Source organism: Misgurnus anguillicaudatus, chromosome 16, assembly GCF_027580225.2.
Source record: "Misgurnus anguillicaudatus chromosome 16, ASM2758022v2, whole genome shotgun sequence".
Taxonomy (NCBI): domain Eukaryota; kingdom Metazoa; phylum Chordata; class Actinopteri; order Cypriniformes; family Cobitidae; genus Misgurnus; species Misgurnus anguillicaudatus.
This window is the reverse complement of record NC_073352.2, coordinates 14243246-14387424: the sequence shown is the minus strand read 5'-3', so window position 1 is coordinate 14387424 and position 144179 is coordinate 14243246. Positions and strand designations below refer to the sequence as shown.

Below are 144179 nucleotides of genomic sequence, written 5' to 3'. Positions count from 1 at the left end.
GACTGGGACGCCAAACCCCAAAACTTGACTTGAGTCTGATCTTTGGTGCAGAGAATTTATCTGCTAGGTCCATATTGATATTAGTGATGTTAGGTTCTTGAACGAATCGTTCTTTTCAGCCGGTTCTCAGGAAGTAACCGGTCGAGCCGGTTCACAAATTGAACTTTAGTTTCGGGCATAGGTTCCGGGTTGATGACGCAGGGCGCACAGTCGAAATAGAACGTCGGACTTAAAAAGAACCTCAATGAGCCGGTTCAACCCATAGGGTTCAACCAACTGTCGAAGTTTGCCGAGGAGAGGATTGCCGACGATTCTGACGAATGAGTTGGTGACACTGCATGTGTATCCCAGAGGATTTGAAAGAGCCGGATGCGTGAAGTTTCTTATTTTATTAGTTTCTTGATATGCTTGTTTTATTAAAAAGCTTTAGTTTATTGTGCATGCAAATCATAGTTTAGTTGTTTAAAGAAAATCAATGAGTTTAAAAGACAAGTTTATTTATTTTTTATACTTTGGATGTGTACACATCTGCAATTATCCAAGTTGTAGGCTAGTCAAAACTAGTCAGTTGTATCTGGCATTTACGATCCGCGATTGAAACTGTGACCACAAACATTACTAACATGTGAATGAAAGGCAATAAATCAATTTTCATTTGAATGTTTTAATGTGTTTACACAAACGACTTTATTTGAATGTTTCATTGATACAAGTAGTTAGAAAATAAATGCATTGTGATGTCATTTCTTGATGACGTCAGGCACCGGTGAATCGGCTTTTTGAACCGGTTCAATGAGTCGAACTGTCCGAAAAGTCCTGCTGAAAAAACAGCATGGACCAGCATGGGAATTATGCTGGTTTGATGTTGGTTTAGCTGGTGGTCACCAGCATACCAGCACCAAAACACAACATATGCTGGTCTTGCTATGACCAGCATGGGATGCTGGTGCTAATGCTGGTTTAGCTGGTGCTAATGCTGGTGATGATGCTGGTTTAGCTGGTGTTCACTAGTAAACCAGCACCAAAACACAACATATGCTGGTCTTGGTATGCTGTTTTTTTCAGCAGGGATATGCAAATAACTTTAATAAATCCCAAAATGGAAATATGAATCCATGGCAAGGCATAACAATAAAGAAAACGACACATTACAGGGAACAATGAACAACAAATGAACAAACACAGGGGTATAAATACACACACTAATCAGAGATAACAAGACACACCTGGAGACAATCAGGGCGGGAAAACATGACAGAACTACACAGACCATGAACAAGGACTACAAAGCCGAAAAAAAAACATTTTTTAACAATGTAATAGCTGTTTCATAATTTTTTTATGTTTTAGAATAGTTTGAGTAAAATATAGCTGAAATTTCCTCATATATTGTTGAGGTTATTGTTGTTCAATAAAAGTCAGGATGTATTCCATAAAACGTTATGTTTTTCTTGAATAATAACATCAGCTTCTTTTTGTAGAAAAGACTGTAATGTGTGCTGCCACATGAATTGACTTTCAAACATAATCTCACCCTGAGAAATATTCATTGAAGTACAACGTGTGACAACTAGCCCCGGTCTACTCTATAATATAGTGTGTATGCCATAAAGCCATGCTATAAATAACAGTATGCTCAATAAATCTTGTTCTAACCTTTATAAAGAGGAGCGCTCGGGTGTTTTAGCTCCAATGATTACCAGCAGCAGTTCACAGATATATGCAGTAACTTCTTCTGCCACTTCATATTTTGTGAGCTCCTTTTGTGTAGGAAAAAGAGTCCTGTGGGATTTGCATTATTAAAGCACTTTGATGTGCTTTACTTGTTTTTATTCCAGAGAATGTGTTATCCCATAGTGTGCAAAGGGGTAAAGTAGCACTGATATGTTAAAAGCCACCGCCAGCCTCCAGTCAAAAGAGAGGAAGCGAATGCTTTAGTCTCCAAATCTTACAGAGGTGCCATCTGTGAAACAGGACACAAGGCAATGTGACGGACTGAGGAAGTATTCAAGATAACCTTCTCAAAAGCCTTATTCTGCTTTATGCCAGATCCCTTTATGATAGTGCCTGGCTTGCATATTCCCTCAGGGAAAGGATTTTCTGTGTCTGTGGCCCTTGTCAACATTGACATCCATGCACAGATCACAAAGCGGCTTTAGTTTTAATGCCGCAAGTGTGCGTGCCGCGGTGACATTGCTGTGTGAGCTTTTTTTATGTAGCTTTCTCTCTGTTCCCTCGAGCATCCCTCGACTGATTTTCTGCTACATTTTAATAAATCAAATCTAACAACTTTGTTAAAATCAAATTCATACCTTTTTGCCATCTATATCTCTGAAACACTAAGTCACAAAGACTTCTTACAGCATATAATGCATTTTCAAGTACAATTTCAGGCTGTTTGTAAAGGACCACTTTAATGCTAATGTAAAGAAATCAGTGCAAGGACTGATATGCATTGCCAGTACTGTAGCAGATCTTGTCATTGCTCTGGATGCTGAAGACAGGAAAGAAACTTGGCGTGTTATAACATCATCTATGCCTTGGACCAGCAGTCAATACACATTTCTCACAGTTCAATTCAATTCAAATTTATTTCTATAGTGCTTTTAACAACATTGCATTGTATCAAAGCAGCTTTATAGCAAATACAAGAAAAGGAAGTACGGCCAAATATATCAAAAGTATATAAAATATACACTGGCTGTACGTCTGTGAAATGGAAAGGATACATACACTTTTATGTAAAGTCACACTGATTAATAAATTTAGTTATTTTCATATAAAATGCCAGAATATAAGATGCTTTAGGTATACATGTTTCACAATCCTGTTTTCAAGTTATGCAGTCTATTTATGTACGTGCATAGTGCATCTTTGAATCTGGAAGCTCTTTTATCATTTTAAGGATCTTGTCAAGCGATCTGACAAATGATTTTGAAAAGCTTCAGATTAGATTAGGAAAATAAGATGAGATGCTATAGATGTTGTACGCTGCCGTTCTCTCAACATGCACTCGGACAGAATGCACACCATTCACTTTCCTGTGTCACTACATTGCCACCTACAGGTAGTGATGGCCACTTTTCCTTCCCACATAAACATCAGTGAATGATCTCAGATCAAGGAAAATACCGCCGGCAAAGCATGCTGTTTGAAAGCTGGTGCTCAGCACAGGATGAATTTAGATGGAAGATTGGACGGTGTAAAAGGTTGTATCCGATCATTCGGATAAGAAAACAGGATACTGTAAAAGCATCACCTGCGCTGATTGAAGCTACTTTAAAGCCTGTTGAATTTGGCATTATGCACGGTGTCATAAACATCACTGATAGACGTGTCTTCTTTGTCACACTCCTGAAGTCGGTAGCCGGATGGTAATAAATGTTTCATCTGCAGAGTGTATTAGTTGACACGGAAGGTTATTACTTGACAAACTGCATTAATCTTCAGAAGTGATTGTCGATGTAACAATAGCAGAATGTTGATGTTAATAATGCATCAGGGATGACGCTCGGCATGAGAAATGAACTTGTTAACCGGGACCACGAAAAATATTGAAATTGACTTTAATGCGAGATGGAATGAGAAAACTTTTCTTATTAAGTTATTTGAATACTAAAAAAAAGGTTCCTGGAGTATTAAAGTCTATAGCTTTATATTTTCAGGGTTGTGGGTTTGTTGTCAAGACTTGCGAGTAAAAAACAAGCCTAAGGACTTTTCTGTTTGATCAATAATCTTGTCATCAATCAGAACTGGTACATCCCTGCTGGCTTGTGCTTGATCAACACTTTACATGCACTCGAGACAGAGTCGCTGCTTAAATTCATGGCCACCTGGTGAGTGTGCTAGGCTAGACTGTGGAACAATGACCAAACGGTAAAAAAAATTCAGCGTAAATGAATGACATAATGCCCTGTTTTGTGCAGACTATTTAAAGTTACACCTACTTCTTTCACAAGTTTTTATTGACTTAATTTGTCTTCAGTTGATTTTAATTGTGATGCCACAGCACCTGGAAAACTTGGGTGAAGAATCAGACCAAGCAATTAGATGTTGCTATGGTTACAAGACACAATGTAACAGAAGACCAAGTTAATCACAATGTCAAAAAATAAATAAATAACCAATTCTGATGGATCTACTAAAGCTTTTTGGCAGATATGAGCTATCTGACTAATACTGAAACTGACAATGTATACTGTCATTACTTTGTTTCATACATCTTTAAAAGCTAATTTAGTAGCCAGATGTTACTGATTCATTGATTCATGTACCATTATAATTTATCTAGTCTGTACACTCTATTGGTTTATTAGATTGCTAGGGTTTGTTGTGAGTGTATAGCATTATGGGGTCCATTAAAATGTGTTGGCAATGTAAATACAAGCTTTACAGCCAGGTATATCTCAGCCTTTCTTCCTATTCCGACTGAGGTGTTTGCTCAAAGCAGCTTAATTGCATAGCTTATGAAGTTCACCTGTAGACATGTAACAGCACTGTGCAAAAATGTGCTCGCACCTTGTGTTCCAGAAGAGGTGAGAAAAATGTTTATGCTTTAAGGAGACAACAGTGATGAGTTTCTTCCAATATATCCACCATGCACATGCTAAAATGCTCTATATTGATCAGATATAACAGAATAAATAACAACACAAATTTAAAACATTTATATGATTTATGTGCTTATTTTAGATTTTAGATGTTTAACTTAAAGTACTCACAAACATTTAAAATTAAATAGATTATCATATAGTTGAGAGAAATACAATTTTAAGAATAAGGGAAAAATCATTTATGTGTTTAACATTATTTATTGTCAAATTGCCCTGATTTGCGAAGAGACAATACTTGTACTGTGTATGTATTTAGTAACAGTAGTAACTTTATTTAAGTAATTTAAAGGGATCGTATTATATCCATTTCTACAAATGTAATGTTGCGTTCAAGTCATGTCAGATATATTGTATTTATGAGATTAACACACATGAAAGCCATCACAAAGTCGTAAATATACGTATGTATTATTTAAGCCCAAGTTCACAAGATGGTGGCGTGTCCTTGAGAAACATGGCAGAATAAATAAAAGCAATGCTGTAGTTAACAATGGTAAGGCTTTTTATTTACAGCAAAATAAGCTTTCTTATTAAAAGAATCATTAAAAAAGCCATCTCGCCATCTTGCATAAACAAAAGTGCAAATGCACCTGATGTTGTAAAAACAACTTTCCAGCTTATAAATATGAACAACTGAAAAGGACCTGAATGCACCATAATATGTGACTCTGGAACACAAAACCAGTCGTAAGGTAATTTTTTGTACTGACCCTTATTTGTAAACAGTCAGGCGTAAATGGTTTACCCAGAAATATAAGACTGCACCTACTTTTTTACTAAACTTTTACTATAAAAAATTTTTACACTTAAATTAAGTATATTTCAATAAAATTGAGTAAATATAATCAAAAATCCTAAAGTAAAGCAATAGTCATGATTAGTGAAGTCCACAAAAAATGTAGATATTATCAAAGATCAATGCAATAGAAATCCTAAGTGAAGTCTACTAAAAAATACATTAAATGTGAAAAACATTCGTAAAGGACAATTTTTTTAAAATTGAGATTTATACATCATCCTAAAGCTAAATAAATAAGCTTTTACTAGCATGGGAAAACCCAGACAACTTCCTGCAAATTTTGTTTTGCTCTGCAAGTAGTCTGGCAAAGAGGCCATTCAAGCCCATTTCTAATGCCGAGAAATCGCGGCACCAATCAGAAACATTGGGGTGGGCTTTACACGATGACAACAGCGCACCGGCGGTGAAGCAGATTTTGTACATTACAAAGAATGCCGCTGTGAAACATCACTCGTTCAAATCAGCTATTGCGTCTGTTTTAAGTGATTTAAACTTTTATTTTTCGTTAAAACCCGAGCAAAGAACAACACACCGACAACTTACCGACTAGTTCTGTCAAAAGTCTAACATATCTCTGCATATGTCATCTCCTTTATCGCTGTAATTGGTTTTAGGTCTATCCAATTAGACACAGAGGCATTTGAGAGACGTCCGTTGGTGACGCCCCTTTGAAAATGATTTGTCTATGAAGCTTTGCCAGACCATAACTCAGTTACTACTGAGAATGGTCTGTTTTTAACCAGGCTAAGCTTTTACATAAAAAACAAACAATCCCCAAAGAGTGGGTAGGAAGGAGTGAGGCGAGCTTCTTACAATTTTTGTGCATCCATCTACAAAAAAAGTTTTAAAATATATATGGTAGGAGATGTACAAAATATCTTTATGGAACATGTCTTTACATAATAATTTTAGCATAAAATGATTTTAGCATCTCAGGTGTGCCCAGAATGTGTTTGTGAAATTTCAACATAAAACACCCCACAGATTATTTATTACAGCATGTCAAATATGCTCCTTTTTGTTAGCAAAACATGCTGTTTTAGTGTATACCATAAGCTACTGCACCTCACCTCCTTACCAGAAAAATGCATCTATAATTTATACAGACGCTGAGCATTTTCAGCTAAATAGATCTAATTTCTGTTAATAAAGTCTGAGTCAATAGTAACCTAAGTCACATTAGTGCTAGAACATGCTAACAAACACATTTAGAGTAGCGTTTGGTTAAAATTAACGTCACAGATCTGATTTCTGTGAATAGTGTAACTTTAGCCACATTAGTGCTAACACGCACATTTAGAAAGGCGATATGCTAACATACACATTATATAAAGTGCAGCACTTACTTTTTCTGGATATGAAATTGGATCACAAACAGCTGGCGTAGATCCATCTTTCAGAATCACCTATTGTGCAAATCCAGCATTGTACTGACCCTCATTTGTAAAGCAGTCAGGTGTAAATGGTTTATGCAGAAATATAAGACTGCACCTATATACTTACAGACATTCCCTTTATAAATTCACGTCTTCAGCGGCTCAGGTGTCAGGAGTGCATTAACAATGTTATGTTCACTTCTACATTCAACAACAAAACACCTTGAAATGTGTGTACAAAATGCTGCTCTAGCGTGGAGACAATGGCGGACAGTACACAACTCACCTAACTTTGCTGATTTGGGCAGAGTCTGTCAAAATTATTGGGCATGACTAAGACAATTTGACTTTACATTGCTCAAAAATAAAATCACTTAAACTGCTAGGTTTTATGAGGATTTATAAAAGTAGTGGGACTTTTATCAAAATAGGGTGGTTGTGTTCACACACTGCTGACATACAATTATTTTCAAACATCTATGTAAAAGTGAATGTTGCATAATTTTACTACGGAGCCCCTTAGGGGACATTAAGCAAAAATTAAATAAAGTTTAGTTTTGCGTGCGCACATGAATCTATCGTAATGTATTTAATTTTTGCTCCATGTCCCCTTAGGGGCTCCGTAGTAAAATTATGCACATGAAGGTTTCGCGTGAGCACATGCAAGTTTCACGTCAGCACATGAAACTAAACTTTAGATTTTTTTACTCCAATGTCACCTTAGGTGGTCGGTAGGCTACATTACTCAGTGGCAGTTTGTATTCTATTAATTATAAAAACTTTGAAAAAGTAAACAAAAAATTAAAATACATTAAAAAGTAAACACCAAACAAATCTATGGTTGTTGTTTTAGTATAATTCAAGTCTAAGACAAATTTTGCACTTCAACAGGCTCATGCACTTTTCTGGAGCAGTTTTCAGTCTTTGCACTAAAGTTCCACATACTTCATCAATATCAGAGCACAAAGCTGCTCTATTGATGTGAAAGCCAGTAAAAGTAAAACTGGGCAAATAGAGGCCTGTAGTTAGGACTTAAAATCAAAGCAGAAACAATGAAATGACTCTGGTGTCTTTTATAAACGAAATAAAGCAGTGTGAATCAGACACCCTGTGTGTTTGACAGAAAATAATAACACGGGTGTCAATGAGCTCAGAGGCAGCAACTAAAGTGTCAAGAGTGAGAAAAGGAAAACAGAGCGGGCTACGAAAATAGAAATCTAGAAAGACTAGTGCTGCATGCAGATGAATTGATGGTGGATATTTGGCAGCCCACCAGCACGGTCCATCTTATCTTTTTAAGAAAACAGAGAGGTAATCATGTTTATATTAATCTCCGCTGGATATTTGCACAGATTGCTGCTGCTTGCCTTTCTCCGAAGGTCAACGTTCCAGTACGCAAACACCCCAGATCTCTTGTCGTTTAAACGGTGACCTAATGGGTGAAATCTATGATTTTAACTTCGTGACCCTGCCCACGGCAAATGGGTAAAGTTGTTGTTTTGCCTGCATGGCACGGTGGCTCAATTTACGGTCATACTTTTTGTGCGGTTGTTAAATCATCCTTATAAATTAAACAGCAGGTGCTAATTGAGGAAGGGAAAAACGCACCCATAATTATTAGCATCCAGCAGAGCCACATGTCTGAGGACAGACATCGGACATTCTGTTCCCTTGACTAATAAACACAAGTTTAAAGCAACTGCTCCTGCATTGTGCTACTAATGAAATATATGTTCAAATTAAAAAGGCATTGCATTTTCCGTTTTACTAGAGAATTAGCTGTCTACCATTGTATTATAGTTGCGAGCATATAAAGCAACATCAATTTTGGGTTATTCAAAGCCAGCAAAGTTGATCACACATTGTGGAGTAGGATGTACCTTAAGCACACATGTCCCAGCGACGTCTATTGTACGGTTTTTCCAGTATAAAGTGATTTAGCGAACATCTGGTTTTCAAAGTGTGCCTAATGATTTCACATTCATCTTACTCTAAATGGCGTAAGTGCATGTAATTATATTTTTAATTAACCATGAATCTGTTTCTGTCAATTGCAGCGATTTGTCATTTTCGAATGAAATGTACAGTGCGGTGTGAGTCAAGATGTATTCAATCAAATTAAATAACATATCTATTTCCTCCGATCAAGTTAGATTTTCCTTTAACCATGACAGTGAAAAATTGAATAGGTCCTCGTCTTTTTTAGCTGCCGTAGCTTCTGAGGTTTCATAGTAGGTGGCAATTTGATTACCTCATACTAAATTGCCACTTCCTTGCAATCTTGTAATACATTTGACACAGAACAAAGATATTTAATGCACCTGATGATACTTCTGTCACAAGCATACAGTACGTCTTTACTTAAATGCTGTGTGGCATGCATCTTTCAGACAGTATAAGTCTGCTCGTTGCTGCTATGATAGACTTTTTTCCAACGGATCGCTAAGTCCTCATTAAAAACGATGAGCTTCTTCCTCACCTTGCATTTTTAAAGGTTAGTCCTCATCCGTGAGAGGCATGAGGAAGTCTTTCTCCTCAACCTGACAGCTTCTTCCAGGTTTGCTCATATTGATCAGGGACCTGAGGTTGCTTTTCCTCCATTTGAACCCGATGTGGGGTCTGCAGTACGGCATACTAAAATGATGTATAATCAATGATTCATAGCACCAAGTTGGCTTGTGCAAAGCCATCAAAATTTATGCTGAAAAGACCTCAAGTGGTAAAAGGTGGGGAAAATGTGATTCTCAATCCATAAGAACCGGTACAACAAAAAATGAGAAACCGCACAAATGGGTGTGCTATGTTCAGGCTTGGATGCTGTTGAAAGATATCAAGAAATTCTTGATAAAACGTGGTTGATGTAAAAACTTAATAGTTCATTTATAATGAAAAGCTCTGCTCCAAACACCAGAAGCTTCTTGAAAACCAACGTGATCTCATGAGAATACGTGTGTATTTTTACGTTTCAGTGTGGTTGTACCATATGTACATTTACTTACGTTTAAAACACACTGAAACGTATAATATCAACGTTTTGACAGGACTAATACGTAAATCATTTACGTATTTACAGCTTTACAAATTTACAAATTTGTTTGTAAATATTGAAACTGCGGGCATTGGGGTTTCGTACTCATATTAATGACATGTTTTCAGTCATATTTTCTGACTTATTTATTTAAGACAGATTACCCATTTACCTAATGAAATGATTATGATATTCAGAGAATTTCACAATATTGAACATTTTTAGCCTGACGTTGTCATACTCAATTCTAGTCAGAATTTGAGTCTGATATCGCTCCATTGAGCTTTAATTATGAGGCGTGTCTCAAACGAAAAATGCCTCTGCACTCAATTGGATAGACTTACGACCAATCAGAGCAACGGAGTGTGTAACGCATGTTGAAATGTCGTCTTTTGTAGCCTGACCGAACTGCTAGTTATTTCGCTACAATGACACTAACATTGTGATTATACTAAGTCGTACATCAACACCTACTATGTTTACAACATTTTATTTATATCACAACATTAAGTATTTACTAAGTTATACAGTAAGACTATTTCTTACCATTTGTACGTTAGGTGAACTTCATCCACGACGATACCCATTAACGTTACGTTGGCTTGAAAAATATCGGAGCCTAGCATGTCCCTCCACTTATTCAGCAGTCACGATTCCGGGGTTCCAAAAAGAAGCAGGCAACGACCGCTAATTATATTCATCTCGTTGTGCATGCCGAGTTGCATTGCCGTGACACTCATTTCAGTTGCTTCTTTAACTTTGTCCTCCATAAGTGCGACCAACTTTTGCCGAATCCCGTAGGAAGGATGGAAAAAAATATCAAAAAATGCCTTGCTCACGTTTCTCTGTTCCTCTTTTTAAATCAATGCTCTGTCAATATCTTTTAGAACAGACTCAATGTCAGAATCAACACATCTGAATTCTCCAGCGGCAGCCATTTCGTTGTAAACAGATTCAACACAGGCGCTCTTTGGTGACACGGTTGATTACGTTACTGTTAAACATCTGTCCATCATCGTATAAGGCCCGCCCCTCACAATTTGATTGGTTCGACCAGCTTTGGGACTCTCATAGTAGCTCCTCAACGGAAAAACCCCAGACCGTTCTTCCCTCTTCAAAATGTGGTGGGCGGGGCTAAGATCGGCTGGCACCCAGGCTAAAACATTTTAAAACTTTAAAATGAATAACATTTCTGTATATATTTTTTACTGTTTTTTTATATTTAGTTTTTTTACCATGACACACAAAAACGCATGATCTCCTATGCTGTCTTCTATGCAATACGTTATTATTACTAATAAGCAATAATTACACCAAAATACAACATAAATTTACTAAAGATTTTACTTTTATTCATTTGCTGTAATCCACATTTTTTAAATTCATACGATTGCGAGGAACAGATCCAAATTCAGCCCTTTATCCAACGATCTTAACCCAGGTTCTCATTAGCAACCTTAAAGTCAGATGGCGCGTTCGTTATATGCTAATATAAGTGATATCAAAAGCTATTGGCTCTTTGCGTGCCACGTGACATATTTGCGCCATTTTTGTTGGTGTACATTTGAAATAAAAAAATGCACCCTGACAGAGGGAAGCTGGATCACTGTTCTCTTGGATTAACTTTAATACTTCTCGTTTGTTTTTTAAAGTTACGTGTAAATACTACGTATTAACAGTGAGACCAGGCTGGAAAACACAAGTAAAACCATAGACTGTAAAAAAAGATGGACGACGCCCGTTCGCTCTCTTTCATTGGTGAAAAGTGAGGCCGCCAGTGTCCCGATACGGCATTGACATCATGGGTCTTGAGTCTGCACAGTAGCGATTTCGGGACCAGTCCTGCGCAGTAGTGAACAGGAAGTAAAGCCGCAAAATTAAGGCCCCGCCCTCGCAGAATGCGCATATCACAGCTGTCAATCATGACATCACACCACCGTTTTTATAGCATTAAATAACTAACTAAAATTTGATGTAAATTGAATTTACATCAGCGTGATAAAAACTACAGTAAATGACAAAAACCAGCTTCGGAAAAGAGATAATTGAAGTGTAATTAAATTCACTTTTTAGGGCTTGTGCGGCACGCTTGAGTAAAACTAGTAAAATGGAAACTATAAAGTGCAGTGATGTTCATTGTAAAATATTTAAAATGTGCATTTGTTACCTCAAGATGCTGGTCTGTTCCTTAAATATATATTTATTGATTAAACTGAATGTTAACAAGTTTATTTAGTCGTTATAAATAATATCTTTTATATTTTCAGTTCACATACACTATAATAAATGCTGGGTTATTTTAAACCCAGCATTGGGCCAGAAACGGACAAACCTAATTTGTTGGGTTGTAATTTACCCTATGATGGGCTGTTTAAACATAAATATAAGCATTTTCTAGATTAATTTAACGGCTGGGTTCGTCCCTTTTTGGTTAAAAATAACCCACTTTTTTAAATGTAGGTTGACTGACATAGTACAATGTCTTTCTTTGAAAGAAATTGTCTGTATCTATCTAATATTCGTACATACAACTTTTCTCAAGGTCTTTCATCTTAAGTCAAGTTTTCAAATGATGAACGTTATGTTCATAAAATGTCTTCATTGTAAGATTTCTCTCACGTGTCAGAGCTGCAAACATCTGTATCGAAAATAGAAGTGTCCTTGAGGAAGAAAAAAATCAGTTCATCTTATTTCAGCTTCTTGTGTGGGAGAGCAGTAATTGAAAAAGTTAAGTTGGTGAACTAGTTTGCAACACACTCCATGCGAGTGAGTGAGTGAGAGAGTCAGATTTAGTCTTGTAAATTGAATCAGGTCAACTGTATCATCACGAATACAGTTTAGCCCATTATATCCTTACTCTTTGTCATTGGACAGTGCGGCAAAATAGCTCTATAATAGGAAGAAAATGACATAGAAAGAGATTTCAAGCGTGGCTCTATAGACATGGGTGAATATAGCAAAGTACAAACAGATATAATTCCTCTTCTACCTCTTTAATCATTTTGCCTCATTTTAACAAAGAATCCATTAATAATGTCATGGATATTTAGAGTGTGCTTTGATAAATGAGATCCTGCCCCCTGTGTCTGGTGGGATTCCCATCCTCTTCTTAAAGCCTGAATTAATAAAATGTCTTCGTCTGCTCTCAAAAGAATTTCACACATACTAGTATTAATTACAAGTGGGAAATGACTTCATTCATCAATCAAATCATTTTCTTTATCTTGTCAAACGTGATGCTGTCTTACTTTGCGTGAAGCCCCCTTTGCTTTGTTAACAATGCAATTATTATGACAGAAAATGAATGGAAAGCAGCTTCCTCTTGTTCGCCTGGTCCGCACTAACTTCACAGCTACCATGCGGAGGCAAAGTTCTCTTAAAAACCCCAAACAGAGCAGAAACAAATTATCATGTCAAGGTAGATTAATAGCATGTGTTAAGGAATAATCATTGCTGCTTTAATCGCAAGAGACGTCTGTGACAAATGGTTAAAGATTTTACAGATCAGCCTTCCCTGTGTGCGATGAGCGCGCTCTGATGTAAAGGGCAACTGAGATTGCGGATTTGTGGTGTTCTGGTTCCTGGAGGTGTAGATCTGAGACTGCAATTGTAAGTTTGAATGATCAGTCTCTAAGCGCATTTGTGTTTGCGCAAAGATCAAAGGGCTTTGTGTCTTGACTGTACATCTTAACTGCATTGCACTGTAATTGCTATGCAGCAAAAATTGGGTCAGAGTAGGACAACTGTGCACCTTTGATCATCTGAACTTTCTACTTTACTGACCCGGGAACAGTTCTGTTAGTCTTTGCTAAAATCTTGTGTCAGTGAGACATTCACTTTAATTCGTGAGGGTGGTGCATCTCTACTGTGTAACCTCAAGGTGCTGGTCTGTCCCTTAAAAATATATTTATTGGTAAAAATGTTAACAAGTTTATTTAGTCGTTATAAATAATATTTTTAACATTTGAGTCAACATACACTCTAATAAATGCTGTGTTATTTTAAACCCAGCATTGGGCCAAAAAGGGACAATCCAATTTATTGGAGTGTAAATTACCCTATTTGTTTTAACAATTATAAACATTTTCTAGATTAATTTAACAGCTGGGTTTGTTCTTTTTTTTGCCCAACGCTGGATTAAAAATAACCCAAGATTTTTTAAAAGTGTATTTTGACTACCTGACGAAACATAGTACAATGTATTTATCTTCCTTTCGGAGATAATATGAGTCTGTCTAATATGAATCAATTTACTTCAATTCTTTGAAAGTTTCTTAAAGGGAAGTTGAGATATGGAATTTACCTTGGGCCTCATTTATCAATCTAACGCAGAAACAGGAACAGATCCATGCGCAAATATCATCTTACAACAGGGTTCACGTGTGATTTATGAAACATTCATATGCCGCCAATGTCATCGCACGATTGATTGTATGTTGATAAATGTGATGGATGAAAACTATCGTAATATGAATATTATGCCCATATAAATGAAGCCTCGCCCCATGACAACGTTTCATTAAAACCTTTTGGAGGCGGATTCCCAGACAGGGTTACTCCCAGACTGAAGTGCATGTTTGTGCTGCCTTAATTTAAAAACACCTTGCAATGACATATCTTAACATATATCAGTGCAATTGTTTTGTCTCAAGATGCATGTCCAAATAAAACTAAGGTCTAGTCCTGGATTAATCTAAACCCTGTCTGGGGAACCACTCCTTTACATTATAATGAAATAGCTTGAAAAGCAAAATAAAAGGAAGTCAGGAAAATGCAGTTTGGAACAGATCACTGAAGAGAAACTTATATTTTCTACCTAAACACTTATACACCTTTTATTTTCAAAAAAAATTAATAATTATAATTATGTAACTATTATAGTACTATATATATGTAGTACTGTGCAGAAGTCTTAGGCCACCACCACCAGACTTTTAATTTCCATCCATATTAATCTATTTTATTAAGATACAAACAGAAAATACAGGAAATATGTACAAAAAAATAAAACATTTAATTTTCAGCACTAAATGTCTTCTTCAGGCATTGTCAGTGTTTAGTGTGTTTGTAAGCAGAATGACGTAAAAAAACCCAGTTGTTTATAAAGTATACTTGTTTCATAAATGAGGTTCATTGTTACTATAGTCCAACCATTAAAACATGTTTTCCTGCCAATATCACACTTCAAAAATCTTTAAAAAAATCTTTTTAATCTTCGCAATCAGTATTTTTGTCTTGTTTTTCAGTAAAAAAATACAATTCTTAAGCAACAGTATTTTGCTTGAGAAACAAATGTGACCCTGCCTGTGAAAATCCAACTAAAGTAATTTTTGTGATTTACTGTGATTTTCATTTGCAGAAAAAAATGTTTTGAATTAGATTTGTTTTTCTTTGCTAATGGCGAAAGAAGAATAATCTTGATTTGAAACATATTCCCTGAAAACAAGTCTTAAGTCTGTCAAGGTACAAATATTTTCTCACATTTCTCTGCCAGTTTAAAATCTACTGTAGGGTCGGCTATATAAAGCAAGTTTAGGTTGATTTGCCTAAGATAATGTAAATATTTTAGCATAGAAACATTGGTAAGCTGTGACTTTGGATGTGGGTCTATCGTATTGTCTTATCAATGATTCAAGATGAAGAGATATGTTTGAGGAAACAATGTAAAAGTTTGGGTAAACCCTTTAAGTGTGTCTGACATGTTTTCTTGTAAATGAGCATTTCTATCAGACTCTTAATGGATTTTGCCAACAAATATGTATTTCTAAATGGCCTGAGTCTGGTATTAAGCACATTTGAAGCAAAAGTATTTGATGAATGTATAATATGTGCCAAGAGCATTTGGTTAATATCATTATCTCATTTTTTGACAGAGGTGGGATTTGGGGGCTTTTGCATCTGAGCTCCTTAACTATTATTATTTTCAATTCCATTTGGTGACCTTAGCTTGTAGAATAACACATTTCAGATTTAACATTACACTCCTTGCTATATGGAACCGTTCTTGAGACATTGTTTGTATAACAAATATCTCTTGCTTCCTCAAACCATCCACTATCTAAAAGACTGTGAATAAGATGTAGGCTCTTGTGGATATATGCTTCATGAAATTGACATACGTTATCGATTTTCCCTGTGAGAAAATACACAATGTTCGGTCTAACATGTCAGCTGGAGAAGTGAAGAGATTTAACCTGCACCAAGCGCTGTTCCCTCAGTGAGAACATATTTGGCACGTCTTCCTGAGGATACAACCACTGTCTGCTTATTTTGCCTGAAGCAAAGACTGATATTACTGCAGTTTGCATGTACATGCATTTGTAAAGATCCAATCAGACATCAAGGTGAAAACACAATTGCAGAATTGAATGCGCAGACAGAGCTCGGTAAAATAAATGCACATAGCCTGGGGTGCTGAGGAAGCAGAGACTTGCAGTGGCTAACTGCGTCTGATAGGCTGCATGAATATTACTTTACTTAAAAAAAGATGGTTACCATTTTAGCCAAACAACGTGCAAAGCTCATTCATTTTTTGAGTATGTGAGAAAATTAGGTTTATTAAACTCCACTTTTTTGAAAATATGCTCATTTCCAGCTCCCCTAGAGTTAAACATTTGATTTTTACCATTTTGGAATCCATTCAGCTGATCTCCGGGTCTGGCGCTAGCACTTTTAGCATAGCTTAGCATAATCCATTGAATCTGATTAAACCATTAGCATCATGCTAAAAAATAACCAAAGAGTTTTTATATTTTTCCAATTTTAAACTTGACTTTTCTGTAGTTACATCGTGTACTTAGAATGTTGGAAAATTAAAAGTTGTGATTATCTAGGCAGATATGGCTAGGAACTATACTCTCAGTCTGGCGTAATAATCAAGGACTTTGCCGCGTAACATGGCTGCAGCAGGCGTAGTGACATTACGGCCTACCCGAAAATCATCCCCTTGGTAACTTTCAATAACAGGGGACTATTTCCGGGCACTGCGTAATATCATTGTGCCTCCTGCAGCCATGTTACGGCAGCAAAGTTGTTGATTATTACGCCAGAATGAGAGTATAGTTCCTAGTCATATCGGCCTTGAAAATCGCAACTTTAAATTTTCCGTTGGTCTTAGTACACGATGTAACTACAGAAGAGTCAAGTTTTAAATAGGAAAAATATAAAAACTCTTTGGTTATTTTTAGCATGATGCTAATGGTCTAATCCGATTCAATGGATTATGCTAAGCTATGCTAAAAGTGGTACCGCCAGACCAAGAGATCAGCTGAATGGATTCTAAAACTGTAAGAATCAAATGTTTAACTCTAGGGGAGCTGGAAAATGAGCATATTTTCAAAAAAGTGGAGTGTCCCTTTAAAGCGATTCAGAAAAGTAGCCACCATGCCTTGTTTAAAGATGTTGGGTTATGAAGAATGCAGCTTGGGGTTCATTTGAATAACAGCATTTATAATTTGTACATTTCTTATAATGTCTTCTTGTGGTCCTGGAATAAACCTATCTTTTATGATAGTATTGAATATTTATGACATTGTCATAGAAATCAACACAAATTAAAGAAACATTTTATGATAGAAAAGTACATAAATAAAATGAGTTGCCTTGCTGACTATCACCAAATGAGCACACTTGCATGCAAGAACCCTCATAAGTGACTTATTTGAAACAATCTGTATACTCTCATGTCATCATCTCAGAATTGATCAATAAGACTCATTTATGTAATTTTATATCTCAGAAATGTAATTCACTCCATGCCATATTGCGGGCACATATGACCCCCTGAATAACAAACCAGTGCATGGTGGGATAAAGCTCAACGCATTCACACTGCACAACTATTCCTTCAAAGGGATTTTATGTTAAAATCTTCTACTCTAGTTAGACTGTGGTGATTTAAAAAGTTAAAAGAGAGCAGAAGTCAGGAACTCTGGAATACATTAACAACAGCACAAGAAGATAGCAAAATATTCATCATTCTCAGACTTCAGAATGCATTAGCAAAGAACAATTTCAACAAGCTCTTAGTACCTCTCATTAGACGGGGTATCAAACCAGAACAAAACTCACTTCTGCTAACTACGTGGAGGAAGTGGATTGGAAAATTAAATGGAAGAGACAGCATAGCCTTTGCCATGGTACTGTTGCCAGGCCTTGTTCACACTCGCGAGTCCCTCGGTTGCTAAATTACATGCTCTTTAATATCACATCATTGACTGTCTTTGAATGCTTTAAGCCCATTTGAAAACACATAAAAAATAATTGCTTGAGTGGAAATGTCTCCAGTTCACCTTAAGATGGCCAAGTGGCCTAAGGATACGGATTGGGTTGAAATTGTATCAATTCCGATTACGATTCTTTTTTATTCCTATAGTTTTTATTACAATTTTGTAAAAGAATAAGCCAAATCACATACCAAATCACATTTATTTAGCCTATTGTTGACTGTTTTGATATATTACATATTTGTGACCCTGGAACACAAAACCAGTCATAAGTCATCATACGTTACTTTTCCCTATACTGTTTTATTAATAATAATAATTCGAACATATTACTCGCCTCACCTTCTGCTTTTTGCCTACTATATAGTATGAAAGTAGGCCGTTTCAGACACAGTACCAGACTTTCCAAAAACGCACACACAGAAATCGATAGGAGGAATCATAATTTAATTTTAGAGTACAGATCCGATTCCTCACCATACGGATCCGATTCCAGAATCAGAATCCAATTTCGATTCCGGAACTTACCTAAGAACAATGAGTACTGAAGATAATTTACTTTAAAGTTTTCTTTCTAGTAAGTTTGGTTTAAATGAAAGCTTTTACAAGACCTTCTGACCATTGTGTTATGAGACCTGAAGCTTTTGAGTATTAGTTACCAGAACCAGGAAAAATGGATGACCTAAATCGCATGTTTGATCTCACGCTCTTGATCAGAGTTTAATTTTGTTGCGGGGACAAAGGTCCTTAGCTCATTTAAAAAAATCTTATGAGTAATATTTAATTGGGCTGGAATTGGTGTGACAAATGGCCCCTCCTCTTTGCATTCTTATGCACAGGAAGCAGTGAGTCAAGTCTCTCATCTCCGTCTGCTGTAGGGAATCAGATAAAAGCCCTTTCAGAGATGCTTGTTTCTTTGCATAAGCACTACAACCAAATCAAACAGCCCTTTCTTTCAGTGAGGTTTGACAGGACTTTGACAAAGGTACACTTTTGCTTCTTTCCAGTGGGACAATAGTTGTATCGTGCACATCAAGGGTGGCTTTAAACATTTCAAGAGCCTCGAGTTAAACTATGCATGCAGATCATCTCTTGCCTTAAAAGAAGGCCTACATTTTCTCCAGATAGCAATGGTTTGAGACAGGACAGCTTTACCCATCATTTACATTTAACTTTTATCCTTATGCATTCCATAATGCATTGTTTAAATATCAAGCCTTTCATTCACGAGCCCATCACTTAGAGTAATTTTGCTTTCGGTTCATAATTACAATTTTCTTTTGTCTAATTTTTCATGCTGCTTATCATTTTCTTTCTGAACCTATTAGCGAAAGAATTGATCTGGAAAAGTGTCTTGGTTTTGTGTGCATACCTATGATTACAATTATCCATACCTCAGGGTTTTCTCATTCAGAAAATTGTGTAGTACAGCGCAGCACATACACCGATGGCAGAACAGACAAGCGTGTGTTATTATTTCATCTTATCAGGAAATATTATATCTGTCATTGGGGTACAACGTGCATATCAAAACAGACTAACTTGTGCTTGTGTTAAAATATATTTAAAACAAAAAAATATCTTAAATGTATGCATAACTTACAGGGCATTACAAGGTACAGATTTTATTTGTGTTCTTCCAAGCAAGCATAGCTATCATTTCACCATTTAGGTTAACTATAGACCCGATATAGTCCGGCTATGAGTAACCCACTTCTAGCCAAAATAAACTAGATTATTTTTAGTCATTTTTGGTTTCATTTATTTCTTTATTTATTTTATTACATTTATTTTTGGGCTATGGTCAGACTTCTATTAAATTTTCACTGAGAGCCCAAATTCCTGGGTATGTTCAGTTTTTTACACATACGCGTACACGCACACAGTGGCGGATTTAGCAAATTGGGGGCCCTAGGCGAAGGTATTTTTTACTCCAAAATGAAGATGGAAAGCAGAGGTCACACAAAGTGCAGCACTACACAAACCAATAGAGAATAAGTCAATGGGGCAAAAACAGCCACGAACAGTAAATGAGGGAGAAATAATTTAAATCTGATGCTGCCCTAAAACTAGCAATGCATCAAAGCCAATGTTGTTATTAATCTTTCACATACCCAAGACTGTGATAAAAGGTTTAAAAAAATCCAGTCTACAATCACTTTATATTAAAACGGTGTTTTCTTTGATGTTTTCTTCACAAACATAACAAAAGGGTTGTGAATTTTACCACAGTGTATTGTTGAGTTTTTGAAAAATGTTCAAAGCATTTTCCCAAAATATGTGTCAACATATCATTTTTCACCAAAAATCTTTCCATTTGCTGAAAGTTGTGGCCAAATTAAGACTCAACAGCAACCCATAGTGGACGAAAACATCCCCAACATAACATCAGCAGGGCTCCAGACTAACATTTGAGAGAGGTTGCACTGGCGCCACCAAGTTGGTGGCACCAGTCACTGGGTGGTGTAAAAACAAAAAAATAAACACTAAAACTAAGTCCAAACCTGTTTAATGCATTAATAATTCATTAAAACCTAAGTCCAAACATGTTTAATGCATTAACAAATTAATTACAAATACAAATAATTGTATTCTTTATATACATTTTTTTTTAACTTTACCATACTTAGTATTTTTAACATATATTTGCCTTACTGTAAACCATTAAACTTACAATAAACGTTTTATTACTTTGTTGTAAAAGCTTTAGGCTACTTTAACACAGACTTGAGTAAAGAAATCACATTCTTGTGCTGTAATCACTACAAAATGTTTTCATGCACTCTGAAGATATCATTTGGCCAGGACTTGTAATCTGAGGTACTGAGCACAATATATTAAGTTTTTTCTGACTTCTAGCATGAATACGCAATGTACAGCGCTATTTTTAGGCTTTCATTGATAAAACTAAAGCAGCTGATCTCCGCCTCTTTTATTAGTGTCATTTTGCGAGCGTGTGGAGGTTGTGGGGAGATTATTTCATGAACTGCGCTGAAATATCAAAGAAAGCTTTTTCATACACATAAAAAACACTGTGCAGCATCGTTAATTACAACACAAGCACTGGACTCTGACATAATATTAGTTCGCGTCATTTTAAGCCCGTCATTTCTTCCGAAAACGAAAGCAGAGGCTCTCACCCGCAGTCTCCATAGACCACCCCTCAAAACAATCAGGGCAGAAGCGGTCGAAAGTAGACAAAAGAGACGGATTTAGAGAGGTGATATGCACCTGAGCTGTGATAGAAAGGCGGGGGAGCGGGCAACAGCAGGAAGAGTGACTGAATGCGCCGCAGACGTAATCGCCTGCGCATTATATTAATATAATTGTATTTAAATTTCACAGTCCAGCCAGTGCGACATTTAATAAAAAATACTCGCAAAATGCGACTATTTACTCGCAGTCTGGAGCCCTGTAGGGTTAAATTCGTTTTTTTTTCTGTAGTAACATTATTTACATCACCACAAAATAATTGTTATCAATGTAGGGCTATTACTAGACGGTTGATTTACCAAAGCCCCATTTTCGCGTTTATATTTGTCTTTACGTCTCTGTTCGTGTACTTTCCCAGTTCCCGTGTCACTTTGTGTTTATCTTTCGCGCCGCAGCGCGCACCGTTATGGACTAGTCCATTTCATTGTGAAAGAAGGGGGTGTAAGTGTTTAGTGCACTGATCTATATAAATGACTGGATTGCGCATGACGTCACACTTGTGAAGCCACAGCGCCGCCATGTTGGTATACCCAAACGTTCTATTAAATCAATGGACGTTATCAGATTTTAATGATAAAACATCACTTTACTCGTCTTTGGTTTTATATGTGAAGTTACCCTGTACATTATGACAACACAAACGTCCAAAGCATGTAAATAGTTATTTACTGAAAGTTGTACATTTTGCGTTTTAATCAGTTATTATACATTCATCTTCATTACAGTATCAGATCAGCAGACAGCCCGCAGCATATTTAGTATTAATGACAATAAACGTGCTCATTCAGAAATCTAAATAAATAATCATGTTTTGTAACGTATGTTCATGCAATAATTTGCTAGTTTTGTAATTATGTTATCTAAACTTACAAGTTACCTACACTTATTTAGATAAATAACGCTGACCGTCACAGTGTAGCTGAATGTCAAACAAAACTTTATTTATACCCGTGTCATTAACAAATGCAACAGACACACCTCACATTAACGGTTTTTTATAAATCCATTATCCTGCCCGATTAAAACATAAACATTGCAAATAACACCAGAGTTAACAAATAATTAACGTACACATTTCATAAAAATTAACCTTGTGTAACTGATACGCTGTAAAGGGGGTAAATTTTGATCATGATTTTGAATGGAAGTCAATGACGCTCTCTGCCGGTTGGGTATACCAAGATGGCGGCTCGAACTCTGCGCTGGCTTCACCTCACGCTGTTACGTCAAGCGTTCTATGCGCAATCCAGTCATTTATATAGATCAGTGGTTTAGTGACAGAACATGAACTGGACATTTTAACTACTATTTCAAAGTTTCAACGTATTTCTTAAGAATATTAATACAATTTACAATGCTTTTGAAGTGTTCGTGATGATAAGGGTTTTATTTATTTATGTAGGCTATCTATTAGGTTGGTTGGGGCCCCCCTAATTTGACCGCTGGTGGGGGGCCCCAGGCGGCCGCCTACCTATGCCTCTATGGTAAGACCGCCTTTGCACGCACAATCGAACACACACCCTTGCACAGCATAGTTTATTTGACTGATACACGTGCGCTGATGTTTGACGCATACATATTGCGACTTGCAATACCTCTTATGCATAATACATACTCCTGTACATTCATGCGCGACTTACACATACAATGTAAACAAGGTTTCCAAAATCTGGCTGTGCGCGAACAGTATGCGTGCACTTTTCTGATGACGAAAATTGTGTCACATGCACTGTACACATAAAATATGGACTATACTTCAGTCTTAAAGCAACACTATGTAGTTTTTTAACCTTTAAATAATGTCTCTAAAATTATTTCAGTGATAGAACAACTTTTAACTGGACAAATTGTTCTGTTGCTGCAACCTGAGCAGCCTCCTAGCTGCTATAAGCACACTCTGAAAGTGGCGGTGGAGGGTAGAGCACACAGCCCCGCCCCTCCTCTGCCTGCAAAAGAGTGTCTGATACCAGGCACTGTTGCGCTTTTCAACCACATGGGGGAGCTGTAAGTCATTTTTACATGGAAACTACATAGTGTTGCTTTAAGTTTTAGATGCTTGGGATGTGTTTGGACAGCTATTAGGCTTTTTTTAATGCAAAATTGCCTGCTGGGTTTCCTGGGATCAAACCCACAACTTTTTGTCCTGTTAACTGAGCTAAAACATTTTTAAAATGTACATTAATAATACATTAGTTGTACCTGATCAATTAATGTACTGTTGTGTCCTTCGCATTAAGGCGTCGACAGACCACTTCCACTATTGCACTTTACGACTTACGAGTCTGTGATTGTGAAATCTTTATTCCCCCACAATTGGTCTGGAGATGGAAGTTGAACAGTGAACGGACAAAATAACAATCCAATTCACTCAACGGCCTTTGCAATCACATATTGAAATGGAAATTACACCCTCTTGGAAGTGTCTAGCTGATTCATGAATTACTTTTGCATTGATTGTGTGTTTTGCATGCATCCAACAACTTTCATTTTGTACCGTTGCTGATAACATATGGAGTGTTGTAATCTAAAGCCAATTGTTTATTTTCGCCGCTTGAAAGTGACACAAATCATTTTTGATCTGTTCTGCGAGATTTATTTTGGCACTGCAAAATAATGCACCCATTTTTTATACTGAGGAAATCTGTACGAAATTACAGTGCTGCTTCGAGTTTAAAACAAGAGTTGAAGAACAAATCAAGCAGATTGTGGGTCCCTCGACTCAGAACAGGTGTGTGATGTGCCAAAAATAAGTCACTCCACTAACAAAGTTGTAAAAACTGAAAAAAAATGCATCTGAAGGTGAAAATGTCTATTTACCAACTTCATTCTCTAAAATGGTACTCAGTGTAGTTTGTCTCCTTTTTAACTAAAACAGTTAAATACACATACACAGAAAAAAACATAAGTGAACGAAAGAGTTTTGTTTAACAAACCCAAAGATGACCTTCCACATCAGCCCTGATAGCGGACACCATTGACTTGGCCTCATCTGTCTCTCATTCGAAGCACTCTTATGTACTCTGTGTGACACGACTATTTCTAGCTGATAGTGCATCTCGCCCTAAGTCTTTGTGATCTTAGATATCGTGTTTGACTTTGCCAGCTGATCAATATTCTATGAATTTTTGAAGCTCATTTAGTCTTGGGCAGAGAGAGCTGTCAGACGTGTTGGAGCATTACTGAACCAAAATAAAGTAAAAATCCCTGGGGATAAAAAGTTGCTTTTCTGTTGTGCTTTTAAATATGGTGCACTAAAATATTATGACGTGTTTTAAGTATTAATATTAATGATTTTCCCACATCATGCCATCAAAATAATTCAGTCTTTTCATGTACCCAGTTCGACAGGAATATACTCTCTTGCTTTGATCAAATGACCATAATTCTGCTTGTCTCCTGCTGTTATTTCATTTAGGAATGGTGGAACTGTAAGATGCATGTACTGTGTTCACTTTCAGTAGATTACTAGACACAATCTGCTTTAGAAAAAGGAAGATTGCAGCTAGATGGTAAATAACCATGCTTTTAAGAAAAACGAAGGTAAGGAAACGCTTGTCCTCTCTGGCCTCTTGGTAATTTGTTATATAACACATATTTAGCTATAGGCTTAATGGTTGTCCCAGCTATGCCTGAAAGGTTAGGCCTGATCATGGACAGTTTATTGTTTTTCATACTTTAAATTTAGACTTGCCATTCATACTGTGAAAAATTATATTAAATCAACATATATTATATGTTACTCTTAAGGCAAGGGGCATGATTCTTGAAAAAACACTTTGGTAAAGGGAGTCGGGCTGAGTACCAAAACACACTTGTAGCCAGTCAGCAGTAAGGGGCGTGTCTACTAACCAACAGCGTTGCCTGGGTTGCGTATGTGTGGGGCGGGTCGATCAAAATAAGGTCCAGATTCTATTCATTAATATATCAGCTGACGTCATATTGTCTTCCACTATTTTAAGTACCTCAAGTGGTCGCAAAAGAACTATTTTTACAACACTAAGAAGGCTCGACAAAACATGATCCTTTGCTCGTAGTATCACCTCTGTCTAAACACGTGAACTCGAGCATTGAGAACATTGTTTGTTTAAACAGAGTTTACTAAAAAGAAGGTTTTGAACAACTGACTTTGGCTGTTTTGGTGTCCGCTCGCCGCCATCTTGCCAGTCAAGTGTGTATTGATGTATCGATCTCCAAATGCGACTTAAGGACTGCTCCTAAACCATTGTTCCATATAAATGCACGGATAATTCGTTGTTTTATCGCAAGTGAAGAACAATATTGACCTCCAGTTGAAAAAGCAGCCTTATATAAAATTCATTCATTCGCATTCGGAGATCGATTCTTTATGTCTGGCAAAGATGGCGAGCGGACACCATAATAGCCAAATTCAGTTGTTCAAAACTTTTCTTTTTAGTAAACTTTGTGTACACAAACAATGTTCTCAATGCTTGCGTTCATGTGTAGAGATTCAGGTGATACTTCGAGCAAAGTTTCATGTTGTGTCGTGCCTTCTTTTGGTGCATTCACAGCAGCCTCGGTAGAGGCGGCAAAAACGCACTATTCGCATATAGTTTGACGCTTGAACATTTGTGTTTACTCGCTTCATTAGCGCGTAAAAGCCACACATGAAATTCTAGTCATTCGAGACATTCACGCGGATATTTGCGTCATGGGAGGGGCTTCGCAACTTAGCTGAGACTCCGCTCGCTTCCTGTAATCACGTCACTACTACAGCAAGGTCCTGATTGGTTAAGACGGCGCGGAAATCCACTGAAGTTCCGATTTTTCAACTTGCCGTTCCTACTGCGCGTATCGCGCCACAGGATGTCTAATCGCGTCTTTGCATTGACTTAACATGTAAATCACTCCCGCTTGCCAACTCTTCCACGTCTGGTGTGAACCCTGCATAAGTGTTGTAAAAATAGTGGTAGTTCGGTAGCAGCGACTAGTAGACATCACACCCTAACCAAGATATTTTTTTAAAAGTACCGTTTCTTTTCATGACAGTCGAAGTGCAAAATCTTGTCTTTGTAGCCATTTCCCATATCCGTAAGAATCATAGACAGTAAAAGATAAGAAATCCGTAAATCTTAGCAAGCTAGCCAATGCTTGTCAGTAGCCTACTGGTACTCAGTAGGTACTCAAGATGGTGGCAGGCAACTGGAATGATGTAAAAGGTCACTTGACTGATATTCATGAATTTGGGGTGGGGGCGTGTTTTTTTAGGTGATTTCAAATGTCAACATTGGCTTTCAGAGATAATGCACCCCACCTTTAACTTAACAAATTCAGTTAAACAATTTCAACTTGTTTTACAAGTTATGTAAAATTATCTCCAAAACTTAAAGTAGCAGGTTGAATTGACTTGCAAAACCAAGTTTTTTTTAACTTCATGCTGCATGTTTACAGTGTAGAAATTTAGCTTTTGCACTTTTAAACGTCCAAAGCTCTTGTTTCTATCTAAATGGTATGGGAATGGTAAAGGGTTTTTAGTTTACCCAAAACTAAATATTCTGTTATTATTTACTGGACTGTTGCTGTTATTCCTGTGGCTCTGTTGGTATGGCATTGTGTTAACAACACAAAGGTCATGATTTGATCCAAGAAAATACACATAGTGATGAAAGAAATGCTTAGTTTGAATCTACTGTGAGTCACTTGGATAAAAGCATCTGTCAGAATACATAAATGTTATTTTCCATACAACAGCAACTGAGGAGCTCAGATTCAAAAGTCACTAAACGCCACCAACGTCAAAAATGAGATAATGATATTTGCCGAATGCTCTCTGCATGTATTACACATTCATCAAATGCATATGAATGAATAAATGCATTATAATTTTGTAGTGATCACACATACATTAATAAGCAAGAGTTTATTTTAACACTTCCAAAAGTGATTCATTATACCTGTTCTTTTTGTGTGATCTTAACATACTGTATGATAATGAAAATAACTGAGCATAGATATCGAAAGCACAATGCAATATGTTCCATATGTTTCATATACTGTATACCTTGGCTGAAACTTTAAAGAGCCTCTGCTCGGGTGTGGGACTTTTCTTACACGTCTACGAATTTCCCCAGAGATAGTGCAACAGGACAGGATCATAAGTTTAGCCACCTGTCCGAGAGATTAATTCAAGATGGTTTGTAGTGAGCTTAATGATTAGAAGTACACTCTGCTGTAAAAAAAATAATCACATCAGCTATTGTCATTAGCACTCCTTTCCCTGGAGGTTAGAGCGGTGTGGTACTGTGTACAACTGAAATTAATTCCCTGACCTAATCACAACCACATTCCTACACGCTTTTGATTTCTTTTCTTAAGGCTGTTATAGAATTTACAGATTAGATACAATGTGGCTTCTGTAATTATTAGTTACAGCAACGTAATTATATTCTGCGCTAGTATTCTTGTCTGGTGTATGCAGTAGAGCGAGTGAAAATAGTTTATACCTCACACACCTCAACGTTTATTTCTAGTCTCCGATACGTTTTAATATCCTTGCTTATTATGCTGTTGTTATAATCGTGTTGTCATTATACAAGAACATATGAGGGAGACTGTAGACGCAAGGCTAAATTGGACTTGATACCGTGAATGTAAAATTTAGCCACAGGCACAATTCTTTTAACTCCTGCTGAAAGTGCACAAACGTCAAAGCAATTGTCCTTTGTGGACGAGATTGTGAAGTCACCTAATAAGGTATCTGACGTCTGAGTGTCTTTTTCTAACAACATCACAGAATATAATTAGAAGTGATGATCTCTCATCTTCTTAGGTCATAAAACTATACGACACACTAAAAGACTGATTTTAATAACAACAGTAGTAATATCCAACGCTATCTCATGGCAATTCGTACGTATTTTACAGTACGTAATGGCTAATTCGGTTGAATTAAAATACTCGTAAAATACGAAATTATGATCGAATTCTTGTGAGATCAGGCTGTAATATTAGGTACTAAGTTAATGCAACCGCTATTTAAGCTTAAAGGGGACATAGAATGAAAAACCATTTTTACCTTGTCTTTGTTGAATAATGGTAGTCTACCCGCATTCACAAACATACAAAAAGTGCTAGACATTCTAAACATCTCAGTGTCATATAAATTCCTCTTTTAAAAATGTCACCAGAAAACAGCCCAATCTGAAAAAATTATGCTTATGACATCACAGGCATCTAACTGACCCCTCCACTTAATTGGCTACATTTTTTGAGTGGCAGCAAAGTCAGCCAATCAGTAATGAGATAGCAAGTTAAGCCAGTAGGGGGAGCCAAATAGGTGCAAAACCAGTTGTTTAAAATCCCCCCACCCTAATAGAGCTATCTGAGAGAGGTTTTTAGGAAGCTTCTAAAGCATTTCAGACCCAAACAAAAAAATGTTTCGTCTACCTGTCACATCACAGAACAAGGATAAATATCCCGTTCAATCATTCTATGTCACCTTTAAACTAAAGATGATCATTAAATTCAAAAATGCAAATGCATAAAACTCTTTAAACTGTCCACGGATCATCGAAACCGCAGTGTTGATGTGTATATTTTCTATTTGGCCAGTAGGCCTCAGCTGTCACTAACTTGGACTTGACTTGTTTTAAAGGCTGTTATGGGAGTGACAGTTGGCTGTAAAATATGCTTTCAGACATTACCCTGTGTTGGTGCCAGTGGTTCAGCTATCCCACCACTTGCCACAATTTATATGAATCATTCCCACACCCCCCTTGCTGCTGTTGACACACAGTATTTATTGCAAATCTATTCAACACGAGCATGACTTTCAAATAAGGCTGTACTGCACTGTACTGAAGAAAAACATAATACGTTACACCGACCACATTTCATCATACATACAAGGGGATGGAAACAAGGGTCCAGGGACTGAATTTCAAAGTGTGGGGTTAGAGTTCCAGGTCAAAATGTAGATGATCTTTTTTACAAAATATAAATCTAATGGGATTTTTTGCATATGTGGTTTAAAAATATTAAATATGTTCTCAACAAGGGTTTCCCTAGTCTTGTTTAATCCTACCACTGAAGGTCTGGGTACCATGCCAGCTTTAAATGACCAAGGACCGCCCAAGAGGCCATATGACACGTAAAGCAACCAATCATGTTTAGGGGATTAGGGATGTCAACACAAAACAGACCAGTACAAAACATTATTCACAAACATATCTTAAGTTTATTACAATAATGGCAAACAGCAGACTTCAAAGTGTTTCTAAAAAATTATTCCACATGCATCAGACGTTCAGCCAACGATCCGTGGGCGTGACGTTTAAGACTGAGAGTAGGGTTTTCCCGATGAATCTTGGCCATTTTCACCACGGATCAAAATAGATATAATACATTTAGCATATTTATTATACTGAATAACAAAGTGAAAAAAGATACGCTCTTAGAATGGATGTGTTAAAAACAACACAATTATGTTAGTTTAGGGACAACAAACTAAATGCATTGCCCTAGAATCCACACATATCTGTGTTATTATTGGACCAACACTTTTGTGTTACTTTTAACAAACCTTGCGTTTTATTTTAACAAAATCAAAACAAAATGGCACATAATTTGATAAAAGCATAACACAAAAAAAATGTACAGTGTACATTAGGGGTGTATCACAAAACTCGGATTCGGATCATAATATGGTTTTTGAGGAATGGATCGGATAATTTTTCGGATCAGCAAAAAAGTGGTGGAAAAATTTTAATAAGAACAAATAAAGAAATTAAAAACATTTATAAAAAAGAACAGAGCTGCACATTAAAAGGTCTAAACTTGGCATTAGGTACAGAAATCAAATCAAATGAACCATAACACTGTCTTTATTGTATAAATTAAATATAATTATTATTTTTAGAGCTACAGAAGTGATTTTCTCTTTGTCTTGGGTTGTTTGATTCACATTAATGGCAAAGACTTAAGTAGGTTAATTGAGGTTTCTTTAGGACAAGCACAGACTGGTTTCAGACTTTAATCTATACATACACACTTAAGACATAAACAAATGTTTTTGTTAGAAAAAGAGTAGTGTGAAAATAATTTTGTTTGTATGTGTCCTGTCAAGAACAGAAAGATTCTGTGTTCGCTTGATTTTTGAAACGCGTCTCTCCGTGTATGCACTTTTATGTGCACTTAAACGCATGTGCACAAACAGACGGGGGGTGAATTCCAAACTAAGACCGACATGGCTGCAGGAGGTGCAATGATATTACGCAGCAGCCGAAAATAGTCACCTTAGTAACTTTCAATGGCAGTGCGTGATATCATTGCGCCTGCTGCAGCCACACTCTAAAAATGGCTGGGTTATTTTTTTAACCCAAAATGCTGGGTTGAGTCTGTTGGGTTGTTTTGCTAGGTTATTTTTCACATTTTAAACACTTTTTGGGTAGTTTCAGTTTTCTAGTTGTTGGGTTAAACCTGCTGGGTTATTATGCTGGGTTGTTTGAAAAGGCTCACGTGCTTCAAACCCCATGTTTAAATGTGCTCAGCAACGGTCGTCGTCCTGAAAGGACAAAGCCACTGGAAGCAGTTGTTTCAAGGTAAGTTTATATGTTTTTGTGAACATTTCATATGAATATAAACAAGATTATAACATTTTGGGAGACAGCAACGTGTTAATTTATACAGACTAAGGGTCCAGTCACACCAAAAGCATTTATGGCAGTTGCAGGCGCCTTTTTTGAATGATATTCTATGGGCAGGGCGCGTTTGCGCGCTTTTTATGCGCGCCGAGCGCCTTGCGTTTTTTTTGCCGCCTGCCGCGCACGCGTTTTTGAAGAAGCGCTGAGAGCGGAGAAGCGCCCGACGTCATTCGAGTCTTTCCATTGTCCAATCGAATGAGGGGAGAGGCGGGCCTTATGTTGTGGTGAGGGAAGTTTACAGTTGCTTTGAAGAACCGGACTCCACTCGCTCTCTCTCTCCTGCGTGTTTGTGCACCTCTCATCTTCAAACAAGGTCAGAGCAAGCGTCATCTTTTTAAAGTTTCTGCTAATATGACAGTTAACAGCAAAAGAGCACTCACGCTTCAATATTTGATTGACAAGACAGCTGACTCGTGGTTGCTTAGCAATATGAAAAGCCGCATCGCACTGCTCTTTTTTTTAAAAAGGCAGTGCGTCGCGCCTTGCGTTTGCAAGCGTTTAAAGCGCTTTTGGTGTGCCTGGCCCCTACGATGACGGGTGTAATTTAGAGGAATGACGACTGTTACCTCAGATGCCATTTACACAAATTGACTCAAATAATCGTTCTAAGATGTGTGATATGGCATATTAATACAATTAATAAAATCGATGTTACAAAATCCGCATTACACAGTTGATTACGTTAACTCATGACAATTTCAGTGAGCCTTTAACAAAGCGAGTCAAAACCAGTACCGAGTCAGACCTTTGCCACTCCACTTCGGCTTTTGTGTCACACATGCGCATAGTTTTCCCAGCTTAGCATAATGACACTATTAAATAAAATTTAGTGACAAACGAGTGGTATCTTGTCATTCCATATGTAAAGACAGACCGCGAGCACAAGTCACTACTCTCTCAGTGAGCGGCAGGGACAAACAGTCTTCAATTCACCGCCAGTACGGCAGGTAACTCGTCGATAACAGGGGCGGACTTACCATTAGGCAAAGGTCGGCAGTTGCCTTGGGCCCCGCCTTACCAAGGGGCCCCAAAACGCAGGGGTGTACTTGGTGAGCTGCCACTTTTTGCCCCTGCTTATCATCAAGATTCCCAGAAAACTATCATAATTTTGTTTAATTAAGAATTCTATTTAAACATCTTTTGTGTTTTTCAGTATATTCCCATAAACGGTTTGAACGTTATTATTACATCTGCACGAATGCGCCCCCCACTATAGTTTAAAGTGGATCATTCCATGCAGTACCGGATATGCGCGCGTAGCTCAAATCAACAAAGCGAGCAGAGCTGCAGGCAGCAGCGAGTGAGTTTGATACATTAAAAGAGCGAAGCTGCAAGGAAATAAACTAACAGTGAAATGTAGCTACACCAATGGAGCAGAAAAGATGATTAACACAAAATTGTAGCCAAAGTCTTCGCTTTTCTCCACACAAACAGTGCACGGTCTGTGCTGCTCTCAGCAACCTCTTTTCCGTCAGATACAGCTCTCTCTCGGCCACGGACACTGATAGTGTGCCGGTGAGTATGCTCCGCAAATAATACAGGTTCTACAGTTTATATAATATTAGCGTGTAATCTCAGGTACAGTAGCCTTTAGGTAAGCTTTAGTCCGGCGAAATGTCTGCCCAGCACCACTAAAGATTGTAACTCATCCCCAATCTGCACACGAATTCGTGATCGCTTTAGTCTCATTTAAATCTCATATGAAAACGGTAGCATGCTTCGGCTTTGCCCTGTATATCACTAGCGAACATCAAAGTACAAGATGTGTACATTGATGACATCTGTATAGTTCAATAATATAAAAACTGTTTACATAATGTAATGCAGAAGCAATACATGACGCTTTACCATCCATATAGAAAGTCAAATTTCACTCCTTGTTTATCTTATTTCGAGTCCTTAACACCTATGATTGCATTATTTTAAATCCATATTATGTTTCTTCTCATCGTATTATGTTTATTTGAATACAAAGTATTTTAATTTAAAATATATTGTGGATGTAATGTGGCATTAAATGAAAATTTATTAAAGAAATTAAGTACACAAAGTAAAATAAAACGTACATAATTGTTATACACGTCTTTTTACCATGTAGTACTGCGGTTAGTATAAAACCCAATCATATTATCAAACAGTATTAATCTCAACCTCATTGGGGGCTGAAACTTATGTAACCTAGAGGAAAAAAGAGATAGCGATGAGAAAGAGAGAAAAATACAGTAAAGGTTGCATAAAGGGTGCATAGTTAAGGCCCCGACACATGGTTCGCCTTGAGCCCCCAAATCACTAAATCCGCCCCTGGTCGATAAATTAGTACAAAACAGCGTTTCCAAGAACCGGTGTCTTATATGTATATTTCTTGGTCCTCTCTTTTAAAATGAAACAATAATTTAAGTGTTTGGACATGAACTTAACTTGAACTTGAAACGTAAACGTATTTGTACTGTCCAGTATTTACCCAGCACTGGGTTGCCAATTGGGTTGTTTTTAACCCAACCATTTTTAGAGTCCTATTACGCCAGAATGAGAGTATAGTCCTAACCATATCTGCCTGGAAAATTGCAACTTTTAATTTTCTGTCTTAGTACACAATGTAACTACAAAAGAGTCAAATTTAAAAAAGGAAAAATATTGCATCTCTTTGGATATTTGTAGCGCGATGCTAATGGTCTAATCAGATTCAATTGATTATGCTAAGCTATGCTAAAAGTGGTAAAAATTCCAAAACGGTAAAAATCAAATGTTTAATTCTAAGGGGAGCTGGAAAATTAGCATATTTTCAAAAAAAAGTGGGGTGTCCCTTTAAGGTACAGATATGTATACATTTGGTACCAAAATGCACCTTTGAGGTACTAATATAACTAATATGACAGGTGTACATTTTTAAAGGGTACTGCCCAAGTGACAGCTAAGGACCATCTTTGTCCTTTCCCCTGACAGTGTGTCTATTGATAACATGACCACTGAAAGGTGTTCTATATTAATACATATGAGCAGAAACTTCTTATTGAAAAGATTCAAGGTAAAACACTGCAATATCAATGCAGTCATGCCCCTATGTTGTCTTTTAACATGCATGAAAGAAACGAAATATCTACCATATGCCGTATAGTGATTTCAAGGACAGAACGAATAAGAACGTCCACATCTTTTCTCACCATGAATCTGAGCAAATACAGTGTGTCATCAACCGCATGGTAACTGCAATCTCTTTGCTAGTTTGGTGCAGGATTTGAGTAAACTCTGAATCACTGCTTATTGCTCAGTTATCCACTTTTGGTATAATGAAAAGCATGTCCTGAATCTGTCACGGAAGATTAGGTGAATGTGATTACTGTTGTCCTTTTGCCAGTGTTGATTCATATCCAGCGGCTGTACAGTCATACAAGCCGGCCGCGCTTTACCTCTCTTTATACCAGGCGAGATTAAAAAAGATTCAGCATCTGATAAAGTCTCAGAATAAAGACGTTTCATCAGAATTGCGATCGAAATAGAAAATAAAAGCTATTTCATTTTTACTATGCCATGCAGCTAATAGACTATTATTGATGTTTGTGGCTGTAGAGTATTTGCATTTGTGTGTGTTAATTCTTCAACCATATGCTTGCCTGCTTATAGTGCAGTGCTGGCTGATTTAATACAAGAGGAGCAACTTTGAAATTCTGGACCATCCTTTGTTTGCTGCCCATTATAACAGTCGTGCTTCCTGCTTGAGAAAGGTCAAGCCATATGTCTGACATCCAGCCGAGGATGTGCGGCGCTGTAACTCACACAACGCACAACTTGTGACATTTTCTCATGACATATTAGGAAAGCATTAATACCTGTTTTTTTTTTTTTTCGTGAAAGCAAGCCTTCCTCAGTTCTCTCGTGCACACTGCTCATTGCTAAAGTAAGTGCTGGATTTTTGTTGCTTTAATACGTGCATTAACAAATATTGTTCTGTGTTGGATTCAGTGAAATGAGCAGTTTAAATCTTCATCCAGACCTATGCTGGCAATTGCTATGAATGTTTCAAGTGTGGGTGCACTACCTTACTGAGAGTGTGAAAAATCTCTTGGCTCTAATTAGGATATGACAGATTGTACTGCAATCCAGGTTCAATATTTCAAATAGGGTTTTTTTGTAATATTCAATTTCTAGTGTTATTTTCATCAAGAAATAAAAGCGTGTAAGAGGATTGATTCAGCCTTTCCTTATCAAAATCTCAGCTGATACACTTTTAAGGCCTGTTTAATCCTTTAATGCATGATGTTCAATACGGTAGAGGATCTTTAAAAGGCATTTTAGCCATTCAGAGTGTGATTATGTCATATCTAAATCTTTTTGTTTATGACAACGCACATTTACAGTGGCTAAGGAGGATGGTGGTGATGTGCCAGATCTTTACAGCAGTACTCTATGGCGGTGAGATGTGTAATTCTCTCAATACGTATCAAGTGAGCAAAAAATATATAAACAAATATAAAAGGGGTAATAAAAAAGTTGATTATTTTCGTCTTGTTTTTAAACATTACAAGTTTATCCCTTTACAATTGAATAATTCATGCATGTTTTTCCCATCCTAGTTTAATATGCAGAGACAACTACTGTATAAGTGAACCACTTATATTTTGATTTCCCCTGTGGTGCTTTTCACATGCTTTGTTGCACTTTTGAAATGTCCCTAACAGTCTGACACAGCTACATTGGCTGAACCAGTTTTGTTATTTCTGTAGCTCAACTGGTAAGCAATGTTTTAGCAGCGCAAAGTCATAGTTCAATCCAACACTGTCAGAAAAAATTGTCAAGATATGTACCTTTCAAAAAGTTACGGTTGGACCGAAAGGGTATAAATTAGTACCTCGGAGCTACATATTGGTACCAAATGTATACATATCTACCTGTATTAAGGCCTTTTGTACTCCGGGAACCTTTTCATAGTACTCGATTTATTTTTGGAACAACCTGATCTCACGAAAATTTGTGTTATAGTTACAGAATTGATCACTTTATCTATGACCATGTCACGGAATTCAGTTTGTCCATGACGGGACCACGGATGTCTTTTCCGTGTCACTCCCACGGATTTCTCGTGTCGTTCTCATAGTTTTTTCCTATTTTCTTACGATTTTCGATTGGGTTTAGGGTTAGAATCTGTTAAATTTTTAGACATCTTAACCCAAACCCCAACTCTAACCCCAACTCCAGGCGAGAATAGTTTTAAAAGCGGAAGAAAGACATGTAGAAACCAATACATAAAAGTACATCCCAACATAAAAGTTCATCCTAAAGCAAACCCCCAAATCTAATCCTAACCCCAAGCGACAATGATTTGACAATAGGAAAAAACTATGAGAAAACAATACATAAAATGAAAAAATATGTGGGAGTGACATGGAAAAGACATCCGTGGTCCCGTCACGGAAAAAAGCTGAATCAAATTTTCCGTGACTATCACAACATGAGATCATGTTGTTGTGGAATTACCCGCTTTTTATTATGTTTGCACCACATGAACAATGTTTCGCGTTGTACTGTTGTATTATGGTAAATAAATAAATAAATATAAATATTAAATAAAAAATAAAATAAAATATTTTCCTCGATTTCAGATCGGCTGTCGGTATGAATGGTAGTGCACTGAGAATGTCACTTCAGAGTCCCGACTGGGATTGCGAATGCGCTGAAAGCACCTATTAGGACCTTTTTAAAAGGGTGCTGCCCCAGTGACAGCTGGGGTACATATTTTGACCATTTTTCAAACAGTGCAGTTATGCGTACAAATAAAAATGCATATATTTAATGCAACATAAGTCACTTCACACTGATCTCACGGAAAGTCGTAGCCTGGTAATACCATCCTCTGCTATTTTGCTTCGCTTCATAGACAGAGTCTGGCTGGGCATAATTGACAATCGTTTTCCTTCTCGTGGGAGGGGCTTGTCTGAAGTTTAAAATCATTGGTCTAAACGTAAGCCAATCACACATAACATTTGGATATGATGTGCTTTATGCCCCGGATCAGCCGCATCGAATCTCTGCTGTTAAATACACGTATGATGTGAAAACAAACCCATCGAGCGAAATACCAGAGTTAACATGGCTATGAACGACTTTTGCAGATTATGTAAAGTAAATCGGGCCAGAGCTAGTTGAACACTATCCTTACGGTGGCTTTCCACTCACGTCTAACCGGAGGAACGCCCCTTTCTCCTCTCAAACTCTTCCACCAGACAACCATAACCATATGTAAATTAAATCTTCCTACCTTATTTTCTGGTTAATCAGGAATGTCACCAAAGAATGTTTGCCCACGCGTCCTCCACCATTAACTGTGAATATAATTCCCTTCCATGATTTCTCGATCGTTGTGCACGTCAAGCTGTGCTGCACACAGTTTCTCGCTGACGATCGTTAAAGTTGATAAATTAAACTTTTCCAAAAACTTGTCGGGAGTAGGGCAACAACATAATCTCCATTCAAATGTTTAACAAACACTTTTCTTGTTCGGGTTTAAGTTGGCAAGTGCCGGTTCTCCACAACAGAGCAAATAGCTTTCTGTGTCTCCATGTCACGGTTTAGCGTCTACGTCATGGCTCTCAGCCCGCCCTCTGTTCGTTGATTGGACGGTCGTTTTGAGACCGAAGGAAAACGGTTTGAATGGGAGGTATCTCAGACTGAGTACAGAAGCGTAATGAAATTTAGCGGAAGTACGAAGTCTGACGTAGTCAGGCTAGGAAAGTCGTGTTATAGTGACGAAAAATTTGATTAATTTATGCGTATCCATGGCACGAAATTCTGCTTTTTTGTGCCTTGAGCACGAATGTCTTTTTTGCGTCATTCGCACAAATTTCTATAAATAGTTTTCGGGTCCATTGCATGACTTTTTTCATGTCATTTTATGTATAGTTTTTTTCCTATTTTCGAACCATTGTCGCTTGGGGTTGGGGTTAGAGTCACTTTCTGTTAAATTTTTAGACATCCTAACCCAAACCCCAACTCTAACCCCAACCCCAAGCGAACAGTAATTTGAAAATAGAATAAAAAGAGAAAACAATACATAAAATGACACGAAAAAGAAAGTCGTGCCATGGGCATGAAAACATTTTATAGAAATTTTGTGCCATGGCCACAAATAAATTTATCAAATTTTTTGTGACTATAACACAACTTTCTGTGAGATCATGTTGGTCACTTTGTATAAAAGGGTCTGTGAAATGTGTAAATGTAAAATAGATATCAAACGAAAGAGTTTGGGGACGGGCTACATCTTTATACAACCAGCGTAAAAGCAAGGGCTGTGTGAAAACAATCACTATTTATTCACTATTTCCGACTGAGATAAATGACTTGTTGTCAAACTAAAGCCTCATTGATGTATTTGACAAACACAAAGGTGATACTTTATTGCAGCCCTCATTAGTGTTAGTAACCCTTAGCTACAAGGGGCTAAGGTCAAAACCCTTTTAGTTTTTGAGGGTGTGGCCTCGCCATCAGCCATGCTTGGTGATTGAAGAGAAGAAAGAGAACTTGCTTAATTAGTTTCATCTGAGGAATTATTAAGCTCTAAAATAATGGCGTGATTCATCTCTCTCACCATCTGGTCCATGAGAAGTACTCCGCTGGTGCTGATTGCTTTCTCTGGTTGCTGTGTGGAGGTAATAGGCTGTTCAAAGCCACTCCACTGTGGACAGCTGAATAGAGGTGGGGCTCGAGCATCTGGGCTTTAGGTTGTCAACAGCTGCCCGTTATGCAAGTTCCTACCAGCAAGATGATATCTATCAATATAAAACAATCATTACGTCTTTAGAGGACTGTCGGATAGAAAGTAAGACGGATGGCTTCAAGATAGTGATCCCTTTTTTTGTAGTTTCTGAATATTCATTTACACTGGACCTGGGCCATTTTATCCCGCTACAGATTATGATTCAATCTAAGCACTATCTATGTTTCATCTAATATTTGGGAATCATTTTATTTTTGTCCTCTTCCAAGTTTTTTTGACAAGGAGCTACTCTGTGTTGCAGAGATGTTTAGAAGAAAGCCCATCAACTGTTCATCAGTGTCTGACAGCAGAGTCAGAGTAATAACAAGAATGACTCAAAGGGCAGCGAGTTTTATGTTCTTGCCCGATGAGCCCTTATTTCCAAATGCTTGTCATGAGAATCTTGATGTCTAATTTTAGAGCTCAGAATAATTATAGAGTCTGGATGACATTTTGTGGATGACGTGTGGTCTCGGGCCAACTCACCTCTTTGGCACAGGCTGTCCCCTTCACAATTATATGAAGTGCGGTTCACGAACAGTGTCTGTCTTCATGCAAACAAAATATCTAACGCGAGTCTTGTACTTTTAAACTTGTGATGCATGGAAAGCATTACCTTGCAGTCTCAATTTAAAGTCCCAATTAAAACTGAACAGGGCTTGATCTTCATTACTGGACTCCAGGCGATGTTCGGGTCATTAAGCTCTACCTGTATCTGTGGAAATGTTTTAGAGGTGAACATTTGGAGGATATGAGACGGACCATAAAATGAAATGCTTCGGCGTTTTGTCTTTGCACCTTTGTCCAGAATGGCGAAAGATAATGAAAGGTAATGTCATGCGATTAGGATCTTGCCTGCATTTTCGCTAATCAAACAGATGCACACAATTCATCATCTTTAAGTTTAATGTTAACAGCATAAGGTAAAGGCTTCCTTTAAAGGCCCTTAAATCATTGCATATCCTGTAATATTACTTTATATAGATGTTGCCTAGAAGTATTCTTTACATTTCAATGCTGTGATGAAATATAATATTTAAAACCTCCTAAGCAGTCGCCTTAACATAAAGCCTTTATATATGACTTCCTCCGCAGAGTCCGTGGCACAAGGTAAAACATATTTTATCCCAGGAATTGTTTAAGACAGTGTAAAGATAATGACGTAAGCAGTTAATGTGGGCAGAGTTTGTTTTATTTTGTAACAGGTTGTGTGGGAGGGGTTTGACGTTTGAAAATGTTATTGTAAATGTGAAACGTTTCAGCGCTGACTGCGGTACAAGTCTTACATAGCTTCAAGGACTGTATAAATGTATTTCTTTAATTCATGTCGTTTGAATAATTTAGGGGTTCAACAATGTTAAATGTCCTTATACTAGTAGATCCAGTTGCTGTTAAAGTTCCCCTCAGGCTGACTTTAAGGAGCTTTCATTGATCAATATTTTTTTAAGCAGAGGTACAGACAAAATGTGTATTAATTATTAATTCAGCACTTTCTAAAACTACTGAGGCAGAATTAGAAGTAAATTGAAAATTAATAAATATTAACTTGGGTCAGACTTTATCCTTGCCAGCAGTTTTTAATCCTGAGAGCTGAAACTGCATGCATAAAAAGACACTCTTTTATGATTTATGGAAGCTCATGTAGTCAATCATTTAATATTCACTTTCACTTTTTCAAAGCAATTTAGATTAATATTCAATATAATGCAGGAAAATATGTAGAATTACTTTCAATTCAGATCATTATGGCTCATAATCGAGTTATCTGTCCTGGAGATACATGTGGTCACATTCCACTTTTTTTGCTTTGACACGGCATCTTAATAAAGCGATGCTTTGTGTTGTGTAATGGAATAACTGGCTGCATAAAGTACACATAAAAAGGACCAAGACCAAAATTATTTCTTAACCGTGAAAAGTAAAATCACAGAGTTCTTCAGACTCCGGCATCCTATAGGAGACTAGCACCTGATAAAAGCAACAAGATGAGTCAAGGTTGCCATCTTGTGGAAAGCTGATATCCAGTGACAAGACCAACTTACTTATGAAAGATCTTACAGTTATAAATAGAAATCTGAACAAAGAGATGTATCTATTTAAACACAGTAAATGTGAGAAGCAACCCACTCACGATTAGCAAGATTGACAGAATGTATAACAAAGTCATTTTTGTAATTATAAACAAATGTTTAGAGGAGTGTTACACATTATGACAACATTCAAAACATACTGCATTATCTACATTATATATATAAACTGTATAAAATTAGTTAAAATAAACTATAAATGAGTGCTGTCCCTGGCAACCTGTTTTCTACATGGTTGTTTATAGTCTTATGTATGACATGATCTGCACTCTTTATCTCTAATAATAAAATAATCTGAATTTAAATTAATATTTCATGTCTATTTATTTACTTGTTTGTGAAAGTGCCATATATTGTAATAATTTAATAATATATTTACATTATTGCAAAATAACCCTAAGCTATTTGGGGTAGTACGAAACCCATTTGCATCAGGGTTGTGATCACCACATTTGGGTTCATTTCTCAATACTGATCAGATGACTGCACATTATCACTTACTTAAAGGGGTCCTGGATTATGATTTCACTTTTTTAACTTCAGTTAGTCCGTAATGTTGCCGTCTGAGCACAAACAACATCTGCAAAGTTACAACGCTCAAAGTTTAATGCAATGGGAGATATTTTCTTAAACAGAAATCATTTAGTGCCATCACAGATATCAGTTAGTGACATCACAAACCCTGCACCAGGAAAACGCAACAAAGGGGGTGAGGCCATGTCAGGCTGCTTTTTGTGTTGTAACAAGGGTGTAAACAATGGACAAGACTGTTTGTCTCTGCTAGCCGTTTAGCTAAATGCTAATTCATACTTATTCATACTTGCAAACTTTTTTAATCCCACCAGTGAACTTTAAATGTTGGTGTTTGTGTGATCAGTGTAAATTATTTTTTAGAGCTTTTAGGGGGCGGTTTCCCGGACTGGGTTTAGGTTAATTCAGGACTATGCCTTAGTTATATTAGGTAATTTAAGACGTTTTTACAAACATACCTTACAAAAAACACTACAGGTGTGAATCTTAAGACAAAACAATGTCACTGATATATGTTAAATTTAAACAGGACAAGGTGTTAAAGTGGCCATGGCACAAGACTTTTTTTTAACTCTTTCGCCACCAGCGTTTTTTTTTTAAAGTTTCATCCTACCTTCAGTAGTTCTTTTGTAATCAACTCTTGAATATGGGTACGTTGCGCACATGGTGGATAATAGCGGTATTGCAGAAAGCCGGAAATACTCGTCATTGGCAGGGAGGCGTTTTCTCTTGATTGACGAGATAACTCGTCAATGGCGGCGAAAGAGTTAAGATGTCAAATAAATCTTTGGTGTCCCCAGAGCACATATGTGAAGTTTTAGCTCAAAATACCATATAAATAATTTATTATAGCATGTTAAAATTGCCACGTTGTAGGTGTGTGCAAAAAATGTGCTGTTTTGGGTGTGTCCTTTAAAATGCAAATGAGCTGAAGAAATTCAAACACTGATCACAGTGATGGTGGTTTGTTGCAATTAAAACTCAATTGTGCTTTTCTCTGCACTAAATGGTAGTGCTGTGGTTGGATAGTGCAGATTAAGGGGTGGTATTATTATAATAAGAGCTCCTTATGATATCATAAGAAGAGCAAAATTTCAACAACCTTTTTATCATGTGCTTGTAGAGAATGGTTTACCAAAACTAAGTTACTGGGTTGATCTTTTTCACATTTTCTAGGTTGATAGAAGCACTGGGGACCCAATCATAGCACTTAAACATGGAAAAAGTCAGATTTTCATGCCATGGCCCCTTTAAATTAAAGCAGCTCAAACAAGCATTTTTGCCTGGAACTATGATAAGACCTGTCCAGGAAACCGTGGTCCATTAAAAAGTGGTCTTGAGACTGAACTACAACACTACTATTCATTGTGTCTGATTCGGGCTCAAATTGATAACTCAATATTGATGGCCCTGTTACACTGGAGCGCATGCAACTACCCATAAGGCGTGACGTTTCCGGACAACGTGCGGTAGGTGATTAGCGAATCACAACCAATCTGAGCATATTGCGTATTTCTGAGCGATAGGCTTCATAGAACCAGACACTCAACTGCCTGTTTTATGAGAATGGAAACAGCGAAGAATAAAGGTAAAATATGTAAAAAATCATGCAAACCCTCAAAAACAGCCGGTTTACCACCCCTTCAAACAGCATGAGAAACTCCAGCCTTGGCTGCTAAAGTAAAAAATAAACTTTCAGCACATCCAATTGCCTTTGGTTTGCCTTATGGAGCTGCTGTAATGATCACACTCACTGCTGTTGTAAGTCTGCAGCACGGAGAGTTTTTAAAGCCTCTCTTGTTTCTGTGACCATCGTCAAACACTATTTAGAGTCTCGCTAGAGATTTGGATGGTGCTTGTTGCATTCAAGATCATCCACAGTAATCAGCTCCTTTGAGTCTGTCCTTCTAAGCCGAAGTGCGTCTTGCTCTGTCTTTATGTTACATCATTCTCCACATGGCACATTATTAAGCTTATGGGAGTCTGTTGGAAGAAAGCCTTGCTCTCAGATTTGTCGTTGCATTGAGACTCAGCTGTTGCAGCTCGCCGGCAGATGGATCGCTCGCCGCCCGACTCGGCGCAAGCAGTTGATGTAATTTATGCGCATTACTGGAGGACGTTTTCGACGTCGACATGACTCACGTCGCTGCGATGCCTTTGAATATGATATTAATGACACGATTTGGCATGATTTCTAACCAAAGGAGATGGCGTGTCACTGCTTTGCACCTATTATAATATACTTATAAATCCAAGCAGCTGCAGGGTCATAATGATGACTTGATATGCAGCTGTGTGTTTTGTTTGCGCTATGGCAGATTATCAGAGCTTAACATGCCATACTGCACATTCACCTTTCGTGCAGTATATTCTCCTAGTGGCTATGCACGTTCTAGGTGCTTTTTCTGGAAATAGCATGAAGGACATGTTTTGCGAGAGCATTAGAGCTTGAAACACAATAAAAGTGAGGTTTTTGTTGGTTGCTTTTTGCTCAACTCCCTGCGATTGGACGGTAACTGCAAAGCTCAAAGGCTTTGGCAGGAAATCCCCCATTGGCAGGCACAACTTGCCTTTGAAATTGTCCCTCTGTACTCTACATCATACCTAATAATTCTCTTTTAAATTAATTGCATCTTCTAATGCCTTTCTTTTTTATTGCAGGCATAGTTTTCAGTGGATCCACTTGGATTAGTAAGTTAAAGGGGCCCTTGAGTCAAACTTTTCTATTATACTGATGTGTGTAAAATCGCTTTCATTTTCCAAAATGATTCACTTTAGAGCAACTTGGCTTTTTACTGTAATTGACCATCTTAAGCATAGATATTACAGGAGCAGAGGTTGTTTTTGTATCACGTGACCTGCCGTTTTGAGCCGTTGAAAACACTAAAGAAGGTAAAGTGAAATATCTTTATCGTGGCAAAATGATTGCACATAGCCTCATTCACATTCAGGAGCCTAACTGAATATATAATGTAAGACCAAGATGTAGCATTTTTGTTGCCCTTGATGAAGGTTCTACAGACTTTGCCCTATTCAAAGAGTTTTCTCAGTCTGTTATTGTCAAAGGGCTACCAGAAAAGTCTATTTTGTGCGGGGCGAAAGATTAATGTGTGTACATGTTTGCGTTTTGCCAAGGGCAATGAATGGGTTAAGGTTGGGGGAGACTCAAGCAGTGAGATGTTTTATCAAGGTCATGTGGGAACCATGCTGGGGAGTTCACATTCAAGGACGTACCTGTATGAAGTCACATGTTAAGAAAACATCTGAACACCCAGTACATTAAATACATAGATTTTGTGTGTTAACAGAAGTGTCATTATGCCGTATTTCTGTTGTGTTGAGATTTGCTTTATTGTCTTATGCTTGGAGGTCCCAGAGACCAACAGAATTCGTATTCAAATTCTGATGACCACTATGTTTTTGTACGACTTGCTTTCGCTCCTGTAACATTGTTTTTTTTTCTAATAATCGTGTGTCATATAATGATACGATTCTTAATACGAATTAGCCAACTTGTAAAATACTTATGAAGTCCAGATCAGGCAGCAGAGAGCCATATAATATAAAATAGTAGTAAAGTCACAGTTTGTCTTATAATTAAATGTACTTTCATTTGCATCTTAGTCCTTATCTAAACTCAAGAGAAAGATATTATTGAAACTTGTAAAATGGGATATGTAGGAGTAAAACATTGCTTTTGTTTAGGGTCAGTTTAAGAAAAATGCAATAAAAACTAATTTAAATAGACTATCTGCATGAATTAAATACCATAGTGTGTACAAATCTATCCATTTATTCATGATTATATCTGAATAAGCTAAAGTAACATTTATTTTTCTTCATGATTTACGTTCTTTAAACCACCTTGAGGGCCTGAATGGGTTAATGTTAAAAATGACTTTGAACTTGAGAAATTGTAAAGAGGATCGAGCAAAACCTGTGCAAGCATGGAAATGTTAGCTTAGCTTAGCGTAGCGTAGCGTAAGTTTTACCAGGAAACTCGAATGTTACGTCATTCATTTCAAAAGGCGCAATCAATCACCCCTGATACTGAGAGTATATAAGCCTCGTACTCACCTGTCTTTGCGTTCGCAGATAGTGATGACAGCATTTACAACCCGCCCTCCCTACCACCATCACCAGGTCGGTTCGGTCCATACTCGAGGGGGATTAGATTCTGGCCTGTCTTCATCTTCAGACAGGAACCGCAAGAATCCGTGACCCCCGGATTTGAACTATGGTCGGGGCCTACGCCAAAGAACTATGCTGTGTTACATTCTAACCTTGGTTGCTAACTACTGTTAAATAAACTCATATCAATTCTTAACCTCTCTTCGAGTCTTTCTGGTAGAACTTATGGGACGTTTCAGAATGTTGTTTATTTTTGTTTGTAGTTGTCTCATACTTTTAGATATGGTTTTATGTGTAGGTATTATTTGATTATAGACTGCGATCTACAGTGTATCTACTGTATAGTACCGTTAGTTTTCTCTTTATAGAACGAGTGTAGCCAAATATCTGTAGCCAGTACTACACTCACCTAAAGAATTATTAGGAACACCTGTTCAATTTTCTAATTTTTGAGATTATACATCATGGGGCAGTTTCCCAGACAGGGTTTAGATTAATCCAGGACTAGTTATATAAGAACATTTAAGTCGTTTTACAAACATACCTTACAAAAACAGGGTGTGCATCTTGAGACAAAACAGTGGCACTGATATATGTTAGGATATGTCAGTGCAAGATGTTTTTTCACCCTCAGACAAATACATTTGGAGTTATTTTAGTAAATGTCCTTGCTCTTTCAAGCTTTATATTGGTAGAAAACTAGCCTGGGTTTCCTCATGCTGCCTTGTGCGCAAATTTATTCACACTGCAAGTCTAGCATGGAAGCTATGGACCAATTTTGCCCTGAAATAGGGAACCAATCACAGAACAGGGAGGGGCAGCAAGACAATGACGACGTCTATGCGACACACTAAAGCAGTTTTGTTTATTCAATACAGCAGCAGACGCAAAGTTACTTTTCAATGCAGCCTTAGATAGTGTTCAAGTAGTTTTGAATGCAAGTTTATTAAAAAAAAGAGCAACATTTGGAGGATGTTTTTATATGGCAAGACATGATAGCTATGGAGTTTTATAGGACCCACCTGCTATAGGCATCGCCGTCGACGAAGTACAATTAACTTATAAATGGTAAGTGGTATTTATTAATATCATATTGTCATTATGCCTGTACTCTAGTTGTCACAGTGCCACTAAGTTGTGTTACTTTTCAATACAATATACAGCTACCGGTTTAGTTGTATAGCTTTCAGCTGTGTGCACACGTACCGATAAAAGTTGTTCACGTTTGAATTCATGTCGCTTTAAAATACATCATCTGGTATAATTGAAACGATTGGCTATGAGCTACGTACAGACGCATTTAATAGACATTCGTAGCGCCCAATAAACGGCTCTGGGCATTCGTAAACCACTCCTCAAATACGAGAAAATGAGCATATGGTTCCCAGACCACGTCTCATTCTCTATGAGACTGGTTTGGTGTTCGCCAGGCTAGTAGAAAACAAGGATCAGGGAACAGCTTCTGACTTTAACCCCCAAAAATGTGCATCCATCCTTCACAGAAGTAATCCACACGTCTCCAATAAAGGTCTTCTGCTGGAAATTGATGTGATTTGGCAAGAACATGTCCATATTTCAATCTTTATAAATTATAATAACAAGCTTTTGATAACAATGCCATATTGGACTCATATGATTCACAAGAGTCACAGTACAAACTTACCCATGGCAATGAACGCTCACTACGCTAAAACTCTCTCAGGAATCGTGATGTCGTCCAAGATGTCGTTGTTATTGGTTAGTTATTGCAGTGATTTTTTTATAGTTTGAAATATAGATATTTTTCTTACAAAATCACATTAATTACCCACAGAAGATCTTTATTAACTCTTTTCTCGCCATTGACAAGTTAACTCGTCAATTAAGAGAAAACGCTTCCCTGGCAATGACGAGTTTTTCCGCCAATTTGTATTTCCACCAGAAGGTGCTATTACCCAACTTATAAAACAGAAGTATTTTCTTAGGAATATAAATATTGTATGTTCATATATTTAAAGAAGAACATTTTCTGGAAGTCTTGAAAATCATAAAAAATGCTGGCGCAAGCTGGCAACTTTTTAAAAATGCTGGCAGGGAAAGAGTTAACCAATTTAAGCCATGTGGATTACTTCTGTGAAGGATGGATGTAGTAATTCTGATGATTCAAGCTTAGCTAAATTACAAATATTAAGCAAAATGGGAAAAAGGGAAAGATTGAGAAACCTTAGAAAGCTGGAAACACTGAATGGGATGCATGGATTTAAACAAAATTACAATTACAATTTCCAGCTTTGAATATTCAAACAATGGCTTGCTTCTCCAAAAAACGTAAAGCTTGTTATACACATTAAAAAGACAAGTTTGGAAAGACTCTCTAGGGCTGAAATGAAAAGAATCTGCCTTCTAAAATTCTCAAGCTGAAGGCGATACTATGTTAACTTATGCAAAACACAGCAGCGCTTGTGAAACGCACGGTAAGATCAAATTAATCTTTTAAAGTTGTTAACAGCATAGGCTCAAATCCAGAGTCAAAACCCTGGATCAGGCAGGTGCAGTATGTGCACCGAGGGCAGACCTTCTGGCAGTGTGTGTGTGTGTGAGGTTTGGCCTTACGTAATGTGAATCTGAGGTCCCACACGCTAAAGCCACCTACACAATGCTCCAAAAGTGATTAAATTAACTCAGTGTGCTTCACTGCGCTTGTCCCCTGGCTTGCAGCTATAGATCATGACCCCAAGTTTAAGCTCTGCCACCTCTGCCCTGGTTACTGTGTTTATCGTTGGAATACTTTGGGACATTAGCTGATGTGAATGTAAGTAGCTGATGTGAATGTAAGTGGCCTGCTGTGAACTTAACCATGAAAGTTTACAGTTCTCATGAGGGGGCTGGATAAGACTCTACTAGATTGCAGCACATAAGTGTTGTTAGTTTATAATTTTTACCTTATCAAATTTCCCTTTTTCAGATAAACCTGCCACTAAACAGCATGTAATAGTAAACTATGACTTTAGTTGGTTCTTGACCTGACTGAATTCACTGTACTCAACCAACAACATGAACAAACTGGGCCAGACATCGTGCAGATAGTCTGGCTAAACGTAAATTGACGAGGGACTCGATTTACTCAGCCGGAGGTTATTTAGTGCGGTTAGGCATTGCGGGTAACCATTTATTCAAGCAAAGTAATGGCCTGGAACTTTAATTGTCATGGGTTGTTCATCTTCAGCAACAAAAACAACCAACAATGAGGTCTCGGTAGAATGCCTATGATCACCTACACTGCTGATTAAGCTCTCTCTTAACACGTTGATCCATCAACTTATTTAATAATTGATAAGCTAATATTTAATTAATACTTTATGTAATTCCAGCATTGCTTATCCTTAAGTGTCCTTGATACATAAGTGGTTATATTTGTCTTGAGATGCCAGATCATTAAATGTGTTTAATTGTAAAACTTGGTCAAAGTGTTCTAGTTTTTTTCTTACCTTAGACTTTGACCTGATGGCGGAAAATAGATTTTGTGTGCTTGTCTCTTTTTTGAGTTATTTATATTTTTTGTTGCTGTGAAAGCATGAGGTTGAGACGTATTATCCTTGAACACTGCTTTTTACTGTGTCTAAAACTGGAGCAAAATCCAGAAATAGATGATTTCAGAAAGACGTTCAATTAATAATAGCCGTTTCATGACTCATTCTTTAGCTTGAGATCAATGCTGTTGCAACTGCAGCCATTCTTAATGATATCAAAGCTTTTTTTACGGTTATTTGACTGTTTCTTGATGGGGTTTTTTTTCAGATCTTTGTTTTTTTCATTGGGAGTTTTTAAGGATGCACCGATACAAGATTTTTGTGGCTATATCGATATTCGATTCATACTTAGAATGACATCTACTGATACTGGTTGTTAGTTTTGCTTTTAGTAGAGATGCACCGTTTTAATAATCAGTATCGGACAATAAAAGCTATTTTTTACAGAAGTGGCCAATAGTTTAAAAACTGTCGATAATCATGGCTGATATATCCTGCCAATCAAAAGAGAACAGGAAAATGCAAGGATTTTGAGATCTATGTATAAAACACGTAAAGAAACATCACTTATTTAATGTTCAATATTCACTCTTTCACTGCCAGGGTTTTTTGAAAAAGTTGCCAGCCAGTGCCAGCGTTTTTCATGATTTTCACAAAAGTTTAATGCCTTCCAGAAAATGTTCTTCTTCAAATATATAAACATACAATATACCAAATGAAAGAACAGACCCTCTGCTTTCAAACAAAAAAAAACGTTTCATCCTACATTCAGTAGTTCTTTTGTAATCAGCTTTTGAATATTGGTAGGTTTCTTCAAAAACACCACATTTTGAGCAAAAAGCAGAGATAATTCCATTTTTGTGATGGACTTTTCATAGAGATCCCATTCAGAGCGATCTTTAAAACAGACACGGACATGCAGCAGCTTGCCATAAGGCAATACTTCCGGGTTTAAAAAGTTGCGGAAGGGCGGTATTGCGGAAAGATGGAAATACTCGTCATTGGCAGGGAAGCGTTTTCTCTTGATTGACGAGATATCTCGTCAATGGCGGGGAAAGAGTTAATGGTCATTATATAAATTAATTTAGAAAATTTAATCTTCGGAATTTATTTATTGCAACCTAATATATCCACCCACCCCAGTCTCACAAAATTTCGTTATATAGTCACGTATTTTTTTAAATTCTTTTTTCATGATATTATAACAAATTTTCGCGTATTTTTTTTCATTATTGTATAACGAATTTCTGTTTTCGTGTGATTGTCGCGTATTGGTTGCTCAACTGTTTTGTCCTATTTTCTTACCATTGTCGCTTTGGTTTATGGTTAGATTTACATAAAATGACATCCCTACCGAAACCCAACTCTTAACCTAACGCCAGGCGACATATAAAAAATAAGAAATAAGAAATAAGAAAAAATACTATACACCAATACATAAAGTGACATTCTAATGCAAGCACCAAATCTAGCCCTAAACCGAAGCGACAATGGTTTGAAAATAGGAAAAAGCAGTTGAGTAACTAATACATGATAATCAAACGAAAACAGGAATTCGTTATACGATCACGAAAAACACGAAAATTTGTGATAATATCACCAAAAAAGAATAAAAAAAATTATGTGACTATATCACGAAACCTTGTGAGACTGGGTAGCAGCCAGATACATCGGTATCGGCAGATATCAGTCTGAATATTCGACTATCGGTATCGGTGGATTTTTTTATATCGGTGCATTTCCACTTTTAAGTCCTTGTTTTAAAGTATTACACCATTAAATCCTAGAAGTGCACAGCATCCAAATTACAATTCGCCCTTCTTGTTTGCCAGTATATAATCTGCCCTGTTTTTAAACAATCAGCCGATGTCATTCAGCCAAGGTTTTTTCACTCATAGCTGAAGTGTGATTGTGCTTTCCAATTCTATTGCATTGCAATTGCATAAATGCATGAAAACCACTGATTTATATATACTGTATGTGAAGTTTCCTGCAAGTTGCTGTCATTAATATACCTCTGTTAAAAGTTCAGTTACCAGCGTGCCTTGGAAATTGGCATTCATTTTTGAGGAGGTTGAGTTTTTGTTGTGTTGGTTACAGTGACTCAGTGCATGTCATCGCTGAAAGTTGAAGCCCATTAAAATGATAGATTGCGTTGTGTCGTAGTTTATGCTTAGGGACAGTTTACACCCACAAAGCAGTTTAATTGCATTCATTCTGGAGGAAAATCCACAAACGTCGAAGCTGGGCTCTCGGGCGAGTTGGCAACAGTCTACCTGACAACTTCCTCCGAGGGAGAATGCGAATGTAAATTTAGACAGAAGACAGGGTCTATAACATCTGCAGTCAGTGGACAAGCCTGGCATGCATAATTTCAAATACAACACAGACTAACAATGAATGGGTTCGTTTCTTCTGTTGATCTGCACGTTCCTTCTGTCGTCTTGTTAAAATGAATGACAGGACAACGTTACTATTTCTCATTTCTGCCTTAAAAACTGATGAGCGTCGCAAGCCTGTGGTTTCCTGTAATGTTTTTTGGCACTGCAAAAAATACATCTGAGAAAATGTTTAAAAAGCAATTAAGATGTTTTTAAATGATGCACCATTGACACAGAAATGATTTTTCCTGTTTTTCCTCTAATGTGTTCCCTTTCCCTTCAATGTATTGTATACACTGTAAGACAAATGGTCAAAAATGGTCCCAAGCATCCAAGGCAGTACCCTTTAAAGAGGTTCTAATATGTACCATTTAGGTACAGAGATATGCACTCTTTGGTACCTATATGTACCTCTGGAGTACCAATATGAACTTTATGAAAGGGTACTGCGGCAGTGAAAGCTAGGGATCATTTTTTACTTTTTCTTTTTACTAATAATACAATCCTACCATACTCTGACAAAAAAATTATGAAAATGTGGTTATTTTAGATTCATCATGCCAAACTGTGTGTTGTAATACATGCAATGGAATGAGAAGTAGAAATGTTTTAAGAAATGTTTCACACCCACAAGGATTTCAAGTGTCAAACACCAAATAATAATAATAATAATAATAATAATAATAATAATAATAAAAACATAGCAAATGTATCATTAAAGTAACCATACACTTTACCGATCACTGGTGAAAAAAAACACCATCATTATTCATTATTCAAGCATTCATTCATTATTCTTTCAAAAAAAAATGTAACATAAGCTGACAGGTGAGAAGCAGGGGGTGGAAACGTTTATTTATATATGTATAATTTCCTTATATTTCATCAGCCTGGCCTAATAATTATGCAGAATTATTTCAATTATTTGTCCTTGACCCAGTTGATGCAGGTTGACATTTATTGTTCATAGCAGGAATAGAGAGCAGGCCTTTCATTATTTTTTATTAACAGGTAACAGGACTAGTAGTGCAATAGCACCATCTGCTGTAAACACATATTATGCATGTACATCAAAATGTAAAGCCGTGTTTAGTATTCAATCCATCTCACTGTAAGCTATGGGGCGGATATATCTGGATGTAGTCCAGGCTGTTTTGCTTATGTTGAATTCTTATTGGAACTCGGCAATCATTTTTAGTAAAGTAATATGATGGGTGATATCAACAGGGATGTATGCTTATAGCATTTCAAAGGAAAAAATGACATAGGTTGTTTTATAACAGTAGAGCCTAGTGCACATGCAGAACATCTTGTAAATCAATTGTATTGTATTAATATGATAAAAGGTTTTGTGTTTGTAAATTGTAATAAGCTATAAAAAATCATGAGGAAGTATTTATATATTTAAATCCTCACTTTTAAGTATATTGATTTCTTAGTTGCAGGTTGGAAGTAGACACAGCTTTCCTTGAGGGCCTGTAGTAGGTAGGTCAGGTAATTTCAGATGTCTTTTCAGATATTGCCATTTTCAACATCTGGAGGGACTAAAACAACACCTGCACTCTTCTTGCCCTTTTGCACAGGCTCTCCACTCGCCTTCTGATGTGCTGCATCAATTGTGTTGCATTATAATCAATTTTTATTCCCTTTGAAATGTTCAGTCTTTGTTTTTTTGTTTTTTTCTCTTGCTCTGAACACAGAATATAATTGCAATCTATCAGTTTTATCAAAAACAATCTATATGCTTTGGACATCAACTCTGTCCTTTCACATATCTTTCATCTCGTGACATTTCGAAGTATCAAAAAGCATTTTTTTAAAGGTTACACTTTTTGTAGACTTGAGCCTGCTAGGTGAACTAAAGTCTCTAGATCTACTAATTGAAGTGATGCTGCTTTTAATTTTTCAATGATTTCTATTTAAAATAGATTTTGTCTGTTTAGTTAGACAGTAGATTGAATATTGCACAATTTTTATAATGTTAAGCATTGTGCTGTAATAATGCAGTACTGTATTTGGTAATATTTTAAAAAAGTAAATCGGACTTTTCTGTAAACTAATCAAAGTCAGGTGTTTTTATAAAAGAGATCTGATGTACCCTGGGAATGAAAAAATCAATAAAGTTTAATGTGAGCAAGTGTTGTTGTTATAATATGAGTCAGAATGTTTGCTTATAAGTCATGAATGATTAAAGGATTAGTCAATTTTCTTAATAAAAATCCAGATAATTTTCTCACCACCATGTCATCTAAACTGTTGATGTCTTTCTTTGTTCAGTCGAGGGGAGATTGTGTTTTTGAGGGAAACATTCCAGGATTTTTCTCATTTTAATGGACTTTAATGGACCCCAATACTTAACAGTTTAATGCAGTTTAAAATTGCAGTTTCAAAGGACTCTAAACGATGGGTCTTATCTAAACAATTGTCATTTTTGACAAGAAAAATAAAAAATATGCACTTTTAAACTACAACTGCTCGTCTATCTCCGGTCCTGTGGCGCTCCAGCGCGACCTCACGTAATTGCATAATGACGTGGAAAGTTCACGTATTACATATATGAAACACATTTGCGGACCATTTTAAACAATAAACCAAGACAAAGACATTAATTATTATCATTCGACATACAACAATGTCTGAACGGTGCTTTTTTCTCCACAGTTGTAAACACTGGGGCATAGTTTCGCATACGTCATTTGTGACCTTTCGGCGTGATGACATATTACGTAAGGTCACGCTGGTGCGTCACAGGACCGGAGATAGACGAGAAGTTCGGGATCGTTTAGAGTCCTTTAAAACTCTGTTGAAACTGCAATTTTAAACTGTTAAGTGTTGGGGTCCATTAAAGTCCATTAAAATGGGAAAAATCCTGGAATGTATTCCTCAAAAAACATAATTTCTTCTCAACTGAACAAAGAAAGACATCAACATTTTGGATGACATGCTGGTGAGTAAATTAGCTGGATTATTTTATTTATTTATTTTTTTTTTAAAGAAAATTGACTAATCCTTTAAGATAATTTTATAAGTAAGAAAATTGACTAATCCTTTAAGATAATTTTATAAGTAGTCAGTCAATGCAGAAACACAAGCTATTACAGCCACAATCTTTCTCTTAAAGGGATGGTTCAGCCAAAAATTATGCAATTATTTACTCACCCTCAGGTTTTTACAAATCTGTATAATTGTCTTTGTTCTGGTGAACACAAAGAAAGATATTTGTAATTAAGCATTGACTTTCATTGTAGGAAAAACAAATACAATGGAAGTCAAAAGTGCTCAAAAGTTTTTTTTTTTGCTCAAAATATTTTTGTGTTCAGCAGAACAAATAAAAGTATTATACAAGTCTGTGACAACTCGAAGGTGAGTAAATGATGACAGTAATTTTATTTTTGAGTGAACTATCCCTTTAACCCCTTCAGACCCTGCCTCAACTGGAATGGACATTACATGTTTGTATAAAAAAAATATATGCTGATCGATCAATCAAACAAGGCACAGTGGTTAAACACCTGGAAAATCAGGTCTGAAGGGGTTAAGGTGTGTTTATAAAGACCTGCTATACAAATAGCAACCACTAGAGCCCAGTAAAGAGCACCGTTTCAGATTTTAACTAAATAAAAAGTCTTAAAATCCATAAACAGGTGCAATGCCTACAGAGTAAAAAGAGAGAAAAAACATAAAGAGAAAAAATCTTTTTATTTCTTTGTTGCCTTCTGCATGCCATATAAAACAATGAAAAATGTTTCAGTGAACGCATTTCTGTGTTACAAATGTGTCACTCTAGTAAACATATACTTGATAAGTGTTACATTCCAGCAAGTCAGGTGATAAGACTCTTCAATAAACCATTTTTTGTTATTGCGTGGTCAAATTTGAGCATGAATGTCAGTGCATCACAAAAGCAAGAAGTATAACATTTAAAGGGGCTGACTTTGACATCATGATTAAAATACTGAATATGGCATTGAAACATATTGAGAAAGCATGCCCAAAATATATGACCTTAAATTATATTGGATTATATACAATACAAATTACAAAATCTTTACATAATGGTGAAATATCAATATGATATAATAGTATATGTTCTACTGTAAACCGTATAACAATTATTAGTCAATACTTACCAACACGTGCTAATTGCTTTGGCTTCTTCATTTTTTTCTATTTTAAAGACAACTTACAAAAGTAGATTCGTGCTAAACCTAGTCTCAAACAAAATGTGTATTCAGATGAGAATTGTGCATCTCCACAAATATTTTGGGTGAACTGGTGTTTTGTTGCAAGCTTACGACATATTCACAGTGGTCTTTTAAAAGTGTTCATCTAAGATCAAAATACTTTTTTTTTCACAAAATGTCACAAGTAAACAAGTATGCTGCTGTTTTAAAATACAGTTGATTTTCATACAGTTAAAAGATATGTCAAAATGTATGATGAGGTCAACAAGATGCAAATATTAAAAATTATAAATTTGAACTCAAAAAAGTCTGTATAGATAAAATGTTAAAAAGCTTCTTTGTTCAATACAAAATGTGAAATTTTCTCAGATAATTTCACTACAATTAAGTCTTCCCTTTTTTCAGTCTGCAATAATGCTAAAATATCTAAGCAAATGACTCTGTTTCAATAAATCCAGTGTTGTAAGCTGTGTATTACATTATGCTATTGCATTCAATTGTCAACATCGTAAGTCATATTTTGCACTGCTGTGAGTGCATGAAGAGGCGTTCGGTTCGAGGAATCGGAGCCTTCAAGGCAGTTTCACGACCACCACGCACGCCCCAGCCCGCCCAATGTTTAGTGGGACCTCCTGGGATAACAAGAGATACAGAAGGTAATGATCAGTGTCCTACCATAACAAATTCAATCCTCTGTACCGCTCCCAGTCACACTCAGTATGTAGCACCTGTTTACAAGGCTGTAAACAGATAGACTGCATCACTGCAAGTTATAAAAGAGCCAGTATAGACTTTAAAAGTGTGTGTAACCCGGACCGGCTGAGGAAAGAGTTGTTAACCTTTGCCATTGTGAAACAGTGGACCAGAGATGAATGGAGGGAAATGCTTGTGCTTCCTGCCACACTCATATATCATCCAAGCACTTCAACAAAAAAAAATATAAAGTTGACGGCTTGGACACACACTTAAAGGGATAGTTCACCCAAAATTGAAAATTCTGTTATAATTTACTCAAACTTTTTTTGTACTGATGAACATGAAGGAAGATATTTTGAAGGAATGTTTGTAAACAAATTTATCAGAGCCCCCATTGGCTTCCAAAATGGGGCCTCTGAACAAAAATGTTATCATTGAATTTTAATTTGTTTTGGGTGAACTATCCCTTTAATTCTTGAATTACATTCCTAGGTGTATTCTCCCCATCTCAAATTTCCAAACCAAACAAAATCTAATTGGATTATATTGTTATAAAAACTGTTTGAGACTGATGCTAACAAAAATCTTGGTGTGTCAATCTATTTTAGTTTACCGGTATGTGTGAAATATGTTGAAATCCTGATATTTTTCTCTGTTCATGATTCACGATATTCCAGATTTGTTCCTCTCATTTATGACAGTCTCTCTCTGTTATTGTGCACAGCAGCACACACTTACCTTGTTACTATAGCAACCGATACACTGGATATTAACTACACTCACTGAACAAACCGATCAGATTCCCTCACCTGTAAAATTACAGTCTGGACAACGATTGTGTTCAGTGTGTGAACAAAGACAGCCAGATCTGAACATAATGCACTTACCTCAGTCCATTCATTATTCTGTGCATCATAGGACTCAACAGTGTTTAAGTAGGTCTGGCCGTCGTATCCTCCGACCGCATATAATCTGTCACCCAGAAGACACACTCCCACTGCATCCCGAGGGACGCTCAGGGAAGACACTGTGGTCCACGTGTCTGTTTTTGGGTCGTACCTGTAAATAGAGCACAGGGTATGCATTGCAATTCAACATAAACCTACTTAAATCAACAGAAAATAATGCAAACTGAGAGATAACTGATTTACAGTCTCAATGCTACTTAATTAACAGTGCTTACTAATTATTGAGTAATTCATTTGTTAATTTGTAATTGTGCACTGAAAAAATGATTCATTGAATTTAATCAAATTTTTTAAGTAAGTGGTTGCAATCAATTTATTTAAGCTTTTTTGTTTAAATGTAGCTTAAATAAATTGATTGCAACCACTTACCTTAAAAAATTGATTAAATTCAATGAATCATTTTTTTTCAGTGTGATTCTGTTGTTCATTGATTTTATTAGGATGTCTTTTAAACTTAAATCATCTTTTTGTTTATCTTTTATTATGTTGAATTATTTATACAGTGGCCACTTACACTATATCTCTCTTAAATAAATGCATTTAATTGCATTTGCAAACACATTCTTTATTTTTTTTTACAAAGAAAGGCAAAGTCACTTTCTGAAAACCTCAAAAAAGTATAAAAAAAATCTCTCTAGTGGTCAATGTGGTGGTACCCTTTCAAAAAGTAGACCTTTGCAGCTCAAGAGTTCATATTAGCCCCTTTTTAAGGGCACTGCCCCAGTGACAGCTTGGGATGTTATCAGTTTAATACTATGTGCAAACATTTTTAACAATTCAACTAGTTGCTTTCCTTTAGTATTTATTAAATAATTTTCGATGGATAATTTGTTGGCTTAATCTGACGTTTGCTGTAGTTCCTGTCATCACCAGCAGGGTGCATCTCACACCAGCTTTTAGCTACATTCCTCAAAAACGACTCAACAATGGTTTCACAATATAAGGTGTGTCCAGATTCCCATAAAACAATGTACGCATTACAGCACTTGGCATGCACCTTCTGTCCACCCTCACAGTCTGTTTTTGTTGTTATGATCGCACACATAATAAGGTGTTGTGTTTGTTTCTTCCCAGAATGGTGTGTGTGGTGGTAACTCACCTCTCCACACAGTCAGAGAGACGTGAGCAATGGCTTGAAGCTGGTGCGTCATGACCTCCAACTGCATACAAGAAACTGTTGTACGTGGCCACACCCACTCCTCCTCTTCTCTTTGTCATGGGTGCACACATACTCCATTTATTGGTGTGGGGATCAAAACACTCCATCGATCTCAAACAGGAGCTTCCATCACGACCGCCCACCGCAAACAACCTGTAGGGATTTATTTACAGTCAACGTGAAAGAGAATTTGCGATTCTATTTTCTTTTGTAATGTGATAGTTCTCAGTTTTATGCATCAGGAATTGACAGTTTCCCCATTTAAGTTAGTATGACCTACTGTATACCCATCAACAGTAGCTTCAAACAATAAATAGCTATTACCTAAAATATTAACCAGCAGCTTGGGCTCTATAACAACACACATCAACGTCAAAAATTATGGAGTCAACCAATCAAAAAATATGGGAGTTACTAGCCAAACAATTAAAATAAGGCAGGCTTTTCTTTTAACATAAACCAAGAGACACCTTCAGTTTAAGGGTCAAAGAGTGCAGGGTAAGATGTAAGCTAAGTAGCTAAACTTTAATAGCTGACAACTGTTTTACGATAGGCGTGTTTAACATCCGACCATAATATTCTGTATTGTTAACATTTTTGGGATTTGTGCAATGTAATGCGTTATTGTCAAGTTGTTTTCACCAGGCATAAGATTTTAAATTAATCTGCATATTGTGAATTAATTTAATATGGTTACCTTGCTTTCCTGGTAGCCTTTTAGTGAATTTAATAGTAAACAATTCAATTCTAAGACTCAGACTTAAACTTAAACAAGGTCAAATGAGTTGATTTGACTAAAGTATGTTTTAGGGGGTTTGAATATTTTTTTTAAACACACATTTGCAAAATCTATTTCTTTAAAAGGTGTTTTATGTCACTTTTAGGGGGATCTCTTAAGAATTCTATTATCGGTTGTGTATAAAGACACAATGAACTGTATTGTTTTATTACCATAGGCTTATAATGAGTCATTTTTATCGCCGCCATGTTTCTGCAGTAGCCCTAAATGGACAAATTGCTCTATAGTACGTGTTAGGTCACTACGTTGTCTTAGACATAACTCAGCTTCGAAAGGGTTTCAAAATGGAGGGGTGAGCTATGAACAAAGCCGTTGATTGCAATTCACAGTCTCACCGCTAGATGATGCTAAAAATCTACACAGTACACCTTTAACTATATGGGCTCTATCATACACCCGGTGCAATGCAGCGCTATGCGCGACGCAAGTACCTTTTGCTAGTTTTAACTCGCCGTAATTATCATTTTCACGTTGTTTAAATAGCAAAAACATTTGCGCCCAATTTTGCACCCATGGGCGTTCTGGTCTTAAAACGAGGTTTGTTCAGGCGCATTGTTGGTGTGTTGCTATTTTGAGGCAACTAAAATAGACTAGACTTTAGACCAGGTTTTAGTTGGTTAATGGCGTAAAGTCAATGGCGCAATATTGTTTTTGTTATTTAATGAGTGCAAATGAGGACCGATTACGAGATGTTAGAAGCCGTAAAGAGCTGCTTCACCTGTAGCCTGGTAAGTAATTAAATGTTTTGCTTTTAAAAATAGATGCAATATTTAATAGAGTACAAAACCTTTTCTTGTATATTTGTAAATTATTCTTTGAGATTACACTAATCATGTAGGCTATTCAGACATTTACAGCAATTAAACGCCTGCTATTTTTACTTCCCTGACTGAAAGAAAACGACTTTTAAAGGTTTTAATGTAAATACAAAACAACTTTTTAACATGAATCTTAAACTGGTGGTCTTTTTCCTCCACTTAGTTTTTCAGTTTAAATTCCACCCTCTAAATGGGTAATCGGAATGGCGCGTGGCAACTGGCTTTTAAAGGGGATGAGAGCTAAGACTCTCATTGGTTTATTGCACATTACGCCCAAAACACGCCCATTAATCATTACGAGAATTACAAACCCTTTAGACTGTGCGCTTGGCGCACAAACCATTTTCCCCGTTGTTAAATTAGCAAAAGTGAATTCAGATACGCTTGTTTAGACTGTGTGCCGTGCGCTTTAGACAATGCACGTAGAGGGCCCTTTATGTTTTTCATTTCTTTAAATCTCTTTTTTTGATTATAAACCCACACATTTACCATGGTTTTGCTAAAGTAACAATTGTTTAACCATAGTTTTACAAATGTTAATCAGTATGCCAATAAAAACCAACTATACTTTTAAAGACTGTAAACTATGAAGTACTGAATTGTTGAGTCAGATCGTTAAACAATTTTTCACCATTTCTTTGTTCAGGATTATTCGGGAAGGGTTAAAACGGTGGCTCAGTGGCACACTTGAACCTCCACGCATGACCCGCCTTTAACACAAATGCAAGCATTCATTTAGATTGTAGTAGAAGAAAGTTGAGAAAGACGGCAGATTTCACGCGTGTGGGCGTGGTTTCAGCGCAAAAGCTGACACGCCCCCATTGCTTGAAAGCAGAGAATGCAGCCTATTTGATAACTTATTTTATATACTTGCCGTTTTTTCCAGCATTCAAATTTGATTGGGTGGTTAATAAGACATTTTCCTGCGGTGTGATAAATTCAAAACACATTTAATATCTGACTTTAATGAATATATTGAATATATTGGTTACGGCCTTGCTTTCAAATAACATGTCTTGATGAATTGTGCACAAAAAGAAACTGGTATTGAAATTTTTCACTTTGACTCTATTTATATCTATGATATGTCCTGTTACAAGACTGATCAATTAATCACTTTGAAAAGTAGGGCATTGGGCTCTAGAGGTAGCCCAGGTTTGTCTTTGACCTGGTTACAGAAGAACCACATGAGTCATCAGTCAATGTCCTGTTTGATTCAAAACTAGACTCTTTATCACGGACAGAATTTTTACCAGCTCACCTGTCACGCAAGTAAACCTAATGTAAACCACACCAGAGGTTCTTTGGTCTGAGAGCTTATTAACTCCAGTCAGGCAGTACACTAGCCGTGTCTCGTTACAGTAGGCTGCGCCCTCCGGAGGTCGCATTCGAAGGCTGCATGCATCATAAGGCGGTCTTACTTGAGAAAAGCAACACTCCGAATGCAAGCTTTGAATGGGTCCTTCTTTAATGGGAATTAGGAGGATTCATGAGATGTACAATTTATTGCGTCACCAAGAAAAACGTCATTTCTCAACGTCATTCTACACACCAAAGGTGTAAAAGTACAAAAAGTAAATTTAAATTACACTCATAATTGATGCATATATCAAGTACGCCTAATGTAAAACTATTAAAAACTGTTTAGACTATTAATAAAATATCTTTTCTCCTTAAAAAATAATGAACACCAATCTTTCTCTAACGTCTAACAGATATCTGTTATATGTACGCCACAGCTCCTCAAACATTGCACATATTAATAAAACATAAGCTATAAACACCTTTCATTTTCAAATTACTCCAAATTTGGAAACATGTTTCCTTTATTCAACTGGTGTGACACGCAAAGGAGCTGTAAACGTTTTTAGCACAGCAAGGTGCAACTTCCTGTTTCCTTTTCTGTACATATGTTCTACGAAAGACGTTTCGTATAATTCTAGATTGAAGACCCTCCATGTACTGCATTCTTCAGAGGATACAAACTCTGAACGATGCGAAGGATGTAGTCTTCTGAAACGAGACACAGCTACTGTGTTATATTGTGTTTTTACAGTACATTTTTTCAGACCTTATCATGACTGGAAATACCTTTCATTTGAAATGAGGAATTACAGAAATTATACACATTGTTTTAAGAGGTATGAGAGGCAGCATTAAATTGTGAATGTATTTAGGTAACCCTTTACCTGTGACTATATTTACATGGCACAGCCTTATTACTTTGTTTTTGAAATATTAATTTTACCAACAGCTTTATAAAAGGTATGTTGGAAACACTTTATATTACAATCCTTGCAACAAACCTCAAAACCTTAATCCTAAAACAACACTCTTAAAAAGATCCCTAAAACGTCAAGCTGGGTAGTTTTATTAAGAACCTTTAATGTCTGCAGAAACTTTATTTGTAGTAGAAAAAGATTTTTCAGATTATCAAAAGATAAAAAAAGAAATAATTCTTCTAAGAGCCTTTGACTAAAAGGTCTTTTGTGAAACCAAAAGTGGTTCTTCTGTGGCATCGCTGCAGAAAACCCTTTATTTTAAGACTGTAACACTAACCCTATATTAAGTGCATGGTGATAATTCATATTAGTCAGCAGCATTCAACTGTATAATTACATTGCAAGAAAAAACTGAGTAACTGTGTGTTGCCATGCAACATACATAAACAAAATAACAATAGCTGTGTTTCACGTGCAAACAGTTGGGCTTTGCAAAGATGTCATATCTGTGCTTTTTGCTTTGTAAACACTGCATACAGAGAGTCAAAATTATAATTTTTATATCTTAAAAAATTAAGATATTTAGAAAATATTATTTTCCATAAAGATATTAAGTACATTTCCTACAGTTAATATATCAAACATTTATTTATCGTTAGGAATATGTATTGCTAAGGACTTCATTTGAAGAACCTTAAAAGCGATTTTCTCAATATTATTATTTTTTTGCACCCTCAGATTCCAGATCTTCAAATAGTTGAGCCCTATATCCTAACAAAACATACATCAATGGAAGACGTATTTATTCAGCTTTCAGATTATGTATAAATCTCAATTTGAAGAAAAATTGAAAAGTGAATCGTTTTTTTTTTTTTTTTTGGTGCAGGGTCACATATAGTTAGGTCCGTGAATATTTGGACAGGGGGACATTTTGGGTTGTTTTTGCTGTTTACCAAACTGTATTCCCGTTGCAGACATGTTGTGAGTGTTGGCTTGCAGTGCACACTCTCAGCTTTATTTTGAGGGTATTCACATCCAAATTGGCTGAAGGATTTAGGAGTTGCAGCTGTGTAATATGTAGCTCCCCCATTTTAAAGGGGCCAAAAGCAACGGGACAGCCGACTCAAAAGCTGTTTTATTGTCTATTTGTTAAATAATTTCCTGATGAATGACAGATGTTTAAGGTCTGGAGTTGATTTTAAGTGTGGTATTAGCATTTGAAAGCTGTGGCCCCAAATCATTCAGTTCAAGGGCATCTCCATCCAAGTGATACAGACCATACCCAAGTCTCAATAACACAACAAATCCATCTGAGAGACGTCCAGAGAAGACGTCTTTATCATGGAGAGGATAATGTGATCATCCACCAATGTTATCCTATAGACATACAGGACAGGGTTTCCCGCAGCACATTTCAGTGCAGGCGGCCCGCCTAAGCTTGGAAACCCTACCGCTTTAACTAGATTGTCCAAAAAAATAAAAAAATAAATTAGCTGCACAAAAGGCCGTGAGGTGCATCTCGGAGAATAGCGCGTACGAGGATATCCAGTTGATAAAGTGCGTGTCCGTGAGAACAGTAAATGGACTCATGTTTTGGGTTTATTTAAGCCTGTTATTGTATTTTTCTATAGTTCTTGCAAATTTAAAGTTAGCTGGTGATTTTGTTGTTTGACCAACCTGCTAGCTAGGTTTCACGTGCCTGTTGTTTCGATATGAATTGTTGAGCGCTCTTGCTCACTTTATTTATGTGCATTATTTACATGCTACAGTAGTTACACTCCTTTAAGATAATGTAATTAATAGTGGGAAATAATCAGTGTTTACCATTTTTGCGCCATCTATCATCATTTGCCTAACGTTCTACAACATCTGCTTTAGTTTGTGTTTATTAACCCTTTAGTTTCACTTCATCACGCAGCTATTCCCATTAGAGTAAAAACATTTAATTCATTAATAATCTAGTATGTGTTGTCATAGTTTCTTCAAAATTAAGTTTTATTTGAGTGTTTTAAATGAAAATATTTTAATTTTCATCATGACGCATACACCCCGCCCATTTGATTGCCACGCCCTCTGCCCCGCCCACTCGCCCAACCCTACCACCTTCACTAACAAATTTTCTGCGGGAAACCCTGCAGGATTTTTATGTTTCTGAGCTAACCAGTGAGTTGTTTTTTAGTCAGGATGTACCAGGATCTGGCCACTCTTAATGTTCCTGCTATCTCGCTGATGGATTTGTTGTGTTATTGAAACTTAAATATGGTCTGTATCACTTGCACGGAGATGTCCCTGAACCGAATGATTTGGGGCCACAACTTCCAAATGCAAATACCACACTTAAAATCAACTCCAGACCTTTAACCTCTGTCATTCATCAGGAAATTATTTAACAAATACCTGTCCATAAAACAGCTTTTAAGTCAACTGTCCCATTACTTTTGACCCCTTTAAAAAGGGACTGCTACATATTACACGGCTGTAATTCCTAAATCCTTCAGCCAATATGGATGGGAATACCCTCAAAATAAAGCTGAGAGTGTGCACTGTAAGCCAATATTCATAATATGTCTGGAACTGGAAGACATTTTGGTAAACAGCTAAAATAACACAAAATGTGTCTCTGTCCCAATATTTATGGACCGTATTGTATAGTATTCCTTTTCTTTTATTCAGAATTTAATTTTAGTGTCTATAAGTAACAACACTTGTTTAATATATCACAAACGTATTAATTGTGTAGCTGAAGCAATAATCCAACAAAATAAAGAAGCCTTACTTTCCGTTGAGAGCAGTGACACCAACAGTGCTGCGCGGAGTGGCCATACTGGCCACATAATTCCACTGCCTCGCCTGCGGGTCCCACCTTTCCACAGTGTTTAAATAGCTCCATCCGTCATGACCTCCCACTGCATACATTGGCCCCTCCAGCACGGCAATTCCTTTTCAGACAACAGACAAAATAAATAAATAAAAGACCCTGGCTTTTTATCTCTTTTAGAGATACAAACAAGAGAAAGGCACAATCCTATAGCCAAGTATCTATCTGCATCCTAATGTGGCAGTGAAATGTCAGGTAATAACATGGAATTAATTTTGATGAACATCAAAGGGCACTTTCTCGGACAAGATGTCTAGAGTTGAAAATTTTTCGTCCGGTCAGCCCCGCAGCACAGTGGCCCTGAAACACTGTGGAAAGCATTAAGTATTCATGGCGCATCTCTTTGCGCCCTTCGCAGAAAGGCTCTTGACATATAAATCGTCTCTTGACCGGCATTTTGATTCTGATATTGCATTGACTCTACAGACCTCAATGAGCAACTTTGAGTGTCAGTTTTATGGGGTTATTGTACAGTGCATTTTCACTTTTGGGAGTTTAAATTACCTGCCATATATTTTATACAACTTCTTTTATGGGTGGCCAAGATTGCTTTTGTTGATTTACACACTGGAGGTTTAATGTGAGGGCACGGTTACTTGAGACTTAATGCTATATAACACAGTTATTTCTTCAGGCAATGTTGTTAAGGCAGACTATTCTGCATCTAGTCTTCTTATTGAAATGCATGCAGTAATAAAGTGTTACATTTTTTAAAAACACAAAATGCTATTTCTCATCATCTGTCAGCTGGAGGTTACAACTTTTACACTGTCAGAAAAATGGTCCCTAGCTATCACAGAGGCAGTACCCTTTCAAAAGGTATACCTTTGCACCTAAAGAGCTCATATTAGGACCCTAGAGGTAGATATTGGTACAGAAAAGTGCATCTTAGTACCTCAAAGGTATTAGGAACTTTACAAAGGGTACTGTCCCAGTGACAGCTTGGGACTGTTTTTTTCTGAAATTGTATCTTAATGCTTTATGAGGATTGCATTTTATAAACAGATTTATTTACAGAAATATCCAGCAAGATTTTTTGCTAGCGATCTTTTGTTTTAATAAAGACTTGACCATCCTTGCAGAAAAACATTCAACCCACCTAATCCATGTCTGTGCGTTGACATTGGAGGCATGGTGGACCAGACTTTAGTGATAGGGTTGTAGCACTCCACCATGTTAGAGGTCTTAAGGCCATCCCTTCCTCCTACCACATAGAGTTTGTTATCAATCACCGCCACCCCAAACTGAAGCCTTCGACCATTCATGACGCCAACCTGGATCCATCTGTTTGTGCGGAGGTCGTATTTCTCTATCGTTGTGGATCCTGAAGGCAGACAGAAGCTCTGTTTATTGTTAGCTGTGCAGTCTGTTGCATGCTGCTAGGGTAATAGCTGACAAACTGTCTCTCTGGGGTAAAATCAAATATGATAATGACTTGCATTCTGGTGAACACATTTTGTTCTGTGAGAAACTGTATGAAACTACCACTTGTGGAAATGAGAGAAAAAAACAAAATAATATGCACCTTTCGAGGCATCCATCCCTCCAACCGCATAGAGAGAACCAACGGTGGATTTGCGTGGTTTGGTTCTTGGGCTTTGCAACATAGGACGGCGCTCGGGTAAAAGATGGTACTTCATTGCTTCCATCAGGAGCTTCTGGCATTCGAGGTCCTCCGAAAACATCTTATTGTTTTCCAGATCAGCCAGAAGCTGAAACAAAACAAAAACTGCTTTAAAGGGGTACACAATCCAAAAATTAAAATAATGTCATTAATGACTCACCCTCATGTCGTTCCAAACTCGTAAGACATCCGTTCATCTTCGAAACACAGTTTAAGATGTTTTATTTTTAGTCCGAGAGCTTGCTGACCCTTCACTGAAAATCTACGCACGGTACACTGTCAATGTCCAGAAAGGTAATAAAAACATCATCAAAGTAGTCCATGTGACATCAGTGGGTCAGCCAGAACGTGCCGAAGCACCGAAAACACATTTTGGTCCAAAAAGAACAAAAATTATGACTTTATTCAGCATTGTCTTTTCTTCCCCGTCTGTTGTGAAGCGCATGCATGAGACTAAAGTCACGTGACTGCAGTGACGCGGATGATGTACAACGAGGCTGACGTGTTATCTGGTGTACCCCAGCTGTGTTTTTTTGTGTGTGCTCAGGCTTCGTTTACAGTCTGAGGGAGACGCATACTGTATGTTTGAAAAAAAACCCGTTGCAAATATGTGTGAGGATAACACGTCATCTGCATCACTGCAGTCACGTGACTTAAGTTTCGCGCGTGCGCTTCACAACAGACGCGGAAGAAAAGACAATGCTGAATAAAGTTATTTTTGGACCAAAATGTATTTTCAATGCTTCAACACCTTCTAACTGACCCACTGATGTCACATGGACTACTTTGATGATGTTTTTATTACCTTTCTGGACATGGACAGTATACTGTACATAGATTATCAATAAAGGGTCAACAAGCTCTCGGACTAAATATAAAACATCTTAAACCATGTTTTGAAGATGAACGGAGGTCTTACGAGTTTGGAACGACATGAGGGTGAGTCATTAATGACATTATTTTCATTTTTGCGTGAACTATTCCTTTAAAACCTAACAGAAGGAAGTACAGCAAACAGGGCACATTTTGAGTAAATAACGTACATTTTTAGTGTTTATGTTAGTGGACATTTGATAATTGGATGTTTTGAAGTGGTCATATTAAATTGTGTCAAATTCTAGAATACCAGAAACAAATTAAATGGATGTCTGATTTGAACGTCATTGGCAAACCTGAGGTGGTAAGAGAGGGAGTCGGATGTACGCCAGCAACACTCCCAGATCCTGCTGCCTGTGCTGTATGTCATAGCGAACCCACATCATCAACGCTTGGAAAATAGTTTCTTCATCTGGAACATTGATGTCATCACTGGCCAACAGCTTGACGATTTCTGTTGTTGGTAGCAATAGAAACTCCTGGTTTTGGATGACTTCTAAAAAGTGTTCCTGCAAATTTAACATAATGTATCATACGTACTGAATTACATGAAGTACCTACTTATCGACAGTTAAAACAGTACTTTCTATACAGTATTAATGAAATTTGTACATACTACATCAGCCATGTGATACATCACGTGACATACGTCGTCATAACAAATGAGCCGTTAACAACAAGGAACAGCTGGTTTCCTTATGCATTTACATTTGAATAGAGGCGCGTTACCACTTTCCGACATTTTTTTAATATGACAAATGGGCAAATTCCAATTGGAAGTAATCATCCCTATGCCCTATTCCCTTTGAAGATCAAAGCCTTTGATGTGTAAACTCTAGTCATTTTGAGGATGTTATAATACACTTGGTGACTAGAGCAATGGAAACAATGTGATTTTCTCTTTATCTTGAGCGACTGTTTATGCAGCGTCCCCTTCCCAAAGTGCCTCTCCTTCTTCTTTGGGTGACTCATCTCCCGGGGACTCACAGGATAGTCAAGTGTCCATTGAATGAACACAATTGGCCCTGTTTCAAATGGCACACTCCAGACTTTCTCAGAGTAAACACTTTGATGACATCATTTAGTGCAGGCCTTAAGCTGCATTCAGACTAGCAACGACTAGCAGTAGCAGAGCGACGTGATCTCATTCATTTCAATGAAAGCTTGGGGACTCTCAGCGCCACGAGCGACAGTGACTTTTGCCGACTGAATGGGGCGTGTCCAGTCGAGTGACAATGTTGAGAAAAGTTTAACTTTATGCAAATTATAAGTGACTTTCGGGAGCGACTACCAATGAGACCAAGCAGTTGAGTTCACGTCATCCATCTCTTGTCAGTTACTAGAGTGGATGGTACTCATTTGTTTATGATGACCAGATTTAGAAACGCCTCTTTTGAAGCCACAAGGTGCTTATAATGTAAATGTAGCGTTAGGGACCCTTGAAGTGAGTTCATGAGGGCGCACCATGGTCGTATTTTGGGACAGACTCAAGCGCCACGCTGGAAAGAGGAAGAGTAGTTGAATCAGTGTGAACTCCTTCCATCCGTCGTCTGATTGCTCTTTCGCAAGGAATTCTGGGTAGGTAAAGTGCACCGAGCCTGCAGCAGTGCAGGCTTCGCCGAAGACTGCATCAAAAGGTGCAAAGGGGGCGCTGATGAGCACACTTCGAAGCAAAAAAATTACAGATGGGACACCCTACGGACTCGTAGACTAAGCGAGCACGCACAATTTAAGGCCACGAGACCAAAAGTGCGCCATTTGGGACAGGGCCAAAATGTAGTATGAATAAATAGGTCACCCGGGTTCTTTTTGCTGTTTGTTTTCAAATTCGGACATACTACTTGCCTCGCCAACTGATATTATGTGTAGTATGGAAGTAGGTGATTCCAGACACAGCACGAAAAGCTAACAACACAATTGTGAGTGTTTAACAAGAGTTAATATTGAGTAACCCACATTAATCTTAAATATTTTACAGATGTTTCCTCCCTGCGGCCAATACAACAATTGCACTGACCCAGCATATGAAAGAGACATCCTAACATCTTGTTTTGTTATGGAAAATCGAATCAATCTAACGAAAAAGCCTTTCACATTTTTCACCAATCGTCCGACAAATATAATGATCTGCTCGAATGCGTCCGCTAAAACGCTCGAGGTTGACTGATAACACTGTTTGCACCGTTCTTCTTGAGGCATATGAAGAGGATGCTGGAAATCTCTCTAACAAGCTTGTTCATTACTCACGGCACTTCCCGAGTTTCCTTTGTGCATCAGAAGTAATCTTCATTGATTTTTTTGCAAATAAGGGTAGTAAACATCTTATTGATCATTAATCAGATCTAAACAGTCTCTCTCTAGTAAAGTTGTGCCTGTGCTCTCAGAGCTTAACTCAGACATATGCATTGATTTTCAGTCCCTCCTCCATATAGATTTAAAGTCAGCTTCTTCTGGTGACATTGATGTGGATTCATTATTCACAATTACCATCACAAGAACCCTGGCCATTAATTGAATACATTAATTCTGTTTCACTGCAAACATTCATTTAAAAGCCTCTCGCGGGCATATGTTTTAGTTGAGGGCATCAAACCGAACAGTGAGTAACAGGTCCTGCAGCGACATAAGGGTGAGAAATAAAGGCTTTGCATAACCTAAATTAATTCTATTGGAAAGAATGGTGTGAGAATTGTATCAAATGTAATGTGTTTGTGAGCAGGGAATATGATCTTAAACAGTGTTCTCTCAAATGCTTTTTGTCTGGCAATTGTAAACTAAACATCTGCTTTGTACTATACATTCAAAAGACAATACTTTGATATAAAGCATGCTAAAGGGCAATGATATCTTGAATTAAGATATCAATTAGGTCTGAGTCTCTCACAAAAGAACAGAATTTCAGGATGAGTCTGAAACAACACAAGGAAAAGCAAGCTTATCAAACCATAACTTTTTAATCTAAACGCCACAGCGAATGAACCAGGAAGCTCTGTTGAGGCCATGTTCATTACCAAAGTGATTGAAGGGGAAATTGTCCTGCTTGTGTTCTCTGATTAGATTAACCTCTCGGCTCTAGAAAGCCTTTTGTAAACAGCCTGTGCAGATGTCCTTTAGGAGATAACAGCTATCTTCCTGTGTTGTTTCCGCACTTGGGCAGAGAAGTGCCCATCAAAACAAATCCACTTTGTGGATCTTTGGGATCCTGAGAATAGTTTATGCATTACATATCCAAAGCAAAAAAATGTCTGTGGGTCCAAAACATTTACTGCTGTAGATGCTGTCATTTTCATTTTAATAGCCTAAAAGCTTTGTTTGCCTTGTGTCGTGGAGTGCATTTGGCGAAAGTAGTAAAAGTATAAAATATATGAGCCCACTTTAAATGAGCCAAGTGGAATAGATTTGAGAATGCAGCAGCGTGAAAGTCAAGGCTGTAGTTAAAATGCGGAACGGAGTTTAATTTAATAGGGCATTTCTCGAGTGGCATGGATTTGACTGACAGCACTCTGACAAGTCAACAGCCATATGCATAAAATTTGTGAAAAAGTAATTGGGTTCGATTTCATTGGTCTTGTCCCACCCACATATAATGGTTCCGATGCCTATGATCCAAAGCCACTTTTATCATACATCAAAAATGCATTGAAATAATCTGTTAAATTGTTCTTTAATATTTACATAGAAGGTATGTATCTTTATTAAGTGCAAAAATGATCCAGAAACATTTTAACATGTCCATTTACAACCCTAGGATTTGTCCTTTGAAAAGAAATGGTCTGTTTTTGCCCTATTTGGAAGGGTCATGAATAATAATGTTGAGCTCTGCTCTGATTGCTCGGCTCTGAGGCTCATGCCAGTAGCTCACATTAGTAAACAGACCTTATATATTTGAGCCTGTATCAGACAAAAATACAGATTTTGAGAAAAAACTAATTGTTTAGAGGTTGGTTAATGGATGTTTCTGAGTGATAAGTTTGTTGGGTTTTTATAATATGGACCTGCAAAACGTAAATGTACAGTCAATAGAAGAACTTTAGCCTAAATGCTAGCATATAGCATCATTAGCATGTAGCGCTGACTCTGCAGTCACAACTTTGTTTTTAGCATTGTAACAACATTGTAATTAATTTAATGTGTAATTTGTAATGTCATTACCATGTACAGAACTCTTACTATTCATCTATGTCATCATTTTTTATTCTATGGCACCTTTAAACCATGCTGAAGTATACAATTTGTCTCCAGGAACCAATTAATGCTGCCACTGGATATATACAGTATTTATGATTATGACTGTATAAGATATTCTGAGTCCTACCGTAGTGTAGTTGTGAGCCACATTCAAAAGATCCACGCATCCCTGAGCATCAGCAAATGAACGGATTCCCAGGCAGTTGGACGGGTGCAGTTGTTTCATCAAAAAGTTGCAGCAAACTTGAATGACTTGTGGAAGCTGGAGGAGACAAGCAGCAGCTAAAAGACTTTCAATTGTCTCTTCTTTCAGCTCCAGGACTCCTGTAGATTCAGAAAAAAATCAGAATATGCACGAAACCGTTTTAATTAGCAAAGTTGTAAAGGGTTATTAAAATTCTTTTAGAAATGTAATGGGTTGTGATTTTATCTGTTACCTCAGTAGAAACAATTAGGCTTATTCAAGAAATAATGAATGGAAAAAAAATACATAAAAAATCAATGTAACTAATTGTACAAATTAAATGTTCATAATTGTAATATTTCATCCAACTTCAATCAGCTGCACTTGTGTTGTGTAATGCAAAAACTTGTGTCAATGTAAAAAAATCAAGCTACACTCTTAGATAAAAGGTACAAAATCTGTCACCTGAATGGTACCCTTTCAAAAGGTCCAAAAATGTTCCGTTTAAGTGCAAATATGTATACATCTGGTACCGTACCGGTATGTACCTTTGAGGTATAATATGCACTTTTAGTTACAGATGTGATTTTTGAAAGAGTACCACCCCAGGCAGTGACAGCTTTTGTACCTTTATTTTTGAGAGTATACTGAATTACGTTTCCTATGCTGCAAAACCTTTCATGAAGACGTATGGAAATTATGTATGGCACCACTTACTTAAATGTGACTCATTCTTTAGGCTTATTGCAAGATTCGGTTCCATTATTCAAAGTATTTTATGGCATGAGCATAAAATTCATCTGACAGTAGATGGGACAAATATAAAACTGCAATTTTTTGAAGAGGATACAAATAATACAGCCAAAATTGTACTCATAAAGATACAGTACACGGAGAAAAGCCTAATATATTTCTTCAAAGCAATTTATTGCAATGTTTTTAAAGTTGTAAACCTTTGAAATGAAAACTTAATTTTAAATAAAATGACTGGTATGATAATTTTTGTCATGCTTTATTTAAAAATGAAGCAGCATAATCTGTATTAAAGTGTAAAGAATCACTTCATCAGATGTTTGAAGTGAATAAAATAGCTTTGACAGTTGACTTACTGGACTTTTACAACAACTTGGCACAACACTCAGATAATCCCTCCTATAGTCTACATTATAGAGCCATGTTTGTTTGTCACAGTTCTCTAATTGGTAAAAATTTCTCTAATGGATTATGGGTAGTGTAGTTTTTCATCCAAAATTTTGTTACGCTTAAAGGTATAGCGGAAGATTTTCTTTTTCCGGGTGGGTCATCAAGACTATTGGTCATCCCAGTTGTCAATCATTCTGATGATATGTTGACAAAAGGCTGTCGTACGTGCTCGTCCCTAGGATCGCTTTCTGCACATGTGCACTTTCAGGTGTATATGTGTGGTGAGCTATACGGTTTCAGCCATTCATTGAAGCTCGTGTTTTTTCAAAATGTCTGAGGGTCGTAAGAGAAAAAGTGTCTATGACTTGTATGACAAGAAGAGAAAGGCCTCTGAAGAAAGAAACAAGACCAGAGTGTTTTGGGAGAATATTTCACACGCTGGCGTGTGCTAAAAGCACAGGTTGGGCTTCGACAGGTAAAGTTTGGCATGCTTTTTTTGAAGAAATCCATTTAAAATCACTGCTAGTAAAAGTTGATGTAAGCTATGATTAGCGATGCTAGCCCTGGCACAAACCGCACAGACACGGTAAACATGCCAACAGCAACTTGTAAACAGAGCGAAGGGAAGAACTAGGCTCGTGCATGCTCTCTCTCTCTCTCTCATGCACGCGTTTAATAGGCGTTCCCTCTCTGGAGCAGGTAGAGTGTTGCGCATGTGCATTTTTAAAAAAAAAGTGGAGGGCGGTTCTTTTCAAATATTTGGTAAAATCTTCCGCTATACCTTTAAAAAATATGTTAAATAACATACATGTGTAACTTCAACGATTAAAAACCTTAAAACTTACCTTTAATCATAAAAAATACAAATAACTTTTGGATATTCACTTTGAAAATGTTTTAAGTAATTATAGCTAATGACTACACCGTACATTTAAATAGCCCTATAACATGAAATACTTACTGACATACCAGTATATGCAAAAAGGACCAATGCTCGCAATGCTTCGGGATCAACACCCTCCATTTTGATTTCCTCTTGTTTTGCCTCCCTCACATCATTGGTGAACATGGCAGCAAAGTAGTCTGACACTGCACTCAGGACAATTCTGCAAAAAAAGTACAAAGCATTTATATACGTACACTGCAAACTTCACAATGTACCCACACAATTTCTCGAAGGTTGTCTTAGCAGAACATTCCTCCCCTTCACATCATTTATTTTAGCACAGTGTAAGCACCGCAGCTATTTTCACCAGGTTGTTTCATTCGGCTCAAGGGTGATGTTGATTGAGCTCAGTGTCAAACTGGGACGTGCAATAGAGCTTTGGCTACAGAGAGGCTAAATGGTTTTTTAAAACTATTTCTTTAAATAAACAGTTTGTAATAGTCCTTCAAGCAGTAGGTTGAACCCCTATTAATACTACTGTAGTTTTGACACAGATGTTGCCACTACTATTAAATATATCCATCTTCAAAGTTAGAGCTAAACTAATGCTAATATTAGGACTATTAATCAATTACATTTTAAGTGTATTAAAGTCCATTTAAGAATGGACTATCAAATAGCTAAGGTACTCCTTTCTGACTTACGCATCAGCTTTTGAAGAACCACAAATGGTAGATTTCAAAGATGATATGAATCAATGGAGACTCACCTGTGTGCTGGGATCTTGTGATCTCCAGCTATCAAGAGTACATCACACAGTTGCTTGTGCTGAAGATAGGTCTCCATCTTTCGAAAGGTCTGTTCTGCATGGTTTGTGGCTTGGAAAAATTCATCTGAGCAGTTGGAGCTCATTCTAGCGAAACTGCTCAAAACCAATCTGTGGAAAAGAGGAAGTCAGGAGTTGAGTTGGGACTTCACTGTCAGTTTGATATGGCTATTTGATCTTCACAAGCTTCACACCTGCTGTGTCTGCCTGCTACTTTATCATTTATTTTCTCCTCTATTGACCCGTCAGTTTTGAAGATCCACAAACTTCACAAAGGTCAGGTTGGAGAAAATACATATTAGAGGTTTTGGACAAGTCTGTTGGAGTACTGGACACGTGTATATCAACTAGCAGTTTACTTCATACCTCTAATAGGTACATGCCTAAGAATATATGTGAGGAATATATGTATTATTTGCACATGCAGAGGTAAATTATTATTTTGCTATTGCCATTTGATGAGTTGTGCAAAAGTTATGAAAACACAATTTTTCCTCATGCACCCTGGTTGAACATTAGTGATTCTCTGCATATCTGTCTCCACACTTGTCAGAGCTCAAATTGAAACCATTAAAGTTAAACTCCGTAAATAAGGGGATTGAAAGTTTTCCAAAGGGGCAGATTACCATTCGCATAAACTTTAGGGTTTTATTTATTTATATTTTATTTGGATGCGTGGGACTTTGTGGGGATCTGGTCTCTTCACAGAGCTTTGATAATGTAAATTCGGAGCAGCTCTCCCCACAGACCGGTAGATTACAAGCCATTGTGCTGCATCTGAATAATCCTCCTGATTTACTGCAAACAATCTAAACCCTTTATTTTGTTGTCCTTCACGGGACAAATCCAAAGCTGACATTTTACCAGTCTGCAACACTGCTCATAAAGTCTAGCTGCCAGAGGGAAGTATGCATTTTGATTACATTTGTAATGAAGTGCATTGCCGTGGAGAACAGCATTTTCAAAAACCCGAATCCAAAACTACGCATCGATTATTTATGACTCTGGTTAAAGTCATCATCAACCAAGTCTGCAAGTTAAGATACTTTATATTAACGGCACGTTCTATTTTACGCTTTATCTTTTAATAAGAGTTGCACAGCCATAAAGACCAGAGGGAAATTAAGCACCTGATAAAATGTTATGATGTCGTAAAACTTTTAATTACTGAATAAATCCCAGTGAAGCCATTGTCATTGGATCAATAGCTTTGTGAACTGTGACTCCATCCTTAGAGGCAACACATAAAGCAGAATTTCACCCGCATGTCCTTAACTTTAAAGGAGGACACGCTTCATCATTATTAGAAGTGAGACCTTTTACATACCACAGGACAAATAATAAAAAATATAACGGTAGCATTGGCTAACATGAACTATACACTCTAAAAAAGTTGGTTCAACTTAAAGTAAGTAACCTGGTTGCCTTAAAATGTTGAATTTATTTAACTTAAAAATATTAGTTGACACAACAATCAATGTTAGTTAATGCCAGTGAAGTTGTTCCTGTTAGTTCATTGTGCACTAACTAACATTAACAGTTACAACTTTGATTTTAAAAATGTATTAGTAAATGCTGAAATGAACATGAACTATAAGATTAATAGATGTTGTAGTATTGTTAAGTGTTAGTTCATGTTAGCTTAATTCATTAACTAATGTTAACAAATACAACCTTATTGTAACGTGTTACCAATATATCCCTTAAATAACATTATAATAACACACCAAAACTGGTCATTTTAACCCTTATGTGTTGTTGGGGGTGTTTTTATCCACTGTGGGGGTTTTTGTCTTAATTTGATTACAACTTTCTCTGTTTCAGCAAATGGAATAATTTTTGGTGACAAATATTATATTGACACATATTTTGAGAAAATGATTTAAAAATTTTAAAAAACTCAACAATATACTGTGGCAAATTTCACTACACTTTCGTGTTGTTTGTGGATGAAAAGATGTAGAAAATGTATCAGATTAATATATTTTTTTAATTTTTTGCATAAATCTGTCAATCAACCTTAGCACTGATCAAAACTACCAAATGTTTACAAAAATCCCATGATTTTAACTCTTTAATTGCCAATTTCATAAATGATGTCACTGGTCTGGGGAAAAAATGACAGATTTTCAGTATAAAAAGTGATTGTGGACTGGATTTTTTCATGTCTTTGGCATGTCAAAGATTAGCAACAACATTGGTGTTGATGCATGTTTAGTTTTTATGCAACATCAGATTTTTTCTCCCTCATTTACTGTTCGTGGCTGTTTTTTCCCCATTGACTTCCATTATAATGAAATCTTTGATTGCAAAGCCACGAAGCCATGACATCACATAATCATGCAATCATTTTTTGATGTTTTTTTCTTTTGCAAAGAGGTAAAATTTGTCATTTTTACTGTTGATCACCATGTGGCACCATTAACCCTTTATTAAGCCTGTGAAAAAACAAAGTACTTTTACCTCTTTGCAAAAGGAAAACCCAACATCAATCAAGAATGCATGATTATATGGTGTTTTTACTCATTTTTGACATGCCCAAGATTGTGAAAAAGGTAGAAAACAATCCAGTCCACAATCACTTTTTATATGAAAATGTATTTTATGTGCCACTCCCCCAAATATGTGACACTACTTATGAACCTGGCAATCAAAGAGCCAAAATCATGGAATTTTTGTGTTCATCCACAAACAACACTAAAATTCAGTAGAATTTGAACATGCACAAGTGTTAATGTATTTAAAACAAATGTTCAAAAACATTATATGTTGGTTGAAAATAAAGCTAGCAGAATGTTGTACAAAACCTTATGTAACCTTTAAATAAATTACAAGAAAACAGAACATTTTAATGTTTGAGAAACATTTCAAAATGTTCCCACAACTAAAATATAGACCAGTTCAAAAGATGTAAACAACACTGGTCCAGAAGCACTTCCTGTTTCCGTTTTTTAACACTAGATAAACGTTGGGATAAAATAAACCAACAGAACATAAACCTGAATTAACTGAAGTTAAACAAACATCTTAAAGATAATAATATATGTGAAATAAAAAAATAACTGTCACAAACTGTAACAGGAAGTGTTTCTGGACCAGTGTTGTTTGCATCATTTGAACTGGTCTATAATGTTTAGAAAACATTTTTAATCTAAACTGGGTATTATAGGCTTCTATTATTGTATTCTCTCTGGCAGAATACATGTGATAAGGAGTGTATTGATCATAATATTTGATTGGTGGATTTGTGGTTGCTCTGATCTAAAACATAAAAAAAAACTAACTTAAAGTATACTGGCTAATAGATATACTCTCATATTTGATATAGGACATGAACACAGAGGGTTTGAATTAGATTTCTTTGTTTCTGTGATTATGACACTTTATATGAGCCATGTAGTGAATGCTCGAACAGGCCACTGGAGACAGAATTTAATTGCTTCATTTTTGCCTCTGTGCGGTCCTTCAATGCAGACAACTCCTAATGATACACAATGCAATCGAGTGTTAAGGAGGACATTAAATCTACATTTCATTCTTTACATCGTGCCAACACGCTCCAGCGAATTACACCGCACACATTTGTGGCTGCAAGAGATTTAGACATTTATAACAGTGTGTTTATACAGTATTGTGAAAAGCTACTAGACTCAAACTCCTTCTGGTCATTATAGGGTAGTTTTTTATGTTAAATAGATGGGCAATTTATCTATCTGACATTATAACTACATTTTGGCACAGGCCTGGGTGTACTGAATAAGAAATAAGGCAACCTAAGAGGGGTTGTAAAACCTAGATGCATTACTTTGCTCAAAGGAATGCTGAGAGGACTTTTATGTCTACCAATATCACACAACCAAATTGCTTCTGTATCACTTTCTGAAAGGTTGTAAATTTACTGAAAATGTTTTCTTTCTCTCTCTGAAATTGGCTTTTTATAAGTAAGGATGTGTCATTACAAGCCATATGCTCGTGAAGCATGACGGATAGCAAACAAAAAGCAAAAATTTCTTTAATATGTATTCCTTTATCATTTTAACATCCATATGTGTTCATATATAATTATTAACATTAATTGGCAATCTTAGAATAATAATAATAAATTATATATAATAACTGGATGATACACCATACTGCATAATATGGCTCATCATAAAAACCAATGCATAGGCCTATACATTTTATGATGTTTCTTCAGTAGGTGTTTTATCCATTGTAGTCTATTTGTTATTGTAAAAGAAAAGATTACAATACTACTCGTGACTTAATAAATATTCTGTGTATTGTTATGCACACCAACCAGGCGAAATAAATGGCTGCATATTTTAAAACACTACGACATTTTTATTCTGTTTACTCACAGATCTGTTGCCTACAGGATAGAGCTATTTGTTGTCTTGTGGTGCATTACACAGGCAATCATATCTCCTTATCGGTACAGTGTCTGAACAGTTATTGGACTTGATCTCAGGCACTTGGATCAATAACAAGTGGGCAGTTGTTAGAACAAGACTCTCTGAATGACATTTTAGACACAGAAAGCATGCTGAACCCTAACCAGACTTTGAAACCATACTGTAATCAGATATTTATTTTGAATATGTTGTGGGTTTAAAGCTCTTGTGCTAACTGCACCTGGCTTTTGTAAAGAAAAAAAAATACTTAAAGTGTCCATAACACACGCTGTGTGCCTTTAGAGTAGTATTAAATCCTTCATATCTCCAAAAACTCTTTAGTGTTATCACATTTATAAAAGACAGATTAGCTTTACCAATTATTTCTGATAACGTACGAAAACATTCGGAAGGAGGAGTTACGAACGGCGGAAGGAGGGGCAAGTCACGAGTCAACACTTTATTTATACAACACTGACTGTTATGATATACTACATGTTCGTGTCGTTTATATAATATGCATTTACGGGACTATATTTCATTCCAACACAACACAGAAGTCTTTCTTACCGCATACAACTCATGACCCGGTTGGGACTTTTCAATGAAATCCAGCGTTAAAGGTGTGTAATTTTTAGAAGGATCTCTTGACAGAAATGCAAAATAATATACAAAACTATATGATCAGGGGTGTATTAAGACCTTTCATAATGAACCGTTATGTGTTTATTACCTTAGAATGAGATGTTTTTCTCTACATACACAGAGTATTCCCTTACATGGAAGTCGCCATTTTGTGCCGCTGTCATGAGCAATTCGGTCCCCCCGGGCAATTCGGTCTCCCCTAGGACCCCGCATGATTCCATTGGCTGAAAAAACTCCTCATGGGTAGTTTTCTTAGCGCCTTATTACAATTCCTACAAAATCGTGTTATGATTTATGTAGTTAGAACGTTGTTAAACTTACAATTGATGTCTTTTAAATGATATGTTTCATATAGTAGTATATAAATGAGGCTATAGGTGGGAGATCTACACATTGCTTGTGTCATTTTATTATTTAGATTATTATACTGTACCATTTCCACTTTTGACTGTCTACTTATACAATTACTTACTCATTAATTACTTATACCAAACATGGTTACTACATAGTTGAATCACACATTTAAATTAAAATAATAAGCCATGATTACTACACTTTTACTATTAAAAAATATATTCCGTAAGGTATGTTAATAATTTACAAAAAATAAAAGTATTGTTTTTGTAAAGCAGATGATGACACAAAAGTACTGACGTGTCTGCAACATGAATATTAGTTTATTATTTATTTTTTTAGTTAACTTTTATTTAAAAAAAATTTTATGCTTCTATTTTGTACAACATAAATAGCTTGCTAGCTGCGTATGCAGACGAGATATTGCAATGATGAGCAGGCATTAGTGCTAGATACCAATCGGGGTCCTAGGGGAGACCGAATTGCTCGGGGGGACCGAATTGCTCACAACACCGCCATGTTTCTACAGAAGCCTAAACTTTTGTCTCCGATGATGACATGGTTGTCCGGTGGCGGCTACCGTAGCTTCTCTATATGTTTCAAAAATGAGAGGTGAGCAGTGGACTGAGCCGTTGGTTGTAATTCACAACCTCACCACTAGATGCCACTAAAATTTACACACTGCACCTTTAAACAAACACGCACGTAAAACTCCACTTCTACCCCGGATAAACAAACTATATCCATTGTTTCCATAATGCTGGCTGTCTTCTCCTTACATCCAAAAACACACTTCTTCTTTCCTGCCATTGTTGAGTCTTGATATAAACAAAGCTGTCGCATGAAGTGTCGCCTGTAAATTAAGTAAAGCGTCCTCGGCTCTCGCGCTCCCGCTTATTGACGTGTGGGCTTGGTTTTCCGGGGGAAGTGCCCATAAAAAGAAACCCTTGAAACGTCAGCTGGACCTGTAATCGGAAAAAAAACCTTTCCAAAACGTGTACGAATCCTGGCGAAGTGCACTCAGCACAGAAATGCTCTGTAACACGTACAACTGCGTTTTTGAAACTTTGCATTTGTTCGGCATGAGGAAACCAACTCTTAAACTGTGTTAATACGTCAGAATGCATACTTGAACCCCTTAAGTGTTTTAATAAATATAGCAATAGATGTTAGTATATGTAATACATTTTACTAATGTTACAAATAATAAAATACACATTTTCCAGTTTGAGAAGTGAGTGTTGCTTGGAATGGTTTTTCAAATCTGAATTTTGCTAAGAGGCAGGTATGAAATACTTTTTTTAGGGATCTTAGTATTAAAATATGTGTCAGCATCTCTGCCCACATCTGCTCTGTGCATGTATATCATTGACCTTTCAAGAAATAGCTGCTGCTGGTTGCAAACACTCTGAAGCAGCCCTAAGCGTTTTTATTTGGCAGGATCTTTTTCCTCAGAGAACAGCAAGTCAATGCCTCTTTCCAATTTTTAAGGCATGCATCTTTATTCAATGATGTTGTGGTGAACCAGTCCGACAGAATAACAGTATTTTTTCTACTTATAGCCATTACACTTACTGCCATTTTTTGGCAGACACTTTTATGCAAAGTAACTTACAGTACATTACAAGATTTACATTTCTATCAGTATGTATGTTCCTGGCTTCAAACCAATGACCTCTGCGTTGCCAATGCAATGCACTACTAAGCTATACAGAATTTACTGTCTTGATTTCCTGTTAAATGAATGTAGTCTAAATATAATTTAATCAAATGACATTTTTTGCCAAATTGAGTATACTGTAAATATTAAAGGCAAGATACAACTCTTAATAGCAACACAACTGCAGCTACACACGAGCATTCGGTGAAACAAAATCCAAAATGTATTCCTTATTTCCTGCCCTATTAAAGCAACACGTTTTGCCCGGCATAGTTCGTAGTAAAAAGTATAATGTTAATAATATGCCTTGCAGACAACTCCATAACAACAAACTAAAATGAATGAAGCTGACTTCTAAAAGAGGATTACTGCTATCTGTGCTCCCTTACAGCCGTTTGTAGAAATCATCTTTATCACCTAGACAGCTTAACTGAGGCTTCATTCCTCCAGCAATTTCTTCCACTGTCCTTTAAGTCTGATGTAGTGAGAACAGTGGAGGCTCAACCTTATTTTTAGCTGGATCTGTATTCATGTAAGCCCCAGGATTTGGGCTGAAGGAACTGTTTTCATTCAGCACAATTCTTTTGTTACTGCAATCGAAGAAATATCTGTTTAAAATATAAATATCTATTCTGAAACATGCCTGTATTCCTGCAGCCATTTATCATATGGCCATTTGTCAAAATGGGAATGAATAAACAGATTTCAGAGACATAAACGTATTAAGTCCCTATTCCAAAAATGTGGCTTTTAGTCATAGAAGCCTCTTTAACAAGAAAACCATGTATGGGGGATCTAGAGTACAAAACAGATACAGCCCTTGTATTTGAGAATAACATTTTCAGGTGTGTTTCTAGACAGCACTATAATTTCTCTATATGCTTTTTACTGCTGTTCATGGCATTATCGCAGATTCTTAATGTAATGTAGTTTTTTAATATTTTTCTATGTTCTTACAGTTCCTCAATTTAGATGAATTAATACATACCTATCTTTTTTCAATGCGTGCACTTAATCTTTGTTCAGCACGTTGAGAATATGTTAGCATTTAGCCTAGCCCCATTCATTCCTTAGGATCCAAACAGGGGTAATTTAAGAAGCCACCAAACACTTTCATGTTTTCCCTGTTTAAGGACTGTTACATGAGTAGTTACACGAGTAAGTATGATGGCGCATGAATCGTGGCGATTTTTTAAGCAGATAAAAAATGAGAGCTGTGTTGTGTGGCGGAGGGGCGCTTGGTTTGCAGCACTTCGACCTCAGCGCGCAGTAACATCAAAACTCCTACCTACTCCCCGTCTCGCTCAAACTTCTATCAATATTACTGCGCCCCAGGTCGCAGTGCTGCAAACTAAGGGGGTGTACACACCAAAGCTTTTAAACATGGCTGAAAACGCTTGGAGGATGCCGAATGCCAGCTGTTTTTTTAGCTGAGTGCCAGCTTTCTTCAGCTGAGCGCTTTGGTAAGCTGTGATACTTTTGCTTTGTTTATCAGTCGTTGTACGATGTGCCGGTTGGTTGTTGTGATATTTATCCCGACCTTCCTCCACTGTGATTGGATGGCATGTGAGAACTGACATTGACAAGTGGAGCTTTTCACCCAGAGATGAATCTTGTTCTACTTTCGGCGTTCAGCGCTAAGCACGGAAAAACTGCAGAGCTCCAGCTTTTAGCACGAAAAAAGCAGCTAGCTGCTGTTGTGAAAAACCTCACGCTTCCATTGTAAACAATCAAAAACATACGCCGGCCGCGGGCGTAAAAGCTTTGGTGTGCAAGCCCCCTTAGTGCTCTTACGGCATACAATATAGTTCTCTTTTTTCCGCTATTCACGACGCGCTGTAAAAAGATTAAGTGCACACATTGAACAAAGATAGGTATGTATTAATTTGTCTAAGTTGAGGTTAGAAAAAAGTAAAATAGTAAAATATAAAAAACAGTGGTGTTTTCCTTTGAGATAGAATTAGAACTAATGTTAAACAAAGAAGTCTGTCAGTTCAATGAGTTACACTGTGGAATAGCCTCAATGACGAGATGAAAATATGCAAATCCATTAGTAAATTTAAGAATTTTTTTTTTTTTTTTTTTTAAAGATTACACTTTATAAAGCAAATCAAATTTAGTTTCTTTTCTTTTAGTCATTACATGCAAGATGAATTTGGGTCTTTGTGTTGTGTGTAAAACAAATTATATGTAAAAAGGATTAGCGTAATAAGCATACGCTTCAGCCAATACCTTTTTGGTCAATCTTTTCTTTTTTTTTAATAATTGTTTACATTGTAATATAATGTTTGTGTTTATGTTTGCTTGTAAATTGTCTTTTTTTATTTTCTTTTTTGAAATTGACCGAAATAAACTTTAACTAACTAACTAACTAACTTTTTATGTAAACATATGCATGTCTAGTTTATGACGACGTCTGTAATTCATTAATTTACTAAATGTCAAAGATATGAAGAGTCAAAGATAAAGTACCTGTTAATGAGGACAGCAAAATTTGCAATAATAGACTGACCATATTCTATTCGATACACTATATATTTAATATCTTTCCAATTTTCTGTGATTTCTTGTATTCTTCTTTCATGTAAAGCTGACTTGAACCAATGATACTATGTAAAAAGTGCTATATGAATAAATTTGAAATGACTTGCATCATTTTTATTAAGGTAAAAAAACGTTTCTCTGGTTCATCCAGGGCTTGTATCTCAAAGCTTTAAGATTAAAATGTGCTTTGATACACTTTTTTAAACACTTTTAATTTCAGTTTTATATTGTGCTGTACCCATTTAATAACATCCAAATATAAACAGATGATATACTGTAGTATGTTGTAAGATAAAAGGTAATTGCCTTTTAACAATACACATAGCCTGAACAGCTTTAAATACATTATTAATGATGAGAAAGCATAAAAACATTATGAGTAGCAATGCAGGCCACCGGAGATCTACAGCACCTTAATATTACATTGTCAAAAATAAACACACCTGTTGTAAAAACAGCAAGAATAAGCAATTACTATATGCAACAAGATGACAATATTTTACCATAAAATCTCTTCTCAATGTGAACTAAGTACATTAAAGATGAAAAATCCACTTTGATTCGTTGTTTTATGCCTTTTGTGGCTATCCAGGCCTATTCGCAACAACACAGTACAACCAGATATGTCTGTTACTCTTTCTCTTCGGGATTGTTTCTTTGTTTTACAGTGCACATGTGGCCATTTTAGCTGCACTTTAAAGGAAAGTTACTGAGCACAGAGGCTGAATAAGTGCAAAGATGAAAGCATGTTGTTCAAAGTGCTATAGAAGCCCCAGGTCAGGGCCCTTCTCTATTATCATAAGCATTGGACTTGTGTTTTATCCTCAGACTACAGTATGTGGCTTTTTCGATGTGTAGTGTATTATACAACACATACATCACATACATTGGTTAACCATCAGTAAAAGTGTTAAATAGTGCACAACTCAAAGTATTCAGGAAATGTCAGAAGCAATTGTGGTTTAGTACACCAGTGTGACATTTTTGTATCCTCAAAGGAAGAGCTATGGATCAGCAGGGAAGTCACATCCCATTAGGAATGTTCTGGCAGGCCTTTCCTGTGCTCAGTAGGCTATATCATTCAGGGAGAGGCTATATCATTCAAACTAAAACTACATGGTTACAATTATATAGAAATAAAAAATATACACTATCCGTTACTAGACTGTAAAACCTAATCTGATTATATTCACAAAGGAAAATTATGCCAGATGTTTGCAAAGCATGCATATTTTTATTTTTTTGATAACCCTTTCTCAGCAGATGCAAATTACGATCTACAAATTATGCTCAGGCTAATAGACATGTTGAAAACCTATATTATAGTTTGATTTAATGTGGACACTCAGCATCAGCTTTAGGATAATTTACTGCCTGCCTTTAATGTGTTGATCTCAAATTACAATGAATATTCATTTATCAATAACTATGGTAAGCTGCATACGAGAGCAGAATTAAACACATGCAGTGCATTCAATGAGAAATACTGTATGTATTTTCACTATGAGAGCTATATTGTATTTTTATAAATACAAATATAATACTCTAAGCAACAGTGCCGTTGCGCTTATTGTGAAGAGTGTGGACCCTTTTTAAAGCCTATTGAATGTATCATGACCCCTTAAAGATGACAAGTGTGTTAAATATGTAAAATCTATGTATTATGTTTTACTTTACACAGTAGGTACATTAATGTACATAAGACATAAAATATGGCGTGAAATTATCTTCTAATGTAATTAAGTCTAATGAGATTTTTATGTTATCCAAACATGTTGGCGTCCTTTATTTCCATTCCCTAATTGAAAGCTCTTGCGAAGTTTGGATATTTACAGGGTTGTGTGTGATGTTTTAATTTGAATGCATACAAATCAAATTTTCTGAATAATTAATAATCCACACAAACCGAGCTTCAAGCCAAAGTCTAATTTAAAAAACTATAAAACAATTTCATGCCCCTTATACAATTGTTTAATATATGTTTCTATTTAAACCAATCAAACACGATAAAAACCTGATTGTGGTGCTATTAAAGATTTTGATGTGGAAACATTCAGCTTTGGTCATTTTCTCATACTGCTTTTCTTGTCTCCTAACCTGTCGATACTTTATGAAGATAATATAAATCTCTCCATTAAATGAAGCACTCTAGGACAAGATGGTATCATTATTTTCCAAGGCAATTGAGAGGAAATTGAGATATCATTCAACATAGCAGCTGACTCAAGCCTCTGCTATTTCCTTATTAAAGGGTCAGGGCCGAAATGTCATTCCTAGACAGTGTTTCATCAAAAGCAAGAGACATTCGTTTTTACAAGGACTGTTCAGCTGATCATGCAATGAAAATATTTTTATACTGACTTTGTTTAGGTTAGATTTGGTGCTTGCATTAGAATGTCACTTTATATATTGGTTTATACAATTTTTTCTGATTTATTTTTTTATATGTCGCCTGGCGTTAGGGTTAGAGTTGGGTTTGGATAGGGATGTTATTTTATGTAAATCTAACCCTAAACTGAAGCAACAATGGTAAGAAAATAGGACAAAACAGTTGAGTGACCAATACATGATAATCACACGAAAACAGGTATTCAATATACGATCACGAAAAACTCGCAAATTCGTGATATCACGAAAAAAAAAATTCAAAATTACGTGACTAGACAAATACTGTTGAAACAGTATTGTATCCCATACAGAAATATGATAGACTGCTATATATAGACCTAATGATATAAGTAAGCTGCATAAGTAAGTCTCTCTGTTCTTATATGTTTTGCATTTTATTTTTTTATTTTAGCTCTTTTGTTTAACACTTTATATACTTTAAATATTACAGTACAGTAATATTTACCATTTTGAACAGCATGTAGACTTTGTTTTTTGTAGTTATTTGTTGTGTGCTGTCTTTAGCACCATGGTTTACTGTTTATTTCGCTGTGTATAGGCTAAATACATCAACTCTGATAAAAATGTGTTGAGAGCTGTACAGGATTGTTTGTGTCCCTAATGTAAAATTCTAATTGGGATTATGTACAATATTTCATTAAGAGTTATAGTTAATAAATATAACATTCCATAACTTGTTAGGTATATCAATATAGTGTATACTCTGTGACTGCAATGGTTTTATAGAAAATTATGACACAAATCATTTCGTTCTTTTTTTTGGCTTTTGAAAATATCCTAAAATGACAATTCACAGAAATATGAAATTAAAACGTAATCCTTCTCTAACTGAAAGGGGTCAAGGGAGCCCACGTTTCATGACATTTAAGAAAAATACATTAACTTATAATTAGTGGTGGGCCGATCCAATACTTTGGATCGGATATCGAGTCGATACGGACCTTTTTTGCTGGATCGGGTATCGGAATAATCGAGCCAATCCAAATCCGATACTGTGCGTTACTCGTGGTTGTTACGGTCATGCTATAAAAAAGTCAGACTATTATAAAAGCACCATAAACATTTTTATACACTATATTCAAAGTCTTCCTAATATATTCAACTTCATTCAAAACAATTGCATATATGAAGGTATTTAACTCAATGGTCTGGTGCTCGCGGAGTTAATACAGTGGAGTAGTGGTGAATAAAACACGTCATACACACACACAAGACACACAAACACACAAAATAACCGATGAATGCAATACAAGTACCTAGCATATACAAGATCTGTGAGAAGATGCTTTAAGCACATTGTCCTGCGCCCAAAAGTGCAAAAAAGACAGGATGATTCAATTGCATCATTCTTCTCCCAGGATGTGCATCGCACTTAAGTCTTTCATGTTGTGACAGTTTGCGAAATTAAGTAAAAATTCTAAACGGAACAAGAAAAATACTAGAATTGGATCGGGATCGATATCGGTCAATACTCAGAACTCAGGTATTGAAATCGGATCGGTAATGGAAAAAGTGGATCGCCCCACCCCTATTTATAATAAATTATGTGTAATTAAACCTCAAATAAAGCTACTAACCAACAGCACCTTATTTTGTCATGTAATATGTTTTGTTTCAAATTCTACGTTTGAGATTGTTTTATGTCACAAATTGAGAACCACTGCCATGATTATAGATTTCTGCTAGAATACACTGTAAAAAAATCAGTAGAAATTACAATGGTATTGTAGCTGGGTTGCCGGTCAATTACCGTAGATTTAAATTTATGTTATTTACTGGCAAGAGTTTGTTCAAAGTTGAATGAATTTTAAATATTGACAAGTCTTTATCTTTACAGAATAAAACTATACAATAACAGCCTCATGCAAAGCATTCTGGGAACCAGAAATCATCATCAAACTTTTTCTGTTTTTTGCTTCAGATTTTGTTTCCCAGAATGTTTTGCCCGATGCCGTTTTTTTACTCTGTAAAGACAAAGACCCGCAAATGTTCAATGTTCATTCAACCTTGAACAAAATGTTGCCAGCAACAACACAAATCCAAATCTACGGCAAGTCACCGGAAACCCAGCTGCAAATCTCTACGGAATTTTTTTACAGTGAGCTAGCTACGACAGTGCTTCTTTTGACCTTTCTTTGACTTTTGAGCTGATGAAATAGCTGTTATAATTCTGCCATCGCTGTTACGCTAGTACACCTTATAAACCTTCTTAAGCCAACATGAGACACCGCCCTAAGCCCTTCATGCCTGCAGGGAAATTTAGTACACCAAATATAGTTTTCTCTTGGCTTAGATTTTTTAAAAGATCTTAAACTGACATTTCACATTACTAATACAGCAAATTAACCTTAATCTTTAAACTTTAATCATATAAAGACTACAAGTTACTATAAGTTAACTCCCTCAATTGCCTCTGTGATGTCAGAGCTGCAGATTTACAAGAAGCATAAGACAATAATGTTTTTCTAAACAGCCATGAACAGTCAATAATGTCAATAATTATACATAATATATTTCTAGTAGTTAGGCAATAGGTTTAAGGTTTCTGTGCCTTTTAGTCCCAAAGAATATAACAAAAACATGATACTTAGTTACAAAGTCCATTACTACAAAATCACCATGACCTTTGCAATTTCAGCAAATATGTTTCTTTTTCATCTATATTTCTGTTTGAAAAATATAATATTTAATAGATGGACCTCAATCTCTCTGAATTATTTATAATGAGCAGGTCTGTTACAGAATATCGACTCAAATGTTTTAAACATAGTATTCAGCATTTTCAGCCATTCCTACAGTGAGAGAGCTTCCAGGCTGAATCCTGATTAATTTCTTACCAAAATATTTTATTCATTACCGACTTGGCTGCTTTGCAAAATTTCGACATCCCACTGCTCGCAAAAGATCAAATCTACTTTAGGTGCTGAGAATAACTCAGATTTCAGAAAGCAGAATCTCAATTTTAGAGATCGATATAGACAGAGATAGGCATGAGAATGTCTGCAAACTAAATTAGACAAATAAGTAAATTTTGCTCATTTTATATAATCACCGTCTTTGTCAATTAGCTTTCCCCGTTGATAATCTGCAGCTAGGACAATAACATTTATAACCTGCTCGTCTTTTTTATTTGTATAAAACTGTGCTGTAGGGAACTTGATCTGATTGTTAACTCACACACAGCGATGCGCAACAAAATCTTTAGTCTAGAGGAAAATAAAAGGTCTCATTTCCATCACATTGTGCCTGCGAGGCAAATTTATGCTTTATTTATGCATACTAAATGGAATGTGATAAAAAAAACAGGGAAGAAAAATCCAGAATAACAAATAAATGTAACTGCAGATCTATAGGGCTCTGAGCTATGATAATGTAATGCACAGGATGAGAGAATCTTAAGGGATCAAATCTAATTCTCTGATTAAATATTCATAACACAATCTATATACAATAGTCTCACCGTGCAGCTCATAAAAACATTGCATTTAATGATCAGGGGTACAGAATAACGTCCTATTGTGTGAGAGTAAATCTGTTTGTTGGAAAGTTGTAGCTAATGTCATTTCATAAAAAGCATATACTGTAAGTCCGTAACCCGAAGAATGACGTACTGGTGCTTAGGAAGCGCTAAGACAGGTCTATTAACACTAAACATGCTTTTAGACCAGCAAAGTACTTAACATGTGCTTTTAAAGGGTCAAGAGTTGATGTTTAAGAGCTCGTGCCCTGTCTATAAGCAATGTGTATAATTAAGCAAACACAAGGATGACTCAATACAGTGTAATCTTGCCAAGTTTACCTGTTTAATTTATTGAGTTTGACCTGAATTGACTCTATACTATTAACATCCTGTTGTAAAAGGCCAAACTCCTTAAATGCAACACTGCACACTGAAATATTGATAGACTCGTAAATATCAATAGGACACGTGTCTATTCCACACCACATCAGTACTCCAAAAAGCTGTACAAAAACGCAATGCTATACACAATGAATATGTAACCTAGTCCAGTGGTTTTTAAACTGGGGACCGGGGCCCCCAGGGGGGCTGCGAGATGGTGCCAGGGGGCCCCAGTTTTATGAAATGTTATAAAATACATTCATTTATCATGAATTCTGTGTAATTAAACCTAAAAATAATAAGCCAACTACCCAACAGCACTACTAGGTATAATTTTATATGTTTTGTTTAATTAAAATATTACATTTTAAAACTGTTTTTGTCATAAATGTTCTTTCGGGGGGCCGCCAAAACATGCACTGTACACAAAAAAAAAGTTTGGGAACCACTGACCTAGTCTGTAAAAACCAAGGGGAAAACTGGAAAAACATAACATCATATAGAATAATAAAAAAATATCTTTAATACTGACTGAGAAAGGCTATGTCAAAGATTGAAATCAATTATTAAAATCAAACTTTGATGCTCCTAATCTCATGATTAGATTATGAGACTTTAATCTGGATTTTACAGATATGGTCACATATGGAAACATAGCTACATTATGTACATTACAGATCTTTTATTGATCATTTGTCAAACATAAAGTGACTTATAACTGACTATCATTAGTTTCTGTTTAGACAGATTTCCATCTGTCTAAATAAAATAAATAAAAATAAAATCTCTGACTCGGTCTTGTGTTATTCAAACTCATGACGCAGCACTGACATTCCTTAAAAAATCCTTTGCATTTTTTTCTTTGTAAAATTAAAGCAACATTTATTTATTATGGCATGAAAGTGTAAATTATTTCTATTTTTGGCAAAACCATCACAAGTTTACTAAATTGTCGAATTGTGATGCAATCATTGTGTGAGCACATTTGCTGGAATGAGAATCATCTTTTAGTTTAGGTCAGTCATGAAACTGCCTTATCTGAGAACATGTTTGTGTCCTGCTTTACTCTGCTATGTTATATTATGTTAAATATTATATTAGACGCTGAATGTCATGGAAAAAATACAGGGTCTGTCTGGTATGCGTCACTTTAGATGGCAAGAGAAAACATCTGTCCTAGCAGGGCTTTATAATCTCATAAATTTCAATCGATCTAAGAGAGCAAATGAAACGTCCACTTTCTTTTCACTGCACTGACGTTTAAACATCATCCCCACTAAAGATAATTCATCCAGTCGCCCATCATCCCAAATTTATAGCCCTTGCGCCAGCGGTCTCTGATGTAATGGTGTTCTCTCTTTAACATTTATAACTCGGGACGCAAGCGTGAAACATTCCCGCTTTAGGTTATGAAAATGCAGGCTGTTAAAACAAAGGTATACGTTTTTCTCTGAACCACCTCACGGCTTACAGAACGTTATATATGGAGGCGCCTCTGTGTTTTCCTCTGTGTTCTGCGAGATGTCTGCTTGATGAATAATTTATCTGGGGGTATTTCAGAGAGCTGTGCTTCTACAACCCGTATGCCATGTGAATGAAGTATTCCCAGGTGCGCTGTGGTGCCAGATGCAGTTGATTGAAAAATGATATTCTCTGAAGACCTAATCGACGTGTAAGCGGCAGTCCTGAGCACTGGGAACCCAAATAAAACGAACTGTCATTTTTGAGGGAATTTCACTGATGTGTAATGAACTTGACAGTTAAATACTGTACTTGCACTCAATCCTGACACTCCCCGGGGCTTACTGCTAATCCAGTCTGTGCCAAAAAACAGTCTGTTCATTACAACACAGAAGGTAAAAATAGGATTTACCTCTAAAACCCTGCATGTATCTTTCATACGTTTCCACCCTGAATGTTTTAGCTGGAATCTTTTCACAAATCTTGGTTTATTTCTGCACACAGCTTTTTACCTGTCTGTAGTTTCCTCTTCAGATGGATTCTCTGTATTGCTCGTCACATCCTCGTGGCCGCTCTTCGCCTCCTCTTTCCTGGCACTGCAAGGTGAGTCGCTCTTGGGAAGCTCCTCGCTAGCTTGGAGGTTCTGGATGATGTTTTGTTGCTGCCATGATTGATTGCCCGTCCTGACATAAACAGGCGTGGGTCCAGGGTTCGGAGCGAGAATGTTGTGCACGGGGCTGTTGCTCTTGCGAAGTCCTCCCCTGTCCCGAGAGTGACCCTTCAGGCGGACCGGTGTTCCCCGGTGGTCAAAACCTTCCTGCTGGAAATAGCCGCCATTCCCAGCCGGGCTCTGGGTGTTGTGACTAAACCAGCGCCAGCGGAGCCTGAGGATCTGCTTTACATCAAACTCCTTTTTTCCGGCCACGGACATCCTATTCGCCCTTGATGTGGTGCCACTGGCACATGGAATCGGAGTAAAAATACGACGCAGAACACCTGAGTCTCAGCTTCAGAGGCTTTTGTCTTTGTTGCCGGTTCTGGATAATAAAGGAACAATGTCTGCAGCTTCTGCCTTATATCTCCGCTTCTCCAGCTGCTTCTTGTCCTCAGTTACAGCAAACACATGGTAGCCTCTGCCTGTACCACCCTGTTCCCTCTTCTTTGTCGTCCTGTTTCTCTCTACACATACGGCACACAGACAGAAAATAAACCAAAATGAGAAAACCTCACAGCAACCTGCTCGGTTTCTGGTGGCGAACCGTGAACAGCTCTTACCGGAGTAAATGAGGTGCGTGACTGACAGGACGTAGAGGTCAACGCTTAGCGAGGGAAATCTTGTAGCGCAGGAAAGAAAGCCAAAACCAGCACCATCTCCCCCAACGCACAGCATCATCTGCGTTCGCTCTCACACTCTGCCCCTTGCCTTTATGTGTGCAAAGTCTCTCTCTCTCTCTCTCTCTCTCTCTCTCTCTCTCTCTCTCATGCACATAGACATGGTTTCTCACACACGCCGCAGAGTCCCCCCATCTTACGGGGGGATCCCGAGGGAGCCAGTCTCAGCCTCTCAGTAAAGGGAATCATGCAGAAAAATTATTCTCTCCCTGTCTGTCTTAAGCCACGGTGACAGGCAAACACCAATGAAACTCCAATGAGAATCATTGTTTTGACTTTTAAATGCCACCACTCTGTGAACATCTTTACGGGTGACTATGCAACCTGTAAATATATATCTAGTTTGCCATTGTGTGGGTTTTAATAAAACAATTATATAAACAATTCAAATATGAATAAATATGAACTTCCCTCTTATTTAGGAGATGATTTTATCCAACTAAAGCATTCAATTATGTGTATCAAAACCATAACCTTTGCAATGCAATTCAATGACAGGAACACTACGGGGTAGTTTTCTAGACAGGGTTCTGACTGGTGTGCATCTTGAGCCAAAACAATAGTACTGATAAATTTTAAGATTATGTCATTGCAAGGAGTTTTAAAATTAATGCAGCTCAAGCATGCATTTTAGTCTGGGAATAGGATAACCGCCTCTATAAGTAATGTATATAATGCACAATTTGATTTCGTCATGATATTAATGCTGATGTTTGTACACTGGAAGGAGGTAACGTTAACTTATTTTCTGCAGATAAGAGGTTTGGTTGAGGCTATCGATTCTTGAAAAAAGTAGATTTCTTGTAGTCTCCAGCTGTATCCAGCCATGTACTGTTCTTCTATAATGCTGATAAAGTCAATGGTTTATTCATATGCAGTGTCTATGTTAAATGTTCTGTTGTTTTTGTTGAAAATATGCATACAGTCATTCTTTAAGGCTTATTTTGGTTACCTATTTGTCTGAATGCATGGTTTACTAAAAACCATTACGTCTGTGGAATGTCCCCACAAAACATGTGTGTGTCTTTTGTCTTGACAAACCTGAGCTTTAGACATTACCAATGTGAAAAAATAAACCTGATTACACTGTGCTCTGGAATACTTGATTCTGATTGGAGAGTAGAAACATTCAGAGGTTGTTATTCTCAGATAACAAAAAATCTGTCATCATTTACTCACTCTCATGTTGTTACAAACCTGTATACATTTCTTTGTTCTGATGAACACAATGCAAGATACCTTGAACAACCAAACTGTTCACGAGCCCCATTTACCTCCACAGTATTCTTTTTCCTACTATGGAAGTCAATGGGGCTCGTGAACGCTTGGTTACAAACATTCCTCAAAACATCTTTCTTTCATGTTCATCAGAACAAAGAAAGTGAGTAAATGATGCCAGAATTTTCATTTTTTGACGAACTATCCTAATACTAAGTCAGAAGTATTGTAATATGATATTGTGTTTATGTGGGAAACGCAGGATAGATGAGTTGTCAAGTTTTACTTGCATTTCAGTCATTACAAATATATGCATGGAACACCTCACGAAAAAGAAACATTTTTATTTTATACTAATGTAAACATAATCAGAAATTATGCTACAATATTATGTTATTTTATGCTTGTGTGTTACAAGATATAATAACAAATGAACGACTCAGAAGTTTGAGTTTTCTACCAAGCATTTATAAGCAGAGCAGCACGGCCTAACTGGGTTTTGCTAGTCGTCTTGACAGGTAAAGTTTAATATTTATACATAAATTAAATATAAATATGCATTATTTCTAATACTAACACATATGGGGTGGTTTCCCGGACAGGGATTAGATAAATTCTAGACTAAAATAAATGTAAGAGCTGTAAACAAACTGAAAACAATTTGCACTGACATATCAGTGCCCTTGGTTTTGCCTCAAAATGCACACATGTAATGTTTTTAGTAAGGCATGTTTGTTAAAACTAGTTATATTTCCTAAATAAACTATAAGGTCTAGTCCTTGCTTAAGCTAATCCCTGTCCGGGAAACCACCCCATAGGAATAAACATTAAAGCTGCTAGTAAACATTTTTTCTCGCAGAAGCTAAAAAATATATCTAAACAATTTATGTCCATGTATTCACTCATGCAGCAAGAAGCTGTATAAAAGCAACCAGCTGGTTATCACGAAATACAAATTCTATGAGCACACAACTAGTACAGCTTGAAGCTGTTTAACGCATAACATTCAGATCAAATTAGATTAATGAGTTTTGATTCTTAAAATAAAAAATCTTATGGGAAGCCTATCAGCAGATTTTTGGAAATGTCTAAACCTTGATGCATTATGCAAGCATTATACAGCAGTGGGTGAAGAACACATGTAGGACCCCTTTTAGATGAACAAACGAGTTCCTTTTGGAGTTATACTAGTCATTTGATTGTTTTAACAAAAAAAAAAAAACATGTGTATGTCTGTTTAAATCTTACATGAAGACTAAGATTAGTCAGTGTTGATAATCATGCTTGTGTGTTAATGTGCGTGCTAGCAAGTTCTGCTTTAAATCGCTGTTCACTATATTATCCACAAACTTCACATCAAATAAAGAGACATGTTTTCTCTTACCTCCACGTCATATTTGAAAATAAAGATTTTGAGCAGAACTACTTGGACCCTCTAACACGCTTATTTTGTCATCGTTAAACATTTATAGGAAATAAAAAAATGCTTTTCAACCTCACAATATACTTTCATGCTACAAAAATCAATTTAGAACCATAGGCAGTTAGCAAAAAGAGAAGCATCATTCAATACATTTTTAATTTTTAAAACTCCAACTACTAAAGTTATTTTTAATAATACAAAAGTTTCTGTTTATTTTATTCCTTCTTTCACAACTTGGTTGATTAATCAGTGACCAGTAATCAAACCAACACTTAAAAAGATAGAATTTAAACAACAAAATGCATATAAAGTGTAAATAATATTGCTTGAAATCTAAATAAATCCATAATGTAAAAAAAGAAAAACTGAAAATGTAAAGTAAGTAATGCCTTACCTTTCAAACTAAAAAAATATTTTTGGGTGTTTGTCTGTATCCCTCCGCATTTAGGATTTGAGGTGAAGTGCAATATGTTCTCCCTATTTTCTCATCCCAGTTCTACACTGCATTTGCATACAAAGTGTACCAGCTTTCCGCTCTCAGGAAAAGAAATTTCCTGATCCTTTTCCTTCCTTAGCACTGGACTGTTGAAGGAACAAAAAATCGACTTCCTGTTTTCTTTCAAAATATTCATAGAAAGCTAAAAGCAATCGCAACACTTTAAAAAATTTGTTCACCCAAAAATTTGAAAGCACTCTAAGAGAGATTTTAATTGTGTTCTGTGTACTTAAGTTTTAGCATGGATTTAATGATTTGGGGGCCCAAGGCAAACCCATGTACCCTATCCCCCTTTACCTAATGCTTGAATGCTGTACTTTTATGTTTCTCACACACAAAATGTTTTAATACTATGATAATTGTTTTGCTAACCTTACTGCAGTACCTCATTGTATTAAAAAATGTTTTTATCAGTTGTGTAGCCTACTTTTTACTTTCTTTGTACATAATTTCTTTAATATATTTCAATTTAATGCCACTTACAAACAATATATTTTAATTCATTAATGGATGTATGGAAACAAGGGGTAAACACTTGACTTACAGTTACAGTGGATGGTAAAGAGTAAAATTGCTCCTGAATTACATTATGTAAACTGTTTTAATATTAATTAACTGTCATCTATCAGTTAATAATGTACATAATGTTCACTTTGCTCTGTGCAGTTGCTGCGGAATCTGAATGAATTTAATTAGCTTAATAACATCGTAAAATACTGCGCAGAGCCGAAGCATGCCACCGTTTCATATAAAATGAAAAAATAAATAAAATGAGACTAAAGCGATCACGATTTTGTGTACAGATTGGGGAATAAATGACAATCTTTAGTGGAGATGGGCTGAAATGTCTACCTGACTAAAGTCTACCGTAGGAGATTACTCTGATATTTTACCAACTGTGCAACCTGTATTAAAAAGACATTTGTACCTATTTATTCTGTTATATAACAAAAAAATTAGTTCTTTACACTTTTTATTTTTTATTTAAGGGCAACAGCTGACAATAAAGTATTTTATTGGAAGTGTTATTTATTTGGCTGAATTTGCTAACATTAGATATGTTTACAAGAAGTTTTGAAACACCTGGGGTCTCATTTATAAAATTGTGCATAGGATCCTTACCAAAAGTCTACGTACGCACAAAAGCCAAAAATATAAAAAAAATATTGAGACTTATTAAACAAAGCAATGTTCCCTTTATAAATCACAGATCACCTGCAAGTGTGCGTACATGAATCATCCTCAGATCCCACCCTGCATGCCCATTCTTCCATTGTTAATTTTTATATATATATATATATATATATATATAAATCACAGCCTTACGTGGAAACTGGCTTATGCACGTTTCCTGCCCCGTTTTGTGCTTACGCACACTTTATAAATGAGGGCCTGATGTATAAACGTTGCGTACGCACAAAATGGGCATAGAAATTAGTTGCGTACGCAATTTCCACGCACATCGGTATTTATAAAAAAAATAAACTTGGCGTAAACAAGTGCGCACCGCGGATGCTCTCGACCATGCGTAAGCACTTTTCTTGAGCGGAGTAATAATAACACTTTCATTTCATTTCATTTTCAGGTTTATTTAACAGGGACAATGCACATCAATAATACATTTAAGTAATGTACAATGTGCCAGAATTAGCCAAAAGGCTATTTTACATCTGTTGTCCCTGGACAGATCGCATGATGTCACACCTAAAAAGATACAAATATTATTTAAAAAAAAATATTACTTAACAAAACAGTAAAAAAATTAATAGCTTAAATTTAGTTAGCCCAAATGACAGAAACATACCCGAGTGCCTACATTGCTGCAATAGACTTTATAACCTGTAAGATGATGAAAAATAATGTGATGTACTAGGACATTAACCTAATATAAAGAGACGTTCTTAAAATGCGGGTTTATATGAGAAAAACACTAAAGATATTTAAAGATCTTTAAACTCGTTGGTTTTTATATCCTGGGCTGGTCTCAATTACGTACCTGTAAATATGCTTTTTTAAGGTTTCTAGAACTTTCTACTGAATTTTGTATTTTTTATATATCACCGTCTTAATGATGCGCTGCGTAGTATCATTGTCTTTGTTTTTTATTATGGGAAACACTTAATAAATGATGAAGAAAATATTTTTATAAATGATGGAAAGCACACAGTTGACGGTACCAATTAAATTCCATCATATTTTTGTATTCCTACTATGGAAGTCAATGGACACTATGGGGCGGTTTCCCGGACCAGGATTAGCTTAATCCAGGACTAGGCCTTAGTTTAATTAGGAAATATAACTAGTTTTAACAAACATGCCTTACTATAAACATTACCTGTGTGCATTTTGAGAAAACAAAGGTCACTGATGTATTTTAAGATATGTCAGTGCAAGTTATTTTCAGTTTGGAGAGCTTTTAAAAGTGTTTAAGTCTAGGTCTAGTCTAATCCCTGTCCGGGAAACCGCCCCTATATGCTGTATGTTTACCATCATTTCTCAAAATATCTTCTTTTGTGTTCATCAGAAAAAAGAAATTCATACAGGTTTAGAAAAACATGAGGATGAGTAAATAGAACTTTTTATTTTTGGGTGAACTATCCCTTTAACGCAAAACTTTTATATGCTTGTCTACTATACATATTCTCCATATTAAAATGATATGCAGACAACATTATGCCCAATAAAACTAAGTACACTCCATATATGGTTGTTTTGGGCAGGAGATTGGGCGGAGACGCACGTACACAATCTTCCGCTGACTGGGATTTATGAATGGAATTTTGCACAGTTTCTAGAGTACGCATGGTTTTATAAATCTGAAAACTTTTGTGCGTACGCACACTTTAAGGATGAAATCTATGACGTTTTATACATGAGGCCCCTGGTATTATGTGACGACTTCTATTAATTCCTATTTTATTTCCTTCAGCAAATAAAAAATTACATGACTTGGCAAACAATATTTTTGAATAATATGTTCCTCCAAATAAACTGTTACATGTTAAAACAATCCTCTGCATTTTATCACGGGTCATGCTCTCTGTGATGTCGCTTTTTTTTGCAATAATTTCAGCCATTTCAAGCGTAATTTAAGACATGCCTTTATCTGTGCTTAATAATGGCGCAAATTCCAGTCATAACATACGCTCAAACATTAGTAAATCGTGTTGCGTGAATCATTTAAATAATCTCCTACCCAAAATTTTGAGTCTGAAAGGGAAACTCCCAGAAATGCATAAAAAGGTCAGTCACAAAAATAATTAGACCACACCTTTTCAGCGCTAATGATCCACTGCGAGTCTTTAGTAAATCCCGACATCGTTATTTAATGACAAAATTATGGTTTGCGCTGGCGCAAGCTGTTAGTCAATTTTATATATTTTTATTTAAGTATCACAACTAAACTTTTTGGGTTGGGTTCCCGAACAGGGATTAGCTTAAACCAGCACTAGGCCTTAGTTTTATTAGAAAATATTTTGAAGCAAAAAGTTTGGACAGCTCTTATATTTATTTGAGTCTAGGACTAGTCTAACCCCTGTCCGGGAAACCGCCCCTTATAACGTGCCAGAGGCGATTCTAGGGTTAGAGCTTTAGGGGTGCTGAGCACCCAATGAGCTCTGCTGCCACCACCCGCTCTTTTTTCCTACAGAAACCAATAATATGTATATTGTAAAATAGCTTTCATTTTAACATTGGTTCAACTAACTCCAAAATAAAGATTTTTTGGAGACCTTTCAGGCATGAAAATGGGTCAGGGGTGAAAAAGATGAGAAGAATATTACCCCTAGGGTCCGGGAGCATGCTCCCCCTTAGAATTTTTTTAAAATTACATATTTCAAAGCATCAATCTGGTGAGTTTTCAGATGCATTTTTTGCCAACCTTTTTATTTCTAATTAATGGTGAGCTAGCATATTTTTGCCATTAATGCCATATTAAAGTCTCAGGACAAAAGGTGGGCTACACCAGCAGTGTGGGTATGGCTTTATGTGAATATACAGTGTATCGTTTGCCTTTGTCAAAATGACAAATCTCCTAATTTATAACTTTTATGCCTACAACATATGGTAGGTTTATTAATAGTTTGTTCATTTGCAGCTTTTCTTTTAACAGTCCTTTAATTGAACCATTACATTTACTATATGTCTAAATCAAAACACTTGTGACTCCTGCACTAAGGGTTAAGTTATCACCTTCATATTAGTCTACATGTGACAAACTAAAAAAATATTTATTGTCTAGTTTGATAGTCAGACAGTTAGTGATTTCACACATAACTTACCGGTAGCCTACTGGTGGTATACAGTGATATGTAGTTTGTTTTCACTCTGTTCCAAACGCCATGTTTTCATGACGACTGACCAGAAAAGACGCCCGTGATGTCATGTTTACATGACTCCCGATTGTTAAAATAAGTCTCAAATTAACGATAAATCATACAATAAACTTTAACAACGGAGACACACGTATGCAACTACCCACTGAGACGCACTGCATGCGTCTTGCGGAAGAACATAACCGGCGCTACTTCTCTACGTTTAAGTCTATGGACGAATCACCCAGGTACTGTGCTACTCCGCAGCGCGCGGGTACCCGCCGGACTTAAATAATCCGAAAATAAACACTTATTATACGTGTACCATGGTGATTCATTATAAGACAAAAACACGACTTGAAAAATTGATTCGTGATGTACTCGCTCATTATAAACATAACGTAAACATTTTGTAAGATTTGAACAAAAAAGTTGCATCACAACACTATCTGATTCTCACTCTGCGTGTGTTTCACGCTGAATGACGGACGGGCTAAGCGATGCAGGTACAGAGAAGTAGAAGAGGATGACACCATTTGCTAAGCGGGGAGGTTTTCATTTTCTACCTTATTATATATTTTAAACCACAAACTACGAAGTATGTTTTGAACATTATTTAACCTGGTCAAAGACGAACGAACATTTTAGAATAATTACATTTATTGCCCCAAGTTTTAGGGGTGCTGAGCTCCTTTTTAGGGGTGCTGAAGCACCCCTACTAAAACATTACTTGTGGGCATTTTGAGGCAAAACAAAGGACACTGATGTATTTTAAGATATGTCAGTGCAAGTTTTTTTCAGTTTGGACTAGCTCTTACATTTATTCTAGTCTAGGACTTGTCAAATCCCTGTCCGGGAAACCGCCCCTATGTTTAGCTGAGGATTTTCTCAAATTTTAGAAAAGAACCGCCTTCTCCACTTTTTAAAAAAAAATGCAATTGCGCAACACTCCTGATTGACCACTAGGAGGTCTTGATGATCCACCCGGAAAAAGAAAATTATCCGCAACACCTTTAAGTAAATATAAATTAACTGAGTCAAAGCAAAAATACAACTCAAAAATGTAAGTTCGGTGAACACATTTCTTTTCTTTTTTTTGTAAGTCCAGATAACTTGAATAAATAGTTGGGTCAATTATTTTATCACAACAAAAATTTAAACTACTTACACTTTTAAGTAAATGTAACTTATCTGAGTCAAAGCAAAAAGACTACTCAAAAAGTTGAGTTAACATTTTTTTAATCCCTGTCTGTTTTTTTTAAGTTTAGGCCACAAATACTCAAGTCAACTTACAAATTAGTTGAGAGTAAAAACTTCATATTTTTAAGTTGACACAACTTGCAGCTTTTGAATTTGTTCATTCAACTTAACATCTTAAGTTGAAACAACTAAAATGACAAAAAAGTTAATGTTACGCTTTACTGTAATATTAACTGAAAAAAAACATTTCTACACATTCATAGTTAACATTTATTATTTGAATTCAACAGGAGGACACAGTGAAGTACTGATAATTGAACACTTTATTAATGTTTTGCAATTGACACAAGAAAAAGTAACTTGCAGCCTAAATGTCCCATTATTTACAATGGCAATGCAGATTTTATTAAAAATATATTTTTAAACCATTGGCATTAGATTTCTTGTAGTTTTATCACCACATGGCAGCACAACATTTCATAGGATGAAATTTAATAAGAGTAGGAGAGAGAGACTACTCAAAATGTGGAAGACATAACAAAGAAAAAAATGCCATAGAAACCGTTAAAATCATAGCAAGTGACAGCTTTTCTCAGCTTTTTGATTGTGCATTTTTTAAGAGATTCTCAATAAGTCTGAAAAAAGATATTCTTATAGATATAAATACTTTAGACGATAATAAGCTCTGTAAATTCCATTAGAATAGAATATTTGAACTGTGGCATTATTTGGGAAACAAGCATATGTGATTCCATATGTGTTTAAGTATATTTACAGTTTGTACAGCCCTTAAACATCATTGTGCTTATTTAATGGTATCAAATCAATCACTGTTAAAATGAGTTATTCATCTGCAATAATACAATACAGCACTGATTATTCAACTGATGCTTTAAAGTTATAAAATTCTTTCAAATCAGGGTAAAAAAAATCATATTTTGTTTAATGTAGATATGTCCAGAAAATTTTTAGAAAGACAGCAGAAAGAATAAACTTAACCATTTCCCAAAATTTCTTAAAAGGTACAAAAATATAACAAGCTTTCAGATGAAAAAAACAATGAACAAAACAGATGCACACTTTTTGTTTTCTTTAAACTACACACATTGGATTGGATTATTTTCTTAATTACAATACAGATTTCTCTTATTTACAGTTAAATTGGAAAAAAGACATGAATGTCTTTAAAGAACATTTGGAAGAGCGGTAGAAACAAGTGTGTAGCAGTGCACTATTGCTTAAAACTGTCTAGACTGACAAGGTGTGAATGTACTGTATATAGACAATTGTATGAAAATTATTTCTTTGGCGAAACAGCTATTTCAAGTTCTGGTAACCGAAAACTACCCTTTGAACCACTATCAATGCTAGAGGATGACGACATTCGGGACTTTTTTGAAGGCTGAGCAATTCCACCGGCATCCTCAGACCTAGCCTCAGTTTCATCTCCAAGTGTCACTTCATATGAACCTTTACCTTTCGAGCTAAAACCTCCAATTGTAGCAAACTTAATCTTTCCTTTTTTGCCTTTAACCTTAGTTTCTCCAACATCAATTGAAATGTTGCCACCCTCTGCCTGTAAGTGCCCTTCGGTAGAGACGGGGGAAGCTAAACCCCCTTCATCACTCACTGAAGATGAGTGATGTCGTGACTTTTTAAAGAAGTCAAGGGAGGCAGATTTACTTTTTGGTGAAACCTTTAATCCTTCTACTGCTACCTTGCCACTTGCCAATTCCCCAGAACTAAGACTCAATTCCTTAGATGCCTTTCCACTAGCTTTAGCAGCAACATCAGTGTCTTCTCCCTGAAAAGCAAGATCACTTGCACTTCCACCTTTAGATTTAGATTTTCCAAACATTTTTGGCATCTTGACTTTTACTTTTGCACCACTGGTTTTCACATCTGTACTTTGCATCTCCAGATTCTGGGACATAACATTACCACTAGCAGCCAGTTCTGCTGAACCTACATCTGCTGCTCCAATCTCTTTTCCTTCTACTTTTGGCAATGCAATACCAAACTTTGGTACTTTGATTTTAGGAAAGGTTACATGACCTTCTTGGTACTCCATACCACCTGTAAATTCTCCTGTTTGTCCTCTTACATCCAAGCCTGACATTTCAATGCTCCCTTTTACAGCCTTTTGTTCAGCGAGATTTAAACCAGCATCTAAATCATCACCATGGATTTTAACAGACGGCATTGCAAGCTCAACATCCTGATTTCCTCCTACATCAATTTTAGCACTGCCCTTTCCATTAATGCCAGATCCAGTGACACCTGGAGCATTTAAGCTAACACCCTTGCCCGATGCGCTAAATTTTGGCATTTTGATTTTACCCTCTTTTGCTTTAATATCTGGGCTCTCCAAACTAGTACCTGGGGTCTGAATATCAACACCTTGAACATCAGTTTTAAGGCTTGCAGATGGCAAATCAATATCAGATGATTTTACAGCTCCTTTTACTTTTGGAGATTTTATGTCAAATTCCACATCAGGAAAATGTAGCTTTCCAAAAAATGGCTTCTTTACTTTGGCAGGCTTCAGCTGCAAGTCAGGATCATGTGTCTCCATCTTAACATTTTCAGTTTTGACTTTTCCTTTCGCCAATTTAAATTTACCCTTCTTTCCTTTAAGATCTATGTTCATATCAGGTCCTTCTACACTGCCACCAACATCAGGAATTTCTGCCTCTAATTTTGGGCTTTTACCTCCAAATGTAAATTTGGATTTCTTTGTTTTAGGCATTTTGATGTTTACATCTGGTCCACTTATTTTTCCTTCAGGTCCTTTGATATCAACACCTGGAGTTTTGATGTCTATTTTAGGTCCTGCAATATCAAAATCAGCTTTTGGTAAGTTGACATCAACTTCAGGACCCCCCACGTTAGGACCCTGGAGTCCAAATGATGGCATTTTGACTTTGGGTATATTGAAACCACCCTCGGGTCCCTTAATATCAACATCAGGACCTTCAATGTCTAAATTCGGTGCCTTTAGGTCACCTTTGATCTTTGGCACAGAAACATCCACATCACCCTTGACTTTGGGGCCTTTAAGATTGAAGTCTACATCTGGCATTGAGATATTTGGTCCAGATATGTGAGGCATTTTGAATTTTGGACCCTTGATTTTCCCCTCAGGACCTTCAATGTCAAGATCTGGAGTTTTGATGTCAATTTCAGGTCCTTTTATGTCAACATCAGCTTTTGGCAGGTTGACATCAATCTCAGGACCCTCCACTTTAGGACCCTTAAATCCAAATGATGGCATTGTGACTTTAGGCATCTTGAAACCACCCTTAGGACCCTCAATATCAACATCAGGACCCTCAATGTCTAATTTCGGACCCTTTGCGTCACCTTTGATCTTTGGCACAGAAACATCCACATCACCCTTGACTTTGGGGCCTTTAAGATTGAAGTCTACATCTGGCATTGAGATATTTGGTCCAGATATGTGAGGCATTTTGAATTTTGGACCCTTGATTTTTCCCTCAGGACCTTCAATGTCAAGATCTGGAGTTTTGATGTCAATTTCAGGTCCTTTAATGTCAACATCAGCTTTTGGCAGGTTGACATCAATCTCAGGACCCTCCACTTTAGGACCCTTAAATCCAAATGATGGCATTGTGACTTTAGGCATCTTGAAACCACCCTTAGGACCCTCAATATCAACATCAGGACCCTCAATGTCTAATTTCGGACCCTTTGCGTCACCTTTGATCTTTGGCACAGAAACATCCACATCACCCTTGACTTTGGGGCCTTTAAGATTGAAGTCTACTTCTGGCATTGAGATATTTGGTCCAGATATGTGAGGCATTTTGAATTTTGGACCCTTGATTTTTCCCTCAGGACCTTCAATGTCAAGATCTGGAGTTTTGATGTCAATTTCAGGTCCTTTAATGTCAACATCAGCTTTTGGCAGGTTGACATCAATCTCAGGACCCTCCACTTTAGGACCCTTAAATCCAAATGATGGCATTGTGACTTTAGGCATCTTGAAACCACCCTTGGGACCCTCAATATCAACATCAGGACCTTCAATGTCTAATATAGGACACTTTACGTCACCTTTGATCTTTGGCACAGAAACATCCACATCACCCTTGACTTTGGGGCCTTTAAGATTGAAGTCTACATCTGGCATTGAGATATTTGGTCCAGATATGTGAGGCATTTTGAATTTTGGACCCTTGATTTTCCCCTCAGGACCTTCAATGTCAAGATCTGGAGTTTTGATGTCAATTTCAGGTCCTTTAATGTCAACATCAGCTTTTGGCAGGTTGACATCAATCTCAGGACCCTCCACTTTAGGACCCTTAAATCCAAATGATGGCATTGTGACTTTAGGCATCTTGAAACCACCCTTGGGACCCTCAATATCAACATCAGGACCTTCAATGTCTAATTTAGGACCCTTTGCGTCACCTTTGATCTTTGGCACAGAAACATCCACATCACCCTTGACTTTGGGGCCTTTAAGATTGAAGTCTACATCTGGCATTGAGATATTTGGTCCAGATATGTGAGGCATTTTGAATTTTGGACCCTTGATTTTCCCCTCAGGACCTTCAATGTCAAGATCTGGAGTTTTGATGTCAATTTCAGGTCCTTTAATGTCAACATCAGCTTTTGGCAGGTTGACATCAATCTCAGGACCCTCCACTTTAGGACCCTTAAATCCAAATGATGGCATTGTGACTTTAGGCATCTTGAAACCACCCTTGGGACCCTCAATATCAACATCAGGACCTTCAATGTCTAATTTCGGAGCCTTTAGGTCACCTTTGATCTTTGGCACAGAAACATCCACATCACCCTTGACTTTGGGGCCTTTAAGATTGAAGTCTACATCTGGCATTGAGATGTTTGGTCCAGATATGTGAGGCATTTTGAATTTTGGACCCTTGATTTTTCCCTCAGGACCTTCAATGTCAAGATCTGGAGTTTTGATGTCAATTTCAGGTCCTTTAATGTCAACATCAGCTTTTGGCAGGTTGACATCAATCTCAGGACCCTCCACTTTAGGACCCTTAAATCCAAATGATGGCATTGTGACTTTAGGCATCTTGAAACCACCCTTGGGACCCTCGATATCAACATCAGGACCTTCAATGTCTAATTTTGGACCCTTTGCGTCACCTTTGATCTTTGGCACAGAAACATCCACATCACCCTTGACTTTGGGGCTTTTAAGATTGAAGTCTACATCTGGCATTGAGATATTTGGTCCAGATATGTGTGGCATTTTGAATTTTGGACCCTTGATTTTCCCCTCAGGACCTTCAATGTCAAGATCTGGAGTTTTGATGTCAATTTCAGGTCCTTTTATGTCAACATCAGCTTTTGGCAGGTTGACATCAATCTCAGGACCCTCCACTTTAGGACCCTTGAATCCAAATGATGGCATTGTGACTTTAGGCATCTTGAAACCACCCTTGGGACCCTCAATATCAACATCAGGACCTTCAATGTCTAATTTCGGAGCCTTTAGGTCACCTTTGATCTTTGGCACAGAAACATCCACATCACCCTTGACTTTGGGGCCTTTAAGATTGAAGTCTACATCTGGCATTGAGATGTTTGGTCCAGATATGTGAGGCATTTTGAATTTTGGACCCTTGATTTTTCCCTCAGGACCTTCAATGTCAAGATCTGGAGTTTTGATGTCAATTTCAGGTCCTTTAATGTCAACATCAGCTTTTGGCAGGTTGACATCAATCTCAGGACCCTCCACTTTAGGACCCTTAAATCCAAATGATGGCATTGTGACTTTAGGCATCTTGAAACCACCCTTGGGACCCTCAATATCAACATCAGGACCTTCAATGTCTAATTTCGGAGCCTTTACGTCACCTTTGATCTTTGGCATAGAAACATCCACATCACCCTTGACTTTGGGGCCTTTAAGATTGAAGTCTACATCTGGCATTGAGATATTTGGTCCAGATATGTGAGGCATTTTGAATTTTGGACCCTTGATTTTTCCCTCAGGACCTTCAATGTCAAGATCTGGAGTTTTGATGTCAATTTCAGGTCCTTTAATGTCAACATCAGCTTTTGGCAGGTTGACATCAATTTCAGGACCCTCCACTTTAGGACCCTTAAATCCAAATGATGGCATTGTGACTTTAGGCATCTTGAAACCACCTTTGGGACCCTCGATATCAACATCAGGACCCTCAATGTCTAATTTCGGAGACTTAACGTCACCTTTGATCTTTGGCACAGAAACATCCACATCACCCTTGACTTTGGGGCCTTTAAGATTGAAGTCTACATCTGGCATTGAGATATTTGGTCCAGATATGTGAGGCATTTTGAATTTTGGCCCTTTTATTTTTCCCTCAGGACCTTGAATATCAAGATCTGGAGTTTTGATGTCAATTTCAGGTCCTTTAATGTCAACATCAGCTTTTGGCAGGTTGACATCAATCTCAGGACCCTCCACTTTAGGACCCTTAGATCCAAATTTTGGCATTCTGAATTTAGGCATTTTGAAACCACCCTTAGGACCCTTGATATCAACATCAGGCCCTTCAATGTCTAATTTTGGAGCCTTTAGGTCACCTTTGATCTTTGGCACAGAAACATCCACATCCCCCTTGACTTTGGGGCCTTTAAGATTGAAGTCTACATCTGGCATTGAGATATTTGGTCCAGACATGTGAGGCATTTTGAATTTTGGACCCTTGATTTTTCCCTCAGGACCTTCAATGTCAAGATCTGGAGTTTTGAGGTCAATTTCAGGTCCTTTTATGTCAACATCAGCTTTTGGCAGGTTGACATCAATCTCAGGACCCTCCACTTTAGGACCCTTAGATCCAAATTTTGGCATTTTGAATTTAGGCATCTTGAAACCACCCTCGGGACCCTTGATATCAATATCAGGACCTTCAATGTCAAATTTCGGAGCCTTTAGGTCACCTTTGATCTTTGGCACAGAAACATCCACATCCCCCTTGACTTTGGGACCTTTAAGATTGAAGTCTACATCTGGCATTGAGATATTTGGTCCAGACATGTGAGGCATTTTGAATTTTGGACCCTTGATTTTTCCCTCAGGACCTTCAATGTCAAGATCTGGAGTTTTGAGGTCAATTTCAGGTCCTTTTATGTCAACATCAGCTTTTGGTAGGTTGACATCAATCTCAGGACCCTCCACTTTAGGACCCTTGAATCCAAATGATGGCATTGTGACTTTAGGCATCTTGAAACCACCCTTGGGACCCTCAATATTAAAATCAGGACCTTCAATGTCTAATTTCGGAGACTTTAGGTCACCTTTGATCTTTGGCACAGAAACATCCACATCACCCTTGACTTTGGGACCTTTAAGATTGAAGTCTACATCTGGCATTGAGATATTTGGTCCAGATATGTGAGGCATTTTGAATTTGGGACCCTTGATTTTTCCCTCAGGACCTTCAATGTCAAGATCTGGAGTTTTGATGTCAATTTCAGGTCCTTTAATGTCAACATCAGCTTTGTGTAGGTTGACATCAATCTCAGGACCCTCCACTTTAGGACCCTTAAATCCAAATGATGGCATTGTGACTTTAGGCATCTTGAAACCACCCTTGGGACCCTCAATATCAACATCAGGACCTTCAATGTCTAATTTCGGAGACTTTAGGTCACCTTTGATCTTTGGCACAGAAACATCCACTTCACCCTTGACTTTGGGGCCTTTAAGATGGAAGTCTACATCTGGCATTGAGATATTTGGTCCAGATATGTGAGGCATTTTGAATTTTGGACCCTTGATTTTTCCCTCAGGACCTTCAATGTCAAGATCTGGAGTTTTGATGTCAATTTCCGATCCTTTAATGTCAACATCAGCTTTTGGCAGGTTGACATCAAATTCAGGACCCTCCACTTTAGGACCCTTAGATCCAAATGATGGCATTTTGAATTTAGGCATCTTGAAACCACCCTCCGGTCCCTCAATATCAATATCAGGACCTTCAATGTCTAATTTCGGAGACTTTAGATCACCTTTGATCTTTGGCAAGGAAACATCCACATCACCCTTGACTTTGGGGCCTTTAAGATTGAAGTCTACATCTGGCATTGAGATATTTGGTCCAGATATGTGAGGCATTTTGAATTTTGGACCCTTGATTTTTCCCTCAGGCCCTTCAATGTCAAGATCTGGAGTTTTGATGTCAATTTCAGGCCCTTTAATGTCAACATCAGCTTTTGGCAGGTTGACATCAAACTCAGGACCCTCCACTTTAGGACCCTTATGTCCAAATGATGGCATTTTGAATTTAGGCATCTTGAAGCCACCCTCAGGACCCTCGATATCAACATCAGGACCTTCAATGTCTAATTTCGGAGTCTTTATGTCACCTTTGATCTTTGGCACAGAAACATCCACATCACCCTTGACTTTGGGGCCTTTAAGATTGAAGTCTACATCTGGCATTGAGATATTTGGTCCAGATATGTGAGGCATTTTGAATTTTGGACCCTTGATTTTTCCCTCAGGCCCTTCAATGTCAAGATCTGGAGTTTTGATGTCAATTTCAGGTCCTTTAATGTCAACATCAGCTTTTGGCAGGTTGACATCAAACTCAGGACCCTCCACTTTAGGACCCTTATGTCCAAATGATGGCATTTTGAATTTAGGCATCTTGAAACCACCCCCAGGACCCTCGATATCAACATCAGGACCTTCAATGTCTAATTTCGGAGCCTTTATGTCACCTTTGATCTTTGGCACAGAAACATCCACATCACCCTTGACTTTGGGGCCTTTAAGATTGAAGTCTACATCTGGCATTGAGATATTTGGTCCAGATATGTGAGGCATTTTGAATTTTGGACCCTTGATTTTTCCCTCAGGACCTTCAATGTCAAGATCTGGAGTTTTGATGTCAATTTCAGGTCCTTTAATGTCAACATCAGCTTTTGGCAGGTTGACATCAATCTCAGGACCCTCCACTTTAGGACCCTTGAATCCAAATGATGGCATTGTGACTTTAGGCATCTTGAAACCACCCTTGGGACCCTCAATATCAACATCAGGACCTTCAATGTCTAATTTCGGAGACTTTAGGTCACCTTTGATCTTTGGCACAGAAACATCCACATCACCCTTGACTTTGGGGCCTTTAAGATTGAAGTCTACATCTGGCATTGAGATATTTGGTCCAGATATGTGAGGCATTTTGAATTTTGGACCCTTGATTTTTCCCTCAGGCCCTTCAATGTCAAGATCTGGAGTTTTGATGTCAATTTCAGGCCCTTTAATGTCAACATCAGCTTTTGGCAGGTTGACATCAAACTCAGGACCCTCCACTTTAGGACCCTTATGTCCAAATGATGGCATTTTGAATTTAGGCATCTTGAAGCCACCCTCAGGACCCTCGATATCAACATCAGGACCTTCAATGTCTAATTTCGGAGTCTTTATGTCACCTTTGATCTTTGGCACAGAAACATCCACATCACCCTTGACTTTGGGGCCTTTAAGATTGAAGTCTACATCTGGCATTGAGATATTTGGTCCAGATATGTGAGGCATTTTGAATTTTGGACCCTTGATTTTTCCCTCAGGCCCTTCAATGTCAAGATCTGGAGTTTTGATGTCAATTTCAGGCCCTTTAATGTCAACATCAGCTTTTGGCAGGTTGACATCAAACTCAGGACCCTCCACTTTAGGACCCTTATGTCCAAATGATGGCATTTTGAATTTAGGCATCTTGAAACCACCCCCAGGACCCTCGATATCAACATCAGGACCTTCAATGTCTAATTTCGGAGCCTTTAGGTCACCTTTGATCTTTGGCACAGAAACATCCACATCACCCTTGACTTTGGGGCCTTTAAGATTGAAGTCTACATCTGGCATTGAGATATTTGGTCCAGATATGTGAGGCATTTTGAATTTTGGACCCTTGATTTTTCCCTCAGGACCTTCAATGTCAAGATCTGGAGTTTTTATGTCAATTTCAGGTCCTTTAATGTCAACATCAGCTTTTGGCAGGTTGACATCAATCTCAGGACCCTCCACTTTAGGACCCTTGAATCCAAATGATGGCATTGTGACTTTAGGCATCTTGAAACCACCCTTGGGACCCTCAATATCAACATCAGGACCTTCAATGTCTAATTTCGGAGCCTTTAGGTCACCTTTGATCTTTGGCACAGAAACATCCACATCACCCTTGACTTTGGGGCCTTTAAGATTGAAGTCTACATCTGGCATTGAGATATTTGGTCCAGATATGTGAGGCATTTTGAATTTTGGACCCTTGATTTTTCCCTCAGGCCCTTCAATGTCAAGATCTGGAGTTTTGATGTCAATTTCAGGTCCTTTAATGTCAACATCAGCTTTTGGCAGGTTGACATCAAACTCAGGACCCTCCACTTTAGGACCCTTATGTCCAAATGATGGCATTTTGAATTTAGGCATCTTGAAACCACCCCCAGGACCCTCGATATCAACATCAGGACCTTCAATGTCTAATTTCGGAGCCTTTATGTCACCTTTGATCTTTGGCACAGAAACATCCACATCACCCTTGACTTTGGGGCCTTTAAGATTGAAGTCTACATCTGGCATTGAGATATTTGGTCCAGATATGTGAGGCATTTTGAATTTTGGACCCTTGATTTTTCCCTCAGGACCTTCAATGTCAAGATCTGGAGTTTTGATGTCAATTTCAGGTCCTTTAATGTCAACATCAGCTTTTGGCAGGTTGACATCAATCTCAGGACCCTCCACTTTAGGACCCTTATGTCCAAATGATGGCATTTTGAATTTAGGCATCTTGAAACCACCCTCAGGACCCTCGATATCAATATCAGGACCTTCAATGTCTAATTTCGGAGCCTTTAGGTCACCTTTGATTTTTGGCACAGAAACATCCACATCACCCTTGACTTTGGGGCCTTTAAGATTGAAGTCTACATCTGGCATTGAGATATTTGGTCCAGATATGTGAGGCATTTTGAATTTTGGACCCTTGATTTTTCCCTCAGGCCCTTCAATGTCAAGATCTGGAGTTTTGATGTCAATTTCAGGTCCTTTAATGTCAACATCAGCTTTTGGCAGGTTGACATCAATCTCAGGACCCTCCACTTTAGGACCCTTATGTCCAAATGATGGCATTTTGAATTTAGGCATCTTGAAACCACCTTCAGGACCCTCAATATCAACATCAGGACCTTCAATGTCTAGTTTTGGAGCCATTAGGTCACCATTGATCTTTGGCACAGAAACATCCACATCACCCTTGACTTTGGGGCCTTTAAGATTGAAGTCTACATCTGGCATTGAGATGTTTGGTCCAGATATGTGAGGCATTTTGAATTTTGGACCCTTGATTTTTCCCTCAGGACCTTCAATGTCAAGATCTGGAGTTTTGATGTCAATTTCAGGTCCTTTAATGTCAACATCAGCTTTTGGCAGGTTGACATCAATCTCAGGACCCTCCACTTTAGGACCCTTATGTCCAAATGATGGCATTTTGAATTTAGGCATCTTGAAACCACCTTCAGGACCCTCAATATCAACATCAGGACCTTCAATGTCTAGTTTCGGAGCCTTTAGGTCACCCTTGATCTTTGGCACAGAAACATCCACATCACCCTTGACTTTGGGGCCTTTAAGATTGAAGTCTACATCTGGCATTGAGATATTTGGTCCAGATATGTGAGGCATTTTGAATTTTGGACCCTTGATTTTTCCCTCAGGACCATGAATGTCAAGATCTGGAGTTTTGATGTCAATTTCAGGTCCCTTAATGTCAACATCAGCTTTTGGCAGGCTGACATCAATCTCAGGACCCTCCCCTTTAGAACCCTTAAATCCAAATGATGGCATTGTGACTTTAGGCATCTTGAAACCACCCTTGGTACCCTCAATATCAACATCAGGACCTTCAATATCTAATTTCGGAGACTTTAGGTCACCTTTGATCTTTGGCACAGAAACATCCACATCACCCTTGACTTTGGGGCCTTTGAGATTGAAGTCTACATCTGGCATTGAGATATTTGGTCCAGATATGTGAGGCATTTTGAATTTTGGACCCTTGATTTTTCCCTCAGGCCCTTCAATGTCAAGATCTGGAGTTTTGATGTCAATTTCAGGACCTTTAATGTCAACATCAGCTTTTGGCAGGTTGACATCAATCTCAGGACCCTCCACTTTAGGACCCTTATGTCCAAATGATGGCATTTTGAATTTAGGCATCTTGAAACCACCTTCAGGACCCTCAATATCAACATCAGGACCTTCAATGTCTAGTTTCGGAGCCTTTAGGTCACCCTTGATCTTTGGCACAGAAACATTCACATCCACATCACCCTTGACTTTGGGGCCTTTAAGATTGAAGTCTACATCTGGCATTGAGATATTTGGTCCAGATATGTGAGGCATTTTGAATTTTGGACCCTTGATTTTTCCCTCAGGACCTTCAATGTCAAGATCTGGAGTTTTGATGTCAATTTCAGGTCCTTTAATGTCAACATCAGCTTTTGGCAGGTTGACATCAATCTCAGGACCCTCCACTTTAGGACCCTTATGTCCAAATGATGGCATTTTGAATTTAGGCATCTTGAAACCACCTTCAGGACCCTCAATATCAACATCAGGACCCTCAATGTCTAATTTCGGAGCCTTTAGGTCACCTTTGATCTTTGGCACAGAAACATCCACATCACCCTTGACTTTGGGGCTTTTAAGATTGAAGTCTACATCTGGCATTGAGATATTTGGTCCAGATATGTGTGGCATTTTGAATTTTGGACCCTTGATTTTTCCCTCAGGACCATGAATGTCAAGATCTGGAGTTTTGATGTCAATTTCAGGCCCTTTAATGTCAACATCAGCTTTTGGCAGGTTGACATCAATTTCAGGACCCTCCACCTTAGGACCCTTAAATCCAAATGATGGCATTGTGACTTTAGGCATCTTGAAACCACCCTTAGGACCCTCAATATCAACATCAGGACCCTCAATGTCTAATTTCGGAGACTTTAGGTCACCTTTGATCTTTGGCACAGAAACATCCACATCACCCTTGACTTTGGGGCCTTTGAGATTGAAGTCTACATCTGGCATTGAGATATTTGGTCCAGATATGTGAGGCATTTTGAATTTTGGACCCTTGATTTTTCCCTCAGGCCCTTCAATGTCAAGATCTGGAGTTTTGATGTCAATTTCAGGACCTTTAATGTCAACATCAGCTTTTGGCAGGTTGACATCAATCTCAGGACCCTCCACTTTAGGACCCTTAAATCCAAATGATGGCATTGTGACTTTAGGCATCTTGAAACCACCCTTGGTACCCTCAATATCAACATCAGGACCTTCAATGTCTAATTTCGGAGACTTTAGGTCACCTTTGATCTTTGGCACAGAAACATCCACATCACCCTTGACTTTGGGGCCTTTAAGATTGAAGTCTACATCTGGCATTGAGATATTTGGTCCAGATATGTGAGGCATTTTGAATTTTGGACCCTTGATTTTTCCCTCAGGCCCTTCAATGTCAAGATCTGGAGTTTTGATGTCAATTTCAGGTCCTTTAATGTCAACATCAGCTTTTGGCAGGTTGACATCAATCTCAGGACCCTCCACTTTAGGACCCTTAAATCCAAATGATGGCATTGTGACTTTAGGCATCTTGAAACCACCCTTGGTACCCTCAATATCAACATCAGGACCTTCAATGTCTAATTTCGGAGACTTCAGATCACCTTTGCTCTTTGGCAAGGAAACATCCACATCACCCTTGACTTTGGGGCCTTTAAGATTGAAGTCTACATCTGGCATTGAGATATTTGGTCCAGATATGTGAGGCATTTTGAATTTTGGACCCTTGATTTTTCCCTCAGGACCTTCAATGTCCAGATCAGGAGATGTAATATCAATGTCTGGTGATTTAATACTGACATCACTGGTACTCATGTCAACGTCTCCTTTGGGTGATTTAAATCCAAATTTTGGCATCTTAAATTTTGGCATCTTAAACCCTCCCTCTGGACTTTTAACGTCAATACTTGGAGAATCAACTTCCACTTTTGGCCCACTGACATCACTCTCAACATTTACTTCAGCTTGTCCTTTTACTTTGGATCCTTTCAAGCTTAAGTCAACATCAGGTAAAGACATCTTCGGACTTGATTTTGATCCCATTTTAAATTTGGATCCTTTAGCTTTGATGTTAGGTGTTGTGATATCAACATCTGGACCTTCAATGCTGCCTTTTGCTCCTTTGGGAAGCTTGACGTCCACATCAGGAGCTTCAATCTTTGGACTTTTAAATCCAAACTTTGGCATTTTGAACTTGCCTTTTTTCACACTACCTCCAGGAACATCTAAATCAACATTAGGGCCCTCTATGTCCATCTCCGGTAATTGGATATCAACACCATGTGACACATCAGCATCACCTTTAAGTTTTGTCCCTTTAAGGTTGAAATCCACATCTGGCATAGAAATCTTTGGTCCAGAAATTGATGGCATTGTAAATTTGGGGCCCTTGATTTTCCCCTCAGGTCCCTCTATGTCAAGCTTTGGACCTTTAATATCCACATCTGGTGCTTTGATATCAATTTCTGCTTTTGGAAGCTTTACATCAACATCTGGCCCTTCTAGTTTTGGACCTTTCTGTCCAAATGAAGGCATTTTGATCTTTGGCATCTTGAAACCACCCTCAGAACCTTCAAAGTCTGGGCCTTCAATTTCAACCTTTGGTGCTTTAATATCTCCTTCAACTTTTGGAACAGACACATCCACATCACCTTTCAGTTTAGGCCCTTTTAGGTTGAAATCCACATCTGGCATAGAAATCTTTGGTCCAGAAATCGATGGCATTGTAAATTTGGGGCCCTTGATTTTTCCCTCAGGTCCCTCTATGTCAAGCTTTGGACCTTTAATATCCACATCTGGTGCTTTGATGTCGCCTTCAACTTTTGGAATAGACACATCCACATCTCCTTTCAGTTTGGGCCCTTTAAGATTGAAATCCACATCTGGCATAGAAATCTTTGGTCCAGAAATCGATGGCATTGTAAATTTGGGGCCCTTGATTTTTCCCTCATGTCCCTCTATATCAAGCTTTGGACCTTTAATATCCACATCTGGTGCTTTGATATCAATTTCTGCTTTTGGAAGCTTTACATCAACATCTGGCCCTTCTAGTTTTGGACCTTTCTGTCCAAATGAAGGCATTTTGATCTTTGGCATCTTGAAACCACCCTCAGAACCTTCAATGTCTGGGCCTTCAATTTCAACCTTTGGTGCTTTAATATCTCCTTCAACTTTTGGAACAGACACATCCACATCACCTTTCAGTTTAGGCCCTCTTAGGTTGAAATCCACATCTGGCATAGAAATCTTTGGTCCAGAAATCGATGGCATTGTAAATTTAGGGCCCTTGATTTTTCCCTCAGGTCCCTCTATGTCAAGCTTTGGACCTTTAATATCCACATCTGGTGCTTTGATGTCGCCTTCAACTTTTGGAATAGACACATCCACGTCCCCTTTCAGTTTGGGCCCTTTAAGATTGAAATCCACATCTGGCATAGAAATCTTTGGTCCAGAAATCGATGGCATTGTAAATTTGGGGCCCTTGATTTTTCCCTCAGGTCCCTCTATGTCAAGCTTTTGACCTTTAATATCCACATCTGGTGCTTTGATATCAATTTCTGCTTTTGGAAGCTTTACATCAACATCTGGCCCTTCTAGTTTTGAACCTTTCTGTCCAAATGAAGGCATTTTGATCTTTGGCATTTTGAATCCACCCTGAGGACCTTCAAAGTCTGGGCCTTCAATTTCAACCTTTGGTGCTTTAATATCTCCTTCAACTTTTGGAACAGACACATCCACATCACCTTTCAGTTTAGGCCCTTTTAGGTTGAAATCCACATCTGGCATAGAAATCTTTGGTCCAGAAATCGATGGCATTGTAAATTTGGGGCCCTTGATTTTTCCCTCAGGTCCCTCTATGTCAAGCTTTGGACCTTTAATATCCACATCTGGTGCTTTGATGTCGCCTTCAACTTTTGGAATAGACACATCCACGTCCCCTTTCAGTTTGGGCCCTTTAAGATTGAAATCCACATCTGGCATAGAAATCTTTGGTCCAGAAATCGATGGCATTGTAAATTTGGGGCCCTTGATTTTTCCCTCAGGTCCCTCTATGTCAAGCTTTTGACCTTTAATATCCACATCTGGTGCTTTGATATCAATTTCTGCTTTTGGAAGCTTTACATCAACATCTGGCCCTTCTAGTTTTGAACCTTTCTGTCCAAATGAAGGCATTTTGATCTTTGGCATTTTGAATCCACCCTGAGGACCTTCAAAGTCTGGGCCTTCAATTTCAACCTTTGGTGCTTTAATATCTCCTTCGACTTTTGGAACAGACATATCCACATCACCTTTCAGTTTCGGCCCTTTTAGGTTGAAATCCACATCTGGCATAGAAATCTTTGGTCCAGAAATCGATGGCATTGTAAATTTGGGGCCCTTGATTTTTCCCTCAGGTCCCTCTATGTCAAGCTTTGGACCTTTAATATCCACATCTGGTGCTTTGATATCAATTTCTGCTTTTGGAAGGTTTACATCAACATCAGGGCCTTCGACTTTTGGACCTTTCTGTCCAAATGAAGGCATTTTGATCTTTGGCATCTTGAATCCACCCTGAGGACCTTCAAAGTCTGGGCCTTCAATTTCAACCTTTGGTGCTTTAATATCTCCTTCGACTTTTGGAATAGACACATCCACATCACCTTTCAGTTTAGGCCCTTTTACGTTGAAATCCACATCTGGCATAGAAATCTTTGGTCCAGAAATCGATGGCATTGTAACTTTGGGGCCCTTGATTTTACCCTCAGGTCCCTCTATGTCAAGCTTTGGACCTTTAATATCCACTGCTGGTGCTTTGATATCAATTTCTGCTTTTGGAAGGTTTACATCAACATCAGGGCCTTCGACTTTTGGACCTTTCTGTCCAAATGAAGGCATTTTGATCTTTGGCATCTTGAATCCACCCTGAGGACCTTCAAAGTCTGGGCCTTCAATTTCAACCTTTGGGGCTTTAATATCTCCTTCGACTTTTGGAACAGACACATCCACATCACCTTTCAGTTTGGGCCCTTTAAGATTGAAATCCACATCTGGCATAGAAATCTTTGGTCCAGAAATCGATGGCATTGTAAATTTGGGGCCCTTGATTTTTCCCTCATGTCCCTCTATGTCAAGCTTTGGACCTTTAATATCCACATCTGGTGCTTTGATGTCACCTTCAACTTTTGGAATAGACACATCCACGTCCCCTTTCAGTTTGGGCCCTTTTAGGTTGAAATCCACATCTGGCATAGAAATCTTTGGTCCAGAAATCGATGGCATTGTAAATTTGGGGCCCTTGATTTTTCCCTCAGGTCCCTCTATGTCAAGCTTTGGACCTTTAATATCCACATCTGGTGCTTTGATATCAATTTCTGCTTTTGGAAGGATTACATCAACATCAGGGCCTTCGATTTTTTGACATTTCTGTCCAAATGAAGGCATTTTGATCTTTGGCATCTTGAATCCACCCTGAGGACCTTCAAAGTCTGGGCCTTCAATTTCAACCTTTGGGGCTTTAATATCTCCTTCGACTTTTGGAACAGACACATCCACATCACCTTTCAGTTTGGGCCCTTTAAGATTGAAATCCACATCTGGCATAGAAATCTTTGGTCCAGAAATCGATGGCATTGTAAATTTGGGGCCCTTGATTTTTCCCTCATGTCCCTCTATGTCAAGCTTTGGACCTTTAATATCCACATCTGGTGCTTTGATGTCACCTTCAACTTTTGGAATAGACACATCCACGTCCCCTTTCAGTTTGGGCCCTTTTAGGTTGAAATCCACATCTGGCATAGAAATCTTTGGTCCAGAAATCGATGGCATTGTAAATTTGGGGCCCTTGATTTTTCCCTCAGGTCCCTCTGTGTCAAGCTTTGGACCTTTAATATCCACATCTGGTGCTTTGATGTCACCTTCAACTTTTGGAATAGACACATCCACGTCCCCTTTCAGTTTGGGCCCTTTTAGGTTGAAATCCACATCTGGCATAGAAATCTTTGGTCCAGAAATCGATGGCATTGTAAATTTGGGGCCCTTGATTTTTCCCTCAGGTCCCTCTGTGTCAAGCTTTGGACCTTTAATATCCACATCTGGTGCTTTGATATCAATTTCTGCTTTTGGAAGGTTTACATCAACATCAGGGCCTTCGACTTTTGGACCTTTCTGTCCAAAAGAAGGCATTTTGATCTTTGGCATCTTGAATCCACCCTGAGGACCTTCAAAGTCTGGGCCTTCAATTTCAACCTTTGGTGCTTTAATATCTCCTTCGACTTTTGGAATAGACACATCCACATCACCTTTCAGTTTGGGCCCTTTAAGGTTGAAATCCACATCTGGCATAGAAATCTTTGGTCCAGAAATCGATGGCATTGTAACTTTGGGGCCCTTGATTTTACCCTCAGGTCCCTCTATGTCAAGCTTTGGACCTTTAATATCCACATCTGGTGCTTTGATATCAATTTCTGCTTTTGGAAGGTTTACATCAACATCAGGGCCTTCGACTTTTGGACCTTTCTGTCCAAATGAAGGCATTTTGATCTTTGGCATCTTGAATCCACCCTGAGGACCTTCAAAGTCTGGGCCTTCAATTTCAACCTTTGGTGCTTTAATATCTCCTTTAACTTTTGGAACAGACACATCCACATCACCTTTAAGTTTGGGCCCTTTAAGATTGAAATCCACATCTGGCATAGAAATCTTTGGTCCAGAAATCGATGGCATTGTAACTTTGGGGCCCTTGATTTTTCCCTCAGGTCCCTCTAGGTCAAGCTTTGGACCTTTAATATCTACATCTGGTGCTTTGATATCAATTTCTGCTTTTGGAAGCTTCACGTCAACATCAGGGCCTTCGACTTTTGGACCTTTCTGTCCAAATGAAGGCATTTTGATAGTTGGCATCTTGAAACCACCCTCAGAACCTTCAAAGTCTGGTCCTTCAATTTCAACCTTTGGTGCTTTAATATCTCCTTTAACTTTTGGAACAGACACATCCACATCACCTTTCAGTTTGGGCCCTTTAAGATTGAAATCCACATCTGGCATAGAAATCTTTGGTCCAGAAATCGATGACATTGTAACTTTGGGGCCCTTGATTTTTCCCTCAGGTCCCTCTAGGTCAAGCTTTGGACTCTTGATATCCACATCTGGTGCTTTAATATCAATTTCTGCTTTTGGAAGGTTTACATCAACATCAGGGCCTTCGACTTTTGGACCTTTCTGTCCAAATGAAGGCATTTTGATCTTTGGCATCTTGAATCCACCCTGAGGACCTTCAAAGTCTGGGCCTTCAATTTCAACCTTTGGTGCTTTAATATCTCCTTCGACTTTTGGAATAGACACATCCACATCACCTTTCAGTTTAGGCCCTTTTACGTTGAAATCCACATCTGGCATAGAAATCTTTGGTCCAGAAATCGATGGCATTGTAAATTTGGGGCCCTTGATTTTTCCCTCAGGTCCCTCTATGTCAAGATCTGATCCTTTAATATCTACATCTGGTGCTTTGATATCAATTTCTGCTTTTGGAAGCTTCACATCAAGATCAGAGCCTTCGACTTTTTGACCTTTCTGTCCAAATGAAGGCATTTTGATAGTTGGCATCTTAAAACCACCCTCAGAACCTTCAAAGTCTGGGCCTTCAATTTCAACCTTTGGTGCTTTAATATCTCCTTCAACTTTTGGAACAGACACATCCACATCACCTTTCAGTTTGGGCCCTTTAAGGTTGAAATCCACATCTGGCATAGAAATCTTTGGTCCAGAAATCGATGGCATTGTAAATTTGGGGCCCTTGATTTTTCCCTCAGGTCCCTCTATGTCAAGCTCTGGACCTTTAATATCCACATCTGGTGCTTTGATGTCAATTTCTGCTTTTGGAAGCTTCACATCAACACCAGAGCCTTCGACTTTTGGACCTTTCTGTCCAAATGAAGGCATTTTGATAGCTGGCATCTTGAAACCACCCTGAGAACCTTCAAAGTCTGGGCCTTCAATTTCAACCTTTGATGCTTTAATATCTCCTTCAACTTTTGGAACAGACACATCCACATCACCTTTCAGTTTCGGCCCTTTAAGGTTGAAATCCACGTCTGGCAAAATCTTTGATCCAGAAATCGATGGCATTGTAAATTTGGGGCCCTTGATTTTTCCCTCAGGTCCCTCAATGTCAACATCTGGACCTTTAATATCCACATCTGGTGCATTAATCTCCATATCAGCCTTGGGAATTTTTACATCAGGCTTTTCAACGTTAATCCGAAATGAGGGTCCAGTAAAGCCCCCTTCAACATTTTGAACAGACACATCAATGTCTCTTTTCAGGACTGGCCCTTTAAGGTTAGCATCTACATCAGGCATAAGTTTTGGGCCAGAGACTTGTGACACATTGAATTCAGAGCCTTTGATTTTTCCTTCTGGTCCCTTAATGTTAATATCTGTAGTGGTGAGAATTTTTGATGTCTGGAATTTTAAACCTCTGCGACCGTCATCTGTAGGATTTTCATTGTTAAAATTTACTTCTACATTAGAATCTTCTACAGTAGATCCTTTAGTTCCAAATGATTGCACTTTGACATGGGTTGTTTTGAATCCTCCACTAATTGCCTCTGTGGGACCTGACTGAACAGATTCACTAGTTTCAAGTTTTGGAAATTTTACTTTACCATCTACTTTGGACATGGTTATATCAGAACCCTGACTGACTTCAACTTCAGATTGTTTAAAATTCGCTTTGGGCTGTTGAATATCTATGCTAAACTTAGATAATTTGGTTTTATCATCAGACCCATCCTTAAGTGTAACAGACGAGGAATCTCTGCTTATAACTGATGTGTTTCTGTCCCCAGCACTAATGGAAAAACCTGAAACATGAGTGTCAAAAACAGGTCCCTTTGCTGTGGCAAACTCATTTCCTCCTATCATTCTTGAATCTTTTAATTCAAAAACATGTCCCACTTCAGTTTCTAAGCTTGTCACTTTGCCAGAAAGACCACCACTACCTTCAGCAGTTAACGTCTTTTCAGAATATCCCTGTCCCTTTCCCTCAAACAGTCCAGTGTCTGACACATTAATTCTAATCTCCCTCTCACTCATATCTGATTCACTTGTTGTTTTGACAGGTCCGGTGCTAAAGTGCTTCACATAGGAACCTGTGACCTTGGGTCCTCCAAGGGATATGTCTCCCATTTTAATACCTGCATCTGCACTGCCATGTGGTAATCTGATTTGGGTAGAATCACCCACCAACTGCTCATGCTTAGAGACCTGAAATTTGAACTCAGGGCTTGAGTAATCAATTTGCTGGTCAGCCTCCCCAGGCACGTCCACAGTGTAGGTTGTTATTCGACGAGTAACTGTAGTTATGGTGCAACCATCACTGCTTGTACTACTATGGCGTTCTGTGCGCACATCAACACCCTCAGCAAGATCCTCTGACTTCAGTCTGGGTTTAATCTTCTTAGTGTAGATCCTTCTGTAGTCTTCATCATCCCCACTCTACATGGAGAGAAAGTTTAAACTCAAATGAATATGTTCACCAGTGCTGAATGAAACGACTGAAAATATTAAGCAATAAAGGTTCACATGGTCATCTTACCAGGAGAATGTCAGAACTAGATCCTCCAAACACTGCACGTCCTTCCCGTGACATTGTGCTCATTGGAGATCGACAAGGTGACTTCTCTCCAGACTTGTTTTGCAATTTGAGCCCAACCTTATGTCGATTTAAAGTCTTCAGTAGATCAGCTGTTTCCTCCGAGCTCATGTTATCGAAGTAAATTGTAGCCCCAACAATTTGGTCACCTTTAACATGAACAGTAAATTTAGAGTAAAATTAGAAAACCTTTATGAAACAACACCCTGGTCTGACTTTTAATATGTAGTATTAATACGTAACTTTCAAAAACTACCCTACCCCAAACCTTAACTTGAACCCAAACAAAAAAAAAACATTTTAAAAATACATAATGGATTCTTTTTATATCCTGCAACGTAAATGGACAGAAATGTGTAGGAAAATTACACATTTTGCAGACAATAGCAGAGGTGGGAGTAAGTCACACATGTGCAAGTCACAAGTAAGTTTCAAGTCTTAACTAGGGCTGAAATGATTCATGCACTATACGCGCAGGGATCTGATTCACACGGACCGTTGTTCAATATTCATGAAGCACACCATAGCGCGTGATACATTTTGAATTTAGTTGGTGCGATGGCAGAGAGTAAAGATGTCCATAAATGGCAGAGAATGTCTAAAGTTTGGGATCATTACATTCTTAAAAATGAAGAGAACAAGGTGCAATGTGTCTACTGCAAAGTAGACCTGGCATTCCACAGCAGTACGACTTCAATAATTCAGCATCTGAAATGAAAACATTCACCAAACGTCGCTGATACAAGGTAACTTAGCCTGAGCCTATACATTGATGTTTTCTGATTTCAATCCCACACTGTATTTGTAGCAATGTCTTTATGTGGTTTGACTAGATATGATGTTTAGCTTTGATGTTTTTAATTAGTAAACGTATTCACATTCAACCCCTTCGCACGCACGCACCCTCGTCTCTCTCTCACACGCCAGTCAGACTGATCACGGCAATGCATCACATATGCTTAAACTTTTAAATAGCCACGCAACAATAATTTCAGCATGCGTTCACTGTATACACTGGGACGTGATGTTGTGACGCGATTTTTCGAACGGACGCTTCACCTAAAATGCACCTCAATGCAAGTGATGCAAGTCAAATGTATTTCGGCCATTCCAAACTATGGTCTGACTGGGGCGTCACTCTTCTTCACGCACGGCACACGTGCACACACAAACACACATACAGGTTGCTAGGTTACCATAGCAAATAGGCTCACCCCAGAAATTATATCTTAATTGTTAGTAGCCTAATGGTTAATGCTGCAGGTGTAGAAATCTACATAAAACAGATATTTACAGAATTTTACATCCACATCATTTTCCTTATGAATTATTGGTTTTGGTTGTTTAAAAACACACAAAAAATGTATACGATTAATTGATCGATCAATTGCTAGATTGATTGATTACAAAAAGAATCGAAAGCTGCTTCACATCACATCCCTGCTTCAAATTCCAAGCAAGTCCAAGTCAAGTCATGTCACTGCTTTATGTTTGGGTCAAGCAAGTCACTGGCAGGTCAAACAAATGTTTGATGATTTAACCACATTTATATATTAAAAAAAGTTTAATCTACAGTAGTTATGGACTGTGTGGGTTTAATTTAGAACAAAAAAATATTTGTTAAAATTTGTGACTCAAGTCTGACTCGAGTTCCCAATCTCTGAACAACAGTAACAATTTAGCATTTTAAAGATTTTTAAGCCACTAATACAGTAACCTACTGATAACAGTTTATTAAAATCATATACAGTTATAAATCAAAAGCATAATAGACAAGTGTAATCACAATAATTTATTGCGAAATTTCAAAACCACTATTAGGAGTAGTAAAAATGACGATGTGGTGCAGCCGCGGTTCTCTCTGGAGTATATGAAGTACAAAGAATTATTAAAGTTATTAATCCACAAAAACGTTAATCCGGCTTTACTCTGTGACGTAGCATGTGCAGTGTTTCCCATACATTGATTTATTTGTGGTGGCCCACCACAGAATCAACAAATAGAATTTTCATGATTCCCATTTACATTTTTATTTCACTATTTAAAACAGCTTAATTCGGCTTAAAATATAATTTGACATATTATACAGATCAAATACAGATACAGATCAAAGAGTAGAAATGAAACATATTTCAGGTGCCAACACTAGATCAAACGCAAACACGACATGATGACGTCATATATATGCTAATTAGCGGGTGGCGTCATCACCACCACAGTCTCTCAAAATCCTGTGGGAAACACTGCCAGTGACAGCCAATGAGCATTTGATATCACTGTCGTAAAATTTGCCAAAGCTTCTTGAGGTACAATATTTCAATTAGAAATTAACATTACGGTCACTGCTGAGAACTAGGATCAAGATCGATGGATACATTTGGATCTGTTCCTTGCAATGATATGAATTTTAAAGATGTAGATTAGACATAGTAAATAATTAAATTAATTAAATAAAATTAACATCTTTTGTCAATTGATGTTGTTTTTGTGTAATTATTGTTGCATAGGAAAAGACTGCCTAGGAGAAAACCCTTTGTGTATGTGTTTGTCAAACAAACTAAAACTAAATATTACACGAGTTAAATGATTACAGAAATGTTATTCGTTTTAAGTTTTTAAAAAGTGTCGTCTTGTTTAAAATTATGTAATTATATAAAAGCCAATGCCTGCAATTGTAATATTTCTGAATAGAAATATGGAAATGGGAATATGCACAAATCTTTATGTCGACAAAGCTGTTAATATGTCAATAATTAAAGTATTGAGAGATGTTTACATTACAACGATAACTATAAAAATATAGTTTTAAAAATCTTTATATTAAAGGGAATAGCGATGTATAATGCTAAAGACACAATGAACGATATGGTTGGGATCACTTTGAGTAATTTTTTGTTCAACTGATAAACGATTAACCATTCACACCCAGATCTATTTGAACTTTAAGTGCACATGCATTTGAAATGATAGATGATACTGTTGAGAAGCTCATTGCTGAAGTCTATAACATAAAATATCCTCAGGTATCCAGCGCTGATGCATTTGACTACGTAATGCTTTTTATTCTACAACATTGACTATGCCAAAAGAAACTAGATTACACAAACCACTAGATTCACTGTTTAGAGTTACGCAAACGCAACATGTTGAGGACATCTGCTAGTTACCCACTGTGTAAATGCAACAAGAACAGCATATTTATACATTTAATAACATGTGAACAATTATAGTATTAGTTTTTATTCTAGGAAATATGCAATATTAGTTAATGGCATTAAAGGTAAATTATTTGTGTGAGTACGACGTACATCGCGAGCAAATTCAAGTTATTGTTATTGTCCGGTGGTGTGGACACTAATTTTGGTGTCATTATAGTTATGTCAACGCCCTTTAGTCCTGTCAACAACTTCAATATTATATATTTCATTGTGTATAAAAACCTAAGAAAATGTATGTGGTACAACTACACTTTACGTAAAAATACAGTTGTATTCGCATGAGATCACGTTGGAAACAACACTTCTTACAATATGCATTTGGAAAGACTAAATGCTAACAACCCATTGACAAAGGGTGTCCGCCCAAATTATACTCCTCCAAACACCACTATAGCATACCAATCCAAAAAATCAGCACTTTTATAAGAAAAACTGGTTAAAAACTCATTGTGAATAACCTGCATGGCTAATTGAATTCATACCTTCATGTACTTTCCCAGTTTGAGCAGCAGGGGACTCATCTTTCACCTCTGTGACAAAAATCTCTCCATGATTGGTTTGTTCAATGGTGAGTCCATGTTTATCAGGACCCATCCACTGTGGGAAAAGAACTTCCCTCGTGTCCTGGTCGTCATCCATCCTGGAGATAAAAAATATATAATTAGACATCTTCTAACACAATAACATCATAGATGCTGCCTGTAAAACTTCAATTATATCAAAGTTAAAATGAGCAGCTGGTAATTCAGAGGAAAATAGTAAAACACATGCAATGTTTAACAATGCATTGCTTTAATTAATTAGATATCATGTATACCTGTAAATGTTTCTTCTTCACTTGTCCCCTGGTGTGGACCGCGTCTGCCCTATTTCTTTCGCTAAAAATGCACAGAAAAAAACAAATGTCAGTGTCCAAAAATCAACGTAAACTGGGACAGAAATGTTAAATGCTTGCATGATTATATAATAAAATCTGTTAAGTTCAGTTTTGCTAAACACCAGTTTCAGGCACAGTGATATTTTTAGCCCACTAGATGGCAATAAACTCCGCAACACAGTTAAATTAAACAAGCATACATTTTTCTTGAAAGGTATCTTTGATTTACCTGTGATTAAGTAAAAATAGCCTAACCAGCATAACCAGCATATGCCTAACCAGCATAACTCAATGAAAAACAACTAAACTGTGTCCAAAAAAACAAACATTTAGCCATCATTTCATACATCTCTGCATCTCTCCATCACAAAAATGCTAAATATGGCAAAATGTAAAAAACCTAAAAATGTCTAGACACCATGAAATGCACGAATATTAAAAATAGGCTAAAACCGGGAAGTTTCTGCTTGATAAACATAACTTAGAGTTACTGAGCTGACACGTGGGCCTGTCATTCCAGGATACAACATAGAAAGCTCATTGTTTCAAAGAAATTACCCCCTCATCCTCCACCCTGCAATTACACAGGACCTCTTAGATATGAAAACACCTACAGGCATATTTCACTAAACGTTTGCAAACAAACATCTAGCTTCATGACAGTAAAGTAAATTTTTAAAACATTTTAACATTTTTGCAATCTTATTAAGGATCAAATCAACCACAAACTCCGATGTGGATGATACTCATTTTAAAAACCTGCAAGTCTCTTGAAATGTGAAATCTTTAACAAGTGGCCTGACAACAAGACTGGGAACAGGCTGTGCTGAAAATAACCAAAACAATCGCTGTGAAACTGAGAACAGCTATGGAACAATGCACAAAGTATCTTTTAAAACAAACAAATGAAATTAAACAGACAACATGGTGACACACAACCAGTAAAAGAGCAATTCAAATTTATCAACAGAGATGGATAAAAGCTTTGGTTCATGTGAAAGAATTAAGCGGGATGCATGAGAGTTATTCAAGTCATTTGAATCCTTCTACCTCAATTCAAAATAGCAAGTATACACACTTCTGAAAAAAGCCTGACCCTGACCTTAGTGGATTGTAGAAGGAATTCATAGTCAAAACACAATATAAAAATGCAACGCTCTATAGCACAGGATAATATTATCACTTAGGCACAATTAGATATATTAAAGGGATACTTCACTTTTTTGAAAATATACTAATTTTCCAGCTCCTCTAGAGTTAAACATTTGATTTTTTTGGAATCCATTCAGCTGATCTCCGAGTCTTTAGCATAGCTTAGCACAGTGGTTCCCAAACTTTTTCAGCGTGCGGCCCCCCTTGAGTACAGTGAATTTTTTCGCGGCCCCCCGAAAGAAAATTTAATATTAATATTTTATTTTAAAATGTAATATTTTAATTAAACAAAATATATAAAATTATACCTAGTAGTGCCGTTGGTTAGTTGGCTTATTGTTTTTTAGGTTTAATTACACAGAATTCATGATAAATGAATGTATTTTATAAAATGTCATAAAACTGGGGCCCCCCTGGCACCATCTCGCGGCCCCCAGTTTGAAAACCACTGCCTTAGCACAGTCCATTGAATCTGATTAGACCAGAGTTTTGATATTTTTCCTATTTAAAACTTGACTCTTCTGTAGTTACATCGTGTACTAAGACCGACAGAAAATACAAATGTACGATTTTCTAGGCAGATATGCTAGGAACTATACTCTCAAACTGGGGTAATAATCAATGACTTTGCTAATGTAACATGGCGTAGTTATATTACGTACTGCACGAAAATAGTCCCCTTGGTTACTTTTAATAGCAGGGGACTATTTTCGGGCACTGTGTAATATCACTACGCCTGCTGCAGCCATGTTACGACAGCAAAGTCCTTGATTATTACGCCAGAATGAGAGTATAGTTCCTAGCCGTATCTGCCTAGAAAATCACAACTTTTAATTTTCTGTCGATCCTAGTACACGATGTAACTACAAAAGTGTCATGTTTTAAATAGGAAAAATATTTAAACTCTTTGGTTGTTGTTTTAGTGTGATGCTAATGGTCTAATCAGATTCTATGGATTGTGCTAAGCTATGCTAAAAGTGCTAGCGCCAGACCCGGAGATCAGCTGAATGGATTCCAAACCGGTAAAAATCAAATGTTTAACTCTAGGGGAGCTGGAAAATGAACATATTTTCAAAAAAAAAAATTTGGGGGGGGTAAATCAATGCATAATAGCAGGAGATAAGGAAATTTGATTCCATTTCATGCATGCAACGGGATATCATAACATTATCATCTTTGCACCCTGCATATAATTCTCCTTTTAAACTTATTTTTATAATCTCTTAAAAGTAAGAGTGCAATATATGAGTGAACCATGAGAAAAGCCTTATTATTGTTGGCTGGAGCAGGTATTTACTAAAGGAGAAGGGGAAAACCAACAGTGCTGTGTATTCAACAACTCCCTAAAGCAATGCAACGGCTTACTTCACTCCCTGCATGCTACACGTTCCTCCCCTTAACATGATGGCACACCTTGCCTTATGATACAGTAATGTTTCTTCCACTTTAAAAGCATATGATCTCCGGACCTGTTTGGGCAGTACCTGTTTTCATAGCTTTTCACATTCCTGGCAGTGCTCCTAGTGGGGAGCTAACAGAGAGGGAGGGTAAGAGAAAAGGAAATGGGAATAACTGATTACTGTTTCCAACAAACGGGGCACGGTCTGCACGTACGTAAGAGAGACAAACACCACAGCATGTTACAACCAAGTCTCAGAGAAGAGCAAAGGTGCAGAAAATGCTAGTAAACCTCATGATTCCTCCATTTCACTGCTCTCTTAACCATGAAAATTTCTAGCTGCAATATCCAGGTATCTTTACAGATCGGCATATTATCCACCTATGAAGAACTGAGATCGCATTTACAATAATTTAAACAAACAGCATCACTGGTTACCAGATCATCTGTGTGTTTTTAAAGCAGTTGGCTCTTACCCAAATATCATATGATTTGAGTGTAAGCAGGCCTTCATTAATACCTCCAGTGTTTATGCAATCACAAGACAGCGAACACTCCCTACTGAAACTAGAGCACATGTTTGTGAACCGATGAGTTAGAGATGTTTAGTTGAGATGGTAAGCTCCAAGTTTCACCAACAGAGGAATGAACGACAGCAATATTTATAAATACAACAAAGCATAAGCTATGGCTGGAGGCATAGCCAAGTAAGGTATGAGTTGCTATATAGACGTCAACCAGCAATCTGTTACACATTTGAAACCTTTAACAAATTAATCTATCTTGACAAACTAGAAGTGTGGTACTGGAAACCAACAGCCTTTGGGTCTAGTAAAGGTTAGAAGGCGAATGTGGTTAAAGGTGGCATATTACACAATGAAGACCTTCTCATTGTATGTAGGGTTATATAACCAAAATGTGTATTTTATGATGCAATAAAATAAAAATTTTACATAAAACTTTGCTGAAGACCTTTGCATTTACTATTTAGGAAAATAAAAAAACATACTGAAATGCCCGGGTTAATGCATAAACTTTGCAGTCTTCCTTTGTTTGCTGAAAGAATGCCAATGTTTATTATTTATCATGTCATAATTTCAATGCATCAAGCTGTCAATTGACAACATTTATTTCCAATTCAACGAAATTCAAACAAAGTACTATTTTCATGAAATAGTTTAAAGATTGCATTGTTTGGGAAATTAGCTTGTGAACAGGCAGACTTCATTTTTTCTTAAAAAAAATATAGCCCCACCCAAGTTGGTTTTATACTTTCTCTGGTTTCCCCTAAGAGGGCGACAGCGACTGACACAGTTACAAAATGAACACACAAACAGGGAGTTTTCCTTTATGTGAACCCAAGCCAAGAGATTATTCATGCCTGCACAAGTTCAAACATTTCCTCTGGATGTTTCTGTTAAACAACTGTCAGGCTAGTTTTCACTTACTAGGATGAAATACACAATTCAGGCTTTGTTTGTCTTTTAATTTGTCAATTTAATAATCAGCTAGCACAATGTAATTGTTAAATACAATCATCAACGTCACACCTTTAAAACAGACTCATCCGCACATGGCCACACGAATCCACCAAGTGCTTTGAAAACTTATGAATGAATGTTTGGCCTGCTATTGATTACAGAAACTAACTTCCTATTCATCAAATTTTACCATATAAGTAGCGTTTTTTACTTGCAATCACCAAAGCATTCATTTGCAATCTGCGAGATAAGAAAAGTAAATGAACACACGCATAAACGAAAAATACAGCCTATAATGCTGCGTTTACACCAGCAGCGTTAAAGGCACGAAGCGCAAGTCATTTCAATGTTAAGTCAATGTAAAGATGCGGTGACGCGCATTGAGAGCGTGGCGCGGTACGCGCGAATGGGTCTTTTTGTGCATTTTGAGTTTGACACGAATTGCCGTCTGTCGCCCGAGTTGAAAACTTTTAACTTTGGCAGAATTTCGCGCCGCATTAACCAATCAGGAGTCACTCATTCAACATGAAGGAACGCTTTATATTGTCCGTTAGCAGTCACCCGGAGCTATACGACACAAGTTCTTATTTCTATAGAGACTGGAATAAAAAGTACCTCGGTTGGAAGAGTGTCAGTGAGGACATTTGGTAACCTGGTAAGTTGTAATACACGTCACTTTTGAGTCACGTGACGTTTATCGACCCGTGCTGTTTATTTACCCCCTATAGTAAGGTTACCAAATACAAACTGGAAACTCTTTCGATAAATGCACAATCAACATCAGTCATCTTGCAAACAGACAACCGCATAGCACTTGCCCCTCCCACAAGAAGCAGAGTTTGCCTCTCTCTACTTCACTCTACACACGCAAATGCATTCAAACGGTTCAAGCGGCAAACTAGGCGCGGTAGACGCGATTTTGACGCCTGAAAAGCGGTTGGTGTAAACGCAGCATAAGCTTTTTATAGTTGCCATGCTAATGTCAAATACAAAATGAAATTGATTTCTCACAGAAAAGCAAATATCAAACCCTGTGCTAATGCTCAGCTGATAACCTTAAGGCTTCAGTAACCATGTGACAAGTGGAGACTTAAAACAGCATTTCATTTAAACACAAACTGGATTATAAACTTCATTATCTGCCCTTATCATATGCATACCTCAAATTCAACCCATAAAAAAATGTTAAGATGGTTACCTCATGAGGTCAATGTGAATTTATCTTAGTATTTGTTTTGATATTTTAACTCCCTAGACAAATATGCTGACCTAGTGTCAACTGTTTAAACAACAAGTCATAATTCATGCAAAGCCAAGTCAAAGGATTCTCACCAAACACCCGAGTGCCATCCCGCACATTAAAGAAAACTTTAATCTCCTGAATTGTCATTGTACAGCGTTTCAATTTGGAAAGTAGGGCTTCTTCGGTCTTCCTGTGCAATAATTTTTTGCATGCGCCTATTGATTATAAAATGAAAGTGATGAGGTGGAGCACAAAGGCATTTTTGTTGCATGCCTGGAGGCTTGAGCAAGAGCAATGTTGGGAATGTTCACTTCATGTACCATTTCAAGGCCTATAAAGCAATGACGCATAACAAAATGAGATGCATGTGTGTTTCACTAAACACTATGATTTAAGATCAGTTCAATATATGGGTTCCACAGTGCTATCTTTTCTGTAAAGGTATATGACTAGGTCTGAGCTGTGGTTAGTCCAAATTGAGAGTTTCGCCCCACAGCAGTAGGCTAAGGCATGAAAGGACCTCTCATTTTACAAACTCCAGAATAAGCAAAGACAGGTATGTGCTTGTGAGGACCTGCCCTGATATATATCATCCCCGGTACTATTCCACTGTTATTGACTCTTAAAAATGACAGAAAACAAGTTTGAATCGTGAAAGTGATAACGTACCAAGTATTTAAAGGTGCAGTGTGCAGTAGAAAATTTAAAGGTGCAGTAGAAAAATGGTGGCACAAAATGGCGACTTCCATGTAAGGGGACCCTCTGTGTAGATAAAAAAGTCTCGTTCTAAGTTAATAAACACATAACGGTTCATTATGAAAGGTCTTTATACACCCCTGATAATAGTTTTGTATATAATTTTGCATTTCTGTTAAAGAGATCCTTCTAAAAATTACACACTGCACCTTTAAAGGTGCAGTGTGTAAATTTTAGCGCCATCTAGTGGTGAGGTTTTGAATTGCAACCAACGGCTCAGTCCACTGCTCACCCCTCAATTTTGAAACGCATAGAGAAGCTACAGTAGCCGCCACCGGAAAAACATGTCATCGTCGGAGACAACTTAGTAAAAAAAGTTTGTCCGTTAAGGGCTTCTGTAGAAACATGGCTGCACAAAATGGCGACTTCCACGTAAGGGACCCTCGGTGTATGTAGATAAAAAGTCTCATTCTAAGGTAATAAAAACATAACAGTTAATTATAAAAAGGTCTTTATACACCCCTAATGATATAGTTTTGTATATTATTTTGCATTTCTGTCAAGAGATCCTTCTAAAAATTACACACTGCACCTTTAAGAAAACCTTTGCAACAAACATTTCAAAAGCCAGACACTTAATGATGTGTTTGAACTGCCTGTGAACGATATGACTTGAAATTGACCTGCTGTTTTAGGAGGAGCTCAACATGGCCTGTGGGGTCGAGTCGGACACAGAGCGCTTTAAAATGTCATGCTTCCCTCCTCTGAGCAGCTTGTTGAAACTTCATGGTCTATTTTTTGAAAGCCTTCGTTGGAACCTCGCGCTACCCTGTTGTTTCATTAACCGGCGGTTATTTCTGAGCCGTAACTGAAATAGTCTCAGGCTCATGATAAAGGCCAGCCTGGACGAGGCTGTCATACTGTTTACAAAGAACAACATTTGGCAGAGCAGCTGTGTACACTCAAATGGGTAACATCTACGAAGCGCTCCGCTGGGCTGTATCAAGTTTGCAGTCACCTCGCAAAGGTGGATGCCTGCAAGCATGCTCAATAATACAACGTTTGACCGACACTGGCCTTAAAACAATGATTATGAAGAACGCAGACCAGCTGGATGTGTGTGTAGATCTATTTTTGACTATAATCACAGGTCTGAGATGCTACGATGCTCATATCTGGCAGAAGATATTTGGCAACAACTATAAAGATGAGTTTATGGTACAACACAGTCGGCAAACGTTGCAGATCCAAAGTAGGGGACACGCCCTTGTACAGCAAGAAAGAAACAACACACACACCATCTCTCTCAGCCTGCACATAGGGAACAGTGAGTTGCGAGCCCCACCCAGGCCTCCAGTCACACACATTCCTTGATAGAGCCGTCAGGCCAGCTGGAAGAAAGCCAAGCCTCTCCTGCAATGACTAACTCCAAAGTAATGTCCTACACTACCCAACCACTCAAGTGGGTACAAAAACAGAGTACTCATTTTCATGACTAACAATGCAATTTGATCATTTTCATTGTTTAGTAGAACGCTGGATGAATGGATAAAAAGGCAAACAGTAACTCCTTTTGACATTGATTGATGCCAACCAAAAAGAAATGGATGGGTTTGCATGGTCTTGGTGCTCCAGTGCAACAAAGCTATCTCGCAACTATAAATCTAAGGTTTACCAACACTGAGGGTTGTATAAATCATCATAGAGCTGTTGGGCAGAAAACCAGACCACAATTTATAGATGAGCCAGAGCTAATGGTTCACTGTTTCCATTAAATTGCTGTAATGTTTAATGAGAGACGCACGTACGTACAGTCACCAATTAGATAATGCGATAAAATAAATCGTGGCCTTTGGCTTCGCTGACAGGAGTTACTTGGGTCACACGCATAGCAAATTACACTTATGCGACAAGTCATATCTCCTCGTAAAATCTTAGATTAATCGTTTGTCTTGTCGGAGGAAGACAGGCCCTGTGTGACGTAAACAAAACCCGACACGTTCATGGAAAATCAGGGAAAACTGTAATTTGGTAAAAACTTGCACGTGGATGCAATTTAAAACCAAGCTTGTGCAAAGACAAATATTGTCAATTTAGAGGAACAAAATAAAGATGTGTAAACCAGAATAACAAAATTAAGAAGTGCCTTTATATCGTAACAATCATGGATGTTACAAAAGTGATGACTGAATAATATGCTGATGAGTTAAACATTTGCTGTGCATTTACTCAACTGTGTACACAGAGCTTACAGTGAGTGAGTCACGTTTTTGGTCTATTTTATCTTATTATTTATATAAAGCTTTTCAAAGGATGTGAGTCAGAAATCAAACAAGCTACAATAATTGATGTGGCAAGGTGGTGCCAGCTTTGGCTGCATTATATTTCAACCACTATCAGTTGGTTTTTTGTCTACAATACCACTGCCAGGAGTATTGCAGAAGTGAAAAGCAAGCGGTTTGAATAACTAAGCTCCTCAATCGAAGTAGTATGCAATCGTAAAAAATACAAATAATGCAAACAGAAGAAGAATCAAACCTTTGCAGGATGTTTTCATGCTGTTGCAAGTGCATCACTGCATTGCTGGCATAGGATGATGCAGTACAACCTGTGGTCAAAGTAAGACCTAGCCTATGCCAGGAAGCCCCTTCATTAGTACCCTTTTTAAAAATTTCCCGGCAGGTGTCAAGTTTAATGTTCAATCACTTACTGTTTGGTCTAATTTGTACTATTTTTTTCTTTATTGTGCAAATTTAACCCGGCATGTCATGCAGCATTAGCAGGTGTGGCCACTGTTGCAACTTAAGTCACACATGTCTGTGCATGTGTGGATGCTTCACCCTGGCTAAAAATAAGCCTTCTTGAACCGATAACTTGTGGTTTCTGAATATAAGCATGTAACCTCTAATGGTAGATATTGCTAAAAACAGCAGCACTCAACCAAGAGCGCAACAGGTACCATTGGACTGACCTTGCAACCTAGTTAAAATCTATAAACAAATACCGCCAAGTGATTTTAAAACCTTGGGAAAATGCAGAATGTATTCTCCATTTCATAATCAAGTAATCCATACTAATTGTGCAGAGGCATAACAGGACACTACACCAGTAATCCAATAAAGAAAGACGTATACATACAAGTACACATACTATATCTGATATAATGTACTAAAACAATGCTATAAAACAACACATACATTTTTAATTAAGGACTAAAAACTAACTATCCTTTATCTAAAATTATGAATCGGATCTTAAGGCGTGCCTATGCCACAGTCTTACAACACAACTTCAACATGGAAAAAATGAAGAAATTTGGATGTCTGACTCAAAGCAATATTGGCAAACGCTTGGTGTATTGTACAACTCTGTTTAAGCTTTAAGACAGTATTTCTCAATCATGGATAACTCCAGGCTCTGTCTGAACAGGAAAGACCCACTAAGATAATGCAAAAAACGTAACATTTCAAAATGATCCCTACATCCTATAGGCCATTATCTCTTAAACCAACCATGCCAACGGCTTATCTGAGATGGTTAAGCTGCACAATTTTATGGACAGTTGATTCTTTTGTTGAAGACAAAAGAACATTCAAGATAATATGCAATAAAGTCGACGCTGTTAAACTGACATGAGAAGGCATGCATGGCAAGTCTTTGACAAGGAAACGACGGAGGAAGTGTGCACGAGTCCATACTCTTTCCGTTTCACGTTGGCAAATCCAATGAAGCACGCCCAACTCCAACTTTGACCCGTCAACCCCAAGCAGGAGAAAGTTGTGCATTCTTTGAAAACCTCCACGACAGATGACCTGTTATTTTGTTTTGAAGGGAACCAAACATACCCAAATAATTCAAGATAAGATGCATCCTGTTCTATTAAAAACCCAACACTTCACAACCTTCAGATTTACCCAAGGTTGAAAGACGAGACAGACAACAACTCCAGACAACTTTAAACCTTTCCATCTTTAATGACTTATACAAACCTTCTATTTGACAAAGTTATAGTATAGTATGAAAACTGTGACTCTTAATCTGCTATGCGGAGTCTTCTGACAAACCAAAAGAGAGATTTGGGTGTGGCAGTAGAGGGGGAAGGGCTTGAAATATTCTTCAACGGGCTATGCACACACAAGCACATTTATACAAGTTTTCCTATATAAAAAGTCCTTAAATGTTAATATTTATGCACACGTCCAAAATCTCAGCACTTATCCGCAACACTCCCATTTCTATCTTTTCACCTTTTGCTTTCTTTCTGTTACTTAACAAACACTTATTTAACACACAGAGCTCACGTAGCAGTCGGGCTAGAATAAAACACATCATTCTTTCTCCGCTATAGCAATCCTTGCTTTTCCCTCTATGCTTCGAACCTGGTTTCAATTAGTAAGTCTTTCCAAACCACTGCATTCCATTACCCCCTCCTCCATCCCCACTTACTCACACCCCACACCCTGACCAGAGCGCTCCAGGTTACTTAAAAATCAAGATTAAACTGGGTTGGTTTGCGCAACTTAAATGTGAACATGCAAACTTTATAAAGATGGTAATAAAGTATATCATTTATAATAAAAGAATAATGTAAAATGTGTTTATAGCACACCCACGAAGCTGTATTTGTGCTGACGTTGCCCATAAGTCTTGAGCTATGAGCTGATTTGGTCGGACAGGGTAATATTCATTTCAACAGAAAAGTTAAAGCTTTAAGGAAAATGCAGTCACAAAATTGTGGAAGAGTTCATACGCCACTCTTACAATTATTAGCTTTATTTGACATCATAAACTCATGCATTCAGGCACAACAATCATATCCAGTTTTAACACTGCAGGACCAATGGACGCATGTTTTGCATGGCATGCAAAACAATAGAAAATTTCCCTTAATGATAAAAACGTGAACCTGTAACATGCGAGTCACCTTTAAAAGGTCAAGATTAAGAAATAAAACGCTGAAATCTGTACATTCGTACCCTTCAGTGATGTTGGTGAGAAACGTGCGCAACAGATGGGAATTGTTGAGCAGATACACACCCACTCACCCTCTTCATGTGCGCACATACAGATAATCATATTATAAAGTTTGTAGAATACATTATACCGCCTTACAACCAGATAAACGCATAAATAGCGTCATTAATATACAATTCAACTTTTTTTCGAAAGTTCAAAACTTAATTTTTAATGTTTACTATAAGTAGCACGCCAGACTTGCACACTAATTGAGCATCATCACACACAAAACATACAAAACACACAAACTTACCTGGAAACTTTAACACTTTTCCTCAGGCATCCTTTGCGGTCCACGTCTTTCTGCCACAGCCCAAAAAGTTTGCCACCAAACGCTTTCTAAACTTATGTGGTTTCTCTCTCTTTCTCGATGCGTGAAAGGCTCGCTTTAGTTTTATAGTGTTACTTTTTGTCACTTTTCTCTCCCCCTCTCACAGTCGTGCAGCAGTTTCTTCGTGTTCGCGTGTAACTCCGGGCTATGGAGAATGGCAGAGTTTAGGCTGGAGCTGTGAAGTTCTTCTCTGGACAGAAGGGCGGAGGTAACGGTGTAGCAGGGCGTGGTCATTAATAAGTTTTCCCCGCCCACTCGGAGATTGAGTGACATGTAACCTTAGCTGGCCAAGATCGCCCACTCGTGAGTCGTCACTCCATCACTTTTTCCCTATATTGTGAATGACGAGTCCACTAAATGTGGATGTAGTGAGCAAAAATGAGTAAGAGATTTCGGAGTGACACATTTCAATACCGATGCCAATAGTTTGGTGGTTATAGATTACATTTTCTGGATGTTATTCATTCATATAATCTCCATGAATATTGAACATTAAACTAATGATGGTTTTTTTTTATCATTAGTGGTGCTTGCATTTATGCAAGGCATCACTATTACTATTGCTCATACTTATTATATATTATTTATATCTTTATTTATTATTCTTATATCTGGACACTTTTTCGGCGCGTAACTCGTCCCGCACGGTTTGTCGTAGACCAATAAAACAGGGCTCAAAATAACCGGCTTATTGAGGACACGTCTGCTATGACTTTTATAAGGGATCGGGTGCAGGATTTCTGAAAGGGGGGCGAAAAACCACCCGAAAAATCCCATTGACTTAACATTGCGCCCAACTTTGATGAGTCATAGCTCCGCTCGAGGATTTTATAGAAACATGTGGGTTACAACATTTGAAGAGGGTGGTAGGCTCTGTAAGAACATGGATCACAATGGGGTGTAAGTTGTACCCCTGGGGTGTAAGAAGTGCCCAAAAATGCCCAATGAAAAGTCAATGGGGCAAAATCCCATAGACTTACCATTGCAAAAATTTTGACGGGTCATAGGTAGGAGTGAGGATTTTGTAGAAGCATGTGGGTTACTAAATTTGAAGAGGGTGGTAGACTCTGTAAGAACATACATGACATTGGGATGTAAGTTGTACCCCTGGGGTGTAAGAGGCACCCGAAAATTCCCATTGACTTATAATGGGGCAGGAAACATGCCCATATAAGGGAATAAAACAGTTCCAGATGGGATATCTTTGCTTTACAGTGTCGTAGAGATAAGTGGGTGGGCTCATTTCACTCAGGCATCCAATCAGTCTCTCAGGATCATCCCAGATCTATTAAGCCACGCCCCTAGCAACCACTTTTGGGCACCCTAGCAACATCTTCCATAGACTGCCATTATAAAATGCCCAGATGGATATCTTTGCACCACAGTGTCATAGAGACATGGGGGTGGGCTCATTTTACTCAGGCATCCAATCAGTCTCTCAGGATACTTACATAGGTATTAAGCCACGCCCCTAGCAACCACTTTTGAGAACCCTAGCAACATAAAATTCAAACAGTTATATCTCGGCATCCGAACATCGTAGAGACACGGGGTTTGGACCGTTTGACTTGTGACTCGGAGTGTAATCATTATGGGATGCCAATTTTTTCCCTAGCAACCAAATACATTACCCTAGCAACAGAGTAAACAAAGCCTTATATCTCCGCATCAGAACATCGTAGAGACACGGGGGTTGGACCGTTTGACTAGTGACTCGGAGTGTAATCATTATGGGATGCCAATTTTTTCCATAGCAACCAAATACAGTACCCTAGCAACAGAGTAAACAAAGGCTTATATCTCCGCACCAGAACATCGTAGAGACACGGGGGTTGGACCGTTTGACTCGTGACTCAGAGTGTAATCATTATGGGATGCCAATTTTTTCCCTAGCAACCAAATACAGTACCCTAGCAACAGAGTAAACAAAGCCTTATATCTCAGCATCAGAACATCGTAGAGACACGGGGGTTGGACCGTTTGACCCGTGACTCGGAGTGTAATCATTATGGGATGCCAATTTTTTCCCTAGCAACCAAATACAGTACCATAGCAACAGAGTAAACAAAGCCTTATATCTCCGCATCAGAACATCGTAGAGACACGGGGGTTGAACCGTTTGACTCGTGACTCGGAGTGTGATCATTATGGGATGCCAATTTTTTCCCTAGCAACCAAATACAGTACCCTAGCAACAGAGTAAACAAAGCCTTATATCTCCTCATCAGAACATCGTAGAGACACGGGGGTTGGACCGTTTGACTCGTGACTCGGGGTGTAATCATTATGGGATGCCATTTTTCCCCTAGCAACCAAATACAGTACCCTAGCAACAGAGTAAACAAAGCCTTATATCTCCGCATCAGAACATCGTAGAGACATGGGGGTTGGACCGTTTGACTCGTGAATCGGCGTGTAATCACTATTGGATGTCAAATTTTTCCCTAGCAACCAAATACAGTACCCTAGCAACCAAATAAACAAAGCCTTATATCTCCCCATCAGAACATCGTAGAGACATGGGGGTTTGACCATTTGACTTGTGACTCGGAGTGTAATCACTAGTGGATGGCAATTTTCTCCCTAGCAACCAAATACAGTACCCTAGCAACCGAATAAAAAAAGCCTTATATCTGTGCATCAGAACATCGTAGAGACACGGGGTTTGGATCGTTTTACTCATGACTAGAAGTATAATCATATACTGTCCCCTGAAATTTGCCACGGCAAGCACCACTTCACATTTTCTTCAGGAAATGTACCTATCTAGTTGTCTATACAGAGCTCAAATTCCCTGCTGGAAAAACCAGCACGACCAGCATGTTGTGTTTTGGTGCTGGTTTGCTGGTGACCATGAGCATAGACTAGCATAATTCCAATGCTGGTCCATGTTTGGTGCTGGTTTAGCTGGTGGTCATCAGCATACTAGCATCCCATGCTGGTCATACCCTGCTGTTTTTTTTTCAGCAAGGAATTCACTGCATTTTCCTGTTCTCTGTATAGCACCCAATAACCAATTTTGTGGGAAAAAATGCTTTTATCTACCGATACCTGTTATTGGCCGATATAAAAGTGCATCTTTAGTTTTATTTAATGTTTTTTTACTATTATACTTGAAAATATATATTATTATATAGTTGACAAAACTTATAAATACAAGTTGAAGTTGTTTAACTTACTTTTTAAGTTAAAGTAGCATACAAATATATGTTGATTTGACAAAAATGCTGAATTTTTTTAAAGGGGACATATCATGAAAATCTGACTTTTCCATGTTTAAGTGCTTCAGTAAACCTAGAAAATGAGAAAAAGATCAACCCAGTAACTTAGTTTTGGTAAACCATTACAAGCATGTGAGAAATAGGTCATTGAAATTTGGCTCCCCTTGTGATGTCAGAAGGTAATACCACCGCCCCTTAATCTGCACTATTCAACCACGGCACTGCCATTTAGTGTAGAGATCAACTCATTTGCATTTTAAAGGACACACTCAAAAACTACACATTTTTGCTCACATCTACAAAGTGGCAATTTTTACATGCTATGGTATTTTATGGTATTTTGAGCTAGAACTTCACATATGTACCGTGGGGACACCAAAGATTTATTTTAAATCTTAAAAAAGGCTTGTGAAATGTTCCCTTTAAAGTATAGTGTGTTTACACTAGAAATGAAAAAAAGAAAGTGCCTTTTAAATACCTGGATGATGCACGCATTTAACCCAATAATTGAAGTGTGTAACAAACTTACTGGTCACAGTTTTGCTTATGTGACGGAGGAGACTTGCATTGTACTATGTGTATGATGTCATTTACCCTCATCTGGGAAACTGTTTATACTTCCGGTAGGTATTTTTTCCATTTGTGACGATACTACTCTTCTAATGCATACAGATGGTAAAGTATATAGTACATATTTTAAGTGCACACATCTGTTCAATTTCTCATTAATGCAATTATCTAATCAACCAATCAAATGGCAATTGCTTCAATGCATTTAGGGGTGTGGTCCTGGTCAAGACAATCTCCTGAACTCCAAACTGAATGTCAGAATGGGAAAGAAAGGTGATTAAAGCAATTTTGAGCGTGGCATGGTTGCTGGTGCCAGATAGAATAGCAACTTTGAGTGAAATAACCACTCGTTACAACCGAGGTATGCAGCAAAGCATTTGTAAAGCCACAACATGCACAACCTTGAGGCGGATGGGCTACAACAGCAGAAGACCCCACTGGGTACCACTCATCTCCACTACAAATAGGAAAAAAAGGCTTCAATTTGCACGAGCTCACAAAAATTGGACAGTTGAAGACTGGAAAAATGTTGCCTGGTCTGATGAGTCTTGATTTCTGTTGAGACATTCAGATGGTAGAGTCAGAATTTGGTGTAAACAGAATGAGAACATGGATTCATCATGCCTTGTTACCACTGTGCAGGCTGGTGGTTTAATGGTGTGGGGGATGTTTTCTTGGCACACTTTAGGCCCCTTAGTGCCAATTGGGCATCGTTTAAATGCCACAACCTACCTGAGCATTGTTTCTGACCATGTCCATCCCTTTATGACCACCATGTACCTATCCTCTGATGGCTACTTCCAGCAGGATAATGCACCATGTCACAAAGCTCGAATCATTTCAAATTGGTTTCTTGAACATGACAATGAGTTCACTGTACTAAAATGGTCCCCACAGTCACCAGATCTCAACCCAATAGAGCATCTTTGGGATGTGGTGGAATGGGAGCTTGGTGCCCTGGATGTGCATCCCACAAATCTTCATCAACTGCAAGATGCTATCCTATCAATATGGGCCAACATTAGAATGCTTTTAGCACCTTGTTGAATCAATGCCACATAGAATTAAGGCAGTTCTGAAGGTGAAAGGGGGTCAAACACAGTATTAGTATGGTGTTCCTAAT

General features: G+C 37.5%; 2 protein-coding genes across 4 annotated transcripts; both read right to left on the bottom strand.

Moving 5' to 3' along the window:
• Positions 1 to 54982: 54982 nt before the first annotated feature.
• On the bottom strand, positions 54983 to 96639 carry klhl4 (kelch-like family member 4). Of its 3 annotated transcripts, none has more exons than XM_055178176.2 (12): positions 96489 to 96604; positions 92574 to 93240; positions 74697 to 74864; positions 74011 to 74147; positions 71842 to 72038; positions 67823 to 68035; positions 66552 to 66738; positions 66126 to 66350; positions 64925 to 65087; positions 58250 to 58462; positions 57070 to 57241; positions 54983 to 56118 (listed from the first exon to the last, which is right to left on the bottom strand). In XM_055178176.2, exons 2-12 carry the CDS (start codon positions 92990 to 92992, stop codon positions 56059 to 56061), a joined length of 2154 nt encoding a protein of 717 aa, XP_055034151.1. In that variant the 5' UTR covers positions 92993 to 93240; positions 96489 to 96604; the 3' UTR covers positions 54983 to 56058. The 3 variants fall into 3 exon arrangements, with proteins under 3 accessions (XP_055034151.1, XP_055034150.1, XP_055034152.1); XM_055178175.2 differs by lacking the exon at positions 96489 to 96604 and adding an exon at positions 93337 to 93475; XM_055178177.2 differs by lacking the exon at positions 92574 to 93240 and having other exon boundaries at positions 96489 to 96639.
• A 5769-nt stretch (positions 96640 to 102408) lies between these two features.
• Positions 102409 to 139459, bottom strand: ahnak (AHNAK nucleoprotein). Its single transcript, XM_055178172.2, has 5 exons — positions 139188 to 139459; positions 127888 to 127948; positions 127553 to 127710; positions 123796 to 124001; positions 102409 to 123695 (listed from the first exon to the last, which is right to left on the bottom strand). The coding sequence occupies exons 3-5, from the start codon at positions 127707 to 127709 to the stop codon at positions 103401 to 103403; spliced, it is 20658 nt and encodes a 6885-aa protein (XP_055034147.2). The 5' UTR covers position 127710; positions 127888 to 127948; positions 139188 to 139459; the 3' UTR covers positions 102409 to 103400.
• Between the last annotated feature and the right edge of the window lie 4720 nt (positions 139460 to 144179).

What these genes read in the sequence shown, in the direction of transcription:
- klhl4 (XM_055178176.2), bottom strand. Translation starts at nt 92,992, where the DNA reads ATGTCCGTGGCCGGAAAAAAGGAGTTTGATGTAAAGCAGATCCTCAGG. An exon ending in GGTCCTTTTTGCATATACTG is followed by an intron (nt 72,039 to 74,010) that starts GTATGTCAGTAA and finishes CTGAATCTACAG; the next exon opens with GAGTCCTGGAGCTGAAAGAA. An exon ending in TGGCTCACAACTACACTACG is followed by an intron (nt 68,036 to 71,841) that starts GTAGGACTCAGA and finishes TTAAATTTGCAG; the next exon opens with GAACACTTTTTAGAAGTCAT.
- ahnak (XM_055178172.2), bottom strand. Translation starts at nt 127,709, where the DNA reads ATGGATGACGACCAGGACACGAGGGAAGTTCTTTTCCCACAGTGGATG. An exon ending in AACTGGGAAAGTACATGAAG is followed by an intron (nt 124,002 to 127,552) that starts GTATGAATTCAA and finishes TTCATGTTAAAG; the next exon opens with GTGACCAAATTGTTGGGGCT. An exon ending in CTAGTTCTGACATTCTCCTG is followed by an intron (nt 123,696 to 123,795) that starts GTAAGATGACCA and finishes CTCTCCATGTAG; the next exon opens with AGTGGGGATGATGAAGACTA.